Source organism: Cavia porcellus, unplaced genomic scaffold (assembly GCF_034190915.1).
Source record: "Cavia porcellus strain 051 isolate PalLab524CR breed Dunkin Hartley unplaced genomic scaffold, mCavPor4.1 scaffold_25, whole genome shotgun sequence".
Lineage (NCBI taxonomy): Eukaryota > Metazoa > Chordata > Mammalia > Rodentia > Caviidae > Cavia > Cavia porcellus.
Window position 1 is genome coordinate 7,038,147 of NW_026947508.1, and position 116,098 is coordinate 7,154,244.

The 116,098-nt window shown below is 56.0% G+C and overlaps 8 protein-coding genes across 13 annotated transcripts; 5 read left to right on the top strand and 3 right to left on the bottom strand.

Moving 5' to 3' along the window:
• Window positions 1-343: 343 nt before the first annotated feature.
• Draxin (dorsal inhibitory axon guidance protein) lies at window positions 344-21,988 on the top strand. Its single transcript, XM_063235522.1, has 7 exons — window positions 344-433; window positions 10,112-10,532; window positions 11,282-11,472; window positions 12,525-12,636; window positions 12,953-13,042; window positions 14,407-14,496; window positions 17,774-21,988. The coding sequence occupies exons 2-7, from the start codon at window positions 10,121-10,123 to the stop codon at window positions 17,884-17,886; spliced, it is 1,008 nt and encodes a 335-aa protein (XP_063091592.1). The 5' UTR covers window positions 344-433; window positions 10,112-10,120; the 3' UTR covers window positions 17,887-21,988.
• A 5,522-nt stretch (window positions 21,989-27,510) lies between these two features.
• On the bottom strand, window positions 27,511-30,187 carry LOC100724384 (transcription intermediary factor 1-beta-like). Its single transcript, XM_063235523.1, has one exon. It carries the CDS (start codon window positions 30,158-30,160, stop codon window positions 27,674-27,676), a length of 2,487 nt encoding a protein of 828 aa, XP_063091593.1. The 5' UTR covers window positions 30,161-30,187; the 3' UTR covers window positions 27,511-27,673.
• A 3,921-nt stretch (window positions 30,188-34,108) lies between these two features.
• On the top strand, window positions 34,109-44,963 carry Agtrap (angiotensin II receptor associated protein). Of its 2 annotated transcripts, none has more exons than XM_003471424.5 (5): window positions 34,109-34,283; window positions 40,312-40,346; window positions 41,679-41,784; window positions 42,445-42,640; window positions 43,325-44,963. In XM_003471424.5, exons 1-5 carry the CDS (start codon window positions 34,257-34,259, stop codon window positions 43,438-43,440), a joined length of 480 nt encoding a protein of 159 aa, XP_003471472.1. In that variant the 5' UTR covers window positions 34,109-34,256; the 3' UTR covers window positions 43,441-44,963. The 2 variants fall into 2 exon arrangements, with proteins under 2 accessions (XP_003471472.1, XP_063091594.1); XM_063235524.1 differs by having other exon boundaries at window positions 34,178-34,283; window positions 41,594-41,784.
• Window positions 44,964-48,964: 4,001 nt separating this feature from the next.
• On the top strand, window positions 48,965-51,605 carry LOC134472857 (uncharacterized). The gene is made up of 2 exons (XM_063235223.1): window positions 48,965-49,022; window positions 50,244-51,605. Exons 1-2 carry the CDS (start codon window positions 48,965-48,967, stop codon window positions 51,497-51,499), a joined length of 1,314 nt encoding a protein of 437 aa, XP_063091293.1. The 3' UTR covers window positions 51,500-51,605.
• A 60-nt stretch (window positions 51,606-51,665) lies between these two features.
• On the top strand, window positions 51,666-65,304 carry LOC106027955 (uncharacterized protein C1orf167). Its single transcript, XM_063235224.1, has 17 exons — window positions 51,666-51,692; window positions 51,801-52,091; window positions 53,470-53,609; window positions 54,869-54,966; window positions 55,306-55,429; window positions 55,987-56,162; window positions 56,590-56,731; window positions 57,994-58,183; window positions 58,258-58,397; window positions 58,900-59,108; window positions 60,203-60,320; window positions 62,181-62,415; window positions 63,530-63,629; window positions 63,938-64,073; window positions 64,226-64,361; window positions 64,550-64,660; window positions 65,042-65,304. Exons 1-17 carry the CDS (start codon window positions 51,666-51,668, stop codon window positions 65,234-65,236), a joined length of 2,568 nt encoding a protein of 855 aa, XP_063091294.1. The 3' UTR covers window positions 65,237-65,304.
• Window positions 62,719-80,783, bottom strand: Mthfr (methylenetetrahydrofolate reductase). Of its 4 annotated transcripts, none has more exons than XM_013154076.3 (12): window positions 80,589-80,783; window positions 76,607-76,834; window positions 73,810-74,048; window positions 73,015-73,125; window positions 70,823-71,016; window positions 69,926-70,176; window positions 69,602-69,736; window positions 69,338-69,518; window positions 68,966-69,148; window positions 67,849-67,950; window positions 66,751-66,870; window positions 62,719-66,449 (listed from the first exon to the last, which is right to left on the bottom strand). In XM_013154076.3, exons 2-12 carry the CDS (start codon window positions 76,813-76,815, stop codon window positions 66,231-66,233), a joined length of 1,944 nt encoding a protein of 647 aa, XP_013009530.1. In that variant the 5' UTR covers window positions 76,816-76,834; window positions 80,589-80,783; the 3' UTR covers window positions 62,719-66,230. The 4 variants fall into 4 exon arrangements, with proteins under 4 accessions (XP_013009530.1, XP_063091595.1, XP_005004419.1 ...); XM_063235525.1 differs by having other exon boundaries at window positions 76,607-76,831; window positions 80,589-80,772; XM_005004362.4 differs by lacking the exon at window positions 80,589-80,783 and adding an exon at window positions 77,045-79,287.
• An 87-nt stretch (window positions 80,784-80,870) lies between these two features.
• Window positions 80,871-111,100, top strand: Clcn6 (chloride voltage-gated channel 6). Of its 2 annotated transcripts, none has more exons than XR_010042942.1 (23): window positions 80,871-81,030; window positions 82,145-82,204; window positions 89,061-89,126; window positions 89,454-89,519; window positions 91,756-91,822; window positions 94,482-94,588; window positions 94,965-95,091; window positions 95,659-95,726; window positions 96,813-96,871; window positions 98,166-98,298; window positions 98,864-98,977; window positions 99,248-99,414; window positions 99,897-100,023; window positions 102,208-102,334; window positions 102,520-102,673; window positions 102,838-102,997; window positions 103,085-103,191; window positions 104,083-104,269; window positions 105,081-105,238; window positions 105,350-105,472; window positions 106,657-106,764; window positions 106,849-106,974; window positions 108,454-108,517. XR_010042942.1 is itself a non-coding variant. In XM_003471421.5 (23 exons), exons 1-23 carry the CDS (start codon window positions 80,944-80,946, stop codon window positions 108,532-108,534), a joined length of 2,613 nt encoding a protein of 870 aa, XP_003471469.2. In that variant the 5' UTR covers window positions 80,872-80,943; the 3' UTR covers window positions 108,535-111,100. The 2 variants fall into 2 exon arrangements, 1 of the variants encoding a protein (XP_003471469.2); XM_003471421.5 differs by having other exon boundaries at window positions 80,872-81,030; window positions 105,316-105,472; window positions 108,454-111,100.
• A 2,054-nt stretch (window positions 111,101-113,154) lies between these two features.
• Nppa (natriuretic peptide A) lies at window positions 113,155-114,932 on the bottom strand. The gene is made up of 3 exons (XM_063235206.1): window positions 114,385-114,932; window positions 113,947-114,273; window positions 113,155-113,453 (listed from the first exon to the last, which is right to left on the bottom strand). The coding sequence occupies exons 1-3, from the start codon at window positions 114,508-114,510 to the stop codon at window positions 113,442-113,444; spliced, it is 465 nt and encodes a 154-aa protein (XP_063091276.1). The 5' UTR covers window positions 114,511-114,932; the 3' UTR covers window positions 113,155-113,441.
• Between the last annotated feature and the right edge of the window lie 1,166 nt (window positions 114,933-116,098).

Genomic DNA, 116,098 nt, shown 5'->3' on the forward strand with positions numbered 1-116,098 from the left:
CCCCTCCCGTCCCGCGCGCCCCGGGGCCCTACCGAGGCACCGCTTACGCACCGGGAAGAGCGGACCCGCCTCGCCGGGGCCCGCACGGCCGCTGGGCTGCGCCCGCCTTTGTCTGGCTCCTTTGTCTGCCCCGCGCCCTCGCGGCGGCGGCGGCTGGGCCTCTGGGGAACCGGCCCCGAGCGCAGAGCGCGGCTGGCGAGGGCGCGCTGGCCGGGAGCGCGCGGGGCCCGGCCCGGCCAGGGCAGCCCCCCGGCGGGGACAGTGCGCCCGCGGCCGGCGCCCCTCCCCGCCCCTCCCCTCGCCCGCCCCCGCGCCCGCCTCTTCCTCCCAGCCCCGCGCCGCCCGCGCGCATCCTCCCGCCGCCCGCGCGCCTCTCCGCGCCGTCCGGGCTCCGCCGCTCGGCCCGCGCCCTCGGACCCCGCCGGCCGCACAGGTAAGCTCGCCCCGGCCGCCCGCGCTCACCTGGCCGCCGGACAGAGGTGGCCACCCGGGCACCCGGGCGGGTGCTGGAGGTGAGGGCGCCGCTTTGCCGTCCGTCCTCAGACCCCTCCGTCCGTGCGTCCGACCTCCAGCCGCCTGCCGTCGCCGCTCCTGGCCGCGTGTCCCCTCGCCTTCGGGCTCCGTCCCCCTGGACGCCCACTTTCCATCCTCCGACCCCGGCCTCCGCGCCCTCGCAGCCCCCGCTCTCGGGCCCGCGCCCCCTCGCCACCAGCCTCCTCCCCTGGGGACCCGGTGTCTCTTTGTCTCTCAATCTCTGGGTGGTCTCAGACCGAGACCCCCGTCTGCCGCTGTTGGAACAAGGCTCCAGCCCCCCTGACCCCCGGGCCTCGCTGGCGGGAACGCACCCGGCCCTCTCCGAGGCCGCCAGGTATGTTTGGGGAGCACCGAGTGCGCCCCGCGTCCTCCCTCCCCGACGGCGCTGGGCTCTTTCCTCCGGGCTCGGTCCTCATCGCCGGCTTCCCCATCGGAGCACCGGAGACTGGAGCGAGAAGCCAGGTGTGAGACCAGAGGGCGCCCGGCTTCCCGCCAAGTCTCCCTCGCCGACCTCCGAGGGCTGCTCCCGGGCCTCCACTTCCCTCTCCTGGTCGCCCTTGCGCGCCGCCGTCTCCCCGCGGTCAAGCTCCAGCCTGGCCTCGTGCCGGCTGTGTGGACCCGGTCGGTAGCATCCCCCGAGGATCAGGCGCACTGGGCCTCTTGGACAAAGGAATGCATGTCTCCGAGCCTCAGTGTCCCCGTCCTAAAACAGGGACAATAGGACCAATCTATAGGGATGCGCGGGGAAATAGCAGAAAAGCCAGTCGGGTGCGCCTTGGTGACAGCGGAGGAGGAAGAGTCTGCATCCTTGGGTGGGGCAAGGATGCGGCTCCAGGACCACCGCCCCAAATTCTGAACCACCAACCTTGCCGCCTCCCTTCCTCACCGCCTCTCCCCTCCTCCTGCCGCCCTTCCGGGCAGCCACACTCCCAGGCCTTTCTCGGGTTCCTCTTTGCTCCTTGTAAAATCAACAGTTGAAGAACCGGGGGAGCAGGGTGCCCGCTTGCCCAATGAGGTCAGTGAGGCTCATCGGTGTCACTGGAGCTGGCTGTCCCTCCTGAGGTGCCCCAGTACTCACCCCCCCCGATTCTAAACCTTTCTGAGGGTGCTGGCTCACCAGCACTTCCGTGTCCCCCCCAACATTGTGTGTCTGCCCATCCTGGCCCTGCCTTACTCAGATGTCCTGACCCTCATGGGTGTCTTCAGGACAGGTGACACCCCACCCCAGGAGGCTGGCGGGGATGTGGGGTAAGTGGCCCAATTGAGAGCAGCTCAGGAAGAGGAGGAGGGAAGCCTCAGAGCTGGCAGGTGCCAGGCTGCCCCCGGCAGCTGAGTTTTTGTTTCAGCCACCGCCGGGGCTGGCAATGGAGCGTTTCTTTTTAGAGAGGCAGGCGTGCAGCTGGGGACCTCCCCCCGCTACACACATCCCACCCAGGCCTTTCCCCCTCATTCCCGGGCCACATGGCCTGCAGAAAGCCAGCCCTGCAGCACCTCTGAACCCCAGGAGCTTGGCCACACCTTCCATGCTGCCCTCCTCCCCGCCCCCTTTTCCCTGCCCAGCTGGGCTCCTCATGGCTCTCTGTGGCCGCTGCACTAACTAGAGACCCCAGCATCCTGCCTGCCCTGGAACCCCATCTGCATCCTAGGGCGGGTCATCTGCCCCTCCCTGCCCCAACTTCCTCTGAGCTTTTACTAGGGCTCCGGCCCTCTGTGTGAGGCCTCTCCTAGTCTCTGATGCATCTAAGCTTCCCTTTCTCGCCAGCCCAGGCACTGTCCCCTCCCACTGTTCCTCTGGATCTCGCAGCGTGGTCCCAGGATTCATTTTGGGGAGCTGCTGCGCTTCCCGGGGGTGGGGGCTGGGTCTCCTTATCCTGTGGCCCTGTAAGGTGCTCTGCACAGCCTTAGCCTAAGTGGCCTTCTTGATCCTGAGCACAGGAATCAATGGAGGACTGCAAGCCCCAGCTTTCCCCTGGGGTCCACTGGGTAGTGTTGGCCAGGCAGCCGGCAGACAGAGTTGGCGGCAGTCCTGCCCCGGTGTGGGCCGGGAGCTTGATGGAGCAGGCGTGCTCACCAGCCTCTCAGACCGCCAAGCCTGGGAAGACCAGGGGCTCACTCCAGGCCCTGCAGGCAGGCTGGGCGCATCCCTGTCCTGACAGGCGGGTCACTGGGTCGAGACCGGCCTCTACTGCCCCATTCCCTCGCTGCTTCTTTTCCTGGGGCGCTGGGCGGGGGGTCCTCCTGGGAAGGTTGCCGGGTGCTTCCCAACAGCAGCCTTGACACCCAGGTCCTCAAGCCTCAACACTGTGACCTGGCATTGGACGCCTGGTACACATTCTTGATGGGGTGAGGGGTGGGCTGACTGCAGGACCCGGGATCCTTGGCTCTTTCTCCGTGCCAGGCTGTGAGTTAGGTCCCAGCATGTGTCACCTGCAGCAGCGGAACTGGTAGCATGAGCAGTGGTCAAAGTCACATGAGATCGGTGGTTGTGGGTTCGAATCCCAGTTCTACAGCTTCCTCTACTGTGGCTTGGATTAGCCCCTCACAGTTTTGTCCTGAAACCTCTATGCAGCCATTGTTGCTATCTGAAAATTATTAAATTAAACAATGCATTTACAGCTCTAGGTTTCTAATTTTAACACCAAATACATCTGTTAGCAAAGAAGAAAATGATGAAAATTCCTCATTATCTTTCCTTGAGAAATGAAAAATGAGACAAAATAAAACCAAAAACAAATGGAAGAAAAGAATAAAGATCAGAAAACACAATCCCTTGGGGCTGGAGATTTAGCTCAGCAGCATAAGCACCTGCCTTGCAAGCAGGCAGTCGTGAGTTCGACCCCCGGTACCGATTTAAAAAAAAAACGAAAAGAAAACACAATCCCTTATCCAACTACCAACATCCTTTTTCATAGAGATTAACATTTTGATTCTTACATTTCTGTAAAAACAGAAAAGGCTCAGAATAGTCTAAACAACTTGTATAAAGGAACAGAATTAGAGCTCAGCTCTGGGTTTAGAATACAAGACACCTAACAAATGAGGCTCAGGTAAAAATATTCATTGCTCCTCTGTGGAACTAGAGCCCAGAGAGGTTAATCAACATTCCCAAGGTCTCACAGCTATTAAGTGCTGGGGGCAGGATCCCCACCCGGCTTGGCTGGATCCAGGTGCCCTTCCACACCACTTTTGGTCTTTTTCATTTTTATCGGTACCAGAGATCCAACTCACGACTGCCTGCTTGTAAGGCAGGCGCTTATGCCGCTGAGCTAAATCCCCAGCCCCAGCATTTTGTTTTTGAAGACTGACTCACCTGACCAACTGCCGACATTGTTCAGACCTCCAGAGAGTGAAGTTTGGGGGTGGGGGTGGGGGCTGCCCCAGCGACCACCACTCAAGTCACTTGGGACAAGAGGCCCCCAGGGACCCGTGGTCCAGCAGGAAATGAGGGAGCCCTACCGGTGCAGAGCCCCATAGATTCCCCCAGGCAGGTCTCCTGGGGCTCTGGGGGGCCCCCGACATCCCTACCCCTGCTGAGGTGAGAGGTCTTGGGGGAGGGGTCCCAAGGCTGCTGTTGGGACAGTAAAAGCAGATGGGGAAGCCCTGCAGGGAAGCCAGACCCCCTTCGTTCGCCAAGGCAATGTCCCCTCCCTGGCCTAGGCTGTCCTGCCCCCATCGATCACCCTGCTGAGGACAGAGGACGCGGCCACCTGGGCCTGCACACCAGACAGGAGCGCCGCCCGGAACCCCACCCAGCCCTTCCCGCCCCTCACTGCCCCGCTTCCCCTGCCCAGAAGAGCAGTGGCCACCGAGTCCCCTCACCCATACACACACCCTGCCTGCCCTTCTCCTCACACTGCGGCGCTTTACAAGAGAGGAAACCGAGGCTCAGGAGCTGAAGAGACTTTGTTCCAGTCACACAGGTCTTTGGGGCTCACCAGTGGTTCAGCTTAATGGGTCTGGGTGACATCTGTGTGTTTTTTTAGAGTTTTTGGTGGATTTTTTTGTTTTGGTTTTTTGAGGCAGGGTCTCACTACGTAGTTCAGACTGGCCTTGAATTCACGATGGAGTCTAGGCTTGCCTCAAACTGGCAATGATCCTCCTGCCTCTGCCTCCCTAATGCTGAGATCACTGGCATGTGTCGCCATGCCCAGCTGACATCTGTTTGTTTTATTTACTTATTTATTTGTGTCTTTTTTTTTTTTTTTTTTTTTTGAGACAGGGTCTCCCTATACAGTTCAAGCTGGCCTTGGGCTCACTTTGCAGCCCAGGCTGGTCTCGAACTCTCAATGATCCTTCTGCCTCAGCCTCCTGGAATGCTGGGATTATAGGCATGCATCACCAAACCCAGTTCTAAAAAAGCATTTTTGAGCAGTGTGAATCTTTTCCCAAATGAAATCTAACCCACAGTCCAACAGTGGGTAAAAACCAATAAAAACAGCACTTTATGAGCAGTGTACACCGTGCCACCACCCTTAATTCCTTTCCTGAGTTACAGTGGTCTCTCATTTATGCCGAGGTGACGTTAGAGCCGCACTCATCAGAGGAAGTCTCTCCACCTGGCCACGAAGGTGCTGTGCCCCCAGTGCCGTGCCTCCCTTCACAGAAGGTGCTCACTACATCAGCGAGGGGGATTGTGCACTGACATGGTGGGCGTTGGTTACACTCACATGCACTGAGCCACGCCAGGCTTTGGGTGTATTCTTGTCCAGGAAGTCCTGGAGGGGCCAGGAAGTGGTTGTACGAACACGTCGGTGAGGCAGGGGAAGCCACCGTTATAATGGAAGAAGTCATGCACAATGATGCAGGAAGAAGTCATGCACAATGATGCACGCCTATAAACCCAGCTACTCAAGAGGCTGAGGCGGGAGGATCCCAAGTTCAACACAAGTCTCAGCAAGAGACATTGTCTCAAAAAAACCTTCAGGCTTGGTGGTGCACACCTGTGATCCCAGCATTCAGAAGGCCGAGGCAGGAAGTTTGCTGTGAGTTCAAGGCTAGGTTGGACTACATAGTGAGACACTGTCTCAAAAAATCAAACAAAAAGTGCTTGGAGGACACAGTTGAGTTTGTTTCTTGAGGACTAGGGAGTAACCCGGGGCCTTCTCCATGAGCTACCTCCCCACTCCTTTGTTTATTTTTTAAGATAAGGAGTCACTAAATCACTAAATTGCCTAGGCTGGGGTTATAGGGGAGCTCCACCACATCCCCCGAGTTTGGGTTGTTCTTTACTATTTTTTTCAAAGTAGTTTAATGTACATATTAGAAAATGTGTTTGTTTTGCAGAAGCTGCGCGTGCCTGTAATCCCAGCACTCAGGAGGCCGAGACAGGAAGGCCATCCTGAGTTCAAGGGCAACCTGAATTACGGAGTAAAATGTGTTGTTTTGTTTTGTTTTGCTTTGTTGTTGCTTTGTTTGGACAGGGTCTCACTATGTAGTCCAGGCTGCCTGGAACTTGGGATGATCCTCCTGCCTCAGCCTGCCAGTGCTGGGATTACAGGCGAGCCTTCACCTGGCTCCTAATATATATATAGTGCGTGTGTGTATTAAAGTATGTTTTTTAAAGGTGAGTTAGACTCAAACTTCAGCATCCCCAGAACATCCCTGCCAAGTAAGGGGGCTCGGATTTGTCCCTGTCCCATGAGCAGGAGCTTGGAGTCAGGGAGGGTGCAGCTGGGCCTGGTCTCAGAGTGGGCTGGGCTGGCTCCCTGCCCAGACTGAGCACCACAGTCCCGGGCCCTGGCCCAGCGTCCCCTGCATCTCCAGGGCAGCCGCCAGGCAGCAAGTGGGTGATTGGCGGGCGAGGCGGCGGGAATGACGCTCCCGGAGCTGGGGGGGAGGGGGGGAGACCCGGGTGGCCTCCTCCGTAGCTGTGTGCCAGGCAGGTGAGGCCCCAGTGCAGGCCGGCTGGGGGCGGGGCTCAGGAATCCGAGGCCACCCTGGCTTGATCCCGGGCCTTGGCGCACCCAGTTCTCGGTGGGGACAGCGCCCTCTGCAATTCGCCTCAGTGTGGGGACCCCTCGCCCTCCTCCTCAGCCTCCTCTGCCCAGCCGCCACTGCCTGGCTCCCGCACCTGGGTCCTGACTGCACTCCAGGACAGAGATGCAGCCAATGCTTGTGATGTCTCAGGCCTGTGATCCTAGCATTCTGGGAGGCTGAAGCAGAAAGGTCACAATTTGGAGCCCAGCAGAGGGCAATGGAGCCACTTAGCAAGGCCCTGTCTCAAAATGCGAATTTTAAAAAAGGCCTGGGGTGGAGTTTGGTGTGAAGACCCTGAGTTCAACCTCCAGTGCCACACACACAGGACCAAGACAAAGATGCCCGTTCCTGCTGATGGAGGGACAGAGGTGACATTGGCAGTGTTCCAAGGGCTGTGTCCCCCGCACAACCTGGGCCAGGAGAACCTAGGCCTAGAGTGGCGTCACCTTGGATCTGTGGCTTGGCCTGCGAGAGCTTCAATTTCCTGATTTTGAAAATGTGGGAAGCCAGGCGTGGTGGTGCACACCTGTGGTTCCAGCGCTCAGGAGGCTGAGGCAGGAGGGTTGTCATGAGTTTGAGGCCAGTCTGGGTTATATAGCAAGATCCAATCTCAAAGAAAAGAAAAGTGTTTGGGGTGGGTCCTAGCCAGGGAGGTGAGCACTTGACAGGAGTAGCTAAGCAGGAGTTTGATCCTGTGTTTAATCCGGATTGGGATTAGCGTTGTTTCATTTTGTTTTGTTTTCTGGTAATTCACCATCCTGAGTGGTGAGAAGCCTGTCGCTAGAGAGTGGCGCCTCTTAACATCTCTCATCCAGGGTGACTCGGGCTGGCTACTGTCCCCGTCCCATGGGAAGGACGGGACCAGGCCCACAACGCTGCAGCTCTGGAGCCAGCGCCAGGTGGGAGGTGGGCGGACCGGGCACACCTGCTGCCTCTTCTCGTCTGGGGACCTGGGGCTTTGTGACTCGGCTCCAACTGGCTTTCAGAGTGACTGGGGGATGGCAACCTGTCATCACCCGGGACCTTTGGCATTGCTTCTGCAGCGGGCTGCGTTTCCCAAGTGGCTGTTTGCCAGGCTGGCATATTGGCAGCTGGGCTGTGCCAAGACGGGCGTGAAAATCCCACAGCTGGGAGCCTGGGAGCCCTGTAGTCTTCCTGATCCCTGTTCCCACCCTGGCGAGTCACCCTCATCCTGCGCACCACACCAGTGCCAGGCTGGCGCAGCCCTGGTGTCCCCAGACACAGAGCCAGGACTGCAGTGCCCATAGCCCCTCCCCTAAATGCCACCCAGAGTCCTCCAGAGCTGGCAGGACAGGGCCATTGTGGGAGTCCCAAGGCAGGATTCATACCAGTTGGGGACTGAGCAAGACTTCCCAGAGGGGGGAACATTTGTGCAGGACTTGCAGAGCGTGGGAAGGGAAGGGGAGGTTTTTCTGGGCAGAGGGAAAAGCCTGAGTGACAGCAGAGACAGGGAAGATGCGCCTGTTTGGGACGCAGGGGACAGTTGGTTGGCTCTGAAAGGAGAAAGCACAAATTAGAGCTGCAAAGCCAGGTTGGGGTCACATTATAAGAGGTCTTGAGGGGTTGGAGGTTTAGCTCAGTGGCATAAGCACCTGCCTTGCAAGCAGGCAGTCGTGGGTTCGATCCCTGGTACCGATAAAAAGGAAAAAGACAAAAATAAAATAAAATAAGAGGTCTTGAATGTAAAAAGGAGTCCATGGCTCAGTGGGAAGGGAGTAAGGAGCCGTGGTGAGTTCTGAGCAGGAAAAGTCATGGTCGGCGGACCTGGTGGGCAGCGCGGGGCCAGCCTCCTGTGTGTGAGGTCTGAGCAGTGTGTCGGCACTGTGCACAGCTGCACAGAGGTGGCAGCGTCCCCACCCCGCTTTATCCACCCGCCCACCTGACCCTTTCGGGGGGGTCCAGCCACATTCCTTTCCCCCCACCTCCACGAGGAGGGCAGATTCCTGTGAATGGGGCGTCCTGTGGCTTCTCCCAAGCTGTCACCAGCGTCCCTGCAGCACAGACTTGGCCCAGCCCTGCCCGGAGAGTGGTCCCAGAGCTGCCATGGGTCCCCCCAGCAGGACAATGGCAGTGCGGGCTGACAGGCTTTCAGCGCCCCAGGGGCTGCCGGGAGCTCAGCCTGGGGCTCTCATTAGGGAAGTACTTGGGAGCCTCTGAGCCAGGACTTTGGGGTCCCAGGGCAGGTCACAGGGCCGGAGCAGAGTCCCACCCACTCCCCAGGTTCATCTGTCAGTCTTCAGCTAGGCCAAGGCCCAGGGTCTAAGGAGAGCACAGAGATGGCAGGGGTCACTGTCTTCCGGTCTCTCCCGTTTCCAGAGACTCAGCGGGGTGGTGAGGGGCCTCCAGGACTGAGCTGGATGCAGGGGAGCGGGGATGCTGGGAGTCAGGGAATTGTCGCAGGCTGGGCAGCATTTTTCAGGTCTGGACAATGATCTGGTCACAAATCGCCCAGAACCGGTGGCGGAAGAGCCTCTTCCAGGCCAGAGGGCTCCTGGGGAGGCCATAAAACTGCAGTCAGCGGCCTGGCCTGGTGGAGAGCGCCCCCAGCATCCCACAGACCCAGCTCCACCCAGCTCAGGTCACTTAGGTCAGGACGCATGGAGTCCCCAAGAGACTCCCATCGGGGGTCAGGGCTGAGTCTACAAAGCCATCCCCGAAGCCCTCAGGGCCAGCAGGAGGGACAGCACCAGAGCCTCAGCTGTGCGTGGTGGGGGAGTGGGAGCGAGGCTGCTGTCCCTGGACACACAGGGATGAGTGACACACAGGCCACTTACACGAGGTGTGACTTCCTCTCTGGCCTTTGGGGACAGGGGAAATGACAGGAGCCATTTCAGGGCACAGAGGAGAGCACTGAATCCACCCGAGGCTCTCACAGTACCCGGGGAGCATGGGGAACACGTGCCCCACCACGGTGACGGCTTCCTACAGAGCGACTCCAGACCTGGACAGGGCCTCCACGGTGTCAGCCAGGGCCCTGCGCGCAGCCCTGCAGTCTGTCTGGGGCCCTCTGGTGCTGGTCCAGGCCATGCGAGGTGATAGCAGCACCTTGGCCTCTCCCTGGAGGAGGCCGACAGCACCCCGGGTTTGGGAGGTTTTGTTTAGTTTTTGCAGAACTGGGAGTGGACCACTGGGGTGTTCTACCACTGAGCCACCCCCCCACCCCCTTTTCTGTTTTTATTTTGAGACAACGTGTGACTAAATTGCCCCTTAAACTTGTGATCCTCCTATCTCAGCCTACGGTAGTTGGGGTGGCAGGCATGGTACGCCCATATCATCCCGTTTTGTTTGTTTTTGGTACCGGGAATTGAACTCAGGACCTCATGCTTGGAGCTATATCCCTGGCTTGTTCTGCTTTTGGAGACAGTCTCTCTATGTAGGTAATTCAGGCTGGCCTGGAACTCACAGGCATCCTCCTGCCTCAGCCTCCAGTGTTCCAGGATTCTAAGCATGCAGCACCATCCCCCAGTTTTGATAGTGTTGCCACATAACACCCCCAGCCCTGCTGGTGAAAACCGAGCGTGACCTCGCACGCTGGATACGAAGGCTTTGGGGTCCCAGCTCAGCGCTGCCTCTTTTGCAGGAAGGACCCATGGCCAAGCCCGCGCTCCGCAGCGCCCCCGTGCGGCTGCTCGTCCTCCTGGCGCTCCTGGAGCTGAGCCTGGGGGGCTCCTTCGCACCTGGATCTTCTCTCCGATCCCCGCCTGAGAACCACATCGACGCCCCAGGCGCCTCGCTGTGGACGCCGCAAGCCAGCCACCACCGCCGGCGGGCCCTGGGCAAGAAGGAGCGGGGTGCAGGCTTGCCCAGGGCTGTGGCCACCCCCACTAGGCCGGCCTCCCGACTACCAGAGCAGAAACCTGCGGGCCTGCAGGACGAGGACCTGCTCCTGGGGCTGGCGCTGCCCTACCCGGAGAAGCAGTACCGGTCCCCGGGGTGGGAGAGGGCGAGGAGACGCGGCCGCGAGCACAAGAGGCGCAGGGACAGAGCGAAGCCGTACAGAGGTAGCGAGGGTGGGGGTGGGGCACGGGAGGATCCCAGGGCAGGAGGGGAGGCCCAGGGTGACTTGGGGTCCCTGGGACGCTGCCAGAGGCATGAGCACCCGAGGGGTGGAAGGGGGTCTCACTAAAGTCAGAGGGGTCTGGTAAGCCATCGAGAAGAGGATGAGATGCTGGGATGCGGCAGGCTGGGAGAGCAAGGGCTCTGTGACCATAGAAGTTCAGACCTATGCCTTGGTCACCCCAGTTGGGAAGTTCTACCTGCCGTCTGACCCGAGTCCGCGTGCTGTGAATCCCCAGTAGAGAGCTCAGCACGGTCCTGTGACCTCTAAGCACATTGTTCAGTCCACTGTGAATCAGCAGAGCGAGGGGCTTAAGTAGGCTCTGAGCTGGGTGTGGTGGCCAGCAGTGACCCTCAGCCTCTTCCTGCTCCCCGCTCTGGCCTCACCTCCTCCAGGTAGCCTTCCAGGGTCAATCTCACCAGCTGCTATGAGTTGCCACCCAACCCACACAGAGTGCTGTTTCTGGGGGAGTCTTTGGGTGTCTTCCAGCAATATATGGAGACACCGCCTCCTACCATGCTGAACTCCCCATTTCCAGCTCCCAGAGAGGCAGCAAGGATGCCAGCTGAACCCAGGGCTTGTCACCGGGTCCCTACCGTCCCTGGCTTTGCAGCAAAAAGACTGGGTTGTGCTGGGTGCTCTCACCGGGTGGCAGAAGGCCAAGCTCAGCGTCCCCTCCCCATCCCGTCTCAGGCCGGGCGCTGGTCCGAGGCCCCAGCTCCCTGATGAAGAAGGCAGAGCCCTCGGAGGACCTGATGCTGGACGCTACCATGGAGGAGTCCTCTACCAGCCTGGCCCCCGGCCTGCTCTTCCTCACCGCCTTGGAGGCAGCGCCTGCCACGGAGGAGTCCCTGGTCCTGCCTGTCACCTCTTTACAGCCCCAGGTAATGGGCCCAGTGCAGCCCCAGGGCTGGGAGGGTCGTGCAAGCCCCTCTTGGTACCATGACTAGGGGGAGTGGGTGGAGGCCACTGGACCTAGATACAAAGGCTGGCTCCCAAGGCAGTGCAGGACTCAGAAAGAGGCAAAGAAAGATCTACAGTGACCCCCATTATCTGGGGGAGACGCCCCTGGGGCTCCGGTGGACACTTGCAACTGGAGATAGCACTGAACCCCGGGTTTCCTGTGCACACACCTAGGCGAGTTTTTTTGTTTTTTGTTTCTGGTGCCAGGGATTGAACTCATGACTTCACATTTGCCAAGCAGGCACTTACACCGCTGAGCTAAACCTCCGGCCTTTCTTTTTTTTTTTCAGACAGGTTCTCCCTAGGTAGTTCAGGCTGACCTTGAATTCACTGTAGCACCCAGCCTGGCTTCAAACTCACAGCAATCCTCCTGCCTCAGCCTCCCAAGTGCTAGGATGACAGCTGTGCACGACTAAGCCTCACACAATATTTTTGGAGTGCAGAAAGCAGAACTGTGATTGGGGGCCCTACTGTGCTGATAAAAATTATGACTTTATTTTTTCTTGTACATATACCATAGATTACTATTGATCCCTTTCAATGGTTTCCTTGTTTCCAACACCACGGTAGAGCCTGGGGAACTGGGATCGAGCCCTCCCCACGCTCCTCAGGGCCTGGGTGGTGACGTTCCATCACACCTGCTTTCTTTCTCATTTCTCTCTTTTTGCAAAGATCCAGAATGGAGATCAAAACACTAACTGTTTAGTTCTGGGTCACAGAGACATGGCTTGTACAGTTACTGGGACAATTCTCTGTCCCTTTCTTCAAAGCTGTGAGGGCGATGACCTGCATGCTGAGCTGTCCCCTACTTTCTCAGCTGTCCCCATGTGACCACAGGCCACTTTCTCCTGGACAGCAGCCTTTGTATCTAGGTCCAGTGGCCTAAAAGCTGTAGTTGGATCCCAGGAGTGCACGGAGTGTGGGTGGCTGCATGTGACCCCACATTCCTGGTCCCCTCTGCTCTCTTCTGCAGGTGCCACCGAGGTCCGATGGGGACGTGATGCCCACGCTGGACATGGCCCTGTTTGATTGGACTGACTATGAGGACTTAAAACCTGAGGTCTGGCCCTCTGCGAAGAAGAAAGGTGTGCAGCCAGCCCTACCCACTGTCCCCCCAACTCTTCTGGGTCCTGTGTGACCTGCACGTTCCCTGGGTGGATGCTGGGAGGGGCTTGGTTTAAACCGCAACTGATGCTCACAGTACCGGGCACTTCCGGTGTATCAGCACCCAGGGGAAAGATCCGTGAGTCTGTGCCCCTGCTGCGCCACTTAGAGAGGAGAAGCTGAGGCAGGGAGAGGCGGAGCGTCTTGTCCCAGCCCCACTATGACATCCAGGTCCGTGTGTTTCATGGCTCCGCCGGGGTGGGCCTCAGCCTCTGATGCCAGATTTCCTGTCCCCAGAGAAACACGGGGGCCCGTTCTCCAGCGGTGGCAATGAGACATCGCCAACCGAAGGGGAGCCCTGCGACCATCACCAAGACTGCATGGCAGGTACCTACCTTACACCCAAAGCACCGGGACCAGCGATGAGAAGGACAGGGCTTCCCAGGCTTGGGACAGGTCACCGTGATCTTTTCCTCCTTCCTGTACTGAGGATCAAATTGCACTGAGCTCCACCCCCAGCCCTCTCTATTTTTTATTTTGAGATAAGATCTCACTAAACTGCTAAACTGCCCGGGCTGGGTTTGAATTTGAGACCCTTCTGCCTCAGCCTCCCAAAGTCCTGGGATGACAAGCATGGACCACCACGCCCAGCTCCCCAAGACAGTGGACAGTAGACTATGGCACCAGCAGTGACCAGCCTTTTGAGCAGTGCAGTCACACGTGAGGCATTCAGGCCCCAGAGAAGCTGAGTGTCATTCCAGGGACGCTTTGGGCAGCGTCTTTGCACACTGCAGCTGCCTCCTCCACCAAGACAGCCTCATGGGAGGCCTGTGCCCGGCTAATGCCCTAAACTACTGTCCCTCGCTGGGCCAGATGGGCCTCTGGAAGCAGACCCTGAGGTGGCTTAGAAAAGCAAGAGATCCCATGCCTATGATACCAGCATTCTGGGAGGCCGAGGCAGGACAGTCACAAATTCCCCCTGGGCTGGGCAGTTTAGTGACGCAGTGAGACCCTGCCTTGAAATGAAAAATAACAAAAGGACTTGGGGGTGCAGCTCAGTGTGAAGGCCCCAGTAGTGCAAGAGTTTTGCTCACCTTGGGGTTGGGGAGAAACCTGGAAAGGTCAAAGGCAAGGAGCAGGGTGAACAGAGATCCTTCCGATAGACGTCGGATGGGCCACGGGTCAGCGCCCAGAACACAGGCTGCTCTGGGAGGCCCAGGTGGGGCGGAGGTGGCCAAGACCTGGCCCCCCACCTGGCCCCAGGACCCACACTGTGCTGCTTCCGTCCCCAAACCATGGTGTACACCCGGAGCACAAGACAGCTCCCGTTGAAGCCCACTGGGTAACCCTGAGGGTGGGCAGAGCCACACCCTAGGGCCAGCTGGGCATCAGTGTCCTCATCTGTCAAAAGAGGGCGCTGGTGTCACAGGTCCCCAAGGCCCCTCCCAGCTCCACACCTGGGGCCCCACCTGTTCTGGCCGCTGTCACCAGGAGGTGACCCCACACTGCCCTCTCTTCCCATAATCCATCAGTTTCCTGTCTAGGGCAGCTGGGGTCCCTAGCATTGCCCCGGGAGCTCAGCTGTGACATCCATGGTGGTCCTAGCTGAGAGTCTTGAGCAGCATATGGCCCCCTGCTCAGCCGGGCTGCCACCAGGATGATGGATTTCCTGTCCTGAGGGACTGTGTGCTGGGCAGTGGGAAGGGCCGCTCAGCTTGGCTGACTGCTGCGTGCACTGGCTGTGTCTGCAGGGACCTGCTGCGACCTGCGGGGACATCTCTGCGTACCCCACAACCGCGGCCTCAACAACAAATGCTTTGATGACTGCATGTGTGTTGAAGGTGGGTCTCGGGGAGGAGGCTCCCCACTCTGCAGAGCTGGTTCTGCAAGCCAGGTGCAGTGGTATGCCTGTAATCCCAGCAGTCTGGAAGGCTGAGGCAGTAAGATCCCAAGTGTGAGCCCAGCCTGGGCGATTTAGCAATGTAGTGAGACCCTCTCCTGGCAGAGGGTGGATAGAAAAAGCCCAGAGTGGGAGAAGCACTTGGGAGCTAAAGACAACAGTAGGATTAGCTGTGCTCGGGGCCCTCCCATCTGTGAATTGGCTCAGTCTTGATTCCTGGCACCCTTTCCCAGATTTGCTTCCCTCGCCTCTCGGAATACAAACTGGCTGCATGATCCGCCAGGATCAGGCAGAGGGGGCGGGGAGGGCACAGGCACAGATCTCTGTAAACAAAACCCCTTGGAGAGGCTGGCGCTTAGTGGAATCCACCCCGGAGGTGCCCAAGTGCGGCCGGCTGAGGATAAGGGTGGGCTGGGTTTCACAGCTCGGGGCCAGGGGAGGACCTGCTGGGCACTGCCAGTCCTCCACACTTGTACACACAGACCCAGGGGTGCCAGGCACCTTCTCCCCAGGAATCTTCAAACTCAACCCTGGTGGGTGCTTATAATGACCCCCCTGCACAAAGAAAGGTTTTTATTTAGTTAGTTAGTTGTTTTTTTTTAAGACAGGGTTTCACTATGTAGTTCAGGCTGGCTTCAAACTTGCATCAATTGTCCTGCCTCCCAGGACACCAGAAAAAGCCTCCCAAGTGCTGGTATTACAAGTGTGTGCTACCATGTCCAGCGCCAATGCTGTATTCTGAAAAATTCCAAATGCATACGAAAGTGGTCACAATGGTGTACTTCATCCCTGTGCCCCGTCACGGAGCCCACTAATGGGCCAACCGTCAGCCAGAAGGTGCCTTCTCTCCCCTACGCACTCCACACATTCTAGTAAGATTTCAGAACAGCTGTTTCAGCATATGTTTCTGAAAGATAAGTGTCCTTGAAAAACCAAATGCCAGAATTGAACAATAATTACTCAGATGCCATCCAGTGTCCAACCCATGTTCCCCTCCCCTCCCAGAGTGGGAGAATGAGCTGAGCACCCCAAGAGCCCAAGATACATCTGAGCCCTGTTTTCCTCATCTGCTCTTGGGGAGCCCTACATCCATCAGGGTCTGATCACTCGCCCACCTCTAGTCAGTTAGAAAGTACTTACTGAAAAAAATTCTTACTGAGCCAGGCATGATGGTACACACCTGTGATCTCAGCGCTCTAGCAGGCTGAGGCGGGAGGGTTGCAAATTTGAGTCCAGCCGGTGCAACTTAGTGACTTAGTCATCAGGACCCTGTCTCCAAATTAACACTCAGACCCTGTGAGAAGGGCTGGGGGTGTAGCTCAGTGTGAAAGGCCTGGATTCAGCCCCAGCAGGAGGGAAGGAAGACAGTGAGCGGGGAGGAGAGGAAGGATAGATGGATGCACAGGTGTCAGGCGTGGTCAGAACAGGGCATGAGGAGGCCAAGGTGAAGACTGGCAGCTCCGGTGTGCAGGGGGACACGCCAGCGTGCCGCTGATGAGAAGTGCAGGGACAGTGTCCCTGGGAGTGCTCAGGCTGTAGGACAGCCACCGGGCAGTTTCCTGGAGCTGGAGCAGCTGTCTGTGGCTGGGGGCAGTGCTCCAGGCTGGAGCCAAGTACAGGGCAGTGGCCTTGGCCAGGAAAAGCCGGGCAGGAATGCTGTGGCCCCAGGGCAGGTAGCACAGGGGAGCATCACACAGGACCCCACGGGCCTTGTTCAGGTCTTGGTACGCAGTTGGACATCCCAAGGGGTTTTGTGTTTGGTTTGGGTTTCACAGCCCTGGGGAAGGCACAGCTGAGGGGTTTAGCCAGGTGCTCCGAGGACCCTGAGGAGCCCCAGAGGGTTTTGCACAGGCTGCAGGGCTGGAGCCGGAGGGGTTTCTGGAGGATCTGGGGGCTTCAGCATCCTGCTGTGGATGTGTCGGTGTCACTCCCGGCCGGCAGGAAGGACACACAACAAAGTCTGGCAGTGGACAACCTTTTCTTTTATTTTCCTTCTCCGTACAGCCTGCCCCGGGAATCCTCCCGGCCGAAGCCTCTACCGGTCCGCTCCCCGCGGCTCCTTGCGTGCTTCTCCCTACAGTCTGTCCCGAAGCCTCTACCGGTCCGCTCTCCGCGGCTCCTTGCGTGCTTCTTCTGCTTCTTTTTTCGTGGCGGGAGAGGCACTCACTTTTATAGGGTTACAGTGGCCAATCAGTTCAAAGCGCGCGATGCGGGCTGATTGGCTAACATCAGTTGTTGCTAGGCAGACTATCTTACAGGGTGGGTTGTGAAGCAGGAGATCTTACAGGGCGGGTTGTTTACCAAGCAGGAAGCAGGAGATCTTACAGGGCGGGTTGTTTACCAAGCAGGAAGCAGGAGACAAGCGCCATCTTAGCACACTCGATGGGAGGGGTAATCTAGCTCAGGCTTTGCTCTTTCCTACAGGCCTCACGTCCGCCAAGTAAGGCGACCGGGCTCGGCCGCGGCTCCCAACATGGATGGCCCATTCCGCCCATGTGTCACTGTGCCCGGTGGCCCCAGTGTCAATTCTAGGTCCCTATGCACAAATCTCTGTGCTTCCCTTCCTCGATGGATGGTGACAAAAACCCATCCTAAAGGAGAGAGGGGTCCCTCCTACAGGGAAAGCAGGGGTTTCTCAGGTCACTGACATCTCTTTCCTCAGCCATCAGGAAGATACGACCTGTGGCCTTCATTAAAAAAAAGTCTATCCCCGTGTCTCAGGGAACACACCAGAAAAAGCCCAACACCCTGCCACTGGTGGGCCAGGAGGGCTACCGTGGCTTTAATTATGGTGCTCAGGGGTACTCTGTTTGAGACCTGAATGCTGAAGGAAACACCTGCACAAAGAACGTGGGGAAGGGATTTCTGGCTGGGAAGACAACATGGGCAAAGGTCCTGAGGCAGCAGTGGCTTGAGATCTGGGGTCAGCAAGACTGGGCATGGCCAGAGGCAGTGAAAAAGAGAGTAGAGGCCAAAGCAGCAGACAGGCGGCAGGGTTCGGGCTCTGCCAAGGCAGAAGGTCCACTGCATGGGAGATTTTGTGTTTGCACTGAGCTCACGCCAGCTGTGAGTCTGCTGTTTAAACTCATTCAGGCGCTGCGCAGATAGGGAGGGAGCGATTTTAAAAAAAGAAAAAGGTGAGAAGCCCGGTGTGGGGTTGGAGAGGGGAAACGGGAGGACACTGACCCCCTTGACGGCCCTTGCCTCCCTCTACCCAGGGCTGCGCTGCTATGCCAAATTCCACCGGAACCGCAGGGTCACGCGGAGAAAGGGACGCTGCGTGGAGCCCGAGACGGCCAACGGCGACCAAGGGTCCTTTATCAATGTCTAGCGGCAACCTGCGGGGAAACTGAGCCCGGGCAGCGCTGAGAAGCTGGGAGATAATGTGTGTGACTAGGAGAGAGAGATGCAGTGCAGGGACCGGGCTGCGGGGGCAGTGGGAGCACGGGCTGCCCCTGTCCGGGAACTGAAAAGCGGCGCATCTGCTCCTGCACCCGGACCCGCGCACCTGAACGGGCCATCTGCCCCCGCACCTGCGCCCTAACCGCACACCTGCGCAGCACACCTGCGCAGCCTCCGTGCCGTGCACAGCGGTTGTGCAGAGAGTGCCCTCTTCCGTCCGGCAGCAGCACTGCAGCAGTTTGCAAACCATCAGCAGGGTTTGCTGAGTGGAACAGTAACTGGAACTCCGGGCAGGAGACTCCGAACACCCCCACGTACTAGGCGCGGTGCGGAGCGTGCGGCACGCATCGTCTCCAGGAATCCCCACAACAGCCTTTCCAGGTAGCCATGACCGTTTTCCAGGTAAGGACATAGAGCCACACCTGAATTACAACTTTGTCCTGGGACCCCGGATGGATCCTCGCGCCTTAACTTGTGTAAGAGTCACCTGGGGCCTCGCTAAAATGTGGACAGGGAGAGCTGAACGTGGGCCAGCCACAGATGGCCAAGGCCTTGTGCCTGCCTTCCACAGCTGAGAATTTAGCCCAGTTTCGCCAGGCTTTGGGCCAGAAAAATGCAATTCTTTGTTGTTACTCTTCCTCTTACTGTGCTCTCGGCATCCCCTGGACATTGGTGCTTTTTTTTTTGAACCGGGAATTAAACTCAGGACCTTGCACTTGCCAGACAGAGGCTTATACCACTGAGCTATATCCCTAGCATTTTTATTTTTATTTTTTTGAGACAGAGTCTCACTGCAGTTCTGGCTGCCCTTGAACTCATCTTGTAGCCTAGGCTGGTTCTGAACTCACAACGATTCTCCTGCCTCAGCCTCCCGAGCGCTGAGATTATAGGTGTGCCCTACCATGCCTGGCTTTCTTTCTTTCTTTTTAATGTTCATTAAACAGCTGCTTTCAGTAAGGAAAGATCTGGGGAGATTGGTTCCCCCCACCATGTGGTAGCTGGTATTCTCAGACACAGTGTTTGGAGAAGACAGTAACTTTGCTCCTTGAATTCCTGTGGACCTGCTTATCCCACCCTGGGATCTGTGCTTCCAAGTTGTCCTGAGAGAATCTGCCACTGTTGTTCTGATGCATGCACACTCTCTAAGAAGGATCCCCAGACCCCATCCCACAATTCTGCAGCAGACCCCATTGGGAAGTGGGGACCTCTGCCTTAAAACACCCCAACAGTCAGACCCATGATGTCTACCCAGCACATCCCGTTCCAGGGCGTCACCTCCGAAGAGCCATTTAAATTCCCCCACTTGGTATCTGAACCCGCTGTTATCCAGGGCAAACCAGGCCTCAAACCCTGTTTACTGCTTTGGGGAAATCAGTCAAGGTCAGGGTCAGGCACCAAGGCAGGCAGGCAGATCTAGAAGCAATCAAATATGCTTGCTCTTCTCTGGCTCTCCGCGTTTGATAGACATGGGAATCTTGGGGGCAGAGGGAGGGCAGGAAAACAGAAAGGGATCAAAGGCGGCTGGTGGGAAAGCAGATCTGTGAGCAGTTTTGTGTGTGAGAGCAGACCTGCACGCTGGGTGCCCTGTGGAGCGGCCAGCGGGAGACTGCAGGCTCTGCGGGAGTTGAACAAGGTGGTGCTGGCGGAGATCAGCATCGGCAGGTCTTGGGGGAGGTCACCTTGCTGCTGCGGAAGTCAGCGAGGGAAACAGGAGGTTGGGACAAGGCTAAAAGGCCCTGTGCTTGGAAATTCCCCGCCTCTCTTGGCCCTGGCAATCTCCACGTTGCCTTCGCAGAGTGGGCACAGGAAAGTAGAATCCACTCCACAGCTCGAATCCGCCCCCCGAGACATTCTAAAGAGGCTTCTACATCTAATTAAGTTCCCTCCGCTGGTACGGGAGCCAGCTTCTCCAATCTGGAACTCACCAAGCCTGTACCATGAGAGGCAAATGAACCCTGTAGGCTTTGCAGACCTCAGGGTCTCTACCAAGCTACCCAGCTCTGCTACAGCCCAAGGCAGCCGTGGACAAGGTGGAAAAGAATCCGTGTGGCCCTGTGCCAGCAAAAAGCCACGCAGAGTCACAGATTTGAATTTCTTGTGAGATCACAGAATCATATTTTGATGTTTAAAACCACTGAAAAATGTTTAAGAAAAAAAAAAGCTTAGCTCATAGATTGCAAAAAACAGGCAGGGGGTCAGATGCTGCCCGCGGGCCATGGTTGCTTACGCTGTTCTAATTCTCAGCCTTGGCTGAACATTGGGATGTTCAAAAACCTGAGGTCTGCGAACGAAGGCTATGTTTTAATGTAGAATTTTCTTTTCCGGTGCTGGGGATGGAACTCAGGGCACATGGTAGGCAGGTGCTATACTGCTGAGCTACACCCCAGGTGTCCTGGGCTGCAGTCTGGGCCTCCTGCTTCTCTAACTCGCATCTGCTGGCTAAATGTGCAGCCATGCGCAGACTTATTCCACCTCCCGCCACCTTGCTGACTTTCCTTAAGGTCTCTGTGCCTTGATTTTTTTCATCTGCAAAATGGGGATGATAACTTGTTTTGCAGGTGTGTTGTGAAGGCTAAATACATCATTCTTTTGAGGTGTTTAGAGCAGTGTCTGGCACCAAATGTACCCCCTCTTCCCATGTAAGCTACTGAATCATTCCAGATGGGTTTCAGGGGGTGTTCTGTGCTGGAGCCACACAGGCTCCCTCCCCAAAGTGCAGATTGAGGTTAGACTGTAGGTCAGAGGCTTTGGGCCAGCCTTGGCAGTGTGCTGGCTTCTGGGTCCTGAGGTGGGACCACCAGAGCCAGTGGCTTTGCAATAACAGGTTCACGAGTGGAAAAATTTCCCTGGGGAGAGTTGCGTAGGGCCCAAGAGGAAACCAGTAGCTGCTGTGACTGTCACCTGAGCCTGGCCTGTATGTCTGTATTTCTCCAGCTGAAGCCTTGCGGTGCTTCCAGAGACCCTCCAAATTCCTTTCTGTGCTTTGTCTGGTGATATCAAGGGTGGCTTTTGTGTCTGCTGCAGAAAGCCTGAGGGATGACCTGAGGAAATGCCCCCTTATTTACCCCCAGAAGAGTGACTTGAGCCACGGGATCAAATCCCAAAGTCATGATCCCCACCCAGGAGGCTGCAGGGTGATGCTCACCCCCCCAGCCCACCCAGTATTGAGGCAGGAGGTGCAGGGATTCCAGGCTCCCTGGATTGAGGCCCACTTTGCAGCTGGAGGCGATAAACATACACGGCAAGGATCGAGGCTAGAAACGGACAGCAGGGCAGCTGAGTGAGAGAGTGGGCAGACGGAGAAGCAAGATATGGAGGCTCCCTCCCGCCTGGGGCTCACAGTAACCTCCACACTCACAGGCAACAGTGAGTGAATGTGTGTGTGCATGTGCACGTGCGTGCGTGTGTGTACGCGCACACCTGGGGACCAGATCGGCAGTTTGCCACGTCAGGGCTGTATCACAGCGAACAAGTGCGTGTTCTGACTCCACGGCAGAGCAGGGGACGTGATGCGGAAAGCACAGCTGAGCCGTCTCTGGCCGCCAGAGGCTGTCTCCTTCCTCCTCACTGCGATGCTGGGCCCTGCAGCAGCGCCTGGAGCTTGGAGGAGGTTGCAGGACGCTGGGCCCCGCCCCATACCTGAAGCTCCAGGCCGTTGTCATGCATGATAAAGTCTGACAGTCACAGGTCTGGGACACAGAGGGGAAACTGCACGCTGGACTGTTGGGGACATTCAGATGCTTTGGGTCATCTCTTTTGTTTGTGGTACTGCAGACTGAACCCAGGGAATGCTAAGCTATACCCCCAACCTTGTTTTAATATGACTTTGACAAAGGGGCTCACCAAGTTGCCCAGGCTGGCTTTGTACTTTTGATTTTCCTGCCCCGGCTCCTGGACCCAAGGACCTCAGTCTTAGGGTGTCTTAAAGTGTGGGAGCAGCGGGAGGAGGGTGCTACGCTCTTGTAGTTCCTACGACTTGACAACAGTTGCATGAGTTCTTCCAAGCTGTAAATAAAGAACGTGGTTGCTAAGCCGAGTGGGCGCCCTGTTCCTCCAGATGGCTCGTCTGTGCTGGCACTGAGCATTGCTGGGCCCGGAAGGGACCCTAAGCCTGCTGTCGCCCCAGCACCTCCATTCTTTCACACACCACATTTGAGGGCAGACAAGGTGATCGGGGTCCCTCCCTGGACTGGGGCCTGGAGCCAGGTCTCTCTGGTGGGGATCTCTCGCAGCCCTGGGGTGGCAGAGGTCCCAAGGAGACCGGGCAGCTGGTCACAACCGGTGGCCTTAGCAGCTTCATTCCCAGCTCCCCCTGTCCCCGGGGAGGGGTGAGAGCAGAACAAAGCAGACGCCAGCTTCAGCGGCACCAGGAAGAACAAAGCACCGCCATAGAGGCCAGGTCCTGGCAGGCTCAGATGCTCAGATGCCATCGTGGGAAGGTATGTGAGCCACACCAGGTGGTGGCCCGGCTTGGCACCAGGAAGGATGTCGCTTATCTCAGTGGCAGTACGGCCCCACTCTGTGGCCCAGGGCCTATGAGGCTTGGCCCAGATACTCTTGGGGCTGGGGTGACCACACATGTGTCCTGCCCCTCCTTAGGATGTGATGTCCCTACAGAGCACTGTCCTCCCTGCTCAGGCCCTAGGGAGCCTGAGCAGCAGCTGCTGGGCAAGGTTCTGAGGACGCAAGCCCAGGGGATCCCTTTCTTCCCGGCCATGTGAGTTTCACCCTCTCTATCCCAGCCACTCAGCTTTATCTCTGCAGCACTGAAGCAGCTCCCAGACAACATGGGTGAGCACAAACTCAGACATCCATGTGCCAATAAAACTTTATTTACACACAAAAGGACTGGGCTGGAGCTGCCCAGAGAGCCCAGCGTACCTGCCCCTGTTCTGACCTCTAGGTCATCGACTTCAGAAAGATATGCTGGAGAGCTGGGGATTTAGCTCAGTGGCATAAGCACCTGTTTAGCAAGCGTGAGGTTGTGAGTTCGATCCCCAGTGCCAAAAAAAAAAAATGCTGGGCTTCTAAGCCCTCTATGTTTGGGGTCTCAATTTGAACCCACTTCTCTTACAGGTCAGCACAGTGCTGAGATAAAAAGTAAGATCAGTCACATCCAAGGCCATGGACATCTTGCTGTGTCCTGGTGGCCTGGCTGTAGCCCTCCAGGGTCCAGTGGCTGCAGGCGGCAGGGAAATTAGGGCTCTCCAGAGAATCAGAATCAACAGGATATTTCTATTTATGTACCTGAAAATAATATGTATACATATACGTACAAGTGTGTGTGTGATGTATATATGTAAAGTGACTTATTGTAAGTAATTGGCTCTTGGGATTGTGGGATTTTTTTTTTTTTTTTTTTTTTGGTCTTTTTCATTTTTATCGGTACCAAGGATCGAACTCACGACCGCCTGCTTGCAAGGCAGGTGCTTATGCTGCTGAGCTAAATCCCCAGCCCCGGGATTGTGGGATTTAAGGAGTATAATCTGTAGAGCCAGCCAGGGTGATTTATGATTGTTGTTGTGGTTTGTGTGTGTGTGTTGTTTGTTTGGGGTTTTTTGTTTGTTTGTTTTGGTACCAGGGTTTACTTACACTGCTGAGCTAAATCTCCAGGTCTATTTTTTATTTTTTTGTTTGGCTTTTGAGACGGGTTCTCACTATGTAGTTCAGGTTGGCCTTGAACTCACTATGTAGCCCAGGCTGACCTTGAACTCCAGGTAATTCTCCTGCCTCAGCCTCCCAAGTGCAGGGATTACAGGTATGTGCCACCATGTCCAGCACTGTTACAATCTTGAAGCCAGATTTCTCCTCCGGTTTTGCTCTTCGGCCTGACCGTTAAGGCCACTTGCCTGAAGTGGTGCTAAGCTAGCTGGTGCCTGACCCAGAGGCCCCGCCCAAGTCTGTCTGCCTCCCAAACCTAGTTCTTCCTCCATGACACTGTGTTGACTCTCAAATGGTACTTACTAAGCACCTAGTAGGAGAGGTCACTGACCACAGTCTAGGAGCCATGCAACCCATCCAGGACCACCATGGCTGCTGTCAGGGCCAGCAGAGATGCACCAGAACCAAGGGCCTGAACTGTCCTGGGGGTCCTGGGGTCCTGGGAGAGGAGGGCCAGGGGACTCTCCCAGGGCCCCCCAGCCAGCTGGAGCAGAGGAGGCCCTGTCACTGTCCACTCCACCTTCCATTTCCTTGTTCTTATCTCTCCTGCAGCACCAGGCCAGACTCAGGCTCCATTACTACCCCATGAGAGAAAACTGATCCATCCGGAGCCATGGGCAGTGAAAGCCGACACCTAGATAAGCCCAGGGCAGATAGGCATCTCCGGGCCGCAGAGCCCGCAGCCACACCGGCCTTGTTTGTGCACCTGAGTCTGGACAGGCTGGGCGTGGGCAGAACCTTCAAAGGCCTCCCTTGGAATTCCAGCACCACCCTGGTAGAAACCTGGGAGGGCCAACAGAGGGGGAGGGTGGGTGCCGGAGGGCAGGCTGAGCCAGGATGGGATGGGGGAGGGGGAGGAGCGAGGCGCATGCTGGGAGGGCCCGCCCGTGGCTGGCGGGGCCCCGGGGCTGGAATGCAGTTGTGGGCCGCCCCAGCTGAGGGTCTGAGGACCACGAAGCACATGCACCCACACCCACACCCACACCCACGGGCTCCCATAGGCACCGGCACATGATTGAAAAGGATCGCTGTTGCAGGCGTAAAGGTTTGAAGCAAACACCACAGAACAGAGGCAGAGAGCAGGCGGGGGGGAGAGGGGGCGGACTTCCTCTTGGGGAGCAACCTCTGCTGTCTGCTTTCTTTAGGACAGGGCACTGGCGAATCCTTTGTCTGCCTTTTCCTCATCACCAAAGTCCCACAGGGTGTTTTCTGATTTTTATTGGCACATTTGCAGTACACAATGATTACATTCACCGTGGGAGTTGGTGCGTGTAAGGAGCACACCTTAGGTTTTTTTTTTTTTTTTTTTTGTCTTTCTTCCTTTTTATCGGTACCGGGGGTCGAACTCATGACCACCTCCTCGCAAGGCAGGCACTTATGCCGCTGAGCTAAATCCCCATCCCCACACCTTAGTTCATGTCCCCTTTCCTCCCTCCCCGCCCCTTCCCTCCATTTCTTGGTCCCTTTCCCATTTGCAACCTATCTCCCTGTTTCCCATGATCTATTTTTAATTTCGCTCTTTATTTATACCTTGGGTTTCGCATACAAGGGAAATCGGGCACTGTTTAAGCTTGCAGTCTGATGTGTCTCGCTTAAGGTCATGGTCTAGGTCTCCCCATTGTCCTGCAAATGGCTCGTTTATCCTTTTGGATGGCAGTAGTAAGTATCACAATTCCCGAGTGTTTGACATTTAGCTCTCCTGAGCTGGGCCGCCACGAACATGGGTGTCTGTGCACGCCTGTAACAAGACAGCTTTCACTCTCCCACGAAGATACCTCGCAAGGCAACAGCTGGGTTGAAGAACTGGTTCTGGTTAGTTTTTTAGGAACTCGCCATTCTGATTTCTGTAGTGGTTACAGTGGGTTCCAATTTATGGTTTCTCCAATGCTGGGCTTGAGCACAAGGTCCCTGGACAGACAGGTGCACTTTATGTGAGGCTTTGGTAAGGTTTTTGTCGGGCGGCATCATGCAGCAGTAGTTGGCATAGGAGCTTCATGAGGGAAAGGCCGTAGGAACATCAGCACTTATTTCTAATGCTTTAAAGGAGATTCGTGGAGCCTGGTTGGGGTCAATAAATGTCAGCGACAATGCTACTAGGAAACTCTCTTTGGCCTGGCATGGTGGCTCATGCCTGTAATCCTAGCACTCAGAAGGCTGAGGCAGGAGGACTGTTGAGTTCAGGGCCAGCCTGGGCTACACAAGTGAGTTTGAGGTCAGCCTGCACTACGTAGTGAGACCCTGTCTCAAGAAAAGAGTAAAAAATTGTGTCTTTGGAACAACACTCTGAAGAATCCTATACACACACACAGAGTTTTGACTAGTCACAAAACCAAAAGTCTCCCCTGGAGAAGAGGCTGTCCTACCCCCAGCAATGTCAGGGACCTTCAGGAAACACACGAAGAGGATGGAGAAGTGCCACACCAACCCCCTGCAGACCCACATTCCACCCTGGGCTGGCTCCACGGTGGACCTGAGTGGTGGCGTGGACATGGCCAGTTTGCCTGACAAGTCATAATGCTGTCTGCACCAGAGACTGGGCAGGACAAGGGAGGAAGCTGGCTATGGTGGCACCTTCCCACAATCAAGTGCTCTGGGAGGCTGAAGCAAGAGGATCCCAAGTTTTTTAAGCCCAGCAATTTAGTGTTCTATAGACTGTGACTCAAAATACAAAGTAAAAACTAAAAACAAGAACAGGGGCCAAGTGTGGTGGCACGCACCTGTAATCCCAGCACTTGAGAGGCAGAAGGATTGCCACAGGCCAGCTCAACCACAAAGTAAGGCCCTGTATCAAAAAAAAGACAGATGATGTGGGAGGCTTGCACTGTCTCCCAATCTGCCAGGCTTGTATTTGGTCCCTTCTCCCTCCATACCCACCCCCCATCTGCTGCTGACAGCTGACCCCTGGCAAGAGTGAGGCTACTCCAGTGCCCAGCCCCTCCCTACCCCTGCCCAACTGCAGGCAAGAACTGGCAGCCAGGGTGTCCCCATGCTAATGGCAGGAGAGGGCCACTGCTCCCCTCCCAGGCCTGCTGGGGTGCTGCCTGGGAAAGGCCCCTCTTGCTCCTAGGCTAGTGGCACCAGTGGGCAGGGCTTGGGGTCTCTCACCGCTCTCCTGCTTCTGGGCTGATTTGACATTAGAAAGGAAGCAGCTGGGACCTACATGGAAATGCTATCCACCGCCTCAGATGGACAACTGGAAAGAGCCATGCACCACACCCAGCACAAAGCCTGTTCATATTTGTGCCCTTCTCCAGCCTTGCATGGTACCAAGGCTACCTAGGCCCCATTTTCTAGATGCAGAAAAAAACCCAAGTATGTTCCAAACCCAAGGATGGAGATACCCCAAGGCAGAGTGTAAGGAAGCAGGAGGAACCCAGGCCTTGCATCCCCAGCACAACACCCTGCCCAGTGGTCAGTCTGCCCAGCTTCACCAGGACAAACAGCTGGACACCATCCCACCTTCCAATAGGCTTTTCTCAGCCATCAACCAAAGCTTGGCACCAGGGGGCAGGTGCTGTGTGTGGCAGGAGGCAGTGGCACGGGCGTTGGTCAGTTGGTGCACGTTAGTTCATTCCCTGAGCACCTATGTGCCAGCACAGGCTGGCTGCTCTGAATGCAGACCCTCCTGGCATTAGGGCACTCCGGGGGGGATGGGAGCAATGATAAATAAACCAGGCAATGTCCAGATACTGATTACGTACAAGTGCTACAAAAAAGCACAACAGTGTGAACCCTTAAAAGACACACACACACCCACCATCCGATCAACTCTTCTACTCCTGGATGTTTACCCAAGTAAGGTGTTCAGTAACTATCTGCTAAATGAACCCACTTTTTAAATAAAAAGATACCAGGCCCCCAGAACCACACCCTCAAGTAGCCAAGCCTAAGAAACTGGTGACATTTTTATTAAATCCACAGAAGTAAAAACCATTTCATGAAGTACTGGGGGAAGGGGGCACCAGGGAGTGGGAGTCAGGCCACCAGGGGGCTAGGGATGGGGGTGACAGGATACAGATCAGAAACAGGCCAGGCTGGCTATAAGAGCCTCAGCCTTAGGGACCATCACTAGGACCACCAGACAGCTCCTGGGAACTAGGACCAGCGCCGGGCAGGCTCAGTGGCGGGGGCTCCACCAGGACAGCAGAGAACTTGGTGTCGCCAAAGGCCTCGTTCAGGCGTGACTCGAAGAAGCGCTGAAGACCGATGATAGACTGCACATCCGCCTTGTCCTCAGTCAGCTTGTTAAACTGCTTGAACATGCGGCCCACATCCTCAGCAAACTCCTGGGGGGAGCTGTAAGGGGGTGACAACTTTTCCTGGAGGCGGGCACGGATCAGGGTCAAGTCCAGGGTGCCGCCTGGCTGCTCCATGGAGAAGGGAGAGTCGGTGGCCAGCTGGTGCAGGGGGCGGCACGGTTCGTGGCAGAAGAGGGCCAGCAGGACGCGTTCGCATTTCTGCTGGTTGATGGGCGAGAGCTTGGCCACTATGCCGGTGCTGTCTGCGCCATCCATGCTGAGGGTGCCATCCTCCTCCTTTAGCTCAGGGGGCACGTGGCAGAGCGAGCAGCTCCACTCCTCCCCTGGCACATCCTGCAGGGCGGGCAGGTGGCAGTCCAGGTGGAAGCAAAACTCGCACTGGTTGCACATGACCAGGTCACCTGGCTTTTGGCAGACACGGCAGATGGTGGCGCTGTCATCCAAGGTGCCTGGGTCACCACCTGGTGCTGTGCTACCCTCGGGAGCCACCACCTCCAGGCCTGAGCTAGTGCTGCCACTAGGTGAAGCCAGGCGGGGGCCCTCTGCGGCAGGGCCTTCAGCCAGAGCCATGAGCACAGGCTTGGTCTCAGGGCCTTCCATGGCGGCTGGGGCGACGGCAGCAGCAGGAGGAGCTCCAATGGCAGCCTCCATCTCCTCCTCCTTCACAATGGCCATGCTGGGAAGGGGTGGAGCGCCGGCTGCTCCAGGGGGTGCAGTCCCAGGTTGACCAGCAGCTGCGGCAGCAGCACCACCACGCTCAATAACAATGAGGTTGTAGTCCTCAGTGGTGGTGCCTGGAAAGACCTTGAAGACTGGTGGCTGGCTGTCGGCTGTAAGGTCCAGGTCCAGGCGTTCGAGGCTCACCCGTGGCACCTTGCGCATGCGGCCACTCACCTCGCCCTCACCAGAGGAGGATCGCTTCATGCCCGACACATGGGGCTCTGCACTGGAGTAGGGGTCATCTGATTCACAGCCATAACCTTCCTGGACTTCCATGGGCTGGCTACTGCTAGAACTCTGCTTGCTCAGGGGTCCCAGGGCTCTCGGGGGAGCCATGGGTGCAGGGCCCGTGGAGTTAGTACCAGGACGCTCAGCGACAATCTTACCGAAGGCCTCCGCACTCTTGGTCCAGGCACTGAGGTCCCACTGGAACTTCATCTCCCCGTGGGGCTCCACGGGTTCCACGATCATCTTGAGGGCTCGCTGCAGCTGGAAGTAGATGAGCTTCTTAGACAGCAGCAGAGCTGTGTTGTTATCACTCTCTAGAGCCCAAGAGGCAAAGCGCAAGATGTGTTCCTGGTGCTTCTGGATCTTGGTCATGGACCAGTGCTGCCGTTCCAGGCGTTCCTGCTGCCCCTCCGTCAACTTCTGCGCATCGCTGACCAGCACGCGGCCCCGCTTGTTCAGCTCCTTCATGATCTGCAAGATGGCCATCTTAACATCCACCTGCACTCGTTTCTGCACATCGGACACCTGGCGGATGGAGCTTCGAACCTCCTTGGTGCTCTTCTGCAGCGTGGCATGTTTGTCTCCAAGGCGTTTCACCAGTGCGGCCAGGAGCTTGCGCTGGTCCCTCACGGCATCTTCCAGGAACTGGTACTGATGGTCCTTGTGGGCGCTGAGCTGGCAATCCCGACAAGTAAGGGTGTCGCAGCTCTCGCAGAACAGCACGAGAGGTTCCCGCTTGTGCACATTACAGTAGACTGTGCGTTCTCCATCCCGGGACTTGGCCGGCCCGGTGGGACGCACCGTGTGGTCCTTGGTGTACTTCACCCGCTGGTGAGCTTCCACGCAGGTCTCGCACAGTGGCTCGGAACACTCCACGCAATAGCTGGTGGCTGGCGCGTTATCTTCGCAACTAGTGCAGCACTGATTCGCCTCCTGGGCGTCTGAGGCGGCCTTGTTGCCACTGTCGCGGACAAAGTAGTTCTCCACGATGTCTTTGAAGCAGCACTGCTGTTTGCACACGGGGCAATCCACCACCGCGCCGTCGCCTGCCGGGCCACCGTCCCCGGTGCTGTTGGCCGCGGAGGGCGCGAGGCAGGCGCTGCAGGCCGAGTGCAGGCAAGGCAGCAGGCGCGGCTCGCGCTCTGGACGCAGACGCTCCCGGCACGCTCCACAGCGTTCCAGCAGCTCCAGGGCCTCGCCGCCGCCCGCCGTGGGCGACGAGGCTGAGGCTGCAGCCGAGGAGGCGGCCGCGCGATTCTCGCCACCGGCTGAGCCCTCCCCGGAGCTCGCGCTACCCGAGGTGGCAGAGGCCGCCGCCGCCATAGATGCCGCCATTTTCACGCCGACGACGGCGCCGAGAGAGGAGGAGGGGCGAAGGACCGGCCACGCAGGCGCAGAAGCGCTCGTCGCCCCAGACGCCCAGGGGAGGAGGGGCGCGGAACTCGCGGCGCAGGCGCAAGAGTGCTGCCGCCGAAGGGGCGCCCGGGTGAGGGGAGGGGCGGGGGGCTCACCGCACAGGCGCAGAAGCTCTTGCTGGCTGCACAACGCTGGTCTGGCGCCTGCTCAAATATTCCAGAGATCGCCCTGGGGGCAGAACCGCCCCTACCGCGCTTCCGCTGGCAGCTAAATCTAGATTCTACAGGTTAATTTCTTCGTTGAAAATACAAAAGTCAAATTTGGCTTAGACACAAGATGTTCGGGAAACGTGAACAATTTAAACCTGAATTCCATGCGTTCACAGCTGGGTATGATGGTGCATACCTATAATCTCAACACTCAGGGAGGCTGAGGCAGGGGAATTGCTGATACACACATTAAAGACAGAACTCAGAAGCCTCGTGGAATATGGGGGTGATTCACCAGGGTCTAGGCAGAAACTGGTCCCTTTGAGAAGACAGTTGCATGTCCCTTTGTTCTACTGCACTTTCCCCGGCCTGCTCCCAGCTGGCTCGCAGTGCGCTGTGCCCTGTCCCCCGCCTTGTCCAGCTGGCTAGGATGAATACATTGTCAGTGTGTGAGTGGCTGGGTCACTCTCCATACCTGCCTTGTCCCCCAGCCTGGGCTGGGTGCTCCAAGCCCAGAGCCAGAGGACCTGGTCTCAACCCAGCTTGCGACCCCGTGGTGAGGTGCCCTGGAGCAAGCCTCTCAAGCTCAGTCCCCATTTCAGTCTCTCCTGTGTTTCACAGGGTCTGCCGTAAAAGGATTCCCTGTGTTGGGGCAAAAGTGTAATGTAGAGACACATTCATAATATGGTAAATTTATAGATATTTCTAGAGGACTCTGACCAAGTTTCGTTCTGCTGTCTATGGTACATTCAGGTGACCCTGACAATGTCACAGCTGTTGCTTATAGCTTAAGGCACCTTGGGCTGACCTCTGCACATTCAGTACAAGCCCTCTCTCCAAACATCCTTATATTATGGTAATGTCCTTAATCACTCTCATTCAGTCAAGACTCTTCCTCCTGAACAAGTCTTATATTATGGTAATGTCCTTAAGTAAGTCATTCCCCCAGTTCCTGCAATGTTTCTATTCAGCGTATGTAACATCTGGTCACTTGCTTTGTACCTCCCACTTCTAATGCTATATGGACTAAACTCCTTAGTGATTCTGGACTGTTGCTTGGGAAGAATCATCCCTGCAATAGTCAGTCTACTGGTTGGGAGTGAACTCCCAACAATCCACCTGTGTAAAGATTAAATGCTGTCTTCTTATCTCCCCAGTGCAAAGAGCCTTTCTGTTGGTTTGGTTTGGTTTGGTTTGGCTTGGCTTGGCTGGGGAATTTCCTGCAACACCTGGAGGTTTGTCTTTCATTCCACCAGGAAGGTGAGATTCTGTTCCTCACCTTCCTCAAGGGCATGGTGAACACTGTTACAAGAAAAGACAGATCAGCAAGAGCAGCAAGGCATAAGAGATTTTTAAAATTATGTTCCATGTGACAAGAGCCTGCAGAAATGAAGACCCAACGGGGCTGGGGATTTAGCTCAGCTGCATAAGCGCCTGCGTTGTAAGCAGGCAGTCGTGCGTTTGGATCCCTGGTACTGATAAAAACTTTATAAAAAATTTTAAAACAATAAATGAGGACCCAACAAGCTTGGGAAAACTGGCTGATTTTAGAGTTGGGTTCCTGGAAACCAATAACCTTATAGAAATGTGATTGGGCAAAGGCCTGTCCAGCCTTCCTGTCCTCTCTGTGGAGGCTTCCTGCCCCTCTGCCCCTTGGCCCTGGGTGGGACCTCTCTGAGTACTTTTTTTTTTTTTTGCTGAGAATGGAACTAGGACTTAAAAGCGTGCTATGTAAGCATTGCACCACTGAACTGTACCCATCCCTGAAAAGCAGGATCCATTTTTGGCTGGGTATGATGGCTTACACTGTAATGCCACACTCAGAAGGCTGATCAGGGGAACACCATCGATTCAGGGTCACCCTGAACTAGATGGTAAAATTCTATCCCCCAAAACAAAACAAACAAACAAATTAAATGTACCCTGTTTTGTTTTATGTGAGACAAGGCTTTGCTATGTGGCTCAAGCTGGCTTTGAACTCATGACAATTCTCCTGCCTCAGCCTCCTGAGTGTGGGAATCACCGGTGTATGCCACCACTCCCAGCTCAAACTGATTTAAACATTACCCAATCTATGTATGTATCAAAATGTCACATGATACTCCTTTAAAATACACATTTTTAAATCTTTATATATAAGCTAAAGAAAAATAGTACCTGAAAACAGTGACTGCTAAGTGCTTTCATAGGTTCTTCTTCTTTTTTTTTTTTTTTGGTACCAGGGATCAAACTCATGACCTCACACTTGCCAGATGGGTGCTTATGACACTGAACTAAATCCCTGGCCCATGATTACTAATTTCTAATAGCAATTGGAAGCCAATCCTAAAGCAAATCAGATGTAGCCACATGGAGGTCCTGCAGCTCACCAGCTGCATGTTACCCTAGGCTGGAGGGCTAGGCTTGGATATAGGGCTTCCCATTAGGCCTAAGATCCCTGCAGCCCCCGCAAAAAAACTGCCCTCCTCATCCAGAAACAGCAGGGAAAGCTCTGGGCCTGGATATTATCTCAGTTCATGAGTTCCACCCACCTAGAAACCACCCAGATATTCCCTGCAAGAGTCCTCACCAAATTCCCAGACAGCTGAAGTTTGTGCAGGGAGGAATTCCTGCTGGTTTTGCAGCTAGAATTTTGTAACACTGTTGGTATGGTAACTTAACTGGGCTCCAACCATTGGCTCCTGGCGGTAACAGCTGGTGTGTATTGCCCACCTACCAAAGGCTTGCCAGGCACTGCCCTGAGCATGTTACATTGACACTCCCTCCTTGACCACCTTTCTGGTGGGTGCTGTGGTGTCCTTTCTTTTTCTTGCAATGCTTAAATTGAGCCCAGGGCTTCCAGCATGCCAAGCCAGTGCCCTACCACTGAGCCATATTCCAGCCATTTAAAAATTTTTAAAATTTGTTAGTGTTTATTTTATTTTGCTGTACCCTGAGACTTGACCTCAGGGTCTTTGTGTTGAATTACATCTGGAGTCTTTGGTTTTTATTTTGAAGCAGGGTCTTCTCTGTGTCCCCAGATTGCTCAGGCTGGCCTGGAATTTGTGACTGTCCTGCCTCATCACCAGAGGGCTGGCATTACAGGGACGGGCCATCACGCTCAGCTAGTGGTTGTCTTGTTTTTGTCACATAAGAGTATGAATCCAGGATGGCCTCAAAATCTCAGTGATTCTCTGCCTTGGCTTCCCCAGTAGTGACATCACAGGGGTACCCATCAGGTGCGGCTTGCAAATGGATTCTGGAATCTCCACCTTAGGACTTTACCAAGTGTGAAAATAATTTTTTTTTAAATTGGTACCGGGGATCGAACTCACGACCACGTGCTTGCAAAGCAGGCGCTTATGCTGCCGAGCTAAATCCCCAGCCCCGGAAGTAATTTTTTCGTTAACAATGTGATCTAATTCATTTACCCTCATCAGCAGCCCATCAGTAACCTAAGTAACCCTGTTTACATGGGGAGGAAGGGTGGCCTTGGGGACCCCAGCTATTGCCACCCTAGCAGTTAATACTCAGTGGGTACCAGCTTCCCTGGGTGCCAGGGGGTTGCGCCAGCCCACCATCTAGAGTACTAGCGCAGCACAGAAAGAAATTCTGACCTTTTGCCTGCCACCCCTGGGGGATACTGTCTGGCGGCTGGCGGCTGGCGGCAGCCTGAGCCCAGCAGAAGGCCCGCGCAACAGGACGCCGTCTCCTAGCAACCCCACGGCGGTCACGTGCTCGCCCGAGTCACCTGGCGCAGAGCCCAGCAGGCGTTGGAGCCTGCGCGGCGGGACAGCGGGCGAGGCGGGGCGAGCAAGTTTGTTCCCCGAGTTTGGATCCCCGAGGTCTCTGCGGCGGTTGCGCCGGTGCCCTCCGCAGGGGTCGGGATGGAGCTTCCGGCCGTGAACCTCAAGGTGGCGGGGCGGGACGGAGGTCATCGGGGGAGGGCGCTGGGCTCTGTCTCTTAGAAGAAGGTGGGAGGGCAGAGATCTGGGAAAGCGGGGGGGGGGGGAAGCTCCCCAGGTGTGGAGGAGGTGGGGGGGGTGCGCGCGAGCCAGGCCTGGCGTGGCCCGGCAGGGAAGACCCAGCGTGGACACACCCAGCCGTGCGCGCCCTGGCAGCTGGAGCACCCTAGGACTGCGCTGGCCCACACCTCGAGGCGGGGGAGGGGAGGGGAGAGGAGGGGAGGGCGGGGCGGGCAGGTCTCCTCCCCACCCACCTCTCCCAGCGGCGGGGCCAGGCCTTTCCCGGGAGTCCACACGGGATGGGGCTTCCACCTTGAGTTTAGACGGATTGAGAAAATCGCGTGTTCGCCAACACTGGGTGGCACGCAGTGCACGAGTCCGGTGTCCGAGTGCATTGGGGAAAAGCGCGAATGCGGCAGACGTTACTTAAAAGCAGAAAGCCCGACTTTGTCCTCACGCTGCGGGCTTCCAGGGCTGTCTACACTTCTGGCCCGGCGCCCAGCTCGGTCCCTGTATCGTTGTTTTTGCACCCGAGGGGCTGGAGACTTCTCTTTGGCGGGGGAGGGTGTGGACCTTGGGTTCAGCTAATCATTTCGGGTCTTGGTGCGGCTCCTTTAAGACTCTTATCTAGCCTAACGTGGTGGCGCACGCCTGTTATCCCAGCGCTGGGGAGTTCGGGGCCAGCCTGCACTACATAGGAGACCCTGTCTTAAAAAAAAAAAAAAAAGATTGTCCACCCTTTTCCTCTTGAGTGATTTGGCGGAATCATCAGCCTGATGCTTAAATGAGTTGCTACACACGGCCTGGGGCCTGGGCTGCAGCTTGCGCAAGGCGGGTTTCCTGTCTTAATCACCCCACTTGCCTTCCTGAGGCGTTGGTCAGCAACTGGGGAGCGATGACCCGGCCACCGAATGAGCATGAGGAGAAGTTTGTTTTGGACAGCTGGTCCTGTAATCGCTGCGGTCTGGGAGGCTGAGACAGGATGATTGCAAGTTTGAGCCGTGTCTGGGCAGTTAAGTGATTTGGGGAGACACTGGCTCAAAAAAATAACTCGCTAGATATGGTGGCACATGCGTGTGATCTGAGGCTGGGCAGGAAGATCACACTTCAAATTCAAGGCAGGCCTGGGCTACATAATGAAACCTTGTCTCAAAAAAGAAAAAAAAAAAAACATTAAAATTAGGCTGGGATATGGCTCAATGCAAGGGCCCTGCATTCAGTCCCAAGTAATGTTAAAGGGGGAAAAAAAATTACTGGTTCAGGTAGCTCAAGCCTAAGAAGGAAAGGATTTGAGCCACTAGGGATTTGCCTAAACTAGATGCCGAGAGAAGACCAAGGGGCAGAGTTACGGGCACTGGGGGGAGAAGGGGGTGGCACCTGTGTAGGAGGCCTGAGCAGTGTCAGGTCACTGACCGAATCACAGCCCCACTGGGAACCCTGTCTCTTTACAGAGACAGGCAAGCAGGTTACCGAGGGCCCGGCCAGTGGCGGAGTCAGGGTTTGAATCCACAGGGATCCAACACCAGTGCTGTGGGGTTTCCCGGGACCAGGTTAGTGGGGGCTGATCTCAGCCTCCGGTGTTAGGGGTTTACAGGGCTCAGAAAGAACTCTAGGGCTGTAAAGTCCCACATCCACCCGCGTCCCAGTCACTGTCAGATGCCCGAGTGCTGGAGGCTGAGTGGCCGGAGTTGCCAGATGACACACAGGGAATCCAGGTGAATTTGGACTTCATGTTAGCAGGAGGCTTGCCTGATGCCTCCGGCAGTATTGGGGTGCAAAGGAATGCTTGGTGACCTGATGTGGTCACAGAATGGACTGTGGATGCGGCTGCTGACTCAGCGCCTGCTCACAAGCATCTAAAGAGCAGCTGGGTCCCCCTCCCACTCGGGCTTCACCCCCACTCACCCTCTGCCAGTCCTTGGGCAATGGCTGAGTCCTACCTTGGCCACCTCAGCCAGGAGGAGTGCAGGCTCAGCTGCCCAGGCCCTTTGCACAAAGGCCAGACTGAGCAAGCTAGTTGTGCATGTGCTGTGCCACACCTAGGAAGGGCTGGGCTAGAGTTCGGGATGGGGAAGTCAAAGGCTGCAAAGCACGAGGGATGTGAGGACCACTCTGTCCTGCAAGCCACCTCTATGGTGCAGGACCCTGCCCCGCCCCACCCCAAAAAAAGAAAGAAAATTTATTGGCGAGTGGGAATAGCTCCTGAGAGACAGGAGGGGCCCAGAGTGCCAATGAGCTCACTTCTCTGAGAAAGTTTCATAGAGTAAAATCACTAGTGGTACAATGGGCGGGGTCAAATAATAATCAACCAATAAAATCACAAGTATAGCCACTGGGCTAACACTGGCCAATAGTAGCAAGGCCATTAGATGACATCATTAATCCTGGACAATAATCTGGAGTCTCAGTGGGTGGGAGAGGATGGCCCACCCTTAAGGAGATAATGGTTTGTTTTTATGGCAAATCTCAAAAGACCAGAACCAATAATCTCAAACTGCTTTAGGGAAGTATGTAAATTGGCCTTGTGACTTTAATTTTCCACTGCCTCCAGCCAGCTTTTGATGTGTCCTCACCCTCTGCACTGATTGCCTGGAGGGCCCAGTCCTGTTTGACTGCCCAGAATATTTCTAGCTCGGTTAGCTGTGTGGAATAACTAGCCCCGAAGGTCATAGAGCCTGAAGAGACCAAGAGACCCCAGGGTTCACCACGCATGGCCCTGCCTCACCTCTCAGTGTCCTGGGGAGGTCTCCACACAGTGGCACTGAACAGGTGATGATCTGAGGGTTCACCTTTGATCCATCTAGGAATGGCATGGGGCTCCTGCTGGACTTGTAGTGGCAAACAGGGTTTAAGTCCTTTCCCTTCAAGTGCCCAGACGTTTGTACGGAACTGGCTTGGAGAGAGGTTACCCTCCTTTGCAAAGATGGGCTGAGGCAGGTGAAGGGTAGTCATCCATGTTTTTTGTTTTGTTTTGTTTTGTGTTTTTGAAACAGTCTTACTATGAAGTTTAGGCTGGCCTTGCTTGTAGCTGAGGCTGATCTCAAACTCAGAGATCCTCCTGCCTCAGCCTCTGGGGGTGCTGGAATTACAGGTTTGTGTCACCACATCTGGCTTTGTTTTTTTGTTTTAATTCCTTTTTTTTTTTTTTTTTTTTTTTTTTTTTTGTCTTTTTTGAGACGGGGTCTCGCTATGCAGTTCAGGCTGGCCTTGAGCTCACTTTGTAGCCCAGGCTGGTCTCAAACTCACAATGATCCCCCCACCTCAGCCTCCCAAGTGCTGGGATTACAGGCGTGAGCCACCACGCCCGGCTCTGTTTTAATTCAAACATGGCTTGGGTTTCCTCTCTGATTTAGGAAATATCAGTGATAAATCTCAAAATTCAGTGGATGAATGTGGATTGGCCAGGACTTGCAGGCCAGGAAAGGCTGTTGGTGCAGACCTAGTGTGTGCACAGCCTGGGTAGAGGAGGCCAGAGCTGGAAGTGACACTGTCTCTCCAAAAGGCACCAACTTGGGAAGCGCCCGTGTGGGTTTTCCAGCAGAATGGGTGGTGTGAGCTTCTCACAGTGCAGTGAGCTCCCAGGGCCACCAGTGTAGACCCAGGGGCTGTGGTTAGTTACTCTTAAGATAAAGACCTGATGGCCCGGCTTCCTGTCCCATCCTCCTCCCCTCCCCTGTGTTCTTCCGCTGCAGCCTTGTGGGCTGCTCTAGTCTCTAGAACGTTCCATGCTCCCATCTGCCACGGAGTCTGTCTCTGCTTCCTGTCCTGGGTAGCACCCTGCTTACCCCCTTCATCTCGGCCTGTCACCTCTTAGAGGTGACAGGTGTCACCCCCGCTCCCCCCCCACACACAGTGAGGTCCCTTTCCAGCAGGATGGGGGTCTCAATGGGCCCCACTAGGAGGTGTCCCGGGAGTGTCCATCCCGCAAACCTGAAGTGGCAGCTCCATCTACACTCCTTGGAGCTCAGGTACCCATGATGCTATGGAAAACAGTAAGGACTGAAAAAAACTCAGCACCCCTTCAGTCATTTCTCATACACCCCTAGGAAAAGAAACCCATGGGAGACTAAGCCTCTCCTTGCCTCAGTTTCCCTATCTTTACAGTGGGAGGAGGCCTGTGGCCAAACAACCCAGCCTAGGTTTGAATCCTGGCTTTGCCTCTGACCAGCGGCCGATCTGAGTCTCAGTTTTCCAGGCTGTAAAGTGGGTATAACACCACCTCAGAGAACTGTCTGGATGATGCATGTTTGAATATAGAAAACACTCAGCGTGGAGCTCTGTGCTCCGTAATAAATGATAGCAAAGGGCTGCTGGGTGCCAGGCACACAGACCTTCCCTGTTCAGGGCCCAGGAAGCCCCGTAGAGTTGGACACTTGGGGGTTTCTGGGATTTTTTTTTTTTTTTTTTTTTTTTTTTTTTTGTCATTTTAAGACAAGTTTTGACTCTGCGGTTCAGGCTGGCCATGAGTTTACTTTGTAGCCCAGGCTGATCTCAAACTCCAAACAAGCCTCCTGCCTCCTGCCTCCTGTCCTGAGTGCTGGGATTACAGGCATGTACCACCATGCCCAGCTGTTTCTGGGATCTGCCCAATCTCCCACCCCTGGAAGAGGAATTTCTTGTGGACATGGAGCTGTCCGTGGCCAGCTTCAGGTCCTTGCTTTTCTAATAATGAAAACTTAAACTAAAGCCCAAATCCTCAGGGTGAAGAGAGTCATTTGGAAAGGTAGAGGGCAGATAGGAAAAGGGGCACACTCTGATGCAGGGGTTCAGACTCCCCAGCTTTTTTGGGATCAGCTGGTGGGTGAGGTCCTGGTGGCCTGGCTCTGGCATCCTGTGGCTGAGGGGTGTCCTTACTCCCAGGGAAGGATCCTTTGTGTGAAAAGGCCCCGTCAGATGGGGCCCTGCCCCTCCAGGGCACCCTTGCTGAGGGCAGCAGTCAGAGGGGGTGTGGTTGGATGTGCCTAGAAATTCCCTGGCTGTCCAGGAGTCTTCGATCTTGAAGGAGGTGAGATTATTGGAGTCAGGGCTGATCCCCACCTTTCAGGTGCTCCCCGAGTGGTTAGCAGAGCTGAGGAAGATTTGACCCAAGGTTTACCGTAGTAAGGACACAAAATGAAGATCATGCTTCATTCTGCTTTCCGTTACCGACTGGACAGCTGCAGGCCAAGTGGAGAGTCGTGGTTCATAGCTAAAGCTGCCATTAGTCCCTGGCTGGCCCAGGAGAAAACGCGTATCATGCTTTTCCTGGGCTGGAGGCTGAGCCTCCTGGGTACAGGCCAGGGGCCCAGGCTTGGGAATTAGATATGACTTTGAATTCTAGTTTTCCCTTTCACTGTCTGTGGAATGTGCATCAACTTTATTTCCCGCTCATCTGTAAAATGGGAGTGGTAGAAGTGTGTGGCCATGCGGGGGCCTCAGTGTGCCCAGGGCCTGGCATACACATAGTAGGTGCACAGTGACCGCTCCTCGCCTGTCACCCCATCCTGCAAACCCCTAAGAGTGCAGAGGGCAGTGAAGGCACGCAGTATTGAAGAGACGCCCAGGAGGATTTCTTTTTGCTGCACAGAAGGCAGGCCAAGATGTTGCCCCGCAGAAAAGCCTGGGGACCCTCACAGCCCTGGCCTGAAACCCTGGCTCCCTCCTCACTGTCCCCCTGGCCACTGTACCTGCCTTCCTTCCATTGCCCACAGTGCCCCAGCTCCAGTGTCCCAGTCTTAACCCAAGTGTCCTCCACGCTTCCGTTTCCCAGATTCCAGAGCAGATCCCCCAAAGGGCCTTGGATCAGGGCGGGAGGGAAAGTGGCAGCCCCGCGTGGCCCACGCGTCCCCCACCTCCTCCACCACCGCAGGCCCTTGCTTTCTCTGAGAGACTTAGAGGCCCCTGCAGGTGCCACGCAGGGAGGGGTGACCTGTATTTTTTGGCTTTAAAACCACCACCACCAGGGTCACATTGACAGAACTGTCTCTTTGTATCGCAGGTGATTCTCCTGGTTCACTGGCTGCTGACAACCTGGTGAGTACTGCACACACACGTACCCCAGCTCTGGGCCGTGTCCCCAGAGCCAGCCTTGCTCAATCTGGGCTAGCCTGGTCAGCACTGCCCTGCTGTGTTCTAGCTGGGCCATTTTGGGCCAGCCCCTCTGCCTGTCAGGACTGGATCCCATCTACCAAGGGATTGGCACCATGAGTCCCAGGCTCCGGGAGGCGAGGCTTGGAGGTGCATTCCCTTGTGTTGTGTCTGTGGCACTTCTGGGGAGAACTCTCTGCCAGACCAGGGCTGGACCTGTGTGCCAGACCTGTGTGCCTTCTGCAGATTTTGAAGCACTTTGGACATATTAACTGCTGTAACAGCAGGATTAAAATACAGATTTCTCAGGCCCAACCCCTTTAAGATCAAAAGATGGGCAGTGGATTTAGAGATTAATTAGGCTACAGTGACTGCCCCTAGGGTCTCTTGCATATTACAGCTGTGAAGCTAAGCACACATAGCGGGAGTAAAGTAGTCAAGGGTTTGGGGGTCCGGGACTTGCCCAAGGCACTGGATCCTGTCCCCGGTGCTGCAAAAAGTAAAAAACAACAAAACAAAGTAAAACAAAAAGCTGCCTGGCCAGATTGTGACTGCCAGCCCTGTCACAGAACTGTGTGATTTGGGGCAGGTTACTGCCCACCTGGACCTCTGAGCCTCCTTCCTGGAGTCCCCGTTAACAGAAAGGAACATGAATGAGTGAATTCTAAGCGCGTAGGGTCGTGCAGCTGTTAACTTTCATTTCCGTCGCACTAACCAGCAACCACAGCCTACAGTGGCACCCTGAAGGCAAAGCAGGCCGGGTCTCGGGATTACCAGGAGGGGAGGTCAGTGCCAGCCAAAGGGCTGTGATCAGGGAAGCCACACTTAACCTGGGTCTCCGAGAGAAGGGGTTTGAGTTATATTTGAGCCGAGGCTAAAGAGAACAAAAGGCCAAGCATTCAGAGCAGAGCACACTGGGCAGTGGCTGGGAGGTAAGCAGGAGTGGGGTTACATCAGCTGGATCCCCCAGAGAGTGTAGATTATTAAAGTCTGTCAGAGAACTGGTGGACGGGCAGGAGCCTCAGGTTTATACACTGCTATTCCTGGAGCAGCCTGTAGGGGGCAGGAGTAGCAGCAAGGAGAACTATGGGGTGGCTGTGTCCGCTGCTCAGGCAAAAGAATTGGGAGGTGGAGCCAGGGGGATTTGCCACCTCCCCAGCCCAGTGGCCTCCCAGACTATGTTCTGTCCTCAGAGAGACCTGAGACCTGCAGCCAGAGGGAGGTGACCTGCCAGTTGGTGGCCGCTTCACTGATGGTGGTTGCTGCTGCTTCCTGCAGGGGCAGCATTGTCTTTGGGGGCCCCTATTCCTGGGCCAACTTCACCATCCTGGCCTTGGGCGTGTGGGCCGTGGCGCAGCGGGACTCGGTCGACGCAATAAGCATGGTGAGCGGGCCCGGGGTGAGCTGTGGTCACGGCTCTGCCCCCGTTGTCTCTCTCCTCCCTGTGCCCCCCACACTTCCATCTTCGGGAATCTTCTATGGCATCCCGTGGATGTGTCAGGTTGCTGGGCCCCTGGCTTAGAGAACCCCCATCTATTGCCTTCCCCAAGTCCAGCAGGTGTTAAACGGGGCCCCAACAGTGCCCAGACTGACCACTTCCCACAGGGGTCTGACCCGCACCAGGGCCTCTCTTTTAGAGAGTAGAGGGTGTGACGGGAGACTTAGCCAAGCGGGAGCCCCACTGCTTCAAGAAATCTGAGTTGGTACTACCCATGGGGCTCCCCGCAGCCAGCACGAGCTCCTCTTGCCAGGAAGCTGCTGCTGGGCGGGGCAGAAAAGGGGATTTCCTTGTGGTGGAGACAGATCGGATGAACCCCAGGGGACCTTAGCACATGGAGATTCTGGAACCAAGTCCTAGCCCCTGGGTGACAGCAGGCAGATGGGGTACACTCAGGGAAACAGGCCTTGGCCCCGGTACCCCACTGATAGCCCTGCAGCCCCTCCCCACCCAGCAAGCCCTAAGGATGCGGGTGTGTCGGGTGGTGATCCCCCAGAGTGGGATGGGGTATCACTGCCCAAAAACTCACAGCACGGGGTCTTGCAGTTTCTGGGGGGCTTGCTGGCCACCATCTTGCTGGACATCATCCACATCAGCATCTTCTACCAATGGAACGTGGTCTCCGCCACGGGCCGCTTCAGCGCCGGCATGGCCATCCTCAGCCTGCTGCTCAAGCCCCTCTCCTGCTTCCTCGTGCACCACATGTACCGGGAGCGTGGGGGCGAGCTCCACTTCCACTCTGGTGAGGCCCCCAGCTCCCCACTCCTGGCTCCCCCACCACCAGGGCTCAAGGCTCAGGTGGGAGTGTGACATGGGTGCAGTGGTCCTCTGGTCCTCGGGTCTGGTGTGACCTTTCCAGTGTGGCTCCGGTGTGATCAGTTCCCACGGGCTCCAGGACAGCTTCTGCCCTCTGTCCCCTCCTGAGCCTGGCCCTTGAGTCCCTCCCTCCTGGACATTTCCTGTCTCACCCTGGGCATGCAAGGAGGTGGGTATGGACCTTTCACTTCCGGGGAGACAGGCCTAGCGGGGGGCTGTGACAGCCTGGAGGAGCCCAGAGCAAGGGCAGAGCGGCCTGTAAGCACCATCCTCAGCGCCGCCGGACCTGTCTTATGAGGAAATTGAGGCCCGCAGCCTCTGGGGTCTTGTTTGGGGTCCCTGCGCAGAGGCATAGAGGGGGTGACAGGAGTGAGACACACCATAGGGATGGAGGTTGGGACACTGGTGTTGTGAGTCCCAGGGTCCTCAGCCCTTGCCTTCCTCACCTGTAAAGTGGGGACAGCAAAAGCAGCTGTACCTCAGGGACACAGGAGGACTGCCGGACGATGCAGGGGGGCGGAGGCCGGGTCTGCTGGGGCTGAGTCGAATGTGCCCAGCCCTCACCCCACATTTCCCACTTCTTCCTACCCACCCCACCCCCGACTCCCAGACTTCCTCGGGCCTTCTCAGGAGCGCAGTGCCTACCAGACGATCGACTCCACGGCGGAGCCCGCAGAACCTGTCTCCGGCTTCGAGCCCAGGGGCCCGGACGCCAGAGGATACTGAAGCCAGCCTCCTGCCCTGGCCCCCTTGGCCACATCACAGGCCTGGTGTCTGGGAGGTCCTGGGGACACACCTTTTACTGGACCTAAAATGAGTTATCTTTCCCCATTTCAAGGGTTGGGGTTGCTGAGTCTTGTCTGAGGGGCCATGGCCGCCCAGTCCCACAAAGTCGTCTGTCCTCACTCTCTGAGGCCTGCTGTCCCTCCAAAGCACCCCACTGGCCCTCATCCTGGATCTTTTTTGTTACCTCCCACCCCAAAATTGCACTGTGCAGGCCTCAGGCCCAGTTGAGCATGGCCAGGGGTGGCTAGGATGACTACTTCCTGGACCTGCCCCCAAGCTCTGAGAGCTGCAGGTCATGCCCAGCTCCTCGAGCAGCTGGCATGGGAGTAAGGTCCCCATGCTTCTCACTGCCTGGCCACTCGGGGCCTGGGGCCTGGGCCTGGACTCCAGGGGACCTGCCACGGCCTGTGGCTGCCAGTCTTGGTACCATGGCATTAAAGTTCGTGGATTCTGGGACTGGACTGTGTTCTGAGCCATGTTTTATATTCCAGCTGGGTGGATGCCTAGTTGGCCATTCCTGGGACCATTTGTCTTCTGAGTCCCCAGGAGCAGCCCCGACCATCCAAACTGCCGGGTGAGTCTGATGTGGCCACAGAAAGCAGGGGCTCCCTCTGGGCCTGCCTTGTCACCGGTGCCCAGCAGAGGATGGCATGGTCAGTGTGGCCCATGTGCGTCCGCCCTCTGACTCAGCTCCTTAGGCACAGAGCTGTCATTAGCAGGCAGGAGACAGGCCCCGGTTGCAAAGCCAAGCCCTGATGTTTTCTCTCCTTGACTTTCTTGATCATTAGCTATAGATAAGACCCAAAGGAAGCTGGGCATGGTGTCACACGCCTGTAATCCCAGCATTTGGAAGGCTGAGGCAGGAGGATCTGCAAGTTCAAAACCAGCCTGAGGTACATACTGAGCTCAAGGCCAGCCTTAACTGTACAGCAAGACCCTGTCTTAAAAACAAACCAAAAAAAAAAAATCCATGTGATCTTACGATTTTCAGCTTTAGCTTTAAAGGACAGAGCCCCGGGGCTGGGGGTTTAGCTCAGCGGCATAAGCGCCTGCCTTGGAAGCAGGCAGTCGTGAGTTCGATCCCCGGTACCGATAAAAAGGAAAAAGACAAAAAAAAAAAAAAAAAAGGACAGAGCCCCTTCTGATGCGCCACTAAGGTCCAGGCCCCATGTAAAGTCCAGACCATGGTTGAGGGGTTAGAAGAATCTCAGGGTCTCCAACTAAGTGGAGCCACCTGCTGGAGTACCCAGGGACGACCTCGTCTGAATTAGGTGAACACAGCCCGTTTTATTTGCACAAGAACAGTGACCTCAGGAAAAAGGAAAACATATTCCTTGAAAGACACAGTCTTTTGGGTGCGAACCTGAGGCCTCTGTCAGCGCCTGCCCAGCTTCCGGTTCGGAAGTGCATTCTTGCTCCCTCTGAAAATCTGTTTTGCAATAAATGCTGCCTACTCTGTGCTACGGGCTGTGTGTGTCGTCTGTGATCTGTCCTCAAACACGGAAAGTATAGGGTGTGTCGCCAGGTCCTCGTGGCTTTAGGACTTGGCTGGGTTTGGACCCCATTCCCAGTAACAAGGTAACCTGGCTTCGTGTTTGAGTCTTGCTGTGCTGTTGGGAGCCGTGCTCCTTCCCTGTCTCCTAGAAAAGGCTCTCACTACTCAGAGGTGAGGCAGGTTCAGGATCAGGTGGACCTGGCTGGGATCGATCCCCAAACATAGCATTGCTCTCACAGTGGCATTGCTCCCTGAGCCGGTGGGGATGTGCTGGGGCCCCACAGCTGCCTCCTGTCCTTAACCTCCTCCTTGGGTCCCAGGGCTAAGGTCCACCCCACAAGGGCTGACTGGCCCATTGGCCATTGTCCCTCTGTCCCCTCGCCCCCCTGCCTGGGCTTCCTAGGGGTGCAGCCCCACCTTCTCCTGTAGCCATCTGTCAATCAGATGAGGCTGAGTAGCTGGCAGGTATCAGGCAAGGGCCTGGGGACAAAGTGGGACCCTTGGAGTCACCTTATCAGGAAGGCAGAGGCTGATAGAAGAGCCTGGGGAAGGGACATAGCCCCTGGGCGTAGAGGCCAGGAGGCTGCAGTTAGGGACAGCTGGACACTGCCTCACCGCTAGGAGCCTCTGTCTCCAGTGTGGGACCCATCCATCAAGCAGTTCCGTGAGCAGAGCTGCCCTGTTGGAATCTGCACTGCTCCCTGGATGTGACAAGCAGCCCCCAGTGACCCTCACAGCAGGCTGTTGGTGGACCATGCAGGGTTTGTCCTCAAGGGTCAGATCAGAAGGCCATAGGCCAAGTCCAGGACTGCAGCAGCCTTGAGAGAGGAGGTTTGTGGCCCTGGGGAGAAGGACCCACACTCAAGTCAGTTTCTTTGGGTTTTAGTACCAGAGATCAAATTCATGACCTTGCCCCAGCCAGGCAGGTGCTATGCGGCTGATGTACAACCCCGGGCCTCTCAAGGCCATTTTTGTTATAGATTCTGGGCACAAAGAGGCCTACAGAGTCTGTATGCCCATGTGAGGAACACATCAGGCTTCAGAGAGACTGAAATACGGGGTCCAGTTGACCCATCCAACCATCTGTTCTCCTGTTACCAGTTCTATCAAATCTACACTGAAAAGACTCAAATAGGTCTGGAAGTAAAGTCCACTCTTTGTCCCATATCCCCAGGGCTCCGGGATGTCAGGTGTCTGGGTGCTTGGTTGTAGCGTGCACACCTGTAAGTCCAGGGACCCTCTGCAGAGCCCACGGGTTATCCTAAAGACATCATCATCCTTGAGACAGAAGCTTGGAGCTTGAAGGGAACTTAGAGCCTAGCAGTTTTAGAAATCTATTTCTTTTTTTTTTTCAGTACTGGGGATCGAAATCATGACCACCTGCTTGCAAGGCAGGTGTTTATGCCGCTGAGCTAAATCCCCAGCCCCTAAAAATCTATTTCGAACTCCCTCCAATATTCTATCCATTAACTACCCAGGATGTATGAGCGCTGGTCCCACCCACAGCGTACTGTGCCTCCTAAGGCTCCCTGGTACAAGGTTAAAAACTGATGTCTTTCACAGGCCCAGAAGGAAGATGTTCCAGGCGGAGGACTGAGATGCATTAAAGAAACCCTAAGTGTGTGGTTTAGCCTCCAGCACACTGATGATAGCACCCAGATCAGGAGGAGCTGAACAAGGCCAAAGTGTTCTGAACCCTTTTTTTTTGTCAGAAAGGAGAGAAATGCTGAACTAACCTTAACCTTTGTTAAATACATAAAACTATCTCAGGTACCCACTGAAAAATGTGGGAGCTGGGCATGGTGGTGCACTCCTGTAATCTCAGCACTCTGCAAGTTGAGGCAGGAGGATTGTTGTGAGTTTGAGACCAGCTTGGGCTACAAAGTGAGTTCAAGGTCAGTCTGAATTGCAACAGCAAGACTGTCTAGGGGCTGGAGATTTAGCTCAGCAGCATAAGCGCCTGCCTTGCAAGCAGGCAGTTGTGAGTTCGATCCCTGGTACCAATAAAAACGAAAAAGACAAAAAAAAAAAAAAAAAAAAAAAGACTGTCTCAAAAAGACCAAAAACAAAACAAACAAAATTTAAAAGGTGGGGGCCAGGGATTTAGCTCAGCTGCATAAGCGCTTGCAAAGTGCACAGGCGTGAGTTCGATCCTGTGTACCACAAAAAAAAAGAGAGAGAGAGACGGATCTCTCTCATAAATGAAAAAAGGTAAAGTTAACAAAACAGGCCGTCCTCGGAAATCGTACGGCATTAGATAAAAAAAAATTTCTTAAAATGTGGATGTGTGAAGGTCCTGGGTTCAATCTCCGAGAGAAGAGAGAGCGGGGAGCGGGGACGGGGGAAGGGAGACGGAGCCAGGAGCAGGGCAGGGCTCAAATGCTGCAGGTTTGCAGCCTTGAGTAAAGCGTTAGGCCACACTGACAGCACCGCGAGGCGTGGGCAGGGTCCGCTCCCAAAGGGAGGGTCCTGAGGCCCGGAGAAGACGCAGTAAATTTGTTCCTGGCCAGGCGCCTCCAAACCAGACGCGTAGGCCGGGGACACAGCTCAGCCGCACGGCGCCCACCTGGCGAGCACCAGGCTGTGAGTTCGATCCCCAGTACAAAAAAAAGGGGGGGGAGGGTTTAGAACCAGACGCGCACAAGCTCTGGATCTGAACCTGGTGCAGAGGACCCGGCGATCCAGCGGCCAACCCTTGGTGTCAGGGGACCGAGATCCAACCTCCAGCCTAGGAAGGGCTGGGGGAGGGGAGGGGCGGGGCCGGGCGCGGGTGGGCGGGGCCAGTACCTCCTGGGGTCGTTAGCGGTCCCCTGCCGAGGTCCCCTTCTAGGTCAGCCCCACCTGGGCGAGAAGTACGGGAGGAAAACTGAAGCACTCGAAGGCAGGTCCAGAGGGAGGCCCAGGAGGGCAGGAAACAGTCGCAAGCTGTTCTGGGGGGAAGGGGTGGGAGGTCCAGTGACGTTCAGTGGAGCCGGAGGGTGGCTGGCAGGAAGGCTGAGGAGCAGGCGACAGTGAGCCCAGGCGCTGTGTGGGAAGGGCTTGAGCTGCCTCTGCTCAACTTTGGCAAGAAAGTGGGAGGGAGGTGACAGCTTTGAGTCTTTTCTGACAGTGGGGTACTGAGTCTTGGGGTCGACCTGCAGGCCAGATGACAGAACGCCTGCTAAAGACTGCACTTTGAGGTGGGACTGATAGGTAGGAGGAGATGGGACAGAGTACCAAGGCAGAGGCACAGCAAGTGCAAAGGGCCTGGGGTGGGAGCATGTGTGGGGAGACATAGCCAGGATGCTGGCTGTTTGGAGCAGAGTGAGGAGTGGGGGGAGAGTGAGTGAGGTCCCTCAGGAAAGGCAGCCAGGTCAGGGGGGTGGGACCAGCAAGCTGGTGTCTGCCTTTGCCGTTTGAAGTGAACAGGCACCGGCGAGTCAGGGCAGCTCTAGGGTTTTCTCTGAGCCACCTAAGAAAAGCCTGCAGCTGCCCTTCTTGGAGCAGGGGGCCGCCCAGCTGGGAAAGAGCTGCTTTTGGGGCATCCAGTATTGGGCCCCCTAATGCTGAGATTACGCACTGGGCACCTGGGAGACCATGTGGAGAAGACGCAGGGTCCACCCTGGCTTGGTCTGCAGGTCAGCAGAGAGGTCTGTCCCAGCTGGGGCAGCAGCGGGACTGCGCTGGAATCCCTGGAGGCACTGCGGGGTCTGGAGTCTCGGGGAACTGCCCGTGGATGGTGATGTCCCTGAGAGTCAGGACTGGCTTGTGGAGGAGAAAGTAACAGTGAACCGAGAACTGAGCACTTCAGGTTGTAGAGCAGAGCCCCGATTTCTCCACACCTGCCCACCCTCCCCCCACCGCGGTGTGCCAGGCAGGCACTCACCTCCGAGCCACACCCCAGCCCAGCCCTCTGACTACCAGGCAGGACCAGCTGCCCCAGTCCTTGGAGGCCCATGGAGCCGAGACCTGTCACCAGCCACAAGGAGAATGTGCCCCCGGGGCCTGCGGCTCCCTGGAGGCCAGGCAAGGGGCCCTGTGGGCCTGGGTGGGTGGGTTGGCAGTGCACCCTCCTCTTGTAATGGCCCTGCCTGAGATCTCCCAAATTCTAGAGACTGGCTTCCCAGGTTTGGCTGGGCCCAAGGGAGGGGTCTCTGGCCCTTGGTCTCTGGTCCTGGTGAGAGGTCAGGAAGAGGCAGGACAAAGCCGGGAGTAGTGGTTCATACCTGTAATCCTAGCACTCGGGAGGCTGAGGCAGGAGCATCATTGGGAGTTCGAAACCAGCCTGGGCTACAAAGTGAGCTCAAGGCCAGCCTGACCTGCACTGTGAGACCCCGTCTCAAAAACACACACACACAAAAAGGAAGAGGCAGGACAAATTCAAATTCACATCCAGTTTCTTTGTATTCTAGCTGCGTGACCATGAGGAAGTTCCTCAGCCCCTCAGCTTTATTTTGTATCCACAAAGGCAGTCGTTTTTATGACCCAGGCCGTGTGCTGAGAGCACCCCCGCACCCTACGCCAGCTCATCAGTTCCTTGAGCTCTTTGTGCTGGGAAGAACTCCGGGGAGGAGATCAGAGAAGGGCTCCAAGTCCCTCCTCCAAGTCCTGCAGAGCAGCCCATTTTTCCTTGTTTGCTGCAATTAGGTCTTGCCCAGCTGCTGCCTGCCATGGCCTCTGCCTAAACCGGAAATCAAGGAGTGACCCGTGATTCTTTGCCTTCCTTTGTTCCTCCTCCTCTTCTGCTTCTTTCTCCTTTTATTTATTTACTTTTTTGCAGTACTAGGGATTGAACCCAGGGCTTTTGCACTGAACCACATCCCCAGCCCTTTTTAAAAATTTTAAAATTCTTTTGGGGATATGGCTCAGAGGCAAAGCACCTGCCTGGCAAGCACAAGGTCTTAAGTTAAATTCCCAGCACCAAAAAAAAAAAAAAATTTTTTTTTTAAAATTCTGAGACAGGACCTCACTAAAACGCTAAATTTCCCAGACTTGTGATCGATCCTCCTGCCTCAGCCTCCCCAGAGTGTTAGGATTATAGGTGCCCCTTCTACATCCCCTGGCCCCATCTCCCAGCTCAGCAAAGTCTTCCCATATGCAGCCTTGACCCCAGCCACCCCTGATAGCTTCCCTGGTGGCTCCTGTGGCTTCTACCTCCAATGTCCATGCTCCAAGGAGTCCAGCTTTGTGTCCTATTCAGGTCCAAGACCCCTATTGTTGAAGTCCTGGCTCCTTCTGGCCTGGGACCCTGTCCCTCCCTGGCTCTGAGACCTGGACACCCCCATCCACCTGATCACTGACCATCTAGTCCTCTCCAGACCACAACCGTCTCTCCTCTCCACAGGGCAGCAAAGATGCCTGAGGACCCTGGGTGTCAGCCTGAGAAGTGGCCACGGTTCATGGGTGCCCGAGTACCAGGCTGCAAGGGGAGGCCCTGGCAACACCTGCTCCTCAGGAATAGTGCTGGGCCAGAAACCCCGCCCTGTCCAGTCCAACCTCGCCAGCCCTCGTCCCTGCCAGAGCCCAGCCCTGAGGGACAGGACAGGCTGGCTGGTGAATTCCAGCTCCCTGCAGCAGAGCAATGTGCAGCCCTGCACCCGGAGGCCACCTGGAAAGGAGCCTGCAGCCCAGCAGAGTAACCTGGGTCTCACCAGAGCCACCAACCCCCTTCCCCCAGGCAGCTTCAGAGCACTGGCTCCCCTGTCCCCCTGCCTGTGGCAGACACCCCCAGCTACAGACCCCAGGTCCACAGCCAGCTTTGCCCTGCCCCATGGGCACACATGGCCAGGCCCCCGATTGCTAGGTCGTCTGGGGAGCCAGACCTCTAGGCTCACAGGGGAGCCCCTCACTCTGGAGGACATGACTGTCCCTGCCCAGAGGGAGGCTCAGCACCCATCTCGTGCTGCCATGCATCAGCTGCTGGCCTCTGTGCGGCGCCTGGAGTGGCAGGCGGCCCATCTTGGGGGCCGGGCCTCCTGGAAGCCCCTGGGCCTAGCACAGCAGGGCCTCTGCCTGGGCAACAGTCCGGCCTTTCCTGCTCGCTCCTGGAACAGCAGGCCTGTTCTTGCCTCCTGCGATGAGAGGAGGAGACAACCCCATGGCCACAGGGAAATCACAGATCTCTGGGTGACTCAGGGGACCCACGCTGGTCACTCAGACTCTCAGGCACCCAATGAGCCAGGGTCGCCTGAGATCTCAATGGAGATGCGGGCAGAGCATTTCCATGACTCCGAGCGGGCCGTCCTACCTGCCCAGCCCCTCAGACCAGAAGATGAGGCGCCCCCAGGGCCCACCTATGGCTGGGGGGACAGGGGAGAGCCTGCTGTCTCTCAAGGATGGGGCAGCGGGGCAGCCTGGCCTGGCTCTGCAGCCTTCTCCAGTGTAGCCACAGCCAAGAGAGCCCTGCCCGGGCCGGAAGAAGCATGTACCCTGAAGGAGCCAGGAGAGAGGACAGCTTCCAGTCCCCCAGGAGTAGCCCTGGCAAGGAGGGGCATCTGCCAGGTGGAGCCCAGGGAGGCTGGGTGAGATGGGCTCTTGGCAGGGGGTTCCCTTCCCTCTTGGCCTGAGGGCTGTGTCTGCTCCTTTTGTTTGCCCAGAACAAGACCCAAGACAGTGTGGCCCCAGAAGAGTCCCCTGCGGCCAGGTGAAGGCATGGTCAGGTGCAGGGCTGGGGTGTGAGTGGTCCCTGGAAATGGTAAACAGGCTGCTGGATCGTGAGGTCCAAAGGGATTCTCTTGTCTGACATTTCCACCTCCAGCTGTGGGCCACAGGGAGGCTGCGCCAGGCTGCAGTGCCGACTCGGGGTTCCCCCTTGTGACTGCTGCAGAGGCCACGGCATGGGGCCAGCGGCCAGCCCCTCCCTGGGGCGGGAAACCAGCTCTGGTTTGACCAGCTCTGGTCCGTCCCCAGCCGGCAGCTGCTGTCAAGATGTCTCAGAGCCTGGATACGTGTGACGCGGAGGCAGCGGGCAGTGGCGGTGGCCGTGGCTCTGAGCCGCAGGCAGCTGTTGCGGGAGGGCTTCCGGGCCCTGCGCTGGACCCTGTGGCTCCGGGAGGCCTGGCTGGAGGTGGCGAGGAGGCGACATGAGAAGGCCTTGCTGGCCCAGACCTTCAGAGAGGTCAGCCCAGGGGGAGGTGCCGGAGCGTGGGTGTGTCAGGGAGGGGACCCTGGGATCCCTGACCAACAGCAGAATGTGCAGTTAAGAGTCCAGACTCAGGGGCTGGGGATTTAGCTCAGCGGCATAAGCACCTGCCTTGCAAGCAGGCAGTCATGAGTTCGATCCCTGGTACCCATAAAAAGGAAAAAGACAAAAAAAAAAAAAAAAAAAAAAAAGAATCCAGACTCCCTGACTCACTCTGCCTGAGTTCGAATCTTAACGCTGCCACTTTCCGGCTATGTGATCTTGGGCAAATTGGTTAGCCTCTCTCTGCCTTAGTCTCTTAATCTCTAAAATGAGATAGTAGCCAGGGGTTTACCTCAGTGGCCTACGTGCTTGCCTGGCAAGCACAGGGTCATCAGTCGATTCCTGGCACACAAAAAAAGAGAGAGAAATTAGGGGATATAACTCAGTGGCACAACGCCTGCCTGGAAGTCCTGAGTTCGATTCCTAGTACCCCCATACACATACAAAAAAGAAATAATAATAGTATGTGCCTCTATAGATTGTGAGATTAATAAAAGACTCAAATCCCTGAGCAGCATACAGCAAACCTTCTGCCACATAAGTGGTTGCTATTTTTTTAAAATTTTTATTTATTTATTTTTTTTGTACCAGGAATAGAACTCTTCATCTCTTGCTTGCCAAGCAAGCCCCTACACCAGAGCTAAATCCCTGGCCCCTTGTGGTTGCTATTTTTGCAGGGCATGGTGATACACATCATGAGGCTGAGGCAGGAAAACTGCCCGAAGTTTGAGGCCATTCTGGGCTCCATAGTGAATTTAAATCCACCCTGAATTACATAGTGAGTCTCTGTCTTAAAAAGAAAGAAAGAAGGGCTGAGGATTTAGCTCAGAAGCATAAGTGCCTGCCTGGCAAGCATGAGGTCATGAGTTCAATCCCCAGTACCGCAAAAAAAAAAAAAAAAAGAAAAAAAGAAAAAAGAAAAAGAAAGAAAGAAAATAAAACAAAACTGGTTGCTATTTTTTTATTTTTTACTAATGGCTCGCCAGCCAGGAATGATACATGGAAAGTGGGTGCCTTGTCCTGAGTTTTTTCCTCCCAAAGAAAGCCCTTCCTTGGGGCTGGAGATTTAGCTCAGTGGCATAAGCACCTGCCTTGCAAGCAGACAGTCGTGTTTGATCCCCGGTACCGTCTTCTTGGGACCCATCTCTCCATCCACTCACTCACGTCAAGGGGGCAGGGTAGTCTAATGGTTAAGGCGAGGCACTGGGGCCTGATGGGAGGGTTAGGGTCTCCCACCCTCCCCTGGTGCTCTCTTGGGGAGCACAAAGTGGCAGCTAATGCCCCCCCCCGCCCCGCTTCTGCCCCAACCCAGTGGAGATGCCTTGTGGTGCAGCAGACACAAGGGCGGCCCTACGTTCAGCCTGCGTCCAGACCCTGTGCTTCTTGGGGTGGCAAAGACCAAGTACCCCGCTGGGGAGGAGAAGCAGCGGGGCACGGCACCCCAAGAAGCAGGTAAGCTGGGTCCCCAGGGTGCGGCCTGGGCAGCTGGGGGCCTCCTACGCCTGCTTCCTGTGTTGCTTACAAGAGAATGGGGATGAGATGGCAGCTGTGGACAAAGATCTGCACAAAACTGTCCACCGCAGTGTAGTTTACACTGGAAAACACTGGCCACAGCGAGAGAGCACAGCGTAGCCTAATGCCGTGACCAGCTGGGCAGCCCGGCTGTGAGATGTTTATGAAATTAAAGCTTCCAGCTGGGCGTGGGGGCACACATCTGTAATCTCGGCACCAAGGAGGCAGAGGGAGAGCAGCCATGAGTCCAGGGCCAGCCTGGACTATGTAAATGAGTTCAGGGCTGAGGATTTAGCTCAGTGGCACAAGTGTCCGCCTGGCAAACTCGAGGTCATGAGTTCGGTCCCCAGCTGGCCCCGCCACGTGCTCCAGATCCCTCCCTCCCGGGCCCCTCAGGACCTGGTCTTCCTCAGGCAGTGGGGGCAAGGCTATGTGTCCCCCACCACACCACGATCTTTGAGGTCAGGGCCAAGCCAGCCTGCAGGGAGAGGTGGACAGAGCCACTGTCACACCCCTGGGGCCAAGGTCTGAGATCTGTCCACCCTGCGGTTCCTTCAGGACGCCCCATCCCAGAAGGGCACCCAGTGCCACCGTCTCCCCCCACAGGGCCCCGCAGCTTCCTCTAGGCCCACTGCTGAGGAACCTCAGGGCCTGAGAGGGAAAGAGGCCTCTCTCCCACCCCTCACTTATCTGCCTTCTGCAGGCAGAGGGACAGCACTCGATAGAGCCAGGCATGGGGGTGCACATCTGTAATCCCTGCACTCCGGGAGGCTGACTTAGGGGGATCACAAGTTTGAGCCCAGCCTGGACAATGTAGTGAGACCCTGCCAAAATTAAGAAACAGGCTAGGGATGTAGCTCAGTGCAAAGGCCCTGGGTTCAACTCCCAATACCACCTGCGCCCTGAAATATTCTAAACAGGTGTCTGGGGGTGCCGCTCAGCGGTAGAGTACTTATTGTCATGTTCAAGACCCTGGGCTCCGTCCCAGCCCCACAAAAAAAAAAAAAAAAAAGAGGAGAGAAAAGAAAGTGACCACAGAATCCTTCCCCAGAACAGCTCCTATGAGGGAGAATCAATGACCCGCTGGGGAGTGGGGTGGGGCTCAGGGTGCCGCAGAGGCTCTGCCTCAGGCTGGGATGCCCGGAGCTGGACTTTGTGCCCCCGAAGCCCAGGCAGCATCTGTCTCTGGGCCACTTCAGGGGCAGGCGCTTGAGGGAAGAAGAGGGAGCCTGGCCTCCTCCACTGAAACCTAGGCAGAGACCAGATGGCGGAGACCAGGAGCTGCAGCAGCTGGCAGGTGAGCCGGCGGGCGGGGTTCTGGCGACAGAGCCAGCCCAGGGAGGGTTTGAGGGGTCAGTGTTTCTGACTGTTTGCTGTGGCTCCTTTCCACCCCTGGTCTCATTTGTGGATGCCTGCCCATTGTACTGATGGGGAGCCGAGGCTCAGAGAGGTTAAGTGACCAGCTTGGTATGCACAGCATGAGAGGTGCACACCTTGCATTTGGGTCTTCTGATGCTCACGGGGGCCCACACCAGGCAGAGCCTGGCACCGGGACAGGGGAGCCCCAGGAGATGGGGCAGGCAGCAGCCCAGATGTCCCAGCCCTGCCCTCTACTCTCTCCCCCTCCCCACTCCAGCCTTCCTTCTGTGTCAGAAAAAGGACCTGGCCGGGAAGGGGCCCCTCGGGGAGGTCACTCCGAGGACACAAAGGACAGATGTAGCCCCCAGGGCTCCCCAGCCCAGGAGAGACTGGCTGCGCAGGTAGGAGAGGTGGATCCATCAGGTCCTGCTCCTTCTAGCAGGGCCATGACAGAAAGGCAGCTGACCCTGTTGAGCGTGAGGTCCACCTAAAGGCCAGGCTCTCTCACCTGTACCCGCGAGGGATTAGTGGCCACAGGATATGTGCAAAGGCGACCAGAGTCCAGGGCAGGGGAGCGGAAGCCCACAGAGCTGTACGTTTTTTTTCCATTCACTCCTTTATTTTTTTATACTGGCCTTGATGTGTCCAGAGGCCTCAGGGAGGAGCTGTGACTCCATCCTAGGAGCCAGAGGCCACCTGGAGGACTCCGCAAGGAAGGGGAGGTGTTTGGATTTGAGGCTGGAAAAGCATTGCTCTGGCTTCCCAAGTGGGAACTGACCAGAGGGACCAAGCTGAAGGCAGCCAGCCAGGCACCCCTGGGGGATGGCACTGTGGCCTGAGCAGGCGACAGGCCCTGTTCTCACAGCAGCCCATTTTATAGGGGAGACACTGAGGCTCGCCCCTGCCCAGAGAGTGTGCCTGGCCCATGGCAGAGGCTGCCCTCTCTCTGCTCTCCTAGGTGCTTCGGGGCCTGGCATCAGGTTGCACAAAGAAAGGCCCAGTGCCAGGACCACCTGGCTGACCGCTGCAGGAGGACGTTGAGGATGTGCCTGGGACAGTGGGTGCGGATGAAGCAGCTCCGAGCCTCAGATGGGGCGAAGGTGACCCAGCTGTCCCTCTGCCTGCAGAAGGCAGGTGAGTGAGGGATGGGGAGAGGGGCCTCTTTCCCTCTCAGACCCAAAAACCTTGTCACCCGAGGTTCCTCAGCAGTGGGCCTAGAGGAAGCTGCGGGGCCCTGTGCGGGGAGATGGTGGCACTGGATGCCCTTCTGGGATGGGGGTGTCCTGAAGGAACCCCAGGGTGGGCAGATCTCAGACCTTGGCCCCAGGGGTGTGACAGTGGCTCTGTCCACCTCTTCCCTGCTGGCTGGCTTGGCCCTGACCTCAAAGATCTTGGTGTGGTGGGGGACACACAGCCTTGCCCCCACTGCCTGAGGAAGACCGGGTCCTGAGGAGCCCGGGACTGAGAGGTTTGGAGCACGTGGGTGGGCCAGTGCCCAAGAGCAGCCCAAAGCTGAGTGAGGTGTGAGGAGGTGACCAGCTCCTCCGTTGCTGCGTCTCAGGGTACCGGGCTCTCCGAAGCTCAGCCCATGGCCTGGAGACGGTGGTGGCTACAATGTCCCTGCAGGGCGCCTGCCGGAGACTGGCCCTCCAACGGGTCCTGCTGCTCTGGAGAATGCGGTTGTCCCAGCACCAGCGGGCTAAGTAGGTATTTGGAAGCTTGGGCCCACAGTTGGCCTGGGGGCTCAGGGTTGGCTCCTTTGCAGGGCTTGGCCCACACTCCCTTCCCTTGCTTGTGCCCAGCAGATGCCTGCTGGGAGGTGGCAAAGGTCACTGAGGCGATGATGGGTCAGAGGGCAGCTGGGGCCTTGGGGGCTGCTGCAGGCAGGCTCTATCCAGAGGGGCTGCTGTAGGCGGGGCTCTATCCAGGTGGCCCGAACTACGGGAGCCATCCTGGCTCAGCTCCCCTGAGAGTGAGCCCCTGGGGCAAGAGCTCCATCTGTCTCTCCAGTACCCGGAGGGCGCCTGGCCCACTGTAGGCACAGAACAAATCCTGTAAACATTCCAGGGAAGGAGCCAGGGTGCAGAGCTCACATCCTGTCTGCCTCATTTGCCTCCAAGTCACGCTGTCAATCAGGAGCAAGAAAGTCACCCTAGCCAGGAGCGGTGGTGCACACCTGCAATCTCAGCACTCGGGAGGCTGAGGCAGGAGGATCATTTCAAGTTCCAGACCAGCCTGAGCTACAGAGTGAGCTCAGAGCCAGCCTGAACTGCATAGCGAGACCCTGTCTCAAAAAAAGAAAGACTTTGTCTCAAAATAAATACATTTTTAAAAGGGTCTGGGGATGTAGCTCACTGTGAAAACCCTAGGTTAACCCAGTACCCACTCCCCAAAAAAGAATTCTGTCCTCGGAAGCCACACACCTACCATCCATTGGGGACCCACGTCCCATGGCCCACACAGAGCCTCAGGCTTTTCATCACATCCAGGAACTCGAGCCATGAGACTCTTCAGAGTGTCACCTTCCCTCCCACAATCCCTCCTCTGCTCACTCCCTGCAGCAGGACAGGGCTGCCCATCAGAAACACCTTCCTTGGGCCCCTCTTCCTGTCTGTGGCTGAGTACATGCAAATGTCCTGGGTGGTTGTGAGTGTGGGCACTGGAGTCTGGGGTCCTTGAACCCAGGGCCCAGCTCACCCTGGTTAGTAACACGTCCCCCCCATCCCAGCAGGGGGGCAGTGATTGACGATCCGGTGGGGAGTCAGGGAGCTGCTATGCCCCAGTCCCTGGGATTGGGACCCTGGCAGTGGTGTGTCTGGAAGCCCCCAGTTCTCCCAGCGTGTGGCCAGTTCAGAGAGCAGGGGTGCAGGGCCTGTGCTGACCCCTGCCAGCTTGGCTGTCCCTGCTGGCCATGGCATGGTAGCCCTGGCCTGGCATCCCCGCCTCCACTCACCCTCCTCCACAGCTGCTTTTTCCAGGGCACCAGGGAGCAGACTCTGCGGCGCGTCCTGGGCTGCTGGCACCTGCGAGTGTGGAGTGTGGACACCCCATCAACCAGCCATGCAGCCACCTCGGCCCCAGAGCCACTGGACGATGGCATCCCAGGAGCATCGGCCTGGCCCGGTTGCAGTGCTCGCTGGTGCTCACTGGAAAAGGTGCAGGGCAGGGCTCGGGGATGGGGGGCCGTGGCTGGACAGGATGGGGACCCAGGCTCACTCTCCCTCCCCAGGACCCCGGAGCCCCCCACCTCCCGGGCACTCCCCCAGTGAGTGACCCGTGGGCTGCTGAGCGGCAGCAGCAGGACCAGCGCCTTCTGCCCTGGAGACGGGCGTGGGGCTCAGCAAGGCGGTGCCACAGCCTCCAGAGGCGGTAGAGACCCCAGCCCGGTGCTGCAGGGCCCTGCTCTCCTTGTCCCCTTCCCCATCACCCCTTGCCCTTCACAGCGGCAGCCCCTTGGGGTCTGCATCCCAGGGGCTTCCCTCTCCCACCCCTCCTGTGGAAAGGGTGGATGTGGGGTGAAGGTCTCATGTCTCTTGCAGAGGTCATGGCTGGGCTTGAGAGCAGCCTGCCTGGGCTCCGAGGTGGGGGACGGGTGGGCAGTTAGGTGGGGAGGGTCCTGGGAGGTCTGGGGAAGTCAAGGCAGGAGGATGGCACAGGCTAAGCGGAGTGGTGGGAAGGACCAACTGGTGGCTGAGCTCGGGACCCGGCAGTGGGGTTGGGAGTCCCTTCCTATCCCTAGTGCCTGGCATTTTGACCCCTGGTGGGGCCTTGGGTTGCTCCAGTCCAGCACTGCCCCCTTGATGGATGCAAGGTGAAGGGTCCCTGCTGCTGAGGGGCGGGGCTGTCCTCAGAGTGGACACCCCCTTCCCAGCATCCTCCTCACCTGGAGCCACTGGACAGCAACTCAAGGGACCTGGAGAGAGCTGGCTGCCCACCAGGCCTGGGACCGGAGCTGCAGGGCTGCCCTGGGCCTGTGGCGACGGCGCCTGGCACAGCAGCAGGAGGCAGCGCGGTGGGCACAGGAGCGGAGCCGCAGCCGGGCGCGGGATGCTCTGTGCCACTGGCACACCTGCTGGCAGAGTGAGCCGAGGACGGGGTGGGCACTGTGGGTGAGGCGGGGGCAGGGTGGGACTATGAGGGACACCCAGGGCAGGTGGCAGGGGAGGTGCTGGGGCTGGGACTTGCAGGCTTGGGCTCAGGTCCTCACTCCTCCGTCCCTGGCTCCATCCTAAACAAGCGTCTTCAGGTCTTTGGGCCACGTCCTGTTCACCCGTAAGGAGGGGGGTAACATGGTAGACACCACACAGGGTGACTGTGGGCATCCTGTGTGCCAGGTACCAGCTTCCAGCATCATCACCCGGGAGCCACTGGACCGGCTCAGAGGTGCATGGAGCTAAACGGGGACCAAGGGGCTGGGCCAGGCGGCCCTGGGGGCAGAGCAGCAGGGAGGGAGATTCAGGCACTGGGACTGCTCAGGCCAGGCCGAGGGGTGAGTGGCCAGAGGAAGAGGAGGGACGGGGGCCTCGCTCTGCGGGGCCACCTAGCCAGCTGCAGTTGGCCTCCCTATGGGGAGGCCTCCAAAAGGAGGTGAGAGTCCAAGCCACAAGTTTCCAGTCCCATAACAGCAGAAGTGACATCCATCGGCCCCCTCTGCTCGTTTCTGTTGTCAGAAGCAAGTCAGTCCGTCCCGCCGGTCCTGCAGGTGGGGTTTAGCCGGAACCAGGAAGGAGGTTCCCAGGGGCCCACATTGTATCAGTAGGCTGGTGGGCAGGAGCTTGATTGTTCTGAAAAACTGTGCCCTGTCCATGGCAGCAGCTGCTTTCTCAGCTCAATTACTGCCCAGGGTTGACAGACTTTCTGGTTGTAAAGTAAACCCAGATATTTAGATGGTTATTTGGATTCTCCTGATGCCCATGTAGCTCAGTGGAATAGCAAGCTTTAGCATAGCCCAAAGGCCTGGGGTCTGGGGTCGTTCTCCAGCACTGAACCAACAAACAGAAACAACTCCTAAATTCCAACAACTGCACGGGCAGGGCGGCCTGTGACCGGCAGGCCACCTGTAACACAACCCTTTCATCCCCGCAGTTAGGGCGGCTGCCTTTGTGGCCATGTGGGTGGGGACAGAGAGCAGGCTGAGCACCAGGGCTTCCTTGGCTGTGTCTCTCTGGCCCCAGGGCAGCAGCTCCTGCATGAGAAGTACCGGAGTTGGGTGCACGGCCGCCTCCAGGGCCTGCGGAGGGCCGCGTTCCGGGACTGGCGGCAGGGGGTGGTCCGGCGGAGACACCTGCGCAGGTGGGTGCCCTAGGGGTGGGGAGAGGTGGGAGTCCCCCGCCAGCCCAGGGAAAGCAGCAGGGCGTGGCCCTGAGGCTGGGGTCTGGGAAGGGCAGAGGCAGGAAGGGCGGGCCATGACCACCAACCCCATGTATCTGTTCTGAGGGGTGGGGAGCCCCGCTCTCACCTGGGGTCCTGGGGTTTGCCAGGACCCTGGAGCGGCCCTGCTAGCCAGGCAGTTCTGTGCCTTCAGAGCACTGTTAAGGCAGTGGGACTGAATTCCTCGGGCAGCCACTGGACAGGAACGGGCCCCAGATGGTCACTGGAACGAGAGAGTGAAATTGTCCAAAAAAAAAGAAAAGCCAGGAGAGGTGCCACCCTTCTGTCACCCCAGCACTTAGGAGCTGACGCAGGAGGATCACTGATTTCGGGGCCAGCCTGGACACATAGTGAGACCCTGTCTCAAATAAAGGACAAATGTTAAAAAATTAAATGAAAGAAGATGGAGCAGTGGGGCCAGAAGACGCCTCGTCCCACGTGCAGCCCCAACTCACGGATATTCCAGGGTCCCCACAAGACAGTGGGCCGCCGGCTGCCGTGTGGCCAGGCCCACACTTCTGCATTCCTGTGACTGGGACAGGAGGACACCTGCTGGTGGGGCACAGCTGTGAACCCACAAATGGCCGGTCCAGCATCCTCCCAGGGCAGTGTCTGCTCCCCAAGGCTAGGGTTCGAATATGGGGTCCCTGTACCGGGTTCCCTGAAGGAAAGTCCTTTGCCCTCACTCATTGGACAGGAGTTTTGTTTTCGATTTTTATGTTCTTTTTTTGAAACAAGGTCTCACTGTGTAGCCCAGGCTGGCTTTAAACTCTCAGATATCCTCCTGCCTCAGCCTCCTGGGTACTGGGATTACAGGCATGTATTGGACAGGACCTTTTTAATTTAAACACAAGGCTGCATGTGCAAAGGTGCAAAACTGTGTGTGACCACACCGTCTGAGGGGGACTTAGAGAAGTCCTTTTGGATAGCTGCGACCCGTGACTCAGAGTCAGCCGGCTCTCTCCTGTTTTGCAGCCACTTCCAGGCCTGGTATAAGCTCATCAGAGACACAGGGGTGCCCAGGGCCTGGTGTCCAGCCTTCTGGGACGCCCAGAGGAGAAGAGCCCTGAGGGTAGCCCGAGGGGTGACAGTGCAGGCACAGGAGCAGCACGTGCCCCAGCCCCGCATCCTACACTGGAGCAGCCGTGCACAGCAGGGCCGGGCAGGCAGACAGCTGAGCAGGGCCTGGGCTCAGCAGGCTTTTGTGGCGTGGTGGGTGGCCCTGGGCTGGCGCTTAGAGGCCCAGAAAACGGCCCTGTGCTGGACCCTGGAGCTGTGTGGAGCCTGTGGTGGCCAGCTCAGTGGAGCCCACGCTGCCCAGAGCCTGAGTGCCCAGTGAGTGTCCGCAGCCCAAAGGCAGCCCTGCTCGGGGCCTGTGCTCAGGCTGTGAGCTTGGCTGTGGCGGGGTGGAGCATACTGACGGCCGGGTGGCAGGCAGAGGGCCAGAGGGTGGTTGGGGGATGGGAAGAGGCCAGCCTGGCATTGCAGCTGGTCCTGGGGGCAAGTCCCAGCCTTGCCCCTTCCTAGCTGGGGGACCCTCCGTGGGGAAGTCTCTGAACTGTCCTGTCCTGCTGTGTGGCCAGATATGTGCCACTGTTTTGCCCAGGGCCAAGCCTGGCAAGCAGGCAGGAGGGCACTGTGTTCTTGGGAGAGGGTGTGAGGCGTGGCTAGCAGAGCTGCTCCCTCTGCCCCTTAAACAAGGTGCTTGTCCCTCCAGCACAGGCTGGAGGCTTTGGTGGCTGAGGGCCTGGAACTGATGGCCTGTGCTGGGCTCTTCTTTAGGTCCCTACTGGCCTGGGCCCAGGGCCATGTTCAGCAAGCAACCATTACCCAGCTCTGGCAGGCTGGACTTGGGTACCTCCTTTGGACCCACTGGGCCCAGTGGCAGACAGCGCTACTCAGGGTACAGGGGGACCAAGGGACCCAGGCCCAGGGCGCCGACCTCAGGCACTGGCCCAGGCTGGCCAGCAGAGGGCGCCGTCTCCTGCTGACAGACGCACCAGCCCTTTGGATGCAGGTGAGGGGGGCCCAGGTGTGGGGGAGTGGTCTGAAAAGCCCAAACCAGGGATCGCAGCCTCAGCATATTCCAGTCCATGATGCAGCAAGGCTGGGTCACTCAGGCCCAGAGGCCTTAAGAGACCCCTCCCCACCCCAACTCTTGCATGTTCTCTGGACCCTGGGGAGCAGGCAACACTGGGTCCATCAGCAAACTCTGCTAAGCATCTTCCAGGTACTGGCCCAGGGCAGAGTTCTGGATGCTAGGTTCAAGGCTGTTCAGGAGACAGTTAAATTTGTAACACATCATATAGTCTGAGACAGGTCCCATTTTTGTTTTTTAATTATAAAAAATGAAATATGCTCATTACAGAAAAAGTCAAAATACTAAAGTACAAAAATTCATCCTTGGGGCTGGGGATTTGGCTCAGTGGAGTAAGCACCTGTCTGGCAAGCATGAGGTCATGAGTTCAATCCCCGGTACCTCCTGGAAAAATTCATCATTTTGTCTACTCATAAACAATCATCAGCCCCTCAGTCCCCAAGCTGTTAGTTCTGACACTGGCAAATGGTGCTAAGAGGCCACCACCGTAGCCAGACACAGAACATGAAACCATACAGGCACCTGGGGCCTGGCACTGAGGGGCACACCGACGGGGTGGGCGGAGCAGTGTTTCTGACCATCAGAATGTCAGGAAGAACAGAGCTCAGAGTCTGAGGAAAAACACAAAACACTCAGAGGAATTGGGAGGGAAGATTTGGGAGTTTGCAGAGCTCACAGGTGGGTCAAGAGCAAGGCAGGGCGCTGGGCGACAGACACGTCACACAGGACTCCTGGTCTCTCACGCCGCTCCTGCCAGCAAAGACCAGGATCCCACACTGCTGGGGAAACGGGCCCACGGCCTACAGATGCTGGTGTGGCACCACGTGGGCCTCTTTCCAGCCCCTCCTCTCTGCCACAGACATGCAGACAGACAGACACAGACACACACAGAGAGGCCCAGGGCTCTTGAGGGGTTCTCCAGGTGAGGTGGACCCTTCTAGCTGTATGCACAAATCAAGTGCATCTTCCTGGTGGGTGGGTAGGACAGCTGTGCCCCAGCAGCTCTGTGCCCAGGCTTCTTGCTGTCATTTAGGCACACAGCTGCTGGACACAGGCCGCAGGACCCACTCGGCTTGAGCCAAAGCACAGTTGCAGTGGACACAGGCTACCTCGGGAAGCAGCTGGGGCTTGCAGTAAGGAGTCCAGCCCCTGGGGACCTGGAAGTCAACCAATCTAGGCCCAATCTAGCTAAACCTGGCTGGTGGATTTACTCCTTTCCCCTCCCACTTCCTCCTCTTTTAATCTCTCAGCTGTGTGGAGACTACAGGTCCTGCCCTTCCCTGTCACTCTCAGTAGCTGCCTAAGTCCTGGGGACCTGGGGGAGGGGAGCTGATGGCTTCTCACCAGCTACCACCTGTGGCCTCATCTCTGGCTGGCACAGAGAAGCAGCTGCCACCCTGAAGCAATGTGCTAACCTCTCCTGCCCCATTCCCTTTTCCAGGCGCCAGGGAGTGTCACCTCTGCCCTGGCTTCCAGCTGTGGCCAGGACACAGTAGCTGGGCCCCTACAGCACCAGGAAGGCTCTGTGTCTCTGAGATCAAAGCCCCCCAAAGCGAGGGTCCTTCAAGCAGGCTGGGGTACGGGCAGCTGTGTGTGAACCCTGGGAGGCAGGGGATGTGCTGAGGCCTCTCCAGCGGGACTCAGTCCCACAGGGCCCTGGAGGAGCAAGAGCAGGCCCCGGCGCAGCCTTCGCCCTGGCCTTGCTGAGGTCGCCGTCCTTGGCCACCAGGAGGAAGTACCTACAGCGCTGGCACCTCGAGATTCTGCTCCGGAGGTTTCAGGTCTCCCAACGGGCCAGGTGCCTGAGGGCGACGTGGCAGCACTGGGCAGGTGCTCCAGGGGCCGAGCAGCTGTCCCAGAGCCTGGTGAGTGGGCTTGGTAACCGCCCCCAAATGTCACGGCCACATGTCCCAGCCTCCTCCTGACCCTACACACAGCACCTTTCACCTATGGCTCGGTGGATGACCCCCTCCCTGTCACATAGCTGCAGGACAGGCAGAGGGTTGGGGTGCTGGGAAGCAGGTGACAGGGGCTCTTGTCACCTCCACCCTAGCTGAGGCAGTGGCACCTGGGCCGGGCCTGGAGGGTGTGGCGGCGACGGGTCCTGCAGCTGCACGTGGCCAGGCGACTGCAGAAGCGGGAAGACAGCTGGGTCATCTCTCAGGTATGGCTCTAGGGCACGTTGCTAGCTGGCCTTCAAAGCACTGCTCAGGGGACCCCGAGACCCCTATGTTTTCTGTGGCGCCTGAAGGGTGGGCCCTGGACTTGACTGGTGGCCACAGCTCAGTCCAATGTCACTGTCACTTGGGAACCGGACTCAACCTGTGGCACAGTGACTGGGTCCCAAGAACTCAGCAGTGGCCACTCCTCTCGGAGCAAGATTGCCCAGGTCACAAGTCAGATCTATTCTGAGCCTGCGTGTTTGGCCGGGCTGTCAGGGAAGCAGGTGGGTGGGGCCCCCAAAGGGACGGAAAGACCCAGGCACAGCACAGGTCCCAGAGGCCTCCTGAGGCCAGCGGCCTTTCCCTACCCTTCCTAACTGCAGGCCTTTGAGAGGTGGCGCCAGCACCTGGCAGCCAGGAGCCTAAGGAGAGGTGGAACCAGGCAGGGGCCCCAGGAACAGGCTGGATGCTGCCCGTGCCCCTGGCTGTGGAGTACATGGGCAGGACAGGGGTCCAGCAGCAGCCGTGACTTGTTCCCATGGCTGAGAAGCAGAACTGAGCCCAGAGAAGCAACGTGACCCCCAAGTCCACGGAATGCAGTGACATTGCTAGGAGCTGAAACACAATAAAGGCCTCCTTGGTCCTCGCTGCTTCTGTGGCTCAGTCTCCTAAAGTGGCCCCTGCACCACAGCCACAGGGACCCCACTGGTGCAGCTCTCCTTCCTGCTGGGCCAGCCGAGCCAGCAGGCTGGCTTCCGGAACAGCAGCCATGTGCACCTGCTGGTCACACCTCCCTGGGCAGTGTGGCCTCGGGCTGACTCCTGGGGGAGGGTGCCAGGCCTTGGCTGGCAAGAGGAGCATCTGCCTAAAAATAAGCCAGCAACAAGGGCTGGGCACTGCTCTGGGCAGAGCTGGGCCCCGCTCAGTCGAACCTCATCTGTGCCTGACAGTTACTGGGATAGAAGAAGGCCAAGGGTCAGGGTCCCACAAGCACAAGGGTTGGGACTACCTTAGCCCTTACGGGGCACTTGGTCTCTCCAAGCCAGCAGTACACGGGCGCAGCTGTTTTGAAGAGCAGCGCTGGAGAAGGGGGCACATCAGGCTGAGGTCTGGGGTAGAAGGTGCCCCGTCAGGCCAAAGTCCATCCCGGGTCCTGGTGCTGTGGCCAGCTGAGCAGGAGGCAGGGTGGTGGTTTGCACCAACCGTCTCTGGTCCTGGGGCCGTCGCCAGCTCCCAGAAGGTGACATTTCACTCTTCTCCAACCTCACAGGATCCTGTTACCCACTACTTGCCCGTCCTGCAGGGGCCCCCAGGCTGGCTTCCAGAGGCTCAGTTGCAAAACCAGTGCCACCCAGGGAGGGTGATGGCCAGCTACTGTGGTCCCCTACAGCACGGAGGGGTCCTTCACTGACAGAGCACGAAATCCTGCTACAGCAGGAGCACCAGGCTCCCTCGGGGGTCCAACCAGAGCTTGGTGACCCCACACCAGTGCAGCTGCCATTCTTCTGTGGGCGGCGGGGGGCAGGCTTGGGGGTACATGGGAGAACCAGGACGGGGATGGGTGGATGCAGGTCATGGTGCCTCCACCTCCCTTGAGCGCCCAGCAGGCCTGCTGAGCAGCTCAAACGCGTCCTCCACCACCTGCCACAGGCAGTTGTCCTGCGGGAACTCGTTGTCCACCAGGTTGACCAGGAAGTAGTTATCGTGGATGTACCGGATGATCATACGGGACGGGGACTCCTCGTCGTACAGCTTGCCCCACTGCTCGATCCACAGGGCGAAGGCCTCGTCCTGCACACACAGGTGTGGACACATACAGATGTACACACACCCACGCGCACACACGTACGAGATGAACAGGATGTCCCAGGGCAGGGCTCTGAACTCTGCGTGCTAAAGGCTTCCGATGCTGCCTTAGCGGACAGGCCCAGGAACAGAGCAAGGCCCAGGGCCAGGGCCATCCCACCCACCTCTGAAATGAATACCTCTCTCAAGGCCAAATCTGCTGGTCCTTGGGTGTGGCCTTCAGCCACATCCTTGGGACCAGGCAGTTGCCTCTTTAGGACGAGGGAGGCTCCCGCCAGTCCCTTACCTTCCAGAACATGAAGCTGATGGGATCCACCACCGTGGGCTGGATGATCTCTCGCCCGGGGAAGATGCCCCACGTGACGGCATTGGGCTGCAGCTCAGGGGCGTTGGTGATGTTCTCACCCTGCCATGGGGGTGGAGGACAGATTTGGGGCACAGCTGGCTGCAGCCTGTTCGCTGCCCCTCCTGGCCTGCACTGGATGGTGTGGCTCTCTGCCAAGGACCGAAAGCAGTCACCTGAGCAGCTCCCCACCCAGGGACCACACTGGCCGGTTCTCACCTGTCCTATCTGTGCCCCATCCCTGGCCTTGCCCTTACCTACACAGTTGCCCGCTGCCATCTGCCTGACATAAAATGGAGCCAATGCTGGAGAGAGGCACCCCTTGCCTCTAGGACACCCCCAAACTCCAAGCAGGACAACGAGGGCCCTGCTCAACGCTTCCGCCTCCTCTTTCCCACCCAGGTGCAGTCTGAGGCCTCTGCCCTTCCCCCCGGTGGCCAACTCCTCTTTGTCCTGAAGAGTCAGGTCACATGAGACCCCTCCCAGGTTTTCTGGTGCTGGGGATTGAACCCAGGGCCTTCGCACTGAGCTACATCCCTATGCTCCCCCCTTATTGACTGATTAATTTTTGGTTCTTTGGGGCTGGGGATTTAACTCAGTGGCATAAGCACCTGCCTTGCAAGCAGGCAGTTGTGAGTTTGATCCCTGGTACCGATAAAAAAGGAAAGAGATAAAACAAAACAAAACAAAATTTTTGGTTCTTTGAGACAGGGTCTCACAATGTAATTCAGACTGGTCTTGAACCCACTATGTAGTATAGGCTGGCCTCCAACTTTTGGTGATCCTCCTGTCAGCCCCCCAATATTTGGCACCATGCCCCACCAACCTCCCGGGTCCGAGTCCTTACTCTGGACTACATCACGGTGTACTGAACTTCATTTCTTCGTATTCGGACAGTGATTATTTGACACTTTTGTCTCCTTGCTAGCTGGAGCTTCCTGGGGCCAGAGGTCTGATTCTGCCCGTGTCTGGGGCACCCCACACCTGGCCCGGGGCGGTGCCCTGGGACAGCCCTGGAGCCGGGAAGCGGGACCCGCCTACCTTCACGTCCACGATGTGGTAATTGACCCGCAGCTCGTACTTCTTTAGCACCTGCAGGAGCGCCTGCGCTGTCTCTCGGGAGGTGAAGAACTCCAGGTAGGCCTGGGGGGCACGGGCGGCCAACACGTGAGTGCCAGCCTCGGGACGCCCTCTCAACATGCCCGACCTCACTGCGTCATGGCACCACCGGGCACCATGCTGCTGCCTGTCTAGAGAGGGACCAGAGGTGACCCCGCGCCCCCTCCCCTGACCCAGGATGACTGTGGCATTGGGGACTGCGTAAGGGCGTGAAGAGCAGCACACAGGGCTCCGTCTCCCCGCCACACAGGGAGCTCAACAGAAGCAAGCGGTGGACAGCTGCGGATGTGAGGCGCCCGGTGGAGTCCAGCCTCCCAGTTCCCGGATGCTGACGGTGCCACTGCGGCCTGCTCCAGCACACCGGTCTGTCTTTTATTTCCATTTCTTTGCTAGGATGTTCATGATCTTCAAGATGCGTGTGGAGTCCCCAGACAAGCAAAGTGGCTCGGGGAACACTGAGTGAGTGGGCTATGGACAGTGGACAGCAGCAGGCCTGGACCAGCCCAGAAAAAACAGGGACCAAAGCCAGCCATATAAACAAGCTGTTCCAGCTCCAAGAAGGCAGGGCCAGGCCTGCCAGGCAGTGGGTTGCTGGGCAGAGGGGCTGAAATTAACATCATCATCTTTCCCAGTGTATAAATAAAGGTGCCAAGTGGCTGAGCAGTTCCTTTCCTCCCATCAGGACAAGGGCTCCACTGACCCCAGCTTTGTCTTTTCTTTATTTTTCTTATTCTCTTACGGGTCCTTAACCCCAAGAACCTCAGGAGCCACACTGGGTGGCGGTGCTGAGTAAACTGCAGCAGCCCCAAGAGAAAGTATCACTCCACCAGCAGAGTCTGGACCCCACTTTGTCCCCTAACATGAAATACACTCCATTTCACAGAAGACAAAACCGAGGCCCAGTGATGTGCCTGCCTGGTCTGTCTGCTCTAAAGCCTGCAATCCTGTGCACTCACTCTGTCCTTTAAAAGAAAGTACTCATGCAGGAAAGGCGGAGCTGGTGCGGGTCCCAGTGCTGGGAAAGCCCCGAACCCCCTACCTTCTGGAAGACGTAGCCCCCGCTGGGGCCCCAGCCCACAATCGGGTCGGAGGATGGCTTCCCGTTGACGTTGGGCTGGGAGTTGATGGTGAGGATGCCCAGCCGGTTCACGCGCAGCAGCTGCTCCTTCATCAGGCTGGTCTCGGCCGCCAGGGGCTCGTCGTTCCAGGGCAGGCAGGTCACCTGGCGGGGGCAGGACTGGGCTGGGGTGGCCGTGCTCAGGATGCTGGTCCCTCCCTCCCTCCCTCCGTGCAGGGTCAGAGACGCCACACCTCTTCACCCCCAGGGACTTCGCGGTTCACCCATGCGCCTGTGCAGTGCCACAGCTGGGGACGGTGCGGGGTAACCGCAGACCCGGCCCACGACGCTCACCTTGTAGCCATGCTGGTTGGGCTCTCCCGAGAGGTAGCGCTCAAAGACCTCGAAGACGCTCTCCTCGCTGCTCAGCTCCTCGCCCCACATCTTCAGCAGCTCCTGCCGGGGACACTTGCTTTTCAGGTAGAACAGGTAGTAGTTCTTGAGCTCCCCAAAGGCCGGCGAGGAGGAATTGCCCCTGGCAGGGAGATGCCCACAGGTCAGGACACTGCTGCTATCCATCCTGCCCATCTCCGCCGGCCTGGATGGCTGGGCCCTCACCAGCGGCCGTTGGGAAATTCATTCCAGTCCTGGGTGCGGTAGATGTAGCTCTTTGGTCTGGAGGCCCAGAAAATGGGGCGCACATCTTCCTCCCGGCGCTTGGGATGTGCGCTGATGGCCCAGGGGAGGGGCCGCCTGGTGATGATGGAGAAGAAAGGACCAGGGATTGGCTGCAGCCTGGCTTGCAGGGCCTGGCTGTAGAGCTGCAGCTGCAGGGCCTGGCTGTAGAGCTGCAGCTGCCCGCGGGGGCGCCTGAGTAAACCCCACCAGCCGTGGCATACAGGTGCTCTGTGCAGGTGCGGCCGCTCTTAGCCCTGGCCTCACCTGGGGTCCTCATTCCACATGCCCAGGCGCTTCAGCACCATGGTGGTGGCCATCTTGCGGTTGAGGGTGTAGAAGTGGAGGCCTGGCACCACGCCGCTGGCCAGCAGCTCCTGGCACAAGTTCACGGCCAGCTCGATGCCGTAGCTGCAGATGGCGGCGTCATTGTCTTTGATTGGCTCGATCACGTCCTTGATCTCCTGCGGCACCTCCAGCTTGGACAGTTTCACCAGCTGCCGCATGGAGGAGTAACTCTGCCCAAGACACAGCGGGCAGTGGGCCACCTCCTGGCCGCCTCCCAGCCTACGACTCATCCCTTTCCCGTCCCCACTGGGTGTGCTGGCCACTGCAACATCACTGGAGGGACTCAGAAAGTCGGCTGTGTGCAGAGTGACACTTGGACAGGTCCTGTTTCCTCTGCTTTTTGCAGAACGTGGCAGCTGCCATCGCCTGGGCCGATCCTTTACCCTGCCTGAGCTGTATTTACTGGTAACACGGTGGTCCCCCAGCCCACTATTCCCAACCTTCGCCATCAGAACCAGCCACCAAGCTTGAGAAGCCAAATACAGACCTGCAGGCCTTCCCAGAACTCCTAGAGGTGGGGAGCCTGGAGCCCCAGGTTCGACAAAAGCATATTAAAAGGGGTTCTGATGACAGTGATTTAACCAAAACTAATACACAGCCAAAATCCTTTGTGGTGACATGTGTCAGCTGGCCGAAGTACAAACCCATCCCGACACTGATGCTGTTTGGAGGGCCACCAAGATGACCAGTGAGGCACAGCACAGCAGCACTGTTCCACGCCAGGCCCACATCTGCCTCACAGGAAGAGCTTGGGCAAACTCGGTGCTTTCCCCAGGGACTGGCCAGCTGAGGGGCCCAGGGAGCTCAGAGCCTCACCTGGATGGGGAAGATCCCGGGGAGGATGGGGCAGGTGATGCCGATCTCCTTGCAGGCCTTCACGAAGTGCAGGAAGGTGTCGGCCTCGAAGAAGAGCTGGGTAATGATGAAGTCAGCGCCTGCAGACACCTTTTCCTTCAGGTGCCTGAGGTCCTCCTCAAAGCTCCCGGCCTCGGGGTGGCCTTTGGGGTAACCTGCCAGCAGGGAGGACATTAGGGAGAGGCTGGCCCGTGCCCATGAGATGACCAATGAAGACCCCAGGGTCTTCTGACCTGGGTCTCGAATTCACACCTTCCAACAGCATGGCATGACAGGCGATGCGGAGCTGGGCTGGCGGATGTGCCCTCTGACCACAGACGAAGCTAGAGTGGGGATGGACTGTGCTGAATGTCCCACGCTGTCCTGGCTCAACCAGCCTGGCAATGCAGGCCAGCACTTGGTGGCCACGGGACAGAGGAACTGCTACATTTGGGGCTGTCAGGCAGCTTTTTGGGTGTCAGGGTGTGACTCTAGGCACTAGGTCACAATATTGTTTTTGATATAATGCTGAAGTCCTTCGGGGATCTGGGGAGGTAAGCAGTTAGGAACCACGTTATATAAGGAAGGACTCAAGACTGTGGAGAAGCTCTGCTCCAAGAGAGAATGGAGAGAGCACAGAAACTACTTTCAAATCTGAAGTGGGGGAGGGAGGACTCGCCCTAGTTGGGCTCCTTGTTAGTCACAGCCCCACAAAGACCACAAAGCAACGTGTTTTAGAGTCTGAAGCTCCAGGGATGACCAAGGGCCGGGCATGCAGAAGAAGGTCCTGGAACTGCTCGGAGATGGGAGCAGATGCCGGCTAGGCCAGGTGCTGGCTTTGTGCAATGACTTCTCCTAATGCCAGTGACTAGCAGCTCTGCATGGCCATCATGCAACCACAGGGACAGCGCTGGCTTCTGCCTGAGCCCGGGAAGATCCCTAGCCATTCAGAACACAGCCCTGAGCCCTGGACTGCTGGGAGGCCAGGCTGCTTTGCTGTGGTAAGGCCCCGCTGTGTTTCAGCAACCCAGAGTCACCCGAAATGGCTATAAAAGCCATCATTTCAAGGCGGGGTAGGGGTGAGGGAAGGGACTTAGCCACAAAAATTCCACTTTTAGTAACAAAGCTTATTTTTCTGGTAGGAAATTCAGAAACTCTATAGCTACATAGTGTAATCACCATTAAAAAAAATCTAATCTTTGATCCCTTCGCTTTTTGCTCATTTGACTATATTCTTTTTCTATCATCACCAGGCTGGTGTTTCTTAAGCCTGGACTTAGCACGCACTTAACAGTCAGCAGAGGGAAAGCCGTTCACCTCACGCCCACCACGGGGCGCGTGTGTAGTCCCCACCTGGCAGGCTACGGTGGGTCGGGAAAGGGGCACTGACAGCTGCAGCAGGTGGAGGCGCCTGTCCCCTTCCTGACGCCTATCAGGGCTTCCCCGTCTTAGCCACCCAGGCACCCTGGTTGACAGAGGAGTGGACACGTGCTAAGGGACTGGAAAAAGGCTGAAGTCACCTGAAATAGTGTTCCTGGAGCCATAGCGCTCGGTTTTTAAAATTCAAGTTGAGATGTTACTCTGTAATGTAGCCATGTTTATTTTGGTTTTTGAAAATGGCATTAAGCCAAGTGTGGTGGCCCACGGCTCTAATCCTAGTACTCCTGAAATGCCAGCACTCAGGAGGCTGAGGCAGGAGGATCACTGTGAGTTCACGGCCACCCTGAACTGCATAGTGAGACCCTGTCTCAAAAAGACAAAAAAAAAAAAAAAAAGAGGCAAAATTCCCCTCATAACATATGAGAAAAGAAGATGCACCCAATCAACCCAGGGCACTGAGTCCTTGGCACACAGGGCCTCACTGTCCCTAACTGCCTTGGGTCTTCTGGAGGGAGCGGGGAGCCGACCGCAGGGCCAGCAGAGATGGGGGACACTGCAGCTGCTGCTGCAGCCGGAATGGGAAGGGCCTTGCTTCCAGACTGGGCCCAGCACCTGGGAGGGCTGATGCCTCTTCCTGGCCTTGGCTTCTCCGATTCCCTGCCCCTCGAGTCCAGTGGGAGACAGGATGAGAGCGAGGCCAGTGTGTGAACCACCTGTGGCTCACGGCCACGCCCTTGTCCCCACGTGCTCCTGATCAGCAGTCTTGAGCTGAAGCAGCGATCCCAGCCGCTCACCTGCCACACAGATGTCGAAGTAGTCACCAAACTCTCTTCGGATGTGCTTCACCATGTCCGTGGCATAGTCGAAGGCTCCGTCCTCTGCGTCCCACTGGTCACCTGTGGGGTCTGCAGGGTTGCTGGAGGTCATAACTACTGGGTTTTGCCCGACCTCCAGCGAGCCCCTTTGTCCCCTTGACCCCGGACAGAGCTTCACGGTAAGGATCTCCTCTGTCACCCAGCAGCTGGCAAGCAGAGCGAGGAGGAAAGCAGCCAGCTCATCAGTGTGTACAAGGCTGCCCACTCGGCAGGCGCCGTACTCCAGGTGGCGTGTGGGAGACACCGCCTGGAGGACTGGAGGTCCCTCACCTGGCCCTGCCACCCTGTGTGTGCTCACTCCCCGGTCCTGTACTCCTGCCTCCTGCGAGAACTTTCTGCCCATTTCAAGTGAGAAGCGGCCAGTGGTGGGCCGCAGGAAGGCACACACACTCTCCTGTTCATCAGGTGTCCTCCACCCACTCGCAGGTGGCCTGATGACCGCAGGCACCAGAGACTCCTGGCTCCGTGACGGGGCCAGTGCAGCCAGGGGATGGGGCTATCAGGCCCCGGCCACACTCCTGCCTGGCCTGTAGCCAGGTCTAGAGGCCGTGCAGGCAGTGTCCACGGTGGCCTCTCTGCCCACGATGCCCGCTGAGCTGCAGGCATGAGGGGACCCTGACTGAGCACACCTAGTGGGGGCTCTGTTCCAGAGACAAGAGCCAGGAGAGGCCCTGGCAAAGAGGAACCCCAAAGAGGACAAGGCTGGCTCCGCACCTCCCCGCAGCGCCAAGATGTTCTTGATGCCCAGCTGCTTGGCTTTGTTCAGGTGACCTGTGATCTCCTCCGGGCTCTGCTGGCAGCAGCTCATGTGCAGCATGGTCTCCAGGCCACAGTAGTTCACAGCCGTGCTGGCGATCATCATGGAGGATGTTTCTTTATCCGAGCCGGGGTTCCCTGCTGGGTGCCAGGTCACATCTATGAAGAGGGGGCCACCTGCTGCCATCTCGTCAAACCTGTAGGGGATTTCGTTCTGAAAAGAGGCTCCCTGGGGACACCACACTCCAACACCTGCTCATGGGGCCTGGGCTCGGGAGCCACAAGTGCCGGCTGGAGGCAGGGCGACCTGTGTTCGTCTCCCAGATTAGCTACCTACTTCCTCTGCATACCGGGGCACATTACCTAACTGTCTCTGAGCCTCAGTTTCCTTGTTAGTAAAACGTGGCAAGCTGGGTATGGTGGCGTGTATCTGTAATCTCAGCACTTAGGAGGCTGAAGCAGGAGGATCGCCGTAAATTAGAAGCCAGCCTGGGCTACCTAGTGAGTTCAAGGCCAGTTGGAACTACATAGTGAGACCCTGTCCCAAACAAAATGAAACAAAACAGAACAAAACAAAAGGCAGACAGATGGCTGCACAGTGCTCAGGGAGAGCCTGGGGGTACACACAGTGAGTGTTTGGCAAGCGTGAGCAACCATTCCTATGATTACAGAGATCATGTGTAACAACCCACGCCACCATTGGAGATGAGCAGCAGCGCAAACCTCTCTGGGCTTGCACACTGATAACCTGGAGGAGTTCAGATGTTTTAACGGCTGCGAGTGGGGGAGGGTGCTCCTCTGGGAGCCGCAGGCAGAGTCTTACTCCAGGAACAGGAAAAGGAGGACCAGCAGATACAAGTTTCCTTTGTGTTGCCTCCCTGGCCTCAGTGCAGTAGCCAAGAGGCCCGCTGAGCAGGGCCAGATTCCTGAACTTGACTCTGGTACCGAAACTGGTTATGTTGGTACACGCCTGTAATCCTGGCACTGTGGGAGGCTGAGGAGGACAAGTTTGAGCCCTAACAGGGCAACTTCTGGACTTGAGACACTGTGTCTAAATAGAACAATAAAGAGGTGAGGCTGGAGGTGTAGTTCAGTGCAAACTCACTGAGATAAAAATAAAAACATGAACGAAACATGAATAGGCATTTAGTTCAAGCCCGGGGTAGGGGGGGTGGTGGTGGGGGGTTAGCTCAGCGGTGTAAGTGCCTGCCTGGCAAGTGCAAGGTTGTGAGTTCGATCCCCGGTACCAAAAACAAATAAATAAACAAAAATAAAAAAGGAAAGGAAGCCAGTATCTGCACCAGCAGCTGTGTTACCAGTTCTGTGTTGTAGCTGAGATTACAGGAGTGCGTGTGCTGCTGTATGTACCAAATGGCCTGATCCTTTAAATTTCAGAATTGTGGGGGCAACGCATGAGGAGTGCAAATACTAAAAGGCATACTTTTTTGTTTAAAGAAGGAACTGAAATTCATAAAGTGCTAATGTAATTCACTTGGCATTTCGAGATTTCAAGAGGCGTAATCCAAATTTCCAACTTGCTGAAAATATTCTCTGAGCTGCTCTTTGTGATTTCGTAAACCATGTGTGACCTGGCCCCAAGTTCCACCACGGAACAGTCTGAGAAAGTCAACGTTTTTAACCCATTACAGTGTGTCTAAAGATACCTGCCACAGAAAACAGCTATCAATCCGAAATCAAACAATAACAAATGCTAAGTAGGTCATGGGGGAAAAGAAGCCCTTCTCTGCTGCTGGAGGGGAAGTACACTAGTACAACCCTATGGAAATCGGTATGAGACCCCCTAAAAAAAGGAAAACTAGCTGGTGGCCCATGCCGGTAATCCCTGCACTTGGGAAGCTGAGGCAGGAGGGTTGTAGAGTTTGAGGCCAGCCTAGACTACATGGTGAGACCAAATCAAAACAAAACTACTAAAATAAAGATTCCATTTGACCCACCTATTTTCTTTCTAGTTATCTTCCTGAAAGAGTTAAAAGACATATTACAGGAATCCATGGACGCCCATGTTCACAGCAGCACAACCCATTATAGATAAATCTTGGAGTTCGCCTATTAACAGATAAATGGATGAAGACTATGTGGTATTTATACACAATGGAGTACTATTGTGCCATAAAGAAGGATAAACAAGTCATCTGTAGGAAAATAGATGTACTTTTTGGGGGTGGGTACCGGAAATTGAACTCAGGACTGTGTGCTTCCAGGCAGGCGCTCATGCCACTGAGCTACATCCCTGGCAAAAATAGATGCACTTTGACACCGTAATATTAAGTGAAATGAATCAAGACACATACACTTAAATATTGCATGGTGTCTATGAGAAACTCCAAATATAAAGGGCAAAATAAAGGAAGCTAATAGGAAATAGGGTGATAGATCTTTTGGCAATTTGGTTGGGGAGCCAGAGGTGGAGAGGAGCAGGGGAGAGGAGAGGTGCTACGAGTGTTAGCAGGATAAAAAAAACTAACATGTGTTATCTACGCCTGCCAACCCCACGCAAGGAACGTGATCGTGATGTACTAGGGAAAATAAAATTTGGAAAAAAATGAGGCTCCAAAAAAAAAAAAAACAAACCAAACCCATGCCTGATGCCGAGGGACTTGTAGGGACCAGGGATAAGATGTGTATCAGCATATCGAATGACCTTTCCGCTCCGTTTTCCTGCCGGGTTAAAGGGCTGCCGGGCGCAGGCCTGAGTCGCCCCTCCCCCAGCCCGCTCCTCTTGCACGGGGCTCACATGGCGAGGAGATTGGCTGCTCCCTCCGCGGTCCGGGGAGGGAAGAATTCCAGGGAGAACCATTTGTCGCCAGCTTCCATCCTCCGCCGCATCTTCTCCCGCAGCCTCTCGTGGCGCTCGGGGTCCAGGCCAGGGGTGGAACATCGCGAACTGTCCTTGGAGCCCTCGCTGCCACTGCTGCTGCCGCTGCTCCCGCGAGTCTCGTTCATGGTGGCCCAGGTCCTGCTGCTGCACAGGGTGGGGCAGGGGCATCAGAGGGCGGGCAGCGAGCCCGAGTGGCGGGTTCAAGCGAGGGCACGGCATTTCTGTGCAGCAGGGAGGCTGACGCTGTCCCTGCCCGGCAGCTCCACGCTCCACAGTGGGGCCCTCTGCTGCTGATGGCCCCCACCCGGCACCGAAACATGCTCCTTCAGCCCACGGATCGTCCGTGACAGCTACCTGATGGAGGGTGGCACAGAGTACCTCGAGATGCCAGCCTTCGAGGCCCACATTCTTAGGGAGGGGCTGTGGGGCCCAGCTGCGAGGACCCTGGCTCCTCCAGGGTCCATCTCGGCCAGCTTGGCCCCAGAATGAGTTGGGAGGGAGCAGAGGAACTTCCCTCAGCGGGTGTGCCCAGCTGGGCGGAGCTGTGACAATGGAAGAAAAGGGCGGAGGCCTGCGAAAGGGGGCGGAGCCCGAGGCTCCAGGCTTCCAGCCAGAGGGGTGAGGACCCTCCAGCGTGAAGGTGGGGGAGAAGGGGCTGGAGCTGGGGCGTGGTGGAGAAGAAGTCTGCAGGCTCTCAGGATCAACCGGCTGCCTTTCCAAAGCAGGAAGGGCTCTCTGGCTGGCCGGCCCTGCCTGGCACATCTCCTGTTACAGCCTGTACGCAGGACAGAAGGGTTGAGGACTCAGCCACGCAGCCAGATTTCTCGAGTTTATGCAGCTCCAAAAAGCCCAATGCGGTGTGGCTTAGAATACGACGCTGGCTTTGTTCCAAAACTTGCAGACCGAATTCAGTAAGGGCACAGATTTTATGTCTGACTCGGGACAAAAGCTGTTCCATGTGGGACCCCGCGCCGCAGATGATTTTTGCCTAGACCACTGAAGTCCAACTGGGCACAGCAACTGCCGAGTCATCAAACAGGAAAAAAGCACAGTGCTGTGTGGCAGGTTTTTTTTGGCGGGGGTGTTGGGGGGGGTAATAAGTGAAACCCTTAAAAACAAAGTGAAACATTACCTTTACTCCCCATGGCAAGCAGTGCAGTGAAAATCAGTGTGTGGGTCAAGAGAGGAAGGACGGGTCAGGGCCATCCTTACCGTGATCATTCGCCCTCTAAGCATGTACACTTGACCAGTATGGGCTCTGGAGAATTATACCGTCTGTCCCCCCACCCCAGCCATCGTCTCCCCTGAAACACAGGAGTGCACAGAATACATCTGGGTCCACCGGCAGACCACCAAGTCTTGTGCCAACATTTCTCTTTTGCTTTGATTGTGACTGGGAGTGTAGCCTAGCATGCACGAGGCCCTGGGTTCCATCCCCAAAATCCCCAAAACTCTGGCTCGTTCTCCTGATCTACTTCTCAACCACCATGGAGTAAGTACGTTACCCCATGTTTCTGCCTTGGAACTGGCCAGCCACAGACTGGATTCCCTGGAACTGTGCTCCAAGTTAAAACTCCCCCCTCTTTAAGTTCTGGGTGTTGGGTATTGCATCCAGAGACTGGAAAGTGGACTAAAAACACTCCAGATCCTCGGTGAGGGGTGAGAAAAGGTGTAATGGCAGAGCACCCAGCTGGCTTCTTCCTGCTTCCAAGGGGGTGCCTAATTAATGAGTTGCCTGCTGGAATGAACCCTAAAAGAGGAGGCATACCACTTGCAAACTGTCTGCTCTTCAAAGACCGTTTCCCCAAGTGTGTGCCAGGCATGTGCCATGTTATGCCCTCTTTCAAACAATACCCACCATTTATCCATTTTAAGCTGGGCTCCCCCAGGACCCAGGGCTCTAACTGTGTAATGGACACAGAGGCTGGACCTGCAGGCACTCAGAGGGTAGCTAACATTTGTCTTTTTTTTTTTTTTAGGTCGTTTTCCTTTTTATCAGTACCGGGGATTGAACTCATGACTGTCTGCTTGCAAGGCAGGCGCTTATGCCACTGAGCTAAATCCCCAGCCCCTTGTCTTTTTTTTTGGTTGCCTTTATTATCTAAAAACTTTGGGTCAAATCTCTGCTCAGAGCTTCATGCAGTTATGCTAATCACTTTCAGGAATGTCTGCAACACAGGTTTATTGGCCCTAGATTTATCTAGCCTGTCTTATTGCCCTTCAAGACTGAAGGCACCAAGAGCAAAAGCAATTTTCAGGATTTGTGAGTACACCCAATTACCAGCTTTTATAACGTCCTATTCCAGACCCTCTGGAGCAATGCCTAGCAGTCTCCAGACACTGTCCTAAACCTGCAACCATCCTGCAGTTTCCAGAAAATGGGGAGCCTCATGAACCAACCCGTAATGAAGTCACCCCTCACCCAAGCAGGAGCAAATCACTGCACACCAGTACTGGAGCCTGCCTCCAAACCACCAAACTGCCCCTCATGCCATAATGATTTTCCCAGGTAAGAAACCAGGACCAAGGGGCCAGGAATATAGCTCAGTGGTACAGCACCTGCCTAGCTGGTGTGAGGTTGTGAGCTCCATCCCCAGTACCCAAAAAAAAAAAAAAAAAAAAAAAAAAAAGAAAGAAAGAAAGAAAAAAAGAAAAAGAAACCAAAACTAAAAATAATGAGACCCCAGCCCTTGCCCTGTAAAAATGGTCTCTGTTCTGTTCTTAATGGGTTAGATCTCATCATCAGGCCTGGGTCACCCTCAGTTCCTTATGCTGAAGACCTATTTTCTTTCATGTTCCATTGTTAAGCAATAGCTTTGATCTTAAATCTCAAGCTAAATTCCCTTCCTATTTTCTATGAATGTGGTCACTATGTACACTTCAGATGTACCAATGAACATAATCAAAAGATAATGAAAGGGCGGGAGATATAGCTCAGAGGCACAGTGCCTGCCTGGCAATGTAAGGTCCTGAGTTCGATTCCTGATACAAAAACCAAACAAATCAAATGAAAGCTCTTTGTCTGAAAATTCCTGTCTCAATTTTAATTTTCATTATCACTGAAGCAAGGACCCTAGTTAGCTAGCTAGTTTATCCAAGTGATAATTGAGGATTAATAAGTTTGTCTTCCCTGGTTCCCTGAAACCAGTAATAGTATCCTCCTATGGCATCCTCCTGTACAATCAAAACACCCACCACTCAGCACCAAAAGGCCAGGTGCTCAAATAACCCTCGGCCGTTTGCTGAGTGCTTACTCAGACTGTGCCTGATACGGGATTGCTCTGTCCACCACTCTCAAAATGCTCGAAGAGGACCTCAGTGTGCAGTAGAACGCTGTGGGCCCCGGGCCAGCAATGCCAGCAGCTCATCGCTGTTCTCCAGGGGCTCAGGGGACACAAGTTTTAAAAGGCAAGGCCCTTTATCCCAGCTCTCTGGAGGGCTGAGTCGGGAGTGTTGCAAGTTTGAGCCGCACCTGAGATACTTATCAATCCAATGAGACCTTGCCTTAAAATAAAAAAATTAAAAGGGCTGGTGATGTAGCTCAGTGGTGAAGTGCCCCTGGCTTCAATGCCAAGCCCGGGTACCGCGAGCGAGGGGATCAGGTCACGAAGTCACCTGTGGGGACCGACATACCGGTCCAGACTGGTGGGGGCCAGGACGTTAGATCAGCACCCCTAGCTCAAGTCCCCTTCATATCGGGAATCCAACTGTTCAGGGTCGAGGGCTGCAGGGTGGCAGCCCTGGGGTAACACTAACACCCCCTTGAAGGCGCGGCACGGAGGGAGCCCCCAATCAGAAGATCGCACCCCGTCCCCGCAAGCAGGTCTCCGCCCCTACAGGGGACTCCCCAGCTCTAAGGTCTTCCTTCCCTGCCACCCCAGACGTCGCTGGCACTCACCGTGCTATCACGGTGACTGAACACCTGCCCTCTTCAGCTGTGCAGCGGCCAAAGAATCGCGAGCTGCCTACGCTCACGTCGGTTGCCAAGGCAGGCGGGGCCAGAGGGCGCACCAGCCGTGCCAGGGACCGGAAGTCCCGCCTCCAACATGGCCGCGCCCCCAGGCCTCGCCGGAAGCCATTCCTTGGTGGTCATGTGACGCGAGCCCTCGCCCCACCCGTCTGCAGCCACTCCCTGTCTCCGACTCCGAACTGGAGAGGCCCACGTGACCCTCCCGGGGCCAGTCACGTGAGGCGCGGATGCGGGTTGGGAGAGGGGAGATAGAGGGGGTCCGGGGTGGCAGTTACGGAGGAAGATGGCGGGGTGCAGGGGGTCTCTGTGCTGCTGCTGCCGGTGGTGTTGCTGCTGCGGAGAGCGTGAGACTCGCACCCCTGAAGAGCTGGTAAGGCGAGGAGAGGGCGGGGCCGGGTGGGGAGGGGGCGGTTGCTAAGGGACGCAGAGAGGCGTCGCCGGGGGTGGGGCGGCCGGCAGGTGGCAGCGGGTGGGGCTTGGGGACCACTTCCGAGCGCGAGCGCATCTGCCCTTTTTTCGCGTTCCAGAGTCTGAGGTGTTTTCTCAGCACCCCTCCCTGGAATTGAGGGCGAATCCAGGCCGGTTCCAGCTGATCCCTCCCCGTCTTCCTTCATTTCCATCTGAAAGGAGTTTTGAATGAAACACGCGTTTTCAGAATGAGCCCCTTCACAGGACTTGTGTTCCTAACGCAGCTGGCTTAGTTTTTCCAGCCCTTCTTTCTCCATCCTGACTCACCCTTTCTGGGTCACTGGCAATCCGGCTTCCCCTTGCAAAGCAACCTGGGAAAACTGGAGTTGCTGTGTCCCCAGAGTTGACAGGTCTCTTATTTCAGGTTGGCACATTGTCAGAACCTGAATTTTCTCCCCGTTAAGCTGTCATTGGGTATCTGAGGTGTCCTGAGATGAGAGTGGTTATTTGGAGAATACATAAGTAGAAATGGCGAGCTCAGCTGGATTGGTTCCCCACCCACACACACACTCAAGTCCAAAAGGTTTTTTTGTGTGTGTGTTTTTGTTTTGTTTGTCTTTTTGAGACAGGGTCTCGCAATGCAGTTCAAGCTGGCCTTGAGCTCACTTTTTGGCTCTGGCTGGTCTCGAACTCGCAACGATCCTCCTGCCTCAGCGTCTTGAGTGCTGGGATTACAGGCCTGAGCCACCATGCCCGGCTTTTCCAAAAGGATTTTTTGATCTGTTTTTTCTCTTTGATAAAGGCTTTTGCTGGTTTAGAGGCCAGGACTTGATTTTATACTTTTTCCCACTATTTGTGTGTGCGTTTGCAACACTGAGAATTGAAACCTTCCCTTCACACTGAACTACATCCCCAGCCCTTTTTTAATTTTTTATTTTAAGTCGGGGTTTCCCTAAGTGGTTAAGTTGCACGGACTGGGCTCTCTGCATCATAGTGCTGGAATACAAGCATGTGCCAGCAGCCTGGCTGTCTTACTCTTGACCGCTAAAAAGGTGTCCTGGGATCTGTTGTTCTAGACTATCCTTGGGGAAACACAAGAAGAGGAGGATGAGATCCTTCCAAGGAAAGACTATGAGGTGAGCTCCTAGGTGGTTGTCTCAAGTAAGTTCAGGTGGTGGAGGCAGTGATTCTAAGCGGAGATGATGTTTCCTTCTGCCCCCGGTAATGGGTAAGAGATGACAGACTGGGGAGTGGGGGTTTTTGAACCCCTTTCTCACTTGAAGCTCTAAGTGGGTCTGGTGTCTATGCTTTTAGAATATGCAGAATCTTCACCTGGGTACAATACGTATTTTGACTTGAAGCTAGCTTTTACGAATTATAGCATCAAAGCTGCAGACAGTCTGTGCTTACAGTAGGCATGTGCTGTGCTCACAACTTAGGCGGGAACCCTTGCTTCTCCTCTGAGACGTTGGTTTTCAGATGATTATTTCCCACCTGCGCAGCTTCTCTGAAACGCTGTTGATTGTAGTTTCCAGTTTCAAGTGTGGGACTCTTACTGTACTCTTACATAATTTTACCCTTTATTGTGTGTATGTGTTTTAGTAAAGCTCGTAACGCTGCTGTGTGAAACTTTTACTTAACCAGTGCATGATGACTGTATAAAGTTTGAAATGACAAAAGCAAACCATGATTCTAGGTAATCCTTAAACTATTACAAGAAGGAAGAGAAGATTGAACTACATGGCAGCACCCTGTTTAAAAAAAAATAGAGAAGAATCTAATTCTACTAAGTACACAATTTTAGTTTATCTCTCAAATGTCTAATTAACTCGCCTCCTCCCTGCAACTCTCCTTTTTGGTGCCGGGGGCAAGGCAGGAGCTTACGCCGCTGAGCTAGATCCCCAGCCCCTCCCTGCAACTTCTGCTTTGCTGTGTTGGTACAATATCTCCGTACTAGGGGAGTAAACTTTTATTGTGCTGTGGCCCGTTTAATTAATCCAACTTTGGTTTTCCAACATTTCTATGATGCGTTGCATAGTGGAGCGCATGAACACTTTCTTGTCCGTTCCTTTTTTTTGGTGCTAGGACTCAAACTTAGGACCTCACGCTTGCCAGGCAGGCACGGTGGCACTGAGCTAAATCCCCAGCCCTCTTGTCCATTTTTTTTCTTGTCTATTCCTAACTGCTATTTTAGGATTAATTTTGAGAAGTGGAATTAACCATATATATGTTTAATGCCTTTTTAAAATATCATATAGATTTAAAAAATCATATAGGTTTTTTTTATTTTTATTTTTTTAGAAAAAATATCATATAGGTTTTAAAGGTCCAATATGAAAAGAGAGTCACTCCCCTGACTGATTTTCTTTTAAATATTTCACTTTAATTTTGCTGTAGAATTTAATGTAAGCATTGGAATTTGTAGTGTGGCATGGGATTAAAAACACTTTTTTTTTTTCTGGTGCAGAATTTCAACCATGTAAGTAATGGACAGAACAGTGTGTATGTGTGTATATATCTTTTTTTTTTTTTTTGTACCAGGAATTGAACTCAGGACCCTGCGCTTGCCAAGCAGGCGCTTATGCCACTGAGCTAAACCCCAGCCCGACAGAGCAGTGTCTTGAGCCCCCATTCCTCTCCACAGCTTCAGTGTGTGTTCAGTTCACCCTCAGCCTTGTTTTATTTATGATCTCTTCCAGCTCCCCGTTCCTGTGTTATTTTGAAGGAAATTCTATACAGTGTATAGTTTCACTCATAAATAATTCATGTTCATCTCCAGAGGATAAGAACTTTTTAGTGTATCTCTACCATTATTATATCTAAGAATTATTCCTTGATACCAGATATCCAGTATGCAGGTTTCCCGGGTTGCTTATAGAAAGTCATGTGTATTTTAGGTTTGTGTGAGGTTCTGAAAAGAGCCTGCTTTGCATGTTTGCTGTGGCTTTAACAAATCTCCTTGAACCCGTAGTTTCCCTCTTTTGCCTTTTTTCTCCTCTTGTTTGTTTGACAAACATAATTAGGACTTTGCAGCGGATGCCTGGATTTTGCTATCTGCACTGCCATGGCACAGTTTAATGTATGACTGATGGGATTGCTTTATAGCATTATAGCCACTGGTGCATTTATTTTATTTTTTTAAATACCTTAACTGTTTGGTTCACTGCATAGAGTTGAGAGGTGAGCAGGAAATGAGTACCAGGCGCCTGCTGCCCATCAGCCTAAATGTGCTGCCCCGTGAGGCTGCTGGCCAAGCGGCGGCCGCGGCCTTGGCCGCTCACCCGAAGTCCTCCGCTCCTGTGACTGCATTTATGTTTGCAGCACACTTGCTTCCACGCGCCGGGCATATCCGTGTCAACTCAGCGGGAGGTGTTCGTTCCTGTGAATCACTCATACTTCCCAGTTAACCATCTCCTCCTGTGAGCTTCCTGTGAGCGTTTGCCTTGTATAAGAGCAAATTCAGCTGGGCGTTTAATGAAGCAAAGCTGCTAAGATTCCACTCAAGGGTCAACTAGAAAACCTTTGGGCTGGAAATCCGTCTAAAGTCTGCCCCTCCTTCCTGCTCCAGGGGTTCATTGCACATACTTGACCCCCTTTTTTACAAAATGTTAGAATCCCCACTTTGACATCCGTTCTCATTGTGGCTGGTTTGAATACAGCTGCCCATCTGTTAGATGTGCCGAGAGAAGCAGTAATATTTTCCTGCTGGTCGCAGCCCGTGTGACTCTTGCAAGTTGGGGAAAGGGTCCCCTGGGAGCAGAGGACTGAAAGGCCGTAGCCACAGCCCTGGCCCACAGCCTGCAGAAGGGTCTCTTCTTGTGAGCACTCAGGTCCACCTGCCTGGATGAATTGGGCCATTTTAGTGCTCACTTGTCCCCACGGCCAGGCATCATTTAGCTCAAGCAGCAACCCTGCAGAATACATATACAAGTTTTATTTTTATTTTTTAAAAAAGTGTTAGTTCCCCCAAGCCAAAAAGCAACATGTAGCAGAAATAAAGAGCAGTTAGTCACAGCAAAGGAGGAAGAACAATCTCTGGTCTTACTAAATCACAATATTCTGTTGGTACATTTTTACAGTGTCAATCTCGAATTAGTTTTTAAAAAGCAGAGTCTGGTAGTTCATTGTTGCAGTTCTAAATATCCTTTCAGCAGCTGCATTGAAGTGTAGAGCACATACTGAGCAGCTGTTTAAATGTATAATTCAATGGCCTTTTTTAGAAAAATCCACCCAGTTGTGCAGCTATCACTGCAGTTGGAGGATGGAAAGAAACCCTGTTCTCGTTAGCAGCCACCACCCGTCCGGAGGCAGCAGCTCATCTCTGTGTCTGTAGGTCTGACTTCTAGACATTTACAAATCTCACGGAGCGTAGTGTGGGGCAGAAGACCATTCCCTTCCCTGCCGGAGGTCCAAACCCAAGTCTGGGAAATACCCTGGCCATGGACAGATGAGGTGGGGAAAGGCATCGTGTGCCAGGCACGGCAGGAGAGCGAGTGTCCAGGACCCAGTGGTTGCCAAGCTTGTGCGCAGCCTTCGCAGGGGCTGGGGAGCAGGGTGAGGCAGTTCCAGAGGGAGAGAGAATGAACTTTCAGGGAGATGAGAGAGCTCCAGGGACAGACGGTCGCCTAGCAGAGAGCTAGTGTAACTGCTCATCCTTGCTTCATGCTGGGCCTTCCCTTGGCCACCTCCCTCTCGAAGTCCGGGAGGAGGTTCACGTGGGGACTGTGGTGGGGAAGCTGGCCGTGGCTAGAGAGGGGGACTTCAGAGGCAGCTCATCTGCGTCTGCTGCCTGCTCCCTGGTGCTGTCGGTTTGAAGTCTAAGAGCCACATTTTGGTGTTATTCTGAGCACCAATAATGGCATTATTAGACCCAAACCAGCCAGCAAATATTAGCCGGCTGGCAATTTCTCTACAGGTTTGGAATGAAGAAAACAGCCTTTTCCCTCTGCTCGTACCCCACTTGGCTCCTTTTGGACACCAAATGTGTGGGGTGGTTTCCCCTTACTCCAGTTTTCCAGTGGGTCCAGCTAGGCTGCTGCCCGGAAGTGGTGGAGACGAACAGACACCACACTCCAGGTGCTCCTGCAGGGGTGGGTTCGAGCACCCTCTCCGGAGCCTGTTTTGCTAGAGCTTCTCACAAAGCTCAGGGAGGTGCCATTTATGTCAATAAAGGGTAAGGGAAGGGGGACACGCAGGGCCAGGTATGTGGGGAGCAAGGGCTTCAGGGTTGGCCCCCTGCCCCCATACCCCATGCAGTCTGGAAGCTCTGCAGACCCTGTGCTCCTGGCTTTTATGGAGGCTTCATTGCATGGTGGGATTGATTCCACTGTGATTGATCGCTGGGGACTCACTTAACCTTTGGGCTCCCTGTCTTCCCCAGAGGCTGGGAGTCAGGGATGAAAGAGGTTCCAACCTGGGAACCTGGGTCATGCCTGGATCTTTCAGTGGCTGCCCCCATCCTGAAGCTACCTGGGAGTCCCAGCCACCAGGGTTCTTATTAATGTACAAAGGACACCCACATGCTGGAGATTCCCCATGTGTTAGGAGCTGGCTACCAGGTAGGGGACAAAGACCAGATGTGTATTTCCCGGGATCACAGAAGGCCATTGGTATTTTTCCACGTTTTATGTTTGTTCCTAGAATGTGGTGTTGCTGGATTCTAATTTTCAGATAGTGTGTGTATACATGTGCTTGTGTGTGCCTCTCAAGTAGGTACTTCATTTCGAAGATGACAATTTGTAACTTATCAACCGGCAATTTCTTACCTTTTGTTTGTCTGTAATTTTGTATTATTTCTACCCTTTTTTTTTTTTATCTCCATGTATTTTTTTTTTTCGTTTCCTTTTCTTTAAATAAATTAAAAAAAAAAAAAAAAAAAAAAAAAACATCAAGTAGGTACTTCAACCACTTCCTGATGAGTCCACTTCCCGGAAGAATTCTGCCCTCGCTGTGGGTCTCTGCCCTTCCTGGGCACTTGGGATTGAAGCCAGTGCCTCGGGCCAGCTGGCCAAGGACTCCCCATTGAGTCCATCTCTAGCCTTTTATTTTGTAGCATCAGGAATTGAACCCAGGGCCTTCATACCGAACTACATCACCAGCTCTTTTTATTATTAGGTCTTGCTAGGTTACTGAGACTGGGCTTGAAATTGCAGTCTTCCTGCCCCAGCCTCCCACAGTGCTGGGATTATTTCAGGCACAGCAGCCCCATCCAGTTCCTAGACTTTTTGTTTTATTCAGAGACAAAATCTGCTCAGTTGCCCAAGCTGGGCTAGACCTTTGGGTCCTCTTGTCTCAGCCTCCTTAGTAGCTGGTATTACAAATGTGTGGCACTGTGCCCTGTAATATTTTTTATATTTTTGCTAACTTGATAAGTTACCAAGGCTGGGCTCAAATTTCCAGTCCTCCTGCCTTAGCCTCCCAGACTTCTGGGATCATGAATATGCACCATCACATCAGGATGCCTTACATTATTTATTTTTTTGGTACTGGGGATGGAACTCACGACCTTGCAAAGGATGACTTACTTTAGTTTTTATTTTTATTTTTTATACTTTGTGTTATTGTATCTCGCTTTTTTCCTAATAAGTGTTGGACATTTTTCATATCTCTACATAGATGCACTGTAATATTTTACTGCTTTGTAATCTTTTATCTTTGGTTATATGGTAATTGATTTAACCAGTCATCTGTTGCTACTGTAGGACTTTTAAAGAAAGGGACCTGGACTTCCTCCAGACAATCAGATAAATGGAACAAATTGTCACGCAGCACACCTGTGTTTGGCTGACTGGAAATTACTGCCCAGCACTGTGGCCACCTGGCCGGTGTCCAGCTTGTTTATTAGCTGACGTGGCAGGAGGTTCTGGCAATGGGGAATGGTGAATTTATATTGCTTTTTGTTGTTGACAGACTGTGCCTTCCTCTCACTGAGGCTGGAACCCACGGAGCACTGAGCTGTATCCAGCCTTTCTTATTTATTGCAAGACTGAAGATCATACCTAGTACCTTGGCACTGAGCTGTCTCTCCAGCCCTGTTTTTAGCTTTTATTTTAAGATGGGGTCTTGCTAAGTCACTATTTGCCCAAGCTGGGCTCAAGTTTGGGAACCTCCTACCTCAGCCTTCCAGGTCGCTGGGATTACTGCCCCTGGCTCTCCTGCTTTTCTCTGTGGGGTGCATGTGTGTGTGCATTATTTTTTGTGGTACTGGGAACTGGGCATTGAACCCGTGTCCTTCACACCCAGCTACATCTCCAGCCCTCCCCCCCCCACATGGAATCTCTCTAAATTTTTCAATTGTCCAGGCTAGGCTCAAACTTTGGATCCTCCTGCCTCAGCCTCTAAGAGTGCTATGCTCACAGGCATGTGCTGTTGGACCCAGCTTCTGCTGTTTCCCTTCTAAGACACAGAAATAAAGTTATTTCCTCTGCGGTGTTCCTGAGGTGTTTCAGATGTTGAAGCTGTGGGAGCTGCCAGAAGCCAGGCCCCTTCCTATGTAAACTGGAAGTTGCTTTTGGAAACAGTCTCTGTATTAGTCTGTCTTGGGACCAGCCTCACTTCCCCAGGAGCCACCTGTAAAAGAGGTTTATCTGTTGTCTTTCTTGTCTGACTAGATCTGGTTACCAAAGCTTTTGTTCCCATTTTATGGAGTATTTGGGCAAGGCTGGTGATGTCGGGAGGGAGGTCTTTATGATGCAGAAACAGGATGTTCAGAAGCAGGTAGTGTCCGGCCTTTCCTGGGGCAGGATGAATTCTTGAATTTTCAGACTTTGGCAAGAAGCGCCTCTGATGCTTTCCTGAGGCCCATGAGTTTGTCGCCTGTGGAGCACAGCTTGGAAGCTGCAGGCTGAGGGCCCTGGGCATCTGCATTCCTGACTGGCCCCTCTGGGTGCGTGGGCACCCCACGTGCCCACCAAGGACCCGGGAGCTTTGTCCCTCAGGCCTTCTGTACTTTTCCTGGCCCTTGGCCGTTTCACGCACGTGTCCCCCTTTCAGAGCCTGGACTACGACCGCTGCATCAATGACCCATACCTGGAGGTGCTGGAGACCATGGATAACAAGGTGGGTCCGTGGGCCTTGGCCTCAGAGGAAGGGGCAGGGCTGCAGATAGCGTCTCCTCTAAAAGCTCCGGTCAGTGTCCTTACCCTGAGACCTTTAACTCTTTCACGGGACATTGGCACATAAGTCCCTGGGCTTCTGCCTGCCCCCCAGAGACCCCCAGTCTGCCACCTGGCCCTTAGCGTTCACTGGTCTTTATCGTGAAGCACTTGAGGTCCAAGACGACCTTCTTGCCGCGCCTGCTGTGCACGTGGAAGCCAGCGGATGTGTCCCTTCCCCGCTGCCAGCACAGCCCCGTAACAGTGGGAATTGTTCTCTTCCATGTGACAGAAAGGGCGAAGGTACGAGGCGGTGAAGTGGATGGTGGTGTTTGCCATTGGAGTCTGCACCGGGCTGGTGAGCAGCGGGACGTGGGGGTGGTGGCCCGAGGGACAGCCTTGGCTTGACACATGCTCTTTGTCCTTTGTCACCGCAACATTTATAACACTCTAACAATTGTCATTATAATCAAGATTGCTGTTGTTTTGTTTTTTCCTTTGCTTTTTTGTTTTTCTGGTGCTGGGGGTTGAACCCAGGCCCTTCACATTAAGCTACATCCCAGCCCTTTTGAGATTTATTTTGAGATAGGGTTTCACCAAGTCGTTAAGTAGCTCAGGCTGGGCTTGAACTTGCGATCCTCCTGCCTCAGCCTCCCAGAGTGCTGATGTTACAGGTGTGCACCGCCGTGCCCCACTTTTCTCTTTTCTGAGTAGCCATCTTATCCCAGCTTTTCATACTTTTCTTACTTTTGCATTATGAAATGAAAATAAAACTATAGAACTCTGGGTTCTTTAAGCCCTCAGGGGTTTGGCCAAATACTATGATGATGGGTCATAATCCATAATCTCCTTGGCCAGCTAGACAACGCCTGTGGGAGGTGACGCAGCAGGTGGTGTACACGTTGAGGTCACACTATCCTGAGCTGTGCCCTGCTCTGTGCCGATCTTGTCTAGAAAGTAGAGCTGGCAGTCATGGGTGGAGGCTGGGCCTGAACGAACAGGGTTTCTGGGCTCTGTGGGTTCACAGTGGCTCACAGACAGAAAAGTTGGCAAACATTGTCCAAGAGTATGGTAGCGAAAAGACTGTGGCACAGCTGCTGGGTTAGCATTGTTAAACCTGAAGCAGAAAAGCTGGAAAAACCACAGCCAGGCAGGTGTGGTAGCACAGCCCGTGACCCCAGCGCTCGGGAGGCTGAGGCAGGAGGATGTGCCCTGGGCTTCATAGTGAGTTCAGAGCCTTTCTGAGCTATACAGCAAGACTCTCTCAAAAAAACAAAACAAAACAAAAAAACCCAGAAGGAAAAAGAGAAGCCAGCAGCCAGCCAGCAGACACAGTCAGGCCTGCTGTTGGGAAGGGGCAGCAGCCTGCTCCTCACCTTTTTCTGGAGTTGTCACAGTCTTATACTCACACTTGGTGATGCACTTGAGAAGTGTGAGTGTGAATTTAAAGTAATGCCACCCGAGGGCCACCCGCAGTTTCTGCTTCCTTGGCACTGGCAGGTTTTCACTGTAGTAAACTGACATGGGACATCCCTAGGGAAGATGAAGGGCCTGCAGAAGGCCTCTCTGCCAGTGTCTGAAAGGACCGTCGTGGGGGGCGGGCTCCTGGGTGGCTCCCATGGCTCTGCTGGAATCGAGCGCCTGTTTACTGTGCAGCCTTCTGGCTGCAGACGTCCCTTCACGGAGCACATCTGTGTCTCAGCCCTCACTGTTAGTCCTGCTGCTGGCGTCCCTCAGATCCCTTTGAATTTCCAGTCAGCGACAGTAGCAACTTCTCTGCAGAAAGGCCACCTCCTCTGTGCCGCAGCCCTCCCAGGTACCCTTTGATCTGTCACCACTTCTAAGAGCTCAGGGGTCATGCGCTTCCAGGCATTGGCTTGAGGGAAGGCCAGAGGTAAAGGCAGGGAGCCTTTGATTCTGACTCCATAAAATGAGGCTTTGCAGTGCTCATTTATGTGAACTAAACAGTAAAATTGTTTACTCTGTTCCAATAAAAACTGGCTGAGGGCTGGTAGTTCTAAGTCCACGAGTGCCTAGTAAATGTTGCCTTTTCAGGCGGTGTCTTAAGCTATATGTTTATCCAGAGACTTTGTTTGTTTGTTTGTTTTGTCTTTTTCATTTTTATCGGTACCGGGGATCGAACTCACGACTGCCTGCTTGCAAGGCAGGCGCTTATGCCGCTGAGCTAAATCCCCAGACCCTGTTTGTTTGTTTTTTTAAAACCAGGGATCAAACTTTTGACCTCACACTTGCTAGGCCAGGCTTACCCTGTTGTGCTAAACCCACGGCCCTCCAGAGAGGTTAACTGTCCTTTTGAATCCAGTTTAAAGAGATCGGTGTGCTTCCCCACACAGTTCAGTATTGTTAGGTTTTAAACCCGGCAGTGGTCTCTTCTCTGGTCTGCTGTCCTTTTCGGCGTCCATGTGGAGGCTGGCAGAGGGACATCGGAAGCCAGTGGCCCACAGGCTGAGATGTATTCGCAAGTCGCCTGTTGGTGGCACAAGCAGCTCCCTTCAGCCCTGGAGGAAGGTGATGCTTGGGGGGCTGCGCTGCCCCAGGAGTGGGCCGTGTGACACGTGTGTCGCTCTTCGCAGGTGGGACTCTTGGTGGACTTCTTTGTGCGACTCTTCACCCAGCTCAAGTTTGGAGTGGTTCAAACATGTATCCTTTCCATGGCTGCGTGGTGCAGGGACTTCCGCAGTCTCTGGTACTCTTTCATGGGGAGGGCTTCTCATCGGGGTTGTGGTGTTTGAAGGCTTGGTTGCCTGCTAGCGTTCAGTGTGAGGTTAATTATCACCAGATGACAAGAGGAGGACTTGAGCGGGTGGATCCATGGAGGTGGGTCACGGTGGGATGCAGTGGCATGGAGCTGCCTACTCTCGCAGTCTGTGCATTCAGTGTTCTAATCAAGGCTCCAGTAGAATTTAGTATGGAGACTACAAAAATCTAAATCTACATAGAAGAGCAAAAGGCCAAAAGCAGCTGAGTCTTGAACAGCAAGCAGGTGGGTTTGCCCTCCCAGGCGTCCAGACTTCCCTTTTTCTTTCTGAAGACGGGATCTCACTAGTTTATGCTGACCTTGAACTGTGTAACCAGGCTGGCCTCAGACTCACAGCGATTCTCCTGTCTCAGCCTGGTGTGTGCTGGGATTACAGGCATGCACCAGCACACTCAGCTAAAACTTTATTTTTTTCTTTTTTGGTCCCAGGGATTGAACTCACAACCTCACACTTGCGAGGCAGGCACTTATGCTGCTGAGCCAAATCCCTGGCCCTCCAGCTAAAGTTTTAAGGTACAGTAATAGAATGAGTGTCCTGTTGGTACAGGAGTACCCACTGAACCCGTGGGGTGGTGATAGAGGATTTGATGACTGTCAGAGTTAGCCGTCACTGCGGGAGGGTTGGGTTGTTTAATACACCGCTCTGGGACATTTGGTTATCCATGTGCAGAAACAGATTTCTGTTCATATTATAAATAAGCTAAATTCTAGACAGTAAGTAAGACAAAGTCTTAAGAGACTAGAAGATACCAAAAGTAGGGAATAGTTGCTTAAAACCCTAGTGGGCATTAAAAAACAACAACAACAACAACAACAACCTAGTGGGCATAGGCTGTAAGGGGAAAATCAATAAACTTCACCACATCAAAGTTAATATTCCATTTATAAAGGAAATTTTAAAATCCCCAAACAAAAACAATAATACATTATAGATGAGCTGAAAAGTTCTCAGTCTTCAGAATATAGAAAGAAAAAATCCCAGCAGTCCAATAGAAAAATGTGAAAGAGCGTGAACAGGGTCTTAGAGGAGAACACCTGAAAGCTGTTAAGCTACGGGCGGAGGCTCCGAAGGTGCCCGTCCCTGTGACTCACAAGCTCCTCTTCACCCAGAGACCTTGGACCCATCCAGAGGTGGTCACACCCTGTGACGCCAGCAAGCCAGAGTCGCCAGCTGGGAGCATTACTGCCACCTCGGGCTCACTGACCAGATCAGAAGAGGCCGTTTATTTCAGTAGAAAGGAGATAGGATTGCTCAGAGCCAGCTCTGGGGAGATGGAGGGGCCATGCCCAGGTGTGTCGGAGTCCCGTGTCACGAGGAACAGCGCGGGAGGGGACGCAGGCACAGCAGAGCCGCGAGGGAGGGAAGCCGGGCTTGACCTCCTGGTGCTGCTTTCTGCATATTCTGTCCTCTCCAGGGAGCTGCAGAGAGCCCTACACTGGAGGCACTTGTCTGTAAAGGAAGAAAATCTAACTTTAAGAGTTCCATTGTGGGGCCGGGGATATAGCTCAGTGGCATGGGCACCTGCCTGGCAAGCACAAGGTTCTGAGTTCGGTTCCTGGTACCAAAAAAAAAAAAAAAAAAGAAGCTCCCATTGTGCAGTTACAGGAAAACTGGGAAAACTATGTGCGCTCACATGGCAGAGCCTTACACAGACAGGCTGGGCGCATTGTGTGGCTGATCCTCAGAAAACGTACATGCTGAGCCAGGAGAGCCACAGAACAGGCAAAGCACAGTGTGAACGGTGCAGACTCGGAGCACGTGGGAATTCACCTTAGTGCTTTCTCCCAGAGACAGGTGGAAAGAAAAAGGTGGGGCTTCTGGTTTGGTTTGCTTTTTGAGATGGAGTCTTGCTGTATTGCATATTGCCTGGGCTGACCCTGAAGTCATGATCCTCCCACCTCAGCGTCCCTTTTTCCTGAAGCAAGAATTACAGGCACATGGCACTGTACCTAGCTTTGTTTTTTTGTTTTTGTTTTAATGGTATCTAATGTCTTATTTTAAAAATACCTGAGGGAAATACGGCATAATATTGAGGTTTTTTTTTAAAGGTTTGTAAGCATATGTAACATTTTTATAGCATTTGAGGTAGTCTTTTATTTAGTTATTTTTTGATATCAAGGATCACACTCATGACCTCACACTTGCCAGGCAGATGCTTATGTCACTGAGCTAAATCCTCAGCCGGGTAGTCTACATTTTTACTTTTGTTTTTTTGGAGGCAGGGACTTGCTATGTGGTTATGTCTTGAACTCACTGTGTAGCCCAGGCTGGTCTTGAGCTCACAGGAATCCTCCTGTCTCAGCCTCCCAAGTACTGGGATTACAGGCATGCACCAGAATACCTGACAGGTGGTCCATATTTTTAAGTAGTTCCTACTGTGAACATTATCTCGAGCAGCACTAAAGCTCTACGCGCATGGGGAACAGGAAGGCGGGTGCTCGGCGGCCGGTGTGACTGGGAGAGAGGAAGCCGCACCTCTTCCAGTGGTAACAGGGACGCCGAGGGCTGGGAGCTTGTTCTCCTTGACTGCGGCTCTGCAGCGGTGGAGGAGTGCAGCCAGAAGGGCTGCCTGGCCCTGTCCCTCCTGGAACTCTTGGGTTTTAACCTGGTCTTCGTCTTCTTGGCCAGCCTTCTGGTCCTCATCGAGGTGAGCTGTTTGGACACTGCTTGGCAGGCATGAGGTGTGGGGAAACAGCCGAAGGGGGCACCCGGGGTCCTGCGGAAGGGTCCTGTAAGCGGGGTCTCCAGAGGAAAAGTCCCGGCTGCAGTGAGAACAGAGAGGGAACTCCTGATCAGGGAGGGCTGCTGCCCACCGCAGCGCCCTGAGTCAGCTGGGGACCATGCAGACCCACGGACCAGGACCAACCAGAAGCGGACTGCACTGCTCCCTGAGGCAGACTCCCAGGGACCTGTGGGAAGGGGCACTAAGGAGTCAGGGCGGGCCCCACTCCTGTGACGCCCCTGATGACGTGGGGGAAGGCAGTGGAATTTGAGTTGACGGGTGTGTCTCCTGTCCCCATCAGCCAGTGGCCGCAGGTTCCGGGATCCCTGAGATCAAATGCTATCTGAATGGTGTGAAGGTGCCAGGGATCGTCCGGCTGCGGACCCTGCTCTGCAAAGTCTTCGGAGTGCTGTTTGCTGTGGCAGGCGGTAAGGGCGACCTTCTAGCTCCCACCCTTCAGGAGTCAGGGGCCAGGCTGACCGGAAGCATTGTGCATGTAAATGAAACGCCCGCTGAGGGACCCGCACTGAGCAGTGTCTGCTCTTTCTGTTGCAAGTTTTTAAATGCAGACATTGTTAGTGGGTGCCACTCAGAGCCGCCTGACACACTCCCCCTTGTTTTGAGCTGTGCACATCTAGTTGGTTATGGAGTTGGCCTTTAGCAAAGTCAGCACGTTTTTGTGCAGATCTTTTAGGCTGCTTGGGCCAAGAAGCAGTGTCCAGGATCTGGTGTGGGTACTTAGGAAGGCACTGAGAGTGCGTCCACTGGAGGACGTAAAAGCTGTTTTTAGCTCTAGGGCTGCACGTTAACAGGCAGGCAGTGGGTCTGTGCTCTGGAACACAGACCTCGTAGCAGGATTTTAAATGGTACTGGTTTGGTGGGATTGGGCTCTGCCTTCCCTGCGCTTGTGTGTGGGTCACGGAAAAGGTTTATGGCAAAAGTCTCCCGAGCCAGAGGCCCCCGTGCTGACAACTGTCTCTTCCTCACTGTCCCAGGCCTCTTCGTGGGGAAGGAGGGCCCCATGATCCACAGCGGGGCCGTGGTGGGAGCTGGCCTTCCTCAGGTAAGGCCCACTGGGCTGGGGCCACATCCCTCAGAGTAGGTGCCTGTCTGGGCCAGGGACATGGCTGGGCATGGACTGGGGAAACTCTTCAGGCCACCCTAACGTGACTTTGGACTGACGCCGTTTGGTTTAAGAGAATCTTGTGATCTGACTCAGCAGAGGCCATAACCTGGACCTCAGAGTTGTGTGCTGCCTTGCTGAGTCCAGAGAGCAGAAACAGGACACTGAGGAAAGGTGCAGCACGGGCAGACGAGGCCACCTGGTGCTCCGCAGCCGCTGCCGGGCGCCTGCCCGTCGGGTGGTGTTGGTGGGCCATCTCCATGCTGCCAGGCCAGCGGGCAGGGAGGACCAGCTGGCGTAGTCTTGGGGCCCCTCCGTGCTGATTCTGCGTGGCCTGGCCCAGTGACTGTGACGGCTGCTCACGGGCAGGGTTCTGCCAACGCCTGTCTTCTCAAGAGCCACCTGAGCAGTTCAGTTCACAGGCGGGGAACTTGCCCAGGACTCTGAGGCGCCCTTTCTGAGGGCTTTTTCAGACATCTGGCTGCCAGTCTGAGCAGTCCCAGCCCTTGCCCGGCACTGTCTCCCGCTCTCCTGCCGAGGAGAGGTGCTGTGAGCTCTGGGGCAGAGCCGAGAGATTCATTCTTCCGGGGCTGCTGCTGCTCTTGCCTCATAGCAAGGTCTCCGAGGGACGGCCGGCGGTGAAAGAACCAAGCACGGTGGCGCGCCAGCGGCTTTATGGGCTGGGAAGTGGCTCTGGGTCAGGCCCGCGCCCCCTGCCCGCTGCCCAGCAGAGCCCGCTTCCTTTGTGTAGCAGCGCTCGGTTCCTGCAGCCCACGCCAGCTTTTCCCCTTTTTCTCTCTCACTTGCTGACTCCACACAAAATGCAGTTTTCAAGGGGCTAGAAGTTTGGGAGCAGGAAGAGTAAGTTCCCCGTAAGAGAGGTGACTTCATCTTTTTCCAGTGGCCGTGCTGGACACTGCCTGCCTGCAGCACATCTGCCCAGGTGTGCAGAGGCGCCTCCAGGTGCTGTGGGCCTGCAGCCCGGTCCTTGCGGGCCTCTCTCTGACTCGTTTTCTCTTGTTTTAGTTTCAGAGCATCTCATTGCGGAAGATTCAGTTTAACTTCCCCTACTTCCGAAGTGACAGGTATGGAAACGTTAGGAAGCGGTTCTTCGAAAAATACGAAACTGCTGGCACAGGGGCCCACACCTGTAATGTCAGTACTCTGGGAAGCCGAGGCAGAGGATCACGTTTGAGGCCTGCTTGGGCATCTTAGAGACATAACGAGACTCAGTCTTAAAAAACAAAAAAAAAACAACAACAACAAAAACTAGGGATGTAGCTCAGTGTGAAGGCCCCTGGTTCAATCTCCAGTGCCACGAAAGAGTTAATGGACTTCCGGTCCGACCTAGTACTTGTTCTGGCTCCTCTACCTCTATTGGCCCTGCTCAGCAGGCTGGATGCAGCCTGAGTGTCAGAAGGTGGAGTGCAAGGGGTTTGCATTTTTCTCCTGAAAAAATGGTCAGGTCGGCATTGTGGCTTTATTTTGCCACGCCATAAGGAATAAAGGTAATAAACTCAAAGACTGAAAAACCTGACCAACAAAGGGCACAAGTGGGTATATTATCAAGACGGTACTTTATAGTCCTAACTGTGTACCTGCTCAGGGCCTGTCTGTGCTGGGAGCCACCCTCCAGGTGGACTCTCCAGCCCTGGGGCCTGGGGTGGCTGAGCTGCACAGCCTGCAGGGCCCGGGGGCTTGGGGCCCAGGTGAGCATCTGGGCCTCTTCTCATCCCTGCAAGCCAGCAAGCGCTAATGTCTCACTGATGCCAGGGTTTTCTGGAAGAGCTCTGGGAGGATGGAGGCCCAGCAGGGATCACAGGAAACCTTCTGTCTGCCCCTAGGCTTGGCACTGAGACCGGGTGCAGGGAGCCCCGCTTCCCAGGCAGGGCAGCCCTTGCAGCTGGGCAACCTGTGAGAGTCTCGTTACTATAACAAGTACCTGCGAGAAATCAGCTTTCACACAAAAGCTGATTTCGACTTACGCTCTTGAGGGTATCCGTCCTGTTGACCTCACAAGCAGGAACTGAAACAGGAAGGAGAGGGCCTGGGGTCCCACTGTCTCCTCCAAGGCGGGTCCCAGATGACTACTTCCCTCCAGGCCCACCTCTTAAAGGCTCCTCCAGCTCTTGTTGGTGCCATGGCTGCGCCACCAGCCCATGATAGAAAGGCCTTTTGGAGACCTTTCAGATCCAAACTGCAGCACGTGGGCTGTGCTGACCAGCAGGTGACCTGCATCTGCTGCCCAGTTGCCCTCCAGGGGCAGGGTTCTTCTGTGACCCTGTTCATGGGTCAGGAGAGACAATGCACACGGCTCGGGAATGAGAAACTGCTTTTGCAGCCTGAGGACCCCTCTCTGTCTGTGACTCCTCTCCTCAGAGACAAGCGGGACTTCGTATCAGCGGGGGCAGCCGCAGGAGTCGCAGCGGCCTTTGGGGCCCCAATTGGGGGCACCTTGTTCAGCCTGGAGGAGGGCTCGTCCTTCTGGAACCAAGGGCTCACGTGGAAAGTGGTGAGACACCGCTCACCCTGGCAGCCACCTGCTAGGCTTTCCCTCAGCTCCCAGACTAATGCAGATACTGTGCCGCACCACCATGCGGTGACGCTGGGGCCGCTCACTGGGAGCTTCTTTGCCATAGCTGCCACAACCTCCAAGTCCTGGGCGATTCTGCTTTTCCTGTCGGCGATCCCTGCCTGGGCGCTAGAGCTCACCCCAGACTCCTCGGGGGCCCCAGCTGGGAAGTGTAAAGCTGGCCCTCTCCTGAGGCCGAGTGACAGGGTTAGGACTTGGACCCCTGGCATGCCCGGAGCAGTGTGTCCTCCCATAAACTCCCCTTCCTGGTGCTGCGGGTCCGTGCCAGAGCAAGTCTCCATAAACAGGCTCTTGTGGCAGAGTCCAGGTGCAGCTGTTCGCCCTCCAGGCACTAAGCTGCAGCGGTCACCTCTGCCACGGTGCTCAGCCAGCCGTGTCCCTGCCAGATACCGCAGGTCTCCAGGGAGAGCAGTGGGCTTCAGGAGAAAGTGTTGGGAGACAGACGTGTCCCTGTTGACTGTTTCTTTTTGTCACCTGTTCCTAGCTCTTCTGTTCCATGTCTGCCACCTTCACCCTCAACTTCTTCCGATCTGGAATTCAGTTTGGAAGTTGGGGCTCCTTCCAGCTCCCTGGATTGCTGAACTTCGGCGAGTTTAAGGTTTGTCTTGTCCTTTCTCCCACGATGTCGCACTGGGCCCCTGAAACTCGCTGGGTTGTAAAGCACAGGCCAGGGCCGCACAGAGGGCGGGTGCCACACCTGCAGGAAGCCCCGGCCCTTAGCGCCTCCTGGGCTCTCGCCCTCGCCAGGGCAGGACTCCTCCAGCAGGGAAGGCGGCTCAGCTCTCCATCTGTCTTCTCCTCTTCTGTTCCTTCCTGTGCTCATGGCCACTCTGGTTTTTCTCCCTCCCCCTCTGCTCCCTTCTCTCAGTGCTCTGACTCTGATAAAAAATGTCACCTCTGGACTGCTATGGATTTGGGTTTCTTCGTCGTGATGGGGGTCATTGGGGGCCTCCTAGGAGCCACATTCAACTGTCTGAACAAGAGGCTTGCAAAGTACCGTATGCGAAACGTGCACCCGAAACCTAAGCTCGTCAGGTACCTGTGCAGTCACCTCTGCAGCCTGCTGGGGCTCCCTGAGGTGGTGTGGGCCAGGCCGTCTCCTGAGGAAGGCAGTCACACGAGCAGACCCTGCTTCCCGCGTCAGCTTTGACTTCTGGCCTAAGGCTGAGCATGGACCATCAGTTTGCCCTGCTCATCAGACAGGCCGCAGGGCTGAGCCGAGCTGGCCTGCAGGTGTGGGGGACTTGCGCCACTCTGCCCTGCCGGCTGGTGAGCCCCTCCGGCCCAGGACCTAGCGTGGAAGCCTGTTCATTCCTCGGGAGAGACGAGGATGCGGCAGTCTCCTTGATGAGTGCAGTCAGTCAATGAAATACCCACGCTTTACACCCAGCTGCAGGGTGAGAGCAGATGTGACGCTTCTGCACATGCGTGGTGACTGCAGAAAGTGGGGCGGGTCAGCAAGACGTGTGTTTCCGGGTCTGTTCATTGTGTCATGATGGCTGTGCTCTGCTCCCCAGAGTCCTGGAGAGCCTCTTGGTGTCCCTGGTAACCACCGTGGTGGTTTTTGTGGCCTCGATGGTGCTGGGAGAATGCCGACAGATGTCTTCTTCGAGTCAAATCGGTAATGGCTCGTTCCAGCTCCAGGTAACCCCAGTACCTCTGCTACCTTCATTCTGCACCCAGAAATCGCTTGTGCTTAGAGCTGCTGGACGCGTCAGGTCACCGATGCATGCCCATCACAGCCAGGGGCAGCAGCATGTAATCACCCTTCACCCGAGAGGCTGTGTGACCTTGTGACTGCTATGACCCACCCTGGCCCAGCTCCTCTGGTGAGCAGAGCCTCCTTGGACCCAGCTTCGGGGCGAGTCCGACAAGTGTTCTCCCTGCGCTCTGTCCTCGCGTTGCTCTCGACGGTCTCTTGCATTGGTCAGCGCCCCTCTGGTCCTGGTGCTGAAGGCGCCTCTGAGGCTCTGCAGGACTTGTCCACAGAGGCTTGGAGTGGGTCATCTTGGGCTCAGCAGCCATCGTGGCCCCAAGCTAAGTGTCCATGGGGGCTACATGTGGCTGGCAGAGTCTGAAGTGTGTGCTGTCTGGTTCTTGATAGAAGTTGTTTACTGGCCCCTGTTGCTGGTTACTCCTCAGGCTGTGTCGTTGGCAGACAGTGTTTTGCACTGTGTTCTGTTACAGAGCAGTGATGTGTATGGTTCCAGGATAGATAGAAAGGACTCTGTGGTCTAGTAGCCTAACCAGAGTTAAATAGGCACTTGGTCTTCTTTTTGTGGTACTAAGGAATGAACCAAGGGCATCACACATACTAGGCAAGTGCTCTACCCCTGAGTTACGCCCCCAGCCCTGTTTTAAACTTTGAGTCAAGATCTCACTAAGTTGCCTAGGCTGGTCTCAAACTTACGATCCTCCTGCCTCAGCCTTCCAAGTAGCTGGGATTGTAGTTACTTGTCACCATGCCCAGTTTAAAATGTATTTCTTTACCTCAGGACTTCCAGGCCGGGGCATATAGCTCATCAACATGGTCCTGCCTGGCAGGCACAAGGTCCTGAGTTCAACTCTCAGTTCCCCCAAAAACAAGATTTCCTAGAACCTAAACTGTTCCTGTGAGTGTTAGGATTGTTGGGTGGCACATTTACTGTCCGCCAGATTCTCCACGGCACGCACCAACATCTCTGAACCCTTACCGCACAGGCCTGCTGGGTGGGGATAGCATCCCTTGGGGGTGAACGAGGTCTTCCTCCAGATCCCTCGAGCAGCACGTGCAGCCTGAGGGAAGGTGTTGTCAGTGTGTTACAGACTAGGAAGCTGAAGCATCCCCTCTCCAAGGTCATCAGCCGTGGCAGAGTCAGCCTGAAAGCTGGTTTTGGAGTCTGCATTCTGCTTCCGCAGACACACTGGCTTCCAGGCAGGGCTCTGGTGCTGCTCAGTGCTCCTGATCTTGGGACTTTTTCCCGGATGTCCTGCAGGCATGGCCCGGGAGAGCCTGCATTGTTGCTTCCTAAGCTGTCCCCTCTCCACTGCTCCTCCACTGCCAGCTCCACTCTGCACAGCTGGCTCCCTGCACACATTTCTCCTTTGCCAGGTCCCGCCACCAGGGGACGCTCCCCAACACCTAGTCTCATCCCACACCAAATAGGGGCAAACTTCCCATCAGTTCTGTGCTCCCCGCTGGAGCACTAGAGCCAGGAGCACACTGTCAGGCCTCCTACCCAGGTGGGCTCCTTTTGGAGGAAATCCAGAGCAAAGGTGGTTTTCAGTTGGGGCTCTCATACCAGGCGTGGTGACCCCTGTCATCCCAGCACTCGGGATCGCTGTGAGTTTGAGACCAGCCTGGGCTCCAGAGTGAGTACAAGCCCAGTCTAAACTGCATAGTGAGACCTTGTCTCAAAAAGCCAAAAAAACTAAACCAAAACAAAACATTTGGGGCTCTGAGTCAAGTGGTGGCCTGGACACCCCTCCCGGCCATCTGCCTCTCGCCTACCTTGTCTTCCTACCATCCTTGTGACGCCTGGGCCTGGCCGCTAGCGGTGTCACTGAAAACTCAGCACTGAGACGAAGCAGAGTCCAGTCCGTGGCCAGCCATGGTGTGGTCACACTTCATCATGAGCATGGAGGAACGGAGGTCTTTTTCCTGATTCTTTGTGCTGCATCCAAAAAGAACCCAACATCACAGTCTGCTGCTCTCAGGTGTCTGCCAGCTGTTGCTGCCTGCAGGCAGAGGTGTCTGCCAGGCTCCTGTCCTCACTGGAGCTGCCCCCTGGAGACTCTGGAGCACCCGGTCAGCTGCCCGTCGCTGACCTTTTGATCGCTGCTTTGCAGGTTACATCAGAAGATGTGAATTCGAGTATCAAGACCTTCTTTTGTCCCAACGAGACCTACAATGACATGGCCACACTCTTCTTCAACCCCCAGGAGTCTGCCATCCTCCAGCTCTTCCACCAGGACGGTGAGTGCGTGCTGCGCCCGTGCCAGGGCCAGGCTTGCCCTTCTCTCCGAATGGGAGCAGGGCTTCCCATCTGCGCAGCCAGCCCGGACAGCCCCGGTGCCAGAAGGGGGCCCGGCTGGGGCTGAGCCGGTCTGGGAGACTTGGCAGCCTCCGAGGTGGGACTCAGGTCAGCTCTTCCCTTGCAGGGACCTTCAGCGCCGTCACCTTGGGGCTGTTTTTCGTCCTCTATTTCCTGCTTGCCTGCTGGACTTATGGGGTTTCGGTTCCAAGTGGGCTCTTTGTTCCATCGTTGCTGTGTGGAGCAGCTTTTGGCCGTTTAGTTGCCAATGTCCTAAAGAGGTACAGCATGTGCATGTGTGAGTGCGCGTGCATGCTTCTCCAGGTGTGTGTGTGTGTACGTGTACACACGGTGTGCAGGCTGTCACCCCCCCCTTCCCCCTGCACCCCACCGTTCAGCCCACCGAGGTGTCTCTAAACCCCTTCTTGGTTTGTTTGTTCACCAGCTACATTGGACTGGGCCACATCTACTCAGGGACCTTCGCGCTGATCGGAGCCGCAGCGTTCTTGGGAGGGGTCGTCCGCATGACCATCAGCCTCACGGTCATCCTGATCGAGTCTACCAATGAGATCACTTATGGGCTCCCCATCATGGTCACTCTGATGGTGAGCGCATCTCCTCCAGGGTTTCAGGCTTGGGTCTGGGTCACCCCAGAGCCTGCCCTCTTGTCAGGCCTCTGCTCTGTGTTCCAGGTGGCCAAATGGACAGGGGACTTCTTCAATAAGGGCATCTATGACATCCACGTGGGCCTTCGAGGCGTGCCACTCCTGGAATGGGAGACGGAGGTGGAAATGGATAAGTAAGTGCCCTGTTTCTTTCTTGCCGTGTCAGAACTTGGAGCTTTGGAGTTGAAAGAATGCTGGGGTTAGCATGGGGAACCAGCTTAGCATGGGGAGTGGCGGCCCCAGCTTCTTGAGTGGGAGGGAGCAGGCACATTGTTCCCAGTGTGCTTGGCAGTGCTGAGCTGGGAGCTCAGGGGCCGGCACGGCCTTCCGTGGCCATGTGGCTCACGTGGCAGTCTGGTTCAGTGTGAAGCAGGATCTCTGGATCCTGTGTGTGGTGTGATTGTTTATACTCAGTGCACACTGAGCCCAGGAGTGAGACCTGCCCATCCACACGCAGCCTTCTGAGTGCCACCTGTCACCGTGATTGGCATCATGCTGGGCACCCACCTCAGAACCACACAGATGCTGCGCCTCCTGCCTGGGGTTGGCGAGGCCCTTTGCACAGGGGTTTAGGGTCTGCCCAGGGCCGCATTGCAGATACTCTCAGCTTTGCATGTCGTATCCTGTGCCTCAGCCCCAGCGTTGTGACAGGAAAGCAACCACAGATGCCGTGTGGGGCCGGATCCATGGCTTGTTGGCCCCTAATGTGCAGAGGGACCCTTGGCTTGCTGGTTTAGTCTGACTGCGGGTTCGTGGTGAGCAGGGCCCTCAAGTATTGCAGAGGGGGTTTGCAAGCTCACGGGTTTGTGGTGAGGGAACATGGCCGTGGGCCTTGTGAACCAGCAGAGGCCCACCAGTGTGACAGACCGGGAGCTGACCCTAGCGTCAGGACAGCCTGCACAGATGGGACAGAAGTGCAGAGGAGCCCCGGGGTTCCGGTGGCCCCCACAGACACTCAGCATGGCCTGTCCCACCCGTGGCCGGGGTTGTGGCCCTCAGGAGGCTGCATGGTCTCCCCTGCCCAGGCTGAGAGCCAGTGACATCATGGAGCCCAACCTGACCTACGTCTACCCGCACACGCGCATCCAGTCCCTGGTCAGTATCCTGCGCACCACCGTGCACCACGCCTTCCCCGTGGTCACCGAGAACCGTGGCAATGAGAAGGAGTTCATGAAGGGCAACCAGCTCATCAGCAACAACATCAGGTTCAAGGTGCGTGGGGCGGCGTGGTGGGGCAGGGAGTGGGGGCCCCCCCGCACTGTCCATGCTGTCACGCCCGCCCCGGTGTACTCAGAAGGGCCCAGAAACCTGTGTGGTCTCCACCGTGTGATGGAATGCAGATGTGACAGTGGCAGAGTCCTGGGCTTTGGGCAGATGTGCATTGTCACCTTGCCATAGGAAGGGGACACTGAGTAGGGGCAGGCCTCCCCTGCGGACTCAGGCCTGATGAAGAGAGCAGGACTTGATCTGGAGCGTCAGGGCCAATAAGAGGGTCTGGGAAACCTCTCTGTAGGTGCCCTGGGGGTCCTAGTGGGAGCGGACACTGGATGGTCCCTGTCATCATATCAGTCCTGACTTGAAAGCCAGGAGGAGGACGAGCCCCATGCCTGACCTCCCATGTGTCCACACGGCTCTCTGCTTGGCTGGCTTTGGGAGGCGCAGCCATGTGTCTCCCAGTCCCCCCAGACTGCCTCAGTTCTAGATAGGGATGGGGGTCATTTCCTCTGTGCTCTTCCCAAAGTGCAGGGCTGGATGTTAGGAACCAGGCAGGCTGGGGTGCAGCTCAGCAGTCGGGCCCTTCTTCAGCACGTGCAAGGCCTAGGGTTCATTCAGTGCCACACGGCGCCACAGCCCCTCACCGACTCCTACTGGCTCTCGTGACTTCAAGGCCCTGAGCCAGAGTCCCGCGCACTGCTGCAGCAGGAGGGTGCTTCTGGTCTCATTGCTCTCAGGCCCTGGGCCCAACAGGTGCCGCCCTGGGTGCCCTGTGGCAGCCTGTCACTGCCCCACTGCCCACCCACAGAAGTCCAGCATCCTCACCCGGGCTGGGGAGCAGCGCAAGCGGAGCCAGTCCATGAAGTCCTACCCATCCAGCGAGCTGCGCAACATGTGTGACGAGCACCTGGCCCCCGAGGAGCCGGCCGAGAAGGAGGACCTGCTGCAGCAGATGCTGGAGCGCAGGTGCGGCCCGCGGCGCTGGGCCTGGCGCGGCGCCCTCGCTCGGCTGTGCTAGGCAGCGTCTGGTTTCTGTGTAACAGATACACCCCCTACCCCAACCTGTACCCCGACCAGTCCCCGAGTGAAGACTGGACCATGGAGGAGCGCTTCCGCCCGCTCACCTTCCACGGCCTGGTCCTGCGCTCGCAGCTCGTCACCCTGCTGGTGCGCGGCGTCTGCTACTCCGAGAGCCAGTCGGTGAGGCCCTGTCCCTCTGCTGCACCTGTGCTGCCTCTGGTGACAGGAGGCGTGGGGAGCCCGGTTCTCTGCAGCCGGGTCTCTCGCTGGCTTTTCACAGAGCTTCTGTATTTTCATTTCTGGTGCAAACGAACTGTTAAGTGTGTTGAAAGAAAAACCACCCATCCCTCCATGTCAGCCCTGAAATAGTTTTCTTTTTCATTTGAGTTTTGGGATGTTGTTCAAAGTGAGACCATCCCGTTCCACACTCTGGCCTTCACGGGAGACCAGACAGCTGCTAGAGACCTGCTTCCCATCAGGGTCTTGCGGCATGGGGGTCCTGGCCCTGGGGGTGCCGAGGCTCTGGTGGGAGTGGAGGACCAGCCCAGCTGTTGTGGGGCAAAAGGGTGGAGGGGGTGGCATGGACTGGATCCTGCGGGACGTGGCCTGGCCCTGTGAAGGCAGGGATTAGGGGCCGCTGACGGGCTTGGACCAGTGTGACAGGGCAGCTCTGCCCGGGAGGTGGGCGGGGGGGCAGAGGCCAGTGCCTGTGGACCCTGCGCCCAGCCTGGGAGCCCATGGTGCCGCCCCGCTGTACATGCACGGCTGGCAGGGTGAGAATGGCCGGAAACCTCAGAGCCTGGAGTGAGGAACAGTGACCTGGCTCATTTCTGTCCTGTGGTGATGCATCAAATCGCCGTGAGCTCTGTGGCATTCAGAGTTCACGGCCAGAAGTACAAACGCGCGTTGTGGCTCGCCCCGCCTCCCTGAGGGCTTTGGGAGGACTCAGCCTGCCTCTGCCTACCTTCTGTGGCAGCTGCGCTTGGCGTTCCTTGGCCGTAGCCACGTCCCTCCAGTTCTGCCTGAGTTGTGGCTCATGTTCTCCCTGTTTTGTAACGACATCTGTCACTGGATTCATCTGTTGTCGTTGGTCTCATCCGTGGTGACCTCACCTTAACCTGATCCCATGCAGAGACCCTGCTTCCCTCAAGGTCACTGCTGCTCCGCTGTGCTCAGAACCCGAAGCTCGACCCTCATTTACACCTTGGAGACCCTCAAGGGTCTCCCAGCTGAGGGAAGAGAAGTTCATCGAGCTTTAGGGTGACCCCAGCGAGCAGGCGGCTCTGTCCTGCAGCCTGCCCAGCTCAGAAGGAGAGGGTAGGTGTGGCCCTGGTGCCAGGCCACTGTCTTGATTGGAATTGCAGAGTGCCAGTCAGCCGCGCCTGTCCTACGCCGAGATGGCCGAGGACTACCCGCGGTACCCCGACATCCACGACCTGGACCTCACGCTGCTCAACCCGCGGATGATCGTGGTGAGCGGGGCTATCCTGTGTGCACGCTGCTGGGTCCCGTCCTTTGTGTCCAGGCTACAGGTGACTCTTGCTGTTCCTTTGCAGGATGTCACCCCATACATGAACCCTTCGCCCTTCACAGTGTCCCCCAACACCCACGCCTCCCAGGTCTTCAACCTGTTCAGGACCATGGGCCTGCGCCACCTGCCTGTGGTAAACGCCGTTGGGGAGGTGAGTCCTGGGGAACCCAGGCCACTGCCACATGGTCCACACTCGCACCTTGGAGAAAGGACCCTCAGTGGGGGTGTGGGTGTCCCGGTGCTGCATCCCCTGCGGAGGCTGTCAGACCACAGTCTGCCGGGCAGCTGTCTCTTGCTGTCCTGCTGGCTCTGGAACTTCCCTCTGTGCCTTGTCCCTGCGCACATGGCCAGCAGGTGGCGCCATGGCGCCCTTCCGCCTTCCAGCAGGATGGTGCCTCCCTAGCACCGCAAGGTCCCCTCGCTGCCACCCGAGTCTGTTCCGCATTTCCCCTCCAGTCAAGAGGACGGGGAGTATTAGATGAGAGCGCTTCAAACACACAGGACAGCTGAGCACTTTAAAAGACGGCATGCCCATGGGGGCTGGGGATTTAGTTCAGCAGCATAAGCACCTGCCTTGCAGGCAGGCAGTCGTGAGTTTGATCCCCAGTACCGATTAAAAAAAAAAAAGCATGCCCAGTAAGGGCTGCTATGGGCTTTCCGTTACTTCATTTCAGAACTGTGTTTTCCCCTTGTTGTATGATCGCTGTTTTCCATTGAGAAAAATAAGGAAACACAGATGGCCAAACAGAACCAAGCCCCCATCCTGCCCTGCAGAGGTCACTGCACCGGCTTTTCATCGGCATTGCGGTCCTCGGTCCAGGAGTGCTCGTATGTCCAGTTTTTGTGTGACTCTCCACTCTGGGAGAGGACTGTCCCCAGCAGAAGACCTCTGTCTGCAGGGTCAGCGCATCCTTTTTTGTCTTTGTGCTGGGAAGGAACCAGCGGCCTTGTGTTCCTGGACAGAGGTGCAGTCCAGGGCCTCACGCTCAGCCCTGCAGTCCTTTCTTGAGCTTCTGTTCTGGAGACTTTTGGTCCGTGTCACCAAGCAGCCCTCCAGGAACTGATGTCCCTGTAAAGCAGGGTGGCGTCCAGGGGACCCTGACCCACACCCGGCATGCTGTGGTAGATGGGATTGTGTTCCCTGTGATGAGACTGCCAGCTCTCTGACCAGTTCTGCCGTTTTGCACTGTGGCTGGGGCCCTGTCATCCGTGATGCGGACTGATGCGACAGGGTGGTGGGAAACAGCTCTGCACAACAGGGACAGGGACAGTGACGTGCGGCAGGGTCAGACTTGGAAGCCTCAGTGCCCCTGCCTTTGGCGACTCTCTCCCTGTGAGGTCAGCGGGCCCAGTGAGGGCTAGGGCCACCACAGGAGGCTGGTTAAAGCTGCACCAGGGTGGGTACGAGCCAGCCCCGGTGAAGCCACCTGGAGTTGTGTGTCCCTGGTACCTGCATCCAAGCTCTGGTACTTGGTCCTCTCTGGGAAGTAGAGCACTGTGAGGAGAGTCTCCCCAGTCTCCAAGCATCCGGCCCCCAGTCCACCTCCATTCTGTGACAGACTGGCCAAGCTGGACCCTTTCTTGTCCATGGGTTTGTCCCTGGGGTGACCTGGCTTTTCTCCTTTTCCAGATTGTGGGGATCATCACACGGCACAACCTGACACATGAGTTCCTGCAGGCACGGCTGCGGCAGCATTACCAGACCCTCTGACGCCTGTCCCCGCCTCCGGCTCACACTGCGGCTGCCACCGGCCACGCTGTCCCAGGACACAGAGGTTCCCAGAAGCCTGGGATTGTCCAGCGCTTGCTGGTCAGAGGCGCCAGGAACGGTGTTGAACCAACCGTCAGAGCTGGGACTTCTCTGGCCTCCTCAGCAAGTACCCTGTTCCCTGCGCCCCGCGTCCCACACCCGGCATTGGGGGAGCCCTGCCACTGCCTTCAGCACTCAGGAGGGGCTCAGGCCGAGGCCAGCTGCGGAATCCAGTTCATCACTGAGTGTAGGAATGGGGCGCTGACGAGGCTCCCCTCGGGCAGGCCGCCTTCCCTCAAACCTTGTCTTCTTTAATCCATCTGAAGGGGCGCCTTGGCTTCCTGGAGGTTCAAGTCTCCTAGGAGCCCCAGCCTGCAGGACAGAGCATTGAGTGGTTTGCGAGTGAGAAATTCGGGTGCAGGGTTAGACCACTGTCCCCATCTGCAGACCCCTTCTCCCTGCCCATCCTGACCGCTGGTCTCTGAGTGACTTCCTGGTGAGACCCTAGCTGCCGCATATCCTCAGCCTCACCTGCAGGGCCCAAAGTAGGGCCCCCTGAGACAGATGGGCTTCCCTGGCCCCTGGGGAACGGGACCGTCTCACATGTGGGGGGCAGTTTGTCCCAGGCCAGGTCCCTGAAAGGGACGTGTAGGGTGAAGCAGTGGCTTCTTCAGGAAGGACGCTATCTTCCCCTCAGCCCTCTCTTCCTGCTGGCCACAGCTCTGTCCTCACAGGGAGTCACAGGCAGGAACTTCATCTGGGCTCAGTGAGGGCAGGGGAACCTGTGGCCTTGGCCTTGAGGGAGGGAGCTGTGCCCCAGCCCAGCCCTGGTCTGGTCCTGGGTGGCACCCTCCCAGGCCTCCAGGCCCTACAGAGCATGAACCCAGGGTAGGGTTTGCGATGATCTTCCCGCAGCCTCCCGTGTGTCGGCCTTGCCCCAGCAGCCCTCCTGCAGCAGCTGCCCCCGGGACTCAGATGGCACCGTTTGCGTTTAGTGTTTTTAGACCCGTGAAGTCTCCTGAGGCCTCAGGGCCTGGGGGCTCCTGCCAGCCTGAGCTTGCATCAGACCCGACCAGGCCACTCGTGTCTCGCGCGCAGTGCACTCGGAATTGGCCATGCCTGCAAAGGGCTGCTTCTGCTTCCCGTGGTCCTGCCCCTTACCCTGCTTACCTTTTTGACCAAAATGACTCTGATTTCTACATTTCGCAGCTTCTTAGGATGCCTTGACTTGTGACTTGGGGTGATCCTCCCCGTAGACAGTCCAGGAAGTCATAGCCTGTCATGGGACTGTGTTCAGTGGGCGGCTGCTTCATTTTAAGGCAGTGTTTGGAGCTCGACTTCCTCGCTGCTTCCTCTCGTGGGGAAGGATCGCAGTTGCCAGGCCTGGTGGCACATGCCTGTAATCCCAGCTATTCTGGAGGCTGAGGCAGGAGGATGGAGAGCTCAAGGTCAGCCTGGGACACTTAGCAAGACCTCCCTTGAAACAGAGTGCTGGCGGTGTAGCTCAGTGGTGGAGCAGCTGTGTAGCATGTTGAGACCTTGGGTCCCAGCTCCACTGCTGCAAAACTAAAAAGGAGACCAGGCGGGTGCTGTGACTGCCTGCCTGTCAAGTGCATATGCCAGGCGATAGTGTGACTGTCACAGAAACTCCTCCTCTGTCCCCAGCCCTCGCAGATAGGCAGAGCAAAAGCCCAGCCCAGACAGGGCAGGGCTGCAGCTGCCTGCCTCTCGGCCACCCTGGTGAACGTTGTTGGAATTTATCCCTCTTCATGTCCTGTTGTGTTTGAGTCACCACCAGTTTAGCCCAGAAATAGACGGTAGAATGCAGACACCGCCCTCCCCCTGCAGCCGATGGATGGACGGACGGACGAATGGATGGACGGACAGCACCGAGGAGGACCTGAGCCAGGCTCCTGTCGGGCCGCTGCACACCCGCCCTCCCGTGTGCCTGCCCTTTCCAGAAAAGCCCAAAGACGACCCTCCACACAGGGCTGCGACTGCATGCCTTGTGCCCTGCTTCCTGGTCCCCAGTGCAGAGGCACCTTGAGAAGATGTCCGAGAGGGACTTGGCCTCTCTGCCGGCTGTTCCCGGGACCGGAGGGGGGCTGGCTGGGAGCCGGGTCCCCGCTCGGCCGTGGAGCCCGTGCTTTGGGAGGTGATCTGCTCGTGACCTTGTTACACTAACAGCTCCTGGCTGGAAGGGACGCCTGCTTGTTCCAGCCGTGTGGGGAACGGTGGGGGTGCGGAACAGCGTGCTGACGTGGCCCTCGGTGGCCAGGAAGCTTCCGGAAGGGCAGCAGTGTAAACGGCAGTGCTGCCTCGGCCCCTCGGCCGTGGTCCTTGCCACGGAGCGGCTTCCTCCTCTCTGTTTGCACTGTTGGTTTGTATGTAATGTTAGCTAATTCCACTGTGTATATAAATTGTATTTTTTTTAATTTGTAAAGTTCTATTTTTATTTGGATTTTTGGAACTTGGACATTCTCATGGTGACACGTCAGAATAAAATGTCTGCATCTGTCTCCTTTAAGCCTCGTCCCTCGGTGCTTTCTTTGGAGGGACATTTGGCTTTTACCCTGCCCCTCCTTCCAGTAGCTGAGCACTGGAGTGTGGGTCCCAGCCTGCTGTCCCTCCTGTGGCTACCCAGCTGAGCCCTCCTCCATAGGTCCCCTCACTGTGTTAGTGTCCTGCTGTAAGGAGGCGTATATTTGGGTTTTTTGTCTGTGGATATTGTTTTCACTTTTTTTTTTTTTTTTGATACAAGGTCTCACTATGCAGTTCAGGCTGGCCTTGAACTCACTGCGTAGCTCAGGCTGGCCTCAAACTCTTAGTGATCCTCCTACCTCAGCTTCCTAAACGCTGGGATTCACAGCCGGCTTGGTTCTGTGGATCTTAGCACAGTCCCGTGCTCCCCACTGTGTTCTTTCTCCCCTCAACACGGGGCATCCGAGTTACTAACCTTTGTTCCGTCAGAGTCCTCTCTTCCCGCCAGTGCCAAAGGGCACCCTCCATTTGGTTTCCTGAGGTGTTGCTTCTAGGAATCTCCCCAATCCAATGAGAAGAGAAAGAATTGAGCCGAGATCTTCAGATGTGACGAGTTGCTGTCTCTGCTTATTGTTCATTTGTTTGTTGTTTTGTAAGAAGTGTTGCGAGTGCCTTTCCACCAGAAACAGCCCCTCCACCTGGCCCAGGTCTCCAGTCCAGGGGCTGTGCGTGTCATTTCTGCTCAGTGGGAACCCCGTGTGACAGCAGCAGCCCAGCAGGGTGCCCCGCTGCCGTCTGCCCTTTCTAGGGAATCCCACAGCAAGGTTGGGCCAGGACCCGGACGCCTCTGAAGTCCAGATGAGGAGCGATAGGGTTGGAAATGATCAGGCTGGGCTCCCGCCCTTCCTGTCCGTCTGTGCCACCCGCCCGCTCTTGCTGCTGGGTTTCCTTTCCCCCACACTGCCTAAGCCTAGTGCTGAGGCGCTGGGGCCGCTGGGTGTGCAGCACTGGCTTCAGGAGAGCTGATGCGCATTTATCCCTGACTGTGCGGGCACGCGTGGTCATGCACACAGCAAGCTTTTGCACTATAGCAGCTGTGAAACACGGCCCGTGGAGACTGGGTTACGGGGTGCCGTGTCAGGAAAGGCTTGTGGGAGGCGCTTCCAGCGCATCTTGAGGAATGAGCAGAACCAGTGTCCTCGGAGGGCCTGATAATTGGGCGTTGCAGACGGGAAGGGAGGGGCAGCAAAAACAGGGCAGGAAGAGGGGGTGCGCAGGTGAAGGGGGTGCTGGAGACGCTGGGTGGAGGGGGCTGGCGAGGCGCTCAGGGTCCCCGCTCAAGGTGCACTTAGTATCTGGCATGTTCTGCTCGGGCTGGTACCCTTTTCCATAGCAGGTGCACAGCCCTGTTTCTTCCCCCTCGGGATGTCTGGCTGTGACTTTCCACACCTGCATGGTTCCCTGCCGTCAGTCCCCAGGGCCACATAAATTCATGAACGAGCCCCGCAGGTCCCGAAGCCCGGGAACCCCTGGCTGTCAGCCTAGCAAACTCTCTTCACTTGCTCAGCTCTCACCACCCTCACGCTCCGGCTGTGGTCCACACCGGAAGTGGGGCCTGCTGGGTTCCCGCAGGTGACTCGAACGGATCAGAGAAAGCCCTCTTGGTGTCCTCGTTTTCTAAAAACGCCCAAGCTGCTACCAAAAAGCACTAAGAATGCTGTCTCCTGAGTACTTGCAGCTCTGCAGAGCCAGGGAAATAAGTCCCGATGTTTGTGAGATTTTAGTAAACAAGGACACTTAATGAACAATTCCAGATAAAAATAAATGCCTTTCTGGCCCTCAGGGGCTTCTCTTTTTTTGGCTCAGTAACAGGCTGGAGTTTAGGCGGAGTAGATGGAGGACTGCGATTTGAATCCACCCCAACCCCACAAAAACATGCCTAAGACAAAAAGGAGAGAGAGAGAGAGAGGAGAGAGAGAGAGAGACAGAGAGAGACAGAGAGAGACAGAGACAGAGAGACAGAGGAGACACTAAGCGTGCTCTTCTCTCCCAAAGGCTGAATGACCAGGACGGTGGGAAAAGAGAGATCAGAGTCCTTGCTGGCTTCTGTCCGTGGTGCTGAAGTTTATTCGTATTTCCAGCCGCTGTGGGTTACAGGTGAGGGTCTGGTAACACACGGGGTGGGCGAGGGGGGAGAACCACAATACAGCCATGTCGTCTACATGTAGCACAAACGTGAGACGTGCCGGCGGGAAGCGGCAGCTCCAATCCAGTGCTCGTCACTACTCCATGACCGTGACGTGAGGCCTCGCTGCAGGAGAGACTCCAGGGGAGGAGGGGCTCTGCCGGCTGTCCCCAGGGCTGGCCAACCTCGTCCTCCCTGCCTGTTATCTTCGGTACTATGAAGAGGAAACAAAAATGCTTGGCTTGGGGACCTGCTGGAAAATCAGCTTCATAGGACAGTACCAGACCTCCTGAACTGCCCCGGCCGGTCCCTTCCCAGCAGCCTCCTCTGCAGTCTAAGACCCCGTTGGTTTCCCATGACTAGTGAGTGGTTGCTCATTAGAGCCAAGCAGGCTCGTCCTGTGATTTCCCTCACTCTCCAGGGCCCGCAGCCCTGGGAGACACAGACTGCTACATTGCAGAGCAGAGAGGACTTGGCTTGTGAGCACCCTAATTTTCTAGTGCTGGTGACTCTTTATTTCTATAGGCTGTTGTTGAGTTGACAGCACTGTCCTGAGGCTTAGGGGACACCTGCCACGTTGGGGCTGGCATCCCAGGAGTGAGGCTCTGCACTGCTCCTCTCCAGGAGACCCTTGAGCAAGACTTGAATCTCCAAAAAACCAGTCGTCTTCCTCCTCCTCCCCCCACCCTCGCCCCATCGCCTCTTACCCGGAAGCTGTTGCAGCCCAGGCTGCTCTGGGCTCCAATCCTGTCCATCCTGCCTCCGAAGCAGCTGGACCTGCGCAGACTCCGAGGGGCGGCGAGCAGCGCCCTCAGCTTGCTCTTCAGGAGGGCAGATCGATCGGAGGAGTCCCAGGGTCCTCGCCCGAGGGCACCCCCTTCCCTCTGGGCAGGGCCAGCCTCCCCAGGCCAGGAAGGCACCTCGGGGAGGGCGCTCAGTACGGCCCCCGCTTCTTCATTCTGCTCGCTTGCAACCTGGGGCAACACCACCTCGTCCTCTAAGGGCATCTTCTCCTCCAGGTGGTCCAGCAGATTCTTTACAGAAAGAAAACACAGGGGGAGGGAGTGGTCTCAGAAGTCTAGAGGAACTGACCCAGTACCGGGAAGCCCTTTGGGCCCAGGCTGGGCCCCCGTTCCTGGCCCTACCTTGAAGTCCACCAGGTCTGCGTTGGACACGACATTGTACATGGGGTTGGCTCGAGCTTGGCCTGGAAGCTGGGGTGCGAGGAAGAGGAGGAGGAGGCTCACGGCGAAGGTGGAGAAGGAGCGCATGCCGACGCCGGTCAAGGAGTGTCCTGGTGCTGGCTGTCTCTTCTCTGTCCTCCCCGACTTCTCTCTCGGCCTCGGCCCGTCACTGTCCCCCAGCTGCCCAGCACCTTCTGTTTTATAGCCCCCAGCTCTCGACCAGCGCAGCAGGGCTAGAACCCTCCCCGTTGTGTCACTTGCAGCTTATGATAAAGCAGCAGTGTGAGGAGCCAGCAGAAGATGTCCTTTTAAAGTTATCAGTCCGGCAGAGCCTGTCACAGCCCCACCGTGGGCAGCCCCAGCAGCCCCCGGACCCTTTGCTGTGACAGCCACATTCTTGCTGATTTGCCTCAAGAGGCCCCCACTTCAAAGGTGTGAGAAGAGCGAAAGAGTCCTGGGTTATCTGAGCGCCACCGTGCCGCAGGATTCTTTCTGCTGGACAGCAGGACCCACGCGGGAAGCGGAGGGTGACGCTGGCGGGCGCCCAGCTCCCTGCTCTGTTTGTGGCGCAGCTGTCAAGGGCTCCAAATAAGGGCGGGAGAGGAGGAAGTGGCGGGCGGCGGCTGCAGGCAGAGCGGATGCTCCGGCCACACCTGATTCATGGGCTCAGCTCCAAGGGCGGACCCCAGCCTCACCCCTGACCACCCCTCTAGGCGGCTGGGCAGGAGTCATGTCCTGGAGGAGAGTCTGCAAGGAACACATGTGATGCGAGTCCCAAGAATCCAGTTCCCGAGCCTAAACGCCACGGGGAGTCGGGGAGGGGGCACCCCATCCCTCCCCACCCTGCTGAGGATGCTGCCCCGCCCTCTCAGCCTTTCTGCTCACAGCTGCTTCTGGCTCCCGCTCTGTCCACTTGCAGTGGCCGCACCCTTCCCAAGAGGACGCTGAGGCGAGGAGGGGCGCGGGGACAAGGGTGGGGTGCAGTTTTCCTTGTGCCTTCCAGGTCCTTCTCTGGAGCCAGGCAGTGACAGAACACGGTGGCCGCAATGCCCCTGTCCCTTTGGAGAAGAGATACCAAGTGGCCTCTGAGCTAGGACTACAGTGTCACCCTACCTTCTGCACAATCCACATGGCGTGGGGAGGGGACCCTGAGCTGGAGGGGCTGGGATGCTGGCACTGTGGCCCCTGACAGATCAGGTGCAGCCGGATCAGGGCCCGTCTGTAAAAAGAGGAAAACGTGAAGTTCCCTGCACCCCTCTCCGGGCACCTGTAGGGCTCAAAGGAGTGGAGACCTTGGGACCACATGTGCCAGGGACCATGTCCTTCACTGCAGGACAGCGATCTGGAAATGGCCAGGCACTGAGCTGAGAGTTGTGTGTGACCTCACCCCTCCTCAGGAGGTGGGTACAGTCTTGTTCCTGTGCACAGAGGGACAGAACTGAGACCTAGAGGTTCTGTCACTTACCCATGGTCCGTGAGCTCCTAAGTGGTGAACCAGGAGCAGAGCCCCAGGTCCGACACACATGGCCACATCCTTGGCCCGTGTCACACATACTGCTGTCTCTGCCCTGCAGGACATGCTCGATGTCACCCCATCCCCTCCTCTTGGCCCCCGCATGGCTCCCCACCTGGCCTTCCTTGATCTTGGTGCACGTGACGAGTCTGTGTGCTTGGC

Coding starts and splice junctions, on each gene's coding strand:
- Draxin (XM_063235522.1), top strand. CDS start 10,121: ATGGCCAAGCCCGCGCTCCGCAGCGCCCCCGTGCGGCTGCTCGTCCTC. Junction 10,533..11,281: donor CAGAGCGAAGCCGTACAGAG/GTAGCGAGGGTG, acceptor ATCCCGTCTCAG/GCCGGGCGCTGGTCCGAGGC. Junction 11,473..12,524: donor TCACCTCTTTACAGCCCCAG/GTAATGGGCCCA, acceptor TCTCTTCTGCAG/GTGCCACCGAGGTCCGATGG.
- LOC100724384 (XM_063235523.1), bottom strand. CDS start 30,160: ATGGCGGCATCTATGGCGGCGGCGGCCTCTGCCACCTCGGGTAGCGCG.
- Agtrap (XM_003471424.5), top strand. CDS start 34,257: ATGGAGCTTCCGGCCGTGAACCTCAAG. Junction 34,284..40,311: donor TTCCGGCCGTGAACCTCAAG/GTGGCGGGGCGG, acceptor TTTGTATCGCAG/GTGATTCTCCTGGTTCACTG. Junction 41,785..42,444: donor CGGTCGACGCAATAAGCATG/GTGAGCGGGCCC, acceptor GGGGTCTTGCAG/TTTCTGGGGGGCTTGCTGGC.
- LOC134472857 (XM_063235223.1), top strand. CDS start 48,965: ATGTGCCCCCGGGGCCTGCGGCTCCCTGGAGGCCAGGCAAGGGGCCCT. Junction 49,023..50,243: donor AAGGGGCCCTGTGGGCCTGG/GTGGGTGGGTTG, acceptor CCTGGCTCTGAG/ACCTGGACACCCCCATCCAC.
- LOC106027955 (XM_063235224.1), top strand. CDS start 51,666: ATGGTAAACAGGCTGCTGGATCGTGAG. Junction 63,630..63,937: donor GGAAGCAGCTGGGGCTTGCA/GTAAGGAGTCCA, acceptor TCCCTTTTCCAG/GCGCCAGGGAGTGTCACCTC. Junction 64,362..64,549: donor AGCAGCTGTCCCAGAGCCTG/GTGAGTGGGCTT, acceptor CCTCCACCCTAG/CTGAGGCAGTGGCACCTGGG.
- Mthfr (XM_005004362.4), bottom strand. CDS start 77,154: ATGGACCCTGGAGGAGCCAGGGTCCTCGCAGCTGGGCCCCACAGCCCC. Junction 69,737..69,925: donor ATGTGGAATGAGGACCCCAG/GTGAGGCCAGGG, acceptor CATCATCACCAG/GCGGCCCCTCCCCTGGGCCA. Junction 69,519..69,601: donor GAATTTCCCAACGGCCGCTG/GTGAGGGCCCAG, acceptor TCTCCCTGCCAG/GGGCAATTCCTCCTCGCCGG.
- Clcn6 (XM_003471421.5), top strand. CDS start 80,944: ATGGCGGGGTGCAGGGGGTCTCTGTGCTGCTGCTGCCGGTGGTGTTGC. Junction 89,127..89,453: donor TGGAGACCATGGATAACAAG/GTGGGTCCGTGG, acceptor TCCATGTGACAG/AAAGGGCGAAGGTACGAGGC. Junction 105,473..106,656: donor GCTACTCCGAGAGCCAGTCG/GTGAGGCCCTGT, acceptor TTGGAATTGCAG/AGTGCCAGTCAGCCGCGCCT.
- Nppa (XM_063235206.1), bottom strand. CDS start 114,510: ATGCGCTCCTTCTCCACCTTCGCCGTGAGCCTCCTCCTCCTCTTCCTC. Junction 114,274..114,384: donor CAGACCTGGTGGACTTCAAG/GTAGGGCCAGGA, acceptor CTTTCTGTAAAG/AATCTGCTGGACCACCTGGA.